A 133551-nucleotide genomic window follows, 5' to 3' on the forward strand; every position below is an offset into this window, starting at 1 on the left:
AACAAGTTCTCAGCTGCAAGAGGCCACTTAAGTGCAGCTAATTCATTAGAACAAGAGCTTGAGTTAAATACATTAGCGATGAACTGTTCATCTGTAATAAGGCTGACTCATGCTGGTAATTTCTTGCCTGGTGATTATTCAACATGTGCTCTAGAGTCCTGGCTGAAGGAGAGGGAAACAGGGAGAAATACAGCTTGTCTTTTAGTATCTGGGTTTGAGAATGTTCCCTCCATGACGCTAACCTAATTTGAGCATGGCTGTGCTACACGTCATAGGCAGGCCATGGCTAGAACAGGCTAAGCTCACTTCCCATAACATCAGGCCACTCAGGGAAGGCCGGAGATGCAGAAGTTTAAAGAACAATATGAAAGGATGGATGAAGTCATTTTTAAAGCCTCAGGCCATCAATGCTGGGCTTTAGAATTATCTCTTGACCACAAAGGGAGCCCTTCTTAGGGCTGGTGACTCACTAGCAGCCCCTTGTTCCTTGAGCAAATGAATTAATTTGGCAGTTGCTCTTCCTCTCCCCAGACCAGACATTGCTCTAATTGCCTATTTCCTCCTTCCCAGCTTGGAATGAAATACCTCCCCGTCACTTCCCGTATGAAATCAAAGCAAGTGCAGCATCTTGAGGCCTGGAACAAATGTTCCCACTTGTCCTGCCTGCCCGCCTCCCACAAGCCTTCCACCCTGGTCGAAGGATTCAGGCCTTTCTCCCCCTACCTCATGTCTTCTCTAGAGACAGAATTTCCAGGGTCAGGCCTCCAAATTTCGTTATTTTTTGTTTAGGTACTGTAAGAGGCAAACTTCTGGGTAGAGTGTGAAAAATTGAGATTGGGATTGACACATATATACTATTGATACTGTGCATAAAACAGACAGTTATGGGAACACACTGCAAGCACAGGGAACTCTACGTAATGCATGGTGGTGTCCTCAATGGAAGGGAAATCCAAAAGGCAGGAGATCTATGTATATGTATGACTGATTCATTTTGCTACACAGTAAAAGCCAACACAATGTTTTAAAGCAACTGTACTGTAATATACATTAATAAAAATAAAGTTGGAAAAAACCCTCAAGCTTCTAAAGTAATCATCAATAACCTCAACAGAGATATATTTTTGTTTTAAAAATAATTTTTTTAAAAGCCCTGTGATTATAACTGTAAAATCAGTGCTTTCTTTGCTAGTGGATTCATACGGCTCTCTAAATCTCTCTCCAGTCCTAATCAGACTTTTAGAAATATATGCATTATAGGATCCCTATAATCAGTTGGCAAATATTGCACTACCCAAAGTTAATCTCTAGTTTAAAGAAAATCCCATCAGTTCTCCTAAAATTTACCTTTAAGAAAACACTATGTAAGATATATTCAAGAATACTTAATATTCTTGAATATTAAGGACTTGAACAGAATAACCAAAATAAATTAAAACATGGTTAGAAGGAATCAGTGTTCTCTTGTGGAATGTAGTCAAGACTAAGTACCGAAATGTGATCTGGGATCCATGTTAAAAATATATATACTGAAGCTCTACCTCCTAACCTACAAAAGCGTAATTTTGGGGGGCTAACACCTGGGAATCTTTGTTTTTTAAGCCCTTCAGTTAAGAAGGAAAAGGAAATGGCACCCCACTCCAGTGCTCTTGCCTGGAAAATCCCATGAATGGAGGAGCCTGGTAGGCTATAGTTCATGGGGTCGCAAAGAGTCAGACACGACTGAGCGACTTCACTTTCACTTTCAGTTAGCCATTTTATTTGTTCCCTTCTCTTAGGATATAGATTGTTTTTGTCTCTTTTGTTCGCTGCTAAATCTGAAGTGTCCTGACCCACAGTAACTGACATACATTGGTTGTTCATTATTTATTAGCCAGGTTTGGAAACTATTGGATTGGTGGATGAAACTTTGAAGCCAGAGAGTGCTTGATTTGAATCCCAGTTCTGACAATGATTACCTGTGTGATCGTGGGCTAGTCTTCAACATTTTGAGGTTCAAGTTCCTCATTTTAAAATGGGAATCATAAATCCTAAGATAAATATTTGTTGACTCAGGGAGTGAAACTCCCAGGTCAGTATAAAGACTGGGAACAGTATGTAATACAGACAGTGCCAGTCTCCTCTGTCCATGGGATTTCCCAGGCAAGAATACTGGAGTGGGTTGTCATTTCTTCTCTAGGGGAGCATTCCAACCCAAGGACTGGCTTCACATCTCTTGCTTGGTGAGTGGATTCTTTACCACTGAGCCACCTGGGAAGCTCGAAGAGGTTAACAGCTAAAAACTCAGACTGCTGTGTCTGGTAATGGTCCTCTAAAGCAGCAATCCCCATCTCTTTTGGCACTTGGGATCAGTTTCATGGGAGACATTTTTTTTCCTGAACCAAGGGTTGAGGGGATGATTTCAGGGTGATTCAAGTGCATTACATTTATTGGGCAATTTATTTCAATTATTATCCCATTAGCTCTACCTCAGATCATCAGGCATTCGATCCCAGAGGCTGGGAGACCCCTAATGTAAAGAATCAAATAATCAGGCTCTCTCTAGTGGAAGGAATGTAGTATAAAGTCAAACCAGAAGTAAAAAAAAGGAGGGTAACCAGTCTCACTGGTGGTGCAATAGGGTCTCATAGAGACTCAGAATTTTCAGACATCCCTGGGGCCCCAGGATCCCCACAGAGTCTAACAATCCATTTTTGCCCAACTCCATGCTCTGCTCTGCAGTACCCAAGTGCTTGTCTAAAGAATCCAACATTCCTCTTTCCACTCTTTCCGAATCTGTGCCTTTCTTTTAGCATATTACGATCTTCCTACATGTCTCTGATGTAACTGATAAAATTCGATCTTCTCTTAGAAAATACTATCATTGTCTAGATAGACCAGCCCTACTGAGTAGACCTTTCAGATGATCTCTCGTGGCAGAATTTCAACCCAGCACATAACCCTTGGTGGTCAGCGTGGCAGAGTCAAGTGGCTCAAAGTTAAACAACATATGTGGGAGCAGTTCCCTTCGGTCATTTTGCCAAGGAGATCTGAGGTTGTCGTTTTGCTCTCACGGCTCAGAGATTGTATTAAACAGCTGTCTATGCAACTCCGAATGCCTGTCAGCCTACTGGTCCCTTCAGGACAGTTTCTAGTGAGGAAATACATTTTATATCCTTATAAATAACCATTTATGGCAATCCTAAACTTTACGAACCTTACAAAGTAGTCATCTGGTAAGATATTTTAGATCATATCACACTATCCATTTATCAAGTTCTTAAACATAAAAAAACCTCTTTCCCATCATAGTCATATTGTTGTACATGTATTAAGCTTGTGGATAACACACACTTAACTGCAATATTCAGAGGGAGATGATATACAGGCACCTGACTTGGTCAGTGCTCTATAAGCAGAGGGTACAGAGGATATGAATTCTTTAGGGTATGTTGTCTCTCAGACTGTTCCAGCCTCACCCTTCAGGAATAAACTGTTAGCAGCTTCCTAGGAAAGAAGGTACTTTGGCCACCTCATGGGAAGAGTTGACTCTTTGGAAAAGACTCTGATGCTGGGAGGGATTGGGGGCAGGAGGAGAAGGGGACGACAGAGGATGAGATGGCTGGATGGCATCACCGACTCGATGGATGTGAGTCTGGGTGAACTCTGGGAGTTGGTGATGGACAGGGAGGCCTGGCGTGCTGCGATTCATGGGGTTGCAAAGCGTCAGCACCACTGAGCGACTGAACTGACCTGAACTGAGGAAAGAAGGGGCTGAAACCAAAAGCCCCTTAGAGCCCATCCTTAGAGCCCAGGCTAGAAACATCCTTAGAGCCCAGGCTAGAAATTAAGTACATTAAAAAATTCTCTTTTATGGCTTTAGTGACAGACTATAACACAAGTGGGAAGGGAGAAACTTTCTCCTTCTTAGTGTGTTGAGTACTGGAGCAAAATAGAATAACAACTAGGACAGCAGCATATGGGGAATGGGAGAGAACGAGGCCTCCTGCAACCGTGAGAGGAAAGCCAGATGAAAAAATAAGCAATGGTTTCATTCATGAGCTGCGTAATCCTGCCCTGTCCCCTCCCACAAACTCACATCCCCCTAAAGCAGAATTCAGAGGTCAAGTTTCCAGGGATCCTTCTAGAGCCTAATGAGTCTCATCTTGGTTATCTGTTGCTGTGTATTTGCCCTAAAACTTTGTGACATAAAACAGCAAACATTTATTATTCCACAGTTTCTGCGGATCGTGAATTTGAGTGGTTCTGGCTCAAGGTCTCTCATGAGGTGGAAATGGAAATGTCCCTTGGGGCTCCAGCCATCTGAAATCTTGACTAGAGCTGGGTGACCTGCTTCCAAGCTCACTCACTGATATTTGCCCGGAGGCCTCAGTTCTCACTTCATAAAGCTGCTTGAGCGTCCTTATGTATGGCAGTTGCCTTTCCCCAGGCAAGCAATCCAAGAGAGAGAAAAAGGAGAAAGCCATAATGCCTTTTATATCCTCATCATTGAAGTCATGCTCTGTCACTCACACCTAACTCAATTCATTAGAAATGAGTCACTAAGTCCAGCCACACTCAAGGGAGAAGAATATTGAGCTCTACATCTTAAAGAGAGGCATATTAAGAATCTATAGATGTGTTTTAAAACCACCACTCTTTGTACTGTGGCCATGACTTGTATATTATTTGTCCCACATGCCGAATACATTTACCAATCCCCTCCCAAGAACCCCAATGGAGTGTTAGCTTAAAATCCAAGATGATGTCATAGAAATGAGATTGAGGCACAAAGGCAGGTTCACAGATCCATGCTGTAAGTACAGATCTTTGCTTACAGTTCCTTTTGATTAGAGACCTGCAAACTAAACAAACAAGCTGTCACTCTCTTCCCTTGGGCTCAGCCATTCAGCTGTGTCTGATGCTCTGTGATCCCCATGAACTGTAGGTTCCTCTGTTCATGGGATTTTCCAGGCAAGAATACTGGAGCGGGTTGCCATTTCCTACTCCAGGGGATCTTCCCAACCCAGGGATCAAACCCACATCTCTTGCATTTCCTGAATTGGCAGGTGGACTCTTCACCACTGCACCACCCTTTGCCCTACACTCAATTATGGGATAGACACAGGATAACCCCTAGAGATATGGAAGATACCCAGGAGTCACTGGTCCATACCATTCTGAAATCCAGTCTAACAGAGGTTAGCAATTTCTTGATTTGGACTCAAAGCCTGGGAATAATTCTCCATGGTTCTTGGCCCCAGGAGTCATAGAGAAGTATCGTTTTTGCCGTCTAAGTTGTCTTTCCTTTTTAATAAAAGGCAACATGTGTTTGTAGCTGAGTAGCTTTCTAAGTCTGATTCCTATCAGTTGAATTAGGAGATGGGGAGGTGTTCCAAGATCTGTCTTTATTTAGCACTATCTCTGTCACGGTCTAAGCTGACAGTGTTTCTGCTGATGTAATTCTTTAAAATTTGTGGGTCTCCTGTGAATGTTTAGGGCTCCAATTCATTAGATAAATCTACACCTACAAATTGATATAAACTCTTCTCTATCTAGGGCTTCTGCTGAGGGACAAAGCCCTTAACGTTCTTAGAAGTCATATTATTTGATTGAGGGGAGTTATGAGATATACGGGTCTGCAGGGGCCCCTTTTTTCTGACTAAATGGTATTCTGAGGCAGCACAATTGATCCTCCTGAAATCTTAATAAGAGATTTTATAGCCACATCCTCAGTTTCAACATCAGACCTGGCAGAGTTCTTGGTTTCATATTCGTGCAGAAGCTATTTCTTCATTTTAGAATCTTTCACCATCTGGAGAGGCTAGAAAGTTTTTAAGCCAAAACCCTAGCTTCTTTGGTTTGGCAGACTTGCATAAATTTATGTCTCTCCTCTCACATTTTACTCTAAGTAGAAAGAAAGCAAATAGCACCTTCAATATTCCCTCTAGAAATTACTTTCGCTTGTTCACTCAATTCATTAAGTCATTTTCTACTTTCCGTGTTATTGTTGGTAACAGCGTCGCTAACCTCTCTGACACTACTTAACAAGGATCCCTTCCTTTCTGTTTCCAAAAAGATAGTTCTTGCTTTCCTTTGAGCCTCTTTGACAGTCTCAACTTCTACAACTGTCTGTTTAAGGTATATAAGCTTTCATGAACATTCTCTTCAAAGTTTTTTCTAGCTTCTGGACTTAGTTGCAAAGTCACTTCACATTTTGGGGCATTTATGATTGCAGCTCACTTCCAGGTACTAAAATCTGTGTTTGTTATCTATTTCAACATAACATGTTATCCCAAATCTTAATAAACACTCATTATTTCACAGTTTCTGTGAATGGTAAATTCAGGAATGGAATTAGCTACGTGATTCTCACTCACAGTATCTCATGAGATTGCAGTCAAGTCCAGGAGGAAGCCACAATATTTAACATCCTAATTGATATCACAGGCTTTCACTTCTGGCACATAGGCAAGAAACAAGTCATTAAGTGCAGCCCCCCACTCAAGAGGAAGGGTATTAAGCCACATATTTTGAAGGAGAATATATCAAAGAATTGCTCATCATATCTTTAAACCACCAGAAGCTGGAAACTGTTTTATAATTGATAATGAAACTATATTGTACCCCTAGGGAGACATGGCATAGGAAAATGATGACTATATTAACATAATCAGAATTTGCCAAGGCTTTCAGCTACCAGGAAGCTCTACATAGCTGAATCTAATGAACAAATCTCAGTCTTTATCTTACTTAACCTTTCAGTGACCTTGGGCATAGTGGATTGCTCTCCTTACTCCTTCAGTTTCTTCTTTGGGCTTGCAGGACATAATACCCTCCTGCTTTTCTTCCTTCCTATATCTAGCTCCTTGCTTTCAACCTCATGTACCCCTTCCTCTTCATCTCTCCAACCTCATAACATTGGAGCCCTAGAGTTCTTGTTTTGTAGCTCTTTTTTTTTTTCTTTTTTTCAATCCACTCCATGTTTTGGAAACATGCAACTCCAAGTCTTGAAATACAACATACAAACCCCTCAAGCAATTCCTCCTCAACTCTAGACTCATACACAACCCATCTGCATTCAATATCTGACAAAAATCATCTACTCAACTTGTGCTAAACAGAACATTGGATCTTCTACCTCAAACGTACTCTTTTCCCAATCTTCCCCATTTCATGGCAACTCTATCCTTCTGGTTGCTCAGAACTCATTCTCATTCATATTCTCTCTCCCTCTCCTTCCCTCATTTCCTTCCTCCTTCTTCCTACATTCTTAATCTGTTGGCAAAATGTGGGTGTGCTGCAAGCCTGGCATGCTACAGTTCTTGGGGTCGCAGAGTCAGACACGACTTTGTGACTGAACAACAATAACAGCCTACAAACTACATTCAGAATTTGACCACTTTTTACAAACTTCACAGCTACTGCCATGGTCCAAGCCACCCCTTGCTGTCTCCTAGGTCCTCAAAGCAGCTAACCACACAGCTGTGTTTTCCCTCCACTCCTGCCCTCTGAAGTCTGTTCTCAGCACATCATCCAGAGAAATATTGTCAAACAGAAACAAGTTCATGCCATTCTTGTATTTTAACCCTCCAATAACTCCTTATCTCATCTCGCACAGAGTAAAAGCCAAACGCCTTAAAATGACCCCAGGAGCCTGCACCAGTCTGTCTCATCTGCTAGAGTTCTCCCTTTTGTCATTTGGCTTTGGCTACATACCCTGCCAAATCTTGCTCCCACACGCCAGGCAGAATTTTACACCAGAGCCTGACTCCCCTGCCTCAAAACTCTGTGCTTAGATTTGCCATAGGATTTGCTCTCTCACCGCCTTCAGATCTTATATCAATCTAAGTGAGACCTATCTTAACTGTGACTTCACTATAGTCCCACGTCATCTCTTCTGCTTCATTTTCTCCATAGCACTTATCTAACAAACCATTCGTTTTTCTTATTTTTGTGGAGTGTGAACTACAAGGGAAGTGATTTTTTATTGCTTTATTCACTGTATTATTAGCTTTTGCCACATAGACATCATTCCGTGTTTTGTTTGTTTGTTTTTTACAAATAAATGAACTGTGCATTATTTTCTTCATCCTCATCTTCATGGAATTCTCCTATCTTATTGTCTCAGAGCATCTAAATCCTGAGTTAACTGCACTTCCCTGATCAAGACTAGTCTCCTCTGGGAGCCTCCTCACCGATTGAAACTTACATTGATCGTGCTCATTTTTACTTTCCTTGGCACTCCTGGTCATAGCCCACATTACATCACTGTGTAGTTGTTTGTGAGTTCTATTTTTCTCCATCTTGCTCATATATTTGTGTCATTTCTGTGTAAATAGATCCTTGAGAACCCATATTCTTTACTCTTTTTGAACCATTCTTTTGTCCCTTTGTAATTATGCAACATGTACTTTATAAATCTCTGCTTCAGAAACAACTCTGAACCCAGATGACCTCCCTAACCCCGCACAGCTGATGGAAGATGCTACATCAGGACAACACAATGTTTTTGTAAAATGCACACAATCATTTTCAATTTATTCAGTAATAACTTCCAGGTAAAACCAGCTGAGCTTACACAAGCAACTCTGTTCTGATGCTCACATACTTATTACATTCTCTTTAGGAAATAGAATCCACTTTTCTACATGGACTGAAAATCCTTAGATGTTAAAAAAAATTTTTTTTTAAAGCTCCACTGAGATTTAGCTTCTTGCCATGATGCTCTAAATTATTTCAGTGTTGTGTAAGGTGTTATAAAACACTGTAATTTATATGCTCCTGAGCAAGTGCCTCTTAAAATGTTCTCCAATTAGTTCATTTCAGAACCTGCTTCTGATATCCCTGAAGGTAACTGAGAAAAAATCCCTTCCTATGTACCCTGAGTATAAAACAATATCAAAATTAGTTGTGTCAGCTAAATATTGTCTTCAGAGCAGCTCTGAATGTTCTGGTATTTTGGAATGTTAGGTTCATCAAATGATTGTATGAAGAACTATGCACATAGATTTTCCTTCTGTGAATTTTACATAATCCTCTTTTTTAAAATGAATCTTCTTCTAATAGCATGACTCAGATTCTGCTTAGGATTGGGATAGATTGAAACGATCTTAATCAGCTCATCTTCATCTCTCTCACCTTACCTCTGATGTCATTATGGCTGCTCTAGTTGCAATCAATCTTCTTAGATTAATATACTCCTGCACACAAAACGTCTAAATACTGAGTTGCGAATATTAGAGCTTGTGACTAGCTCTTCTTGGAGTAAAAAAGTTAGTATATAAAACAAGAGCAAAAGATTTCATGACTGCAATCATATGTTGAATTAGGACTGTCATTTAATCATCTGATTCTAATTCAGAGTTCATTAAACTCTTTTATTGAGTTTATTCATAAATAAACTCAACTAGATATTTCTTTTTCCCATAAAGAAATTAATTAAAGAAACACATTAATATGTTACTTTATATTGAAACATTTATTAATTTAGTGTTTTAAATAATTTGGGTGAATATATGAAGCAATATGAAAAATATTGAACCTATATATCACCTTAATTTTACTGTAAGTTCCTGGGATTGACCCATACATAGAGTTGGAATCTGTTACTACTATTTTTTATCTAAGTCATTACTAAAGCACCATCTTAAAAGCTTACTGTTTTTTTGGATGGGGGTTGTATGTGTTGGGGGGTGTTTTTTAATTGAAGTATAGTTGATTTACAATGTTGTGTTAATGCCTGCTATACAGCAAAATGATTCAGTTATACATATATATATATATTCATTTTAAAATATTCTTTTCCATTATAGTTTATCTCAGGACATTGAATATAGTTCCCTGCGCAGTACAGGAGGTCCTTGTCTCCTGCATTGCAGGTGGATTCTTTACCTGCCTAGCCATCAGGGAGCCACTGTACATGATAGCTTACATCTACTAACCCCAAGCCCCACCCATCCCTCCTCCAACCTTCTTCCCCGTGGCAGCCACAAATCTGTGTCTCTATGTCCATGACTCTGTTTCTGTTTCTAGATAGGGTAATTTGTGTCATATTTTAGATTCCACATGTAAGTGGTATTGGGGCTTCCCTGATGACTCAGATGGTGAAGAATCTGCCTGCAACGCAGGAGGCCCGGGTTCAGTTCCAGGCTCGGGAAGATCCCCTGGAGCATGGAATGGCTACCAACTCCAATATTCTTGCCTGGAGAAATCCTTGGATGGAGGAGCCTGGCAGGCGACAGTCTATGGGGTCACCAAGAGTTGGACATGACTGAGTGACACACACACACACATAAGTGGCATCATACAGTATGTGTCTTCCTCTTTCTGACCTACTTCACTTCGTATGATACTTTCTAGTTGCATCCATGTTGTTGCAGAGGACACTATTTCATGTTTTTTGTGGCTGAGCAGTATTCCATTGTTTATATATACCACGTCTCCTTTATCCACCCATCTGTTGGTGGACATTTAGGTTCTTTCCATATCTTGGCTATTGGGAATAATGCTGTTATGAACATAGGGGTATATGTATCTTTCTGAAATATATTTTTGTCTGGATATATGCTCAGGAGTGGGATTGCTGGATAGTATGGTAACCTTATTTTTAGTCTTCTGAGTAACCTCCATACTGTTTTACATAGTGACTGTACCAGTTTACATTCCCGCAAACAGTGTAGGAGGGTTCCCTTTTCTGCACACCCTCTCCAGCATTTGTTTTTTGTAGACTTTTTAATGATGGGCGTTCTGACTGGTGTAAAGCGGTACTTCATTGTAATTTTGATTGGCATTTCTCTAATAATGAGCAATGTTGAGTATCTTTTCATGTGCCGATTGGCCATCTGTATTTCTTCTTTGGAGCAATGTTTGCTAGGTCTTCTGCCCATTTTTAAATTGGGTTGTTTGGTTTTTTTTCTTGTTGAGTTGTATAAGCTACTTGAATATTTTGGAAATTTAGCCCTTGTCAGTCACATCATTTGCAAATATTTTCTCCTATTCTGTAGGCTTTTCATTTTGCTTATGATTTCCTTTGTTGTGTAAAAGCCTATAAGTTTTATTAGGTCCCATTTGTTTTTATTTTTATTTCTATAGCCTTGAAAGACTCACCTAACAAAACATTTGTACAAGTTATGTCAGAGAATGTTTTGCCTATGATCTCTTCTAGTTTTATGGTCTCATGTCTTATGTTTAAATCTTTCAGCCATGTTGAGTTTATTTTTGTGTATGAGGTGAAAGTGTTAGTGGCCCAGTCATGTATGACTTTTTGCGGCCCCTTGGACTGTAGCCTGCAAAGCTTCTCTGTCCCTGGAATTCTTCAGGCAGGATTACTGGAGTGGGTTGCCATTTCCTTCTCCAGCGGATCTTCCTGACCCAGGGATCGAACCCGGGTCTCCTGTATTGCCAGCGGATTCTTTACCAGGGTGTGTTCTAACTTCATTGGCTTACATGGACTGTCCAACTTTCCCAACACCACTTGATGAAGAGACTGTCCTTTTCCCATTGTATATTCTTTAAAGGCTAACTGGTAAGACAGTGATTTACCACATGTAGCTACACATGTCTTATACACATGTATACAATCTTAGACCTAAACAGACCTTAGAGATTGTCTAGTCCATGGGTTTATGGTGTTTATGCCACTCACCGTACCTGAGAAGCACACTGACCATCAACAGAAACTCAGCGTGGTAGTGTATTAGTTGCCTATTGCCGCTATGACAAATTACCACAAGTTTAGTGTCTTAAAATAGCACATGCCTATTATATTACAGTTCATACATCAGAGCCTGAAATGAGTCTCTCAGAACTAAAAATCAAGATGTTGACAGTACTGCATTCCTGCTGGAGACTCCAGGGGGAGAACGTGTTCCTTCTTCCAGCTTCTAGAGGCTACCCAGCCTGCATTCCCGGGCTTCTAGTAATGACATCCACTGGGCCTCCCCTTTTTCTGCTCTGACACCCTTGCTTCCCTCTTGTAAAGACCCTAAGTTTACATCGGCTCACCTAGATAACCCAAGATAATCTGCCCATTTAAAAGTCCTAACCTTAATTGTATCTGTGAAGTCCCTTTTTCAACATTAGCTAACATTTCCAATGGTTTCAGGGATTAGGAATTAGATACTTTTTTAGGAAGGAAGAGATTATTCTGCCCACTAACGACAATGTTCTCAAGTAAGAGAGGGGAGAGCCTGGTAGCACATGCTATTTGAAAAACCAGCAGGATTGCATTGTGGTTAAGACTATGAACTCTGGTGCTGGTTGACTCGACTTCAGGTCTCTGTCTTGCCACTCAGTAGATATCATATCTTACGCAAATGAATGAAACTCTCTATCTTTTACTCTATAAAACCAAGTTGACAATAGTAAACATTTCATATTGTTTTTTTCAAACTAGATGAATTTACACATGTAAATGAACTTAGAAAAATTCCTGACACACAGTTAACGTCCAATAAACATTTACTTTTATCATGTGCTCTCATGCTCTGAAAGGATTCATCCAACCCAAGCTTCTTTTACAAATAAAGAAATTAAGTCCCAAAGAACTTAACTGGTTTATGCAATGTAGTGGCATTAGATTTTAAAACTTGTCACATTAAGATCATTTTGTATCGTTGAAGCAGCATCTGATACATCTGTTTTCAGTGGTATCAGAATGTTAAAAGTACCTATTTTCTTATTACTAATAATTCTTAATTAACCTGATGATAGTATCAATAACACACTTCACTTTGCTTTAGTAATGGAGTCCTATGAACATACCTCTCTCAATATTTTGTAGATTGCTACTGCTACTGCTGCTAAGTCACTTCAGTCATGTCCAACTCTGTGCGACCCCAGAAATGGCAGCCCACCAGGCTCCCCATCCCTGGGATTCTCCGGGCAAGAACGCTGGAGTGCGTTGCCATTTCCTTCTCCAATGCATGAAAATGAAAAGTGAAAGTCAAGTCGCTCAGTCATGTCAGACTCTTCATGACCCCATGGACTGCAGCCTACCAGGCTCCTCTGTCCATGGGATTTTCCAGGCAAGTGTACTGGAGTGGGGTGCCATTGCCTTCTCCGTTTTGTAGCTTAATAGGGTTATATTACCTCCTGTAAAGGATAAGACATTTTGACAAACTCAAGAATTGAGAGACCTCAAGCCCTTGCATTTCACACGATGAGCTTGTCTTTGACTTTTCATATCTAGATACTAGTACGTGTGTGTGTGTGTGCGCACGCGCGCACTTAGTCGTTCAGTCATGTCCGGCTCTTTGTGACCCCATAGACTGTAGCTCACCAGGCTTCTCTGTCCATGGGGAGTTTCCAGGCAAGAATACTGGAGTGGGTTGCCATGCCCTCCTCCAGGGGATCTTCCCGAGTGAAGTGAAAGTCATTCAGTCGTGTCCGACTCTGCAACCCCATGGACTATACAGTCCATGGAATTCTCCAGGCCAGAATACTGGAGTGGGTAGCCTTTCTCTTCTCCAGGGGATCTTCCCAACCCAGGGATTGAACCCAGGTCTCCTGCATTTCTAGCAGACTCCTTACCATCTGAGCCACCAGAGAAGCCCCTAGATACTAGTACATATTGTTATTAAAATATTTACATGATTTTAAACCTCTACTCAAAATGTCTCTGAAATGTACTTATAGTTTTGACATTATCAGTCTCTTAATTCTGCAACACAATTAGCCATTCACACATTAAACTTACTACTAGAATATCCAAATTAAATAATCATTCAAGATGATGAATTTTGATTATTTTCATTATGTAGAAATTTTCATTGGTTCTTAATTTTAAAATATGTTTGAGAATCCTTGCAATCTGGGATTAGAATTCTGAGAGTAAATGTGTTATCTTTCTTAGTTATGATCCTTCCACCTCTATCGGGCTTGAAATGAATTTTTTTTTAAATCTCTTTTACTGATATGTTAAGGATAAAGCACAATGAGGAAGCTATTTTATGTGAAGAATTACTAAGTCAAGGGCATGTTATTTTATCTTTTGGATGAAATAGAATTTTTCTACTAAATTTACAGTCTCTCTTTTCCCCCCTTACCTAACAAATTGAATAGAGTCATGAAATTTAAGAGCTGGAAAGAAACAGAGATTATTTGGTCAAAAGCTCTCATTTTGTAGATGACGAAGAGTACAGGGGGTGGAAAGAAAATTGAGCAAGTTAATTTTAGGCATCTGAAAAAATTCAACACAAATTTTTTTTTTTTTTTTGCTTTAAGCCCAAGACATTTCATTTGCTTGTGAATAAAACATTTTCATTCACTCTAAGCTCTCTCACTGCTCTATTCTCCTGAAGGAGTCAAATAAGTGTTAACTATCAGAAAGGCCTTGATGGTACTGTACCCTTTTCTAAATGACTTACACTGTTGCTTTGCTGCCAGCCAAAGCTGGCCTTGCACTGGCAACATATTTTCAGTGACTGTTCTACAAGAAATGTTTATATATTCCTAAATTACTGTGCTTATTCAGTTGTCAAGCATCAAGTTTGCAGTTTCATCCTTTTAATATTATTCTTTTTAGAAAAAAATCAGCTCTGAAAGAAGAAGTGTAAGCCTTTCCTAGAGTCTATAACCAACTCTGTTGTTTTTTTCTCCCCCTTGAGTGAACTTGATCAGTTACTAAAATGTTATGTTCGACTTTCCTTCTCCTTAAAATGAGGTCAGTAACACAAACAAAATGGGGTAATTGTAGAGCGAAGGTAGGCTGCATATGTAACTGTTAGTTGTCATCCCTAGCAGTTCTAATGGCTGATTGGAAAGGACCCTGTTGCTGGGAAAGATTGAGGGCAGGAGGAGAAGGGGGCAACAGAGGATGAGATGGTTGGATGCCACCATCTACTCAATGGGCATTAATTTGAGCAAACTCCAGGAGATAGTGAAGCACAAGGAAGCCTGACATGCTGCAGTCCATGGGGTCTCAAAGTGTCAGATATAACTGAGCGACTGAACAACAACAAGATATATTTACTGTGGAATGACCCTTCTCCATAAACCCGCTGCCCAACCTAGACAGCATATTAAAAATCAGAGACATTACTTTGCCAACAAAGGTCCATCTAGTCAAAGCTATGGTTTTTCCAGTAGTCATGTATGGATGTGAGAGTTGGACTATAAAGAAAGCTGAGCACCAAAGAATAGATGCTTTTGAACTGTGGTGTTGGAGAAGACTCTTGAGAGTCCCTTGGACTGCAAGGAGAGCCAACCAGTCCATCCTAAAGGAAATCAGTCCTGAAAATTCATTGGAAGGACAGATGCTGAAGCTGAAACTCCAATACTTTGGCTACCTGATGCAAAGAGCTGACTCATTTGAAAAGACCCTGATGCTGAGAAAGATTGAAGGGGGGAGGAGAAGGGGACAACAGAGGATGAGATGGTTGGATGGCATCACCAACGCGATGGACATGAGTTTGAGTAAACTCCGGGAGTTGGTGATGGAAGGGAGGCCTGGCGTGCTGTGGTCCATGGCGTCACAAAGAGTTGGATATGATTGAGCCACTCAACTGAACTCAACAGTCCCCCATGCAGTGTTCCTCCCTTACTGAGTACCTGTGTTCTCCTGACACTCCAGGAAGTGACTGGCTGTGAAATCACAGAATTTAATAGTCCTTTCACTCTTTTTGTCCCTTTCTAATTTTATTTTAACTTTTATTGAAGTGTAGTTGGTTATCTCTGTCCTTCTTTGTCAGGTCTTCGCACACTTGTCAGTTTCAGTGAGGCTTTACTTGACATCCGTTGTAACTGTTATATTAATTCCCACCCCCTGAAAACGTGCCCACCTGCATCATTTCTTTTGCTCCTCAGTGTCTGTCGCTATGTAGCACACTACGTGTACGGACTCGTTTTGCACCTTGTGTCCTCCCGTGAGAATACATAAGCGCCAATGGGGATGGGGATTTTTTTGTCAGTTTGTTTACTCTCGTATTCCAGAAATTAACATAGTGCTTGGTATATAACTGCTATTCCATTATACTGTGATTATGGGCACTTTTTTAAAAAACCTGTGATCCACCAGAGACTATAAAGTTTACATATACTGTCCTGCTTCTTCCTGAACCATGATTTTCCTCATTCAGTGTTCCTTCAACATATGCTTCTGAGTGCTTTCTATGTTCTACACATGCTCTTTGACAAATAACCCCACAAAGATTGCAGAATAATTATAACCTGGGCCAAGTGTTTTGTAGGAAAGAAGTTAGAGACCACTTAACAAAGAAACCAGACATAACTTGAGGTAGAGAAAACTTAATTAAAGAAATGTCATTTGAACTGAGATCAGGATGAGTATGGAGGAGGATTTTCAGATGCAGGAAACAGTACATGCAAAGGTCCCGCAACAGGAAGAACACAGAATTAAAAGGAGCCCTTGGTAGTTCAAGTGTAACACAGATGGTGAAATGAAGAATGTATAAGGAGAGCCCAGAGAGGTTTGCAGGTGCCATTCTGACCATTTGAAGGGTTTGGGTATTTTTTAGCTTAAGAGCAATGGAGAAGCCACTAAAGACATTTCAGCATGATAATGCCCTCACCAGGTTTGTGTTTTTAGAAAATCTGAATATGATAAAGGATGAAAGGTGAGCTAGAAAGGATACAGAGAGACTATTGTAAGAGTTAGGATCTCCATAAGGAAATTTTCTCTGGACATTTGTTTTTTCTGAATCCCAAGAAAAATCATTCAAGAGTTCAGAAAAACAGGAAAAAGTAACATAATCCTACTGATAGAATTAAAGCTCCATGATCCACCCAGGGACTGCTCAGTTGAAGAAATGCACTGACATCAAGTGATAAAGCCAGTGCAGGAAATGTTGACACGGACAGGCAAGAGTAGAAGGAGCTGAGACAGGAAGACAGGAGAGAAGTGGTCAAGACCTAATCCACCATTCTTGGCTTGTAGCTCTTGTCACATTGCAAACATGTATCTGTGGCCCTCTATGCTGAGAAGACGGAGTTGTTCTGACAAATAAGAACAGTTAATACATTTATTCATATAGTATACTTCATGCAAATCCTATGTTTGATGTTCTGAAAAAATAACAAGTTTTTGATGCAAAATCCTTAACTTGGCAATTTTGACACATGATTCCAAGTAGTAGTATTAAGCTTACTAGGAGGTCTAAAGTCATGTTATTTTAACACTTTGCAATAAATTATTCACTAGTGTTTTCTAGTGTTTGAAGTTTACTGTGGGTTACAGTTCAGTGTAAGCACGTTAACAGTGCCTATGCAAAGAGAAGAGGATATTGTTGTAGGTACTTCAGTACAAAATTAGAAACTAACCTAAAATCCGAACTAGCAAAAACAATATGGATTTCATGGCAAAACCAAAACTGGAGCAAGCAACAGAATGTTGATTAAAGAAAATTAGGTCATATGAAGTAACATGTACCTCAATACCCACCTTAAAATTATTCTGAGCAAACTCTTAAAAATTTGACTACAGTGAACAATGTAGGAAAATTTTCTACATCTGCAATATTTGTCATGAGACAAATATCTAGGCTAGTAGGGCAATTAATGATTTTGTTACTTTTAAATTTCACTTTAAGAATAACTTATTTCATATTTCAACTTCTAAATGATTTTTATTTGGCATTTAATTTGTAACAATATTCCCTTTATTTAATGTTTTCTGTTACTAAATGTCTTTTATGAAACAGAGATCAATTTTATATATTATTGAAATGTAGGATCTTGTCACAATATGTTGTGACATTTATAAAAATGATAAAGCATGCATTTATTATTACTTTTTGTAGGAAATCTCTGAAGCTTTTAGTACAATCTGATCAAAGAACAATGATGCATGCTTTATTATAACCATTCATTACTTTTAAGAAGATGCAAATGTTATTAAAATATATCATTACAACCTCCTTGCCAAAAAAACACATAAATTGTTATGAAAAATAAAGAGTAATTTTTGACTACAAGATTTCCAAAGAATTCCCAAGAATTCTGATTTTTCATTCTAAATCCCAAAGTTTAATATCTGTCACAAATTTTAAAACACTAGCAAAAGTACAAGAAAGTGAAGGCAGTATCTTGAACTGTAGTGGTAGCAATGGAGAGGGAGAGAAATAGACAAATTCAAGAAATATCCAGAAAATAAAGTTCATAGGAGCTATACTTTAGCTGGACTGGGGAATGAGGTTAAGTAGTATCATGAGTAACTTCTCTGTTTCTGATTTTTGTGGTGATGGGTGCCCTTTATAAAGATAACACCAGAAGAAGACCAATGAATCTATCAGCTGAGTTATGCTTCAAAAATATGCATTTTCCATTTATTAATGATGTAGAGAACAGAGGTTCTAAGATAGAAAATAGATTATTGGTCACCTGGAGTTGGAGGTAGGGATTCAGGTAAGTGGAAACAGGAAATAACTGCGATGTATATGGAGTTTGTTTGGCAGGTATTGAAAATGTTCTGACAGTGTTTTGTGGTGATGGTTGCACAACCCTGAATCTACTAAAAACCATTGAATTAATTTTATGGTATGTGAAGTGCATCTCAAAAAAATTAAAAGACTGATTCAGTCCTCATTTACACCACATGTCCATTCCCAGTGAGATAGCAGCTCTGTTCCATGGCATATTCATGTAGGAAACTAAGTTGATGACTCCTCCACCATCTGAAACAGGGATTTCTTTGGTAAGATGGAAAGGAATGCAATAAATTTTACAATAGCTCTTAAAGCCTTACAGTTGGAAGTGGCACATGTCATTTCTTCTCATACCCCATTGACCAAAGCAATGTCATGTGACCACACCAAACTTCAAGGGCACAAAAAGGCATAATCTCTTCCTGGACCATAGATCAGAGAACTCCAGCCCATGGGCTAAACCTGGCCCACCTCCTATTTTTGTAAATGTAGTTTCATTGAACACAGATACAGTCATTTGTTTACATACTGTTTACATACTGTCTTTGGCTGCTACAAGAGCAGAATTATTTAGTTGTGACAGAAACCATACAGCTTAACAAAGCCTAAATTCTTTTCTATTTGGCCCTTTGAAGAAAAAGTTTGCCAAAAACCAGTCTAGGCCACTGCAGTAGCCCCTGCAAAAAATGAGCAGAACTGTCAGATTATGACCTTAATAGTTCATTCTGGGTTGCCTGGAGGGCTTCTCTGGTGGCTCAGACAGTAAGGTATTTGCCTACAATGCAGGAAACTCAGGTTCAATCCCTGGGTTGGGAAGATCTCCTGGAGAAGGGAATGACAACCTACTCCAGTTTTCTTGCCTGGAGAATTCCATGGAAAAAGGAGCCTGGCAGCTGTAGTCCATGGGGTCACAAAAGACTTGGACATGTCTGAGGGTTGCATGGGGAATGAGCTAGCTGGGGCTGAGGACTCCCCATTCTCTTAGAAGGTAGAGGGCTGCACCCAAACAAGGTTCTCATGAGACTGGTGTCTCTGTAATATTCCTTGGGCAGCTGGCCATCCTAGACAACTCATGTGAACCAGTGGCACCCCGAATCCAAATGGCCTATTGCTGCACAGCTTGTGTAGCCCCCACTGACAAGACAGCTCCTTCATGTCTACCCTATAAAGAGAGGAATTGTCAGGGGCATGTTCTCTTTACTGAGACCCACTACACTCTGGCATTTAGCTCACCTCTTCATGACATGGTGAGAGAGTGGAGGCTCTCTGCCTTTTTTCTGACTATCTTGGCCCTGTAAATTTTAATTTTCTTCAGTACAGCCCATTCCTTAACTACCAGTCTTCCCCAGCCAAAAAAAATTACAATATACCGGAAAGAAGATACTCAGCAAAAAGGCAACCCACTCCAGTATTCTTGCCTGGAAAATCCCATTGACAGAGGAGTCTGGCGGGCTATAGTCCATGGGGTCGCAAAGAATCAACATGACTTAACCACTAAACCACCACCGCCAGAACTAAAGGGAAGATCAAGAGTGTAATTGTAGACATGTTGAGTTTGTGTGTGTTTGTGTGTGTGATTGTGTGTGCATGCTCAGTCATGTTCGACTCTTTGCTATCCCGTGGACTGTATGTAGCCCTTCAGGCTCCTCTGTCCATGGAATTTTCTAGTCAAGAATACTGGAGTGGGTATTAAAATATCTAATTGTTAAATTGGCATTTGGTTTGTAAGACTAAAAACTCAGAGGAAAGTTCTAGCCTAAAGATAGGTCAGGTAGTCAATGATAAATATGTGCTTATTTAAATTAATGGACATGGAAGAGATTGAAAAAGTATACATCATCTATCAATATCCTATAATGTCACATTTCTCCATGTCACACACACAGACACACATATCACATTGTGCCATGGCTTCTCACCTGGGCTATCTGGAATTATAATTATTAAGAGAAATTGATAGACTGTCAAACTCTCCTAGGTGTCTTACAAATATTGAACGTAACTAGAAAGCTGTTGGTATTTCTTGTCTGTCAAACTTTATTTGAAGGGCCACCTGGTCAATGAAACCACTGATATTACATACGTTCACTTTTCAGATTCCATAGCACTTTATTTAGATCTTTTTAATAATAAATTTCATACTCCATCACTAAATGTGTTTATATGCTTGCTTTATCTTTCCTACTATACCATAAGTCTCTTGAGTTAAGGTTTGTGTTTTAATCTTATATATAGCCATCTACACATTTGGAGATCCAACCAGTCCATTCTGAAGGAGATCAGCCCTGGGATTTCTTTGGAAGGAATGATGCTAAAGCTGAAACTCCAGTACTTTGGCCACCTCATGTGAAGAGTTGACTCATTGGAAAAGACTCTGATGCTGGGAGGGATTAGGGGCAGGAGGAGAAGGGGATGAGAGAGGATGAGATGGCTGGATGGCATCACTAACTCGATGGACGTGAGTCTGGGTGAACTCTGGGAATTGGTGATGGACAGGGAGGCTTGGCGTGCTGTGATTCATGGGGTTGCAAAGAGTTGGACATGACTGAGCGACTGAACTGAACTGAACATATTCTATATGGTAGTGTAAAACAGAACAAAAAAGTACATACTTGAACTTCTTTTCCCCAAATTAACTATTAGCTTTGTAAAGACGGGTAATATGCCATTTATTTTTGTGTTTTCCTTTCTGCCTACCATAATGAATTCTATTGAATACATAGTTGGCATTGGTAAATGTATTGATGGATGAATTAATTTGGAGACAAATTAAGACTTACCTTTTTCAGAGATTATTTGTGTTGCTTCCAGGTGAAAATACGTGTATAGAAACACCTGATACATTCCTTTCACTTTTCAACAATTCAAACCTAGAGTCAAAGCTCTTAGGTACTATCAGCACAGTATCAAAAACGAACTAGCCTTCTCTATCTCTGAAGTATCAGGCAAATGTTATAGTTTTGCCATATACTTTACTTTTTGTTAAGTATTCTTTGTCAGTGAAATGCCATATTCAAAGTTTTATAACAATGCTCATGCCATTAGTTCTCACAGATTGAATTGTTAAAGTCGAATATACTTATGTATTACATACACTTGTGCACATATATCACATATGATATCATTATTTAAGGTATCACAAGTGACTTAATTTGTAAATACTTTAAATTATGACAAAATGCTAGAGTCACATAGATTCAACATAATTATGATGTACTGTATTTATATAACATATATAATATTTATAATCAGTTCAAGAATATAAAACTATGAGAAGATAAATGCTCAAGTAACATAACTCACCTTGTAAGAATTGCTAAAGTATCAATTTAACTATGATACCAAAATGTTATAAAAAATGGCATAAAATATAACAATAAAAAAATCTGTAGAAAACTAATAGATATGTACAAAATCTAAGCCAAATCGTTAAGGCTAAGACACTTTATTTTATTTGTATATTTTACAGAATTTTGAAATAAAGCCAAAGCCTAGAGGCCCAGCAGTATGGTCTTAAAGATTTAAAACAAATTCAGGCCTTCCCTCGTGACTCAGTGGATAAGAATCCACCTGCCAATACGTGAGACATGGATTGCATCCCTGATCTGAGAAGATCCCACAAGCTGCGGACAAAACCCACGCACCACAGCTACTGAGCCTGTGCTCTAGAGCCTGAGAGCCACGACTACGAAGCCCGTGTGCTACAACCACTGAACGCTGTGCACGCTCGAGCCTGTGCTCTGCAGCAAGAGTGCAAGGGAAAGGGGCTTGGTCTGTCCTGCTCTTTGTGACCCCATGTACTAGACAGTCCATGGAATTCTCCAGGCCAGAATGCTGGAGTGGGTTGCCATTCCCTTCTCCAGGGGATCTTCCCAACCTAGGGATTGAACCCAGGCCTCCCGCATTGCAGGAGGATGCTTTACCAGCTGAGCCACCTCAGTTAGAAGCCTGTGCACCGCAACTAGAGAGTAGCCCCTGCTTCCTGCAACCAGAGAAAAGCCTGTGCAGCAAGGAAAACCCAGTACAGCCAAAAACTAAATCAATAAAATTAAAACTAATTCAGCTAACATGTAATTGTTGCATAGTCTGCCAGGCTTCTTGAGAAACTAGAAATTATTTCCACCATAATATCCTCCTAAGACAGACTTCCTTTTTGATTGGCACTGCTTCACTCATACTTTATATTAATAATGAAATATTTATGAATTAATATATAAAATTACATTTATATAAATAAAATGCTTAAAATATACAAATAAAATATATTACGAATAAATGTGTATAAGTAGACAGAGCCACCCAGAACAAGCTTTCCATTGTAAATCAACACTGTGGGTAATGAATCACAGGGAGGTGGGACTGAATCGGAAAATATTGAAACAAATCAATGGAAAAAAATTCTTACAACTGTAAATTGTGATTTGGCTTTCTTTTAGAAATCATGATTCAGTGAAATACTGTAAATATTTTTTGAGTACTTACTATATGCCAGTTACTCTTCTGTGGCACAAAACTAAAAAAAAGAATGCAATTCTTGCCCTCAAGGAATTTGGACCCTAATTCCATAGTAAAAGCCAAATTTTTTATTGCTGCTGCTGCTGCTAAGTCACTTCAGTCGTGTCCGACTCTGTACGACCCCATAGATGGCAGCCCATCAGGCTCCTCTGTCCCTGGGATCCTCCAGGCAAGAACACTGGAGTGGGTTGCCATTTCCTTCTCCAATGCATGAAAGTGAAAAGTGAAAGTGAAGTTGCTCAGTCATGTCTGACTCCTAGCAACCCCATGGACTGCAGCCTACCAGGCTCCTCTGTCCATGGAATTTGCCAGACAAGAGTACTGGAGTGGGTTGCCATTGCCTTCTCCTTTTATTGCTACTAGATTTTTAAAATGTTTTGTAGCTGGTTCTCATTAGTTGTCTGTTTTATACACAGCAGTGTGTGTGTGTCGGTCCAACCCTGCCAATCCATCTCACCTCCCCGTGGCCCCCTTGGCATCCATATGTTTGCTCTCTGTGTCTGTGTCTCTATTTCTGTGTTGCAAATAAATTCATCTGTACCATTTTACACCAATTATTTTGAGAGTTGATTCCTTTTCACTGAAGGCCTTAACATTCTAGTTCTCATTCCTTACAAAATACCAGCCCCTTCACCTCCCCCTTGGACGGCGGGTCGATGGTAGATCTGTGCACTGCATTTTACTAAGCAAGACAGGTAAATGCTGATGCTTCCATTTGGGAAGTAGACAGTCTGAGGTGAGGCTGTCATCCTTAAATATGCAGAAATAACCAACTGTCATACTGATCCCAACAACAGATTAGCTCCGTCAACTTTAATCACCTCAACTTTCGCCCAGTGGGGAAAAAAAATTGCCTCACTCCTCTCTTTTTACATATAAGCCACTCAAGGCTGATATATCTTGAATGCGTTAGCAGGGCCCTCTGGGTCCCCTGAGACATCCGGTCACATATAATGAACTGTAATGGAGCTCGCTGCTAAACTAAGGCTGATAATCCCAGCCCTTGAGGTTTATCCTGCTGTGAAGCATGGACTCATTCCCAATCAGATCCCAGCTCAGCATCTGATGCTGAAGCAGAATCATTTTCAATTACCAACCATGTCTAAAGACAACTACGAACACTCACCTAGTCATGCCTATTTGCATTCATGAAACAGATGGAGCACACACATGCACACACATTATTCCTGAGTCAAAGCAGAGACTCACAGAGTTTGAACAAGTCAATAAATGCTATGAACTTGTTCTTGGCAATGGATGCTCTTGCTATCAGAAAGGCAGGGTTTAGGCTGGCAGTGTAAGACATTAGCGCCTTTATGTGTTTTGTAGATACCTTTTAAGAAATGGTTCCTCTCTGTTCCACCTCCATCACCTGATCATCAGCTCCCCCACCCCAGGCCTTCTACCAGCACCTACAGGTATCACAAAGTTAAATCTCTTAACAGTAACCAAATTTTATTAGCAGGAAGCAACAAGAGGAGTTTGCAGTCAAGGCCAGAAGTCCTGAGTAGAATCCTAAGCTTCTCCCTTTACTCCCGGGTGAACTTGAAGAAGAGAAATAACATTGCTGAGCTTCAGTTTTTCCATCTATGAAATGGCTAATAACAATACCTAATTGGAGAAATCCGAAAATGGGAATATAGTCAAAGTTTTCATAGAAAATAGGCAGCTGCAGCCAGGTCCCCATGAACTTGCATTATCACGATGAGTGTTACAAAGCCTCGTTCTCCATCTCCATCTTGTAGGCTCAGTGACAAAGAGAAGGACAGAAGGACAGCCTTCCCAGTGAAACTGCATATTAGCCATGCACACAGAGATGAGGGTGTAACTTCTGAAGGCCTGTGTTTCATTGAAGTTGAATCTCTAACTACCACGGGGCACTGGGATTCTCTGATCTGTCCACTATCTCCTTAAAGTCAGAGTCTTTCAGAAGCTGGATTATTATTCAAAGGATGCTTTCTGAAGATACAAAATATTTAATTATCTAAAGTCTAGGTATTTAAGCGCATACACTAGATCCATGAACCTAGCCTCATCCCAAGGATACAGTTGCCCCCAAAATTGGATTGGTCAAGTTCTTGGGCTGGATACTGTTTAGTGGTTGTGGACAAAGGAGGCCTGAAAACTGCTCCTTTACCTAGGTTTCTATTGTTGGTGGCAAATCCCTTCACAATTGGTATATTCTTTCCTTAAGAAATGCAATCAGGTTGACATTTCAAGTGCAATCAGATATTTCTACCTAGAAACATTCTTGACCCTGAGTGGAGATTTTGCAGACCTTTGCTTTGATTGTATGCTGATTTTAAAGATACACCTTAGAGGAATATCTTATTTCCAAGTTTTGTATACATTGTGGGATTTAGGATAGGGGAAGGAGTTGGAAACTAGATGTACAGAATCTCATTGATCTATTTTGAAGATTTTACAAAACATATGAAACAGTTGTGAGCTTCTATGTGCTTTCTCTAATGATAGCTATAGAAATATAACTGTAGAAATAAAGCTTGATAATGCTGATGTAATGCGTAGGCATTTGTTCTTTGGTTAAAGGAGCATATATAGTGTAGTGGGTTGTTTCTAATTTTGTTTTGTTTGTTTGTTTAATTGGAGATGAACTGCAAGTGTTTAAAGTATATAATTTGGTCAATTTTGACCTTTGTGTAAATCCCTGAAATAATTATCACATCAAGATAATGAACATAAACTCACCACCACACAAAGTTTCCTTTCCCTTTACCACTCCCTGTCTTGCTTTCCCCCAAGCAAACATGGGAGGATGGCAATCACTATAGATTAGTTTGAACTTTCTAGAATTTTATATAAATAGAATAATACTATATGTATCCTTTGGCTTCTTTCAGCAAAATTACTTTTGAGACTCATCCATGTTTTGTGGTTATCAATAGGTCTTTTTTATCATTTATCATTTCATTATATGTAGATATCAAGTTACATGTTGGTGAACATCAGAATATGTCCAGGTTTTTTGTCTATTACAAATAAAGTTGCTATGAACATATACTTTCATTTGTCTTAGGGAAATAATTAGGAGTGGAATGGCTGAATTAATGATAAGTATATGTCTACATTTCTGAAGAAAATACCTAACTTTTCCAAAGTGGCTATCCTGTTTCACATTACCACCAGTGATACATAGTAAGTCTAACCCTTCCACATTATTGCCAGCATTTTCTATAGCCAGTCTATGCTTTTAGCCATTCTAGGAGTGAAATATCATTGTGGTTCTAATTTGCATTTCCCCAAACACTAAAGTTTTCATAAGATTACTTGCCAGCTCTATGTGGTCTTTGAAACATTTGTTCATATCTTTCCCCTATTCTATAATCAGGTTTATGTTATTAAGATTTAAGAGTTCTTTATGCATTATATTTTGATTACAGGTCCTTCATCAAATGTGGTTTGCAAATATTTCTCCCAGTTTGTGGCTTGTCTTTGCATTCTCTAAACAATGACTTTCACAGTGCAGAAGCTTTAAATTTTGATGCACTTCAGCATAAAAAGTATAATATAGAGTGTTAGTCGCTTGGTTGTGGCTGACTCTTTGCAACCCATGGACTATAGCCCACCAGGCTCCTCTGTCCATGGAATTCTCCAGGCAAGAATACTGGAGTGGGTAGCCTTTTCCATTTGCAGGGGATCTTCCCGACCCAGGGATTGAACCAGGTCTCCAGCATTGAAGGCAGATACTTTACTGCCACCAGGGAAGCCCTGGATATAAACAGTCAAGTTTATAAATTGTATATAAGCAATCCATTATATAAACTTATTATTTTATGAATCAGGCTTTGGTATCATATCTGAAAAACATTTGCCTAGCCCTAGGTCATAAAATTTTCCCTCTGTTTTCTTCTAAAAATTCTGTCATTTAGGTATTATATCTAGATTTATGATTCATTTTTAGTTACTTTTTTGTACACAGTGTGAAGTATGATTCAGTGTTCTCCATTATCTTTCTTTCTTCCTTTTCTCCTTTCTTTCATATAGATATCAGTAGTGTCAGCATTATGTGTTGAAAATGGTTTCTCTACTGGATTATTTGTGTGCCTTCTCTGGTGGTTCAGATGGTAAAGAATCTGCCTGGAATGCAGGAGACACAGGTTCGAATCCACAGTTGGGAAGATTCTGTGGACAAGGAAATGGCAACCCATTCCAATATTTTGTCTGGAGAATCCCATGGACAGAGGAGTCTGGTGGGCTACAGTCCATGGGGTAACAAAAATTTGGACATGTCTGAGTGACTAATGTAGGGTAAGGGAGTTAGAAAAGGCTAGGTTCAGAAAAAGAAGGAGACCAGCACTTTACAGGAACAGATCACCTTTAATGAGGCGAGAAGGGGCAGCAGTCAGATTAGTGAGCTGCTGCACTAACCCAAGAAAAGAGTAAGTATATATAGGCATGTTTGTAGAAAGCTATTGTCTTAAGGGGACCTGTTCTTCTCCAAGGTTGTTCGGAGTAGTTTTCTCTTAAAAGGCTGGGGCAAGGAATTTAGGAAATTGACCAGAGGCTGGACCAGCTGGGAGCTGGAGGAAATCAACCTTAATGTCCATTTTTTTCTTCTGGTGAGAGAGTTCTTTGTTTTGCATAGAATGATGGGGAGGACCTGGAGGGGAATTTTAACTCCAGGCTATTTTGAGCCATGTAACTTTCCTTCAACTAACACTTAAACTTGTTGAAAATTAGTTATGCATATATGTATGGGTCTATTTTTCAAATGCTTGTTCTGTTCTGTTGTTATGTGTCTATCTTTATACCAATATCACTTTTTTATGATTACCATAGGTTTATAATAAGTCTTAAAATCATGCAGTATTAGTTTTCTACCTTTATTTTCTCTCAAAGTTATTCTGGCAACTCTAAATCTTTTGCAATTCCATATGAATTTTAGAATCCAGAAATTTTCTACTGTGATTTGTGATTTAACTCTGTTTTGATAAAAGTGCATAATTTGTTTGACTTGAATTATTTTAAATTTGTTTAGATTTGTTTTATTGACCAGCTTATGGTTTACTTTGATAAATGTTTTCTGAACACTGGAAAAATATATACTGATGTGATAAAGTTGTGGATGGAGTTGTTCAAATCTACATCTCTATGGATTTTTTTTTTGGTCTACTTGGTTGATAATTTATCAGGAGAGGTATTAAAATCTCCTGCTGTAATTGTGAACTTTTCTCTTTCTCCTTAAGGTTGTGTCAGGTTTTGCTTTACATATTTTGGAGCTAAGTTATTCAATGAATAAACATTTAACACTTTATCTTCTTGAGAATTGACATCTTTATTATTATGAAATAAACTTTGTCCTTGAAAGTATTATATGCTCTGAAATCTTCTTGCTTTGTATAAGTGTGGCCACTCCAGTTTTTTTTTTATTACTATTTAAATGGTAAATATTTTTTCTATCCTTTATTATTATTTGTGTCTTTATATTTGAAGTTCATTTCTTCTAGACAGTATGGAGTTGGATCTTGCATTTTAAAATTCTATGTGATAATCTATGCCCTTTAATTTGACCACTTATATTTAAAGTGATTTTATGCATGAGTTTAAAACTAGTATCTTGCTATTGGTTTTCTGCTTATCCCCTCTGTTTTTTGTTTCCCTTTTTCCTTTTGTTCCTGTCTCCTTTTGGATTTTTTTTTTCATTTTATCTCCATTGTTGGCTTATTATAAATCATTTTTTATTGATTTTATAGGGTTTATAGTATATGTTATTCATTTCAGCTTTATTGAGGTTTAAGTGACATAAAATTTTAAGATATTTAAAGTGTACATCATGGTGACTTGACATACATATATACTGGGAAAGAGTTCCTTCCATCTGATTAATTAGCACATCGAGCACCTCACATTTTTTTGTTTGTTTTTTGGTGAGGACATTTAAGTTCTACTCTCTTAGCAAGTTTCATTTATTCAATACAATATTATCATTTCTAGTCACCATTCTTTGCAGTAGATCCTCAGGCCTTGTTTATATCATAGCCGAACTTTTGTATCCTTTTACCAACCTCTCCTAACCCCTCCCACCCCAACCTCCTGCAATTACTCTTCGACTCTGCTTCTATGAGTTTGACTTTTTAAACATATATAAGTGATACCATGCGGTATTTATCATCCTCTATCTGGATCATTTCACTTAGCATAATGCCCTCAAGATCATCCACATGGCTGCAAATGGTAGCATGTCCTTATTTCTCGTGGCTGAATAATATTTCACTGTGTATATATACCACATCTCCTTTATCCATTCATCCATTGACAGGTTGCTTTCATATCTTGGCTATGGTGAATAATGCTTCAATGAACATGGGCGTGCAGATATCTCTTCAATATACTCATTTCATTTCATTTTGATATATACCCAAGAGTGAGACTCCTAGATCATGTGGTAATTATATTTTTAATCTTTGGAGGAACTTCCATACTGTTTTTCATTATTGCTGCACTAATTTACATTCCTATCACTGGTGATAACAGTTCACTTTTTCCCACATCCTCACCACCACTTTTTAGTTCCTGACTTTTTGAAAGTAGCCACTGTAATAGGTGTGAGGTAATATCTCATTGTAGTTTTATTTGCATTGCAACGCACTCCAGTGTTCTTGCCTGGAGAATCCCAGGGACTGCAGAGCCTGGTGGGCTGCCATCTATGGGGTCGCACAGAGTCGGGCATGACTGAAGTGACTTAGCAGCAGCAGCAGCAGCCCAGCATAATTAGATGTTGTGCACCTTCTCATGCCTGTTGACCATCATTATGTCTTCTTTGGGAAAATGGTTATTCAGGTACTTGCTCATTTTTTAAAAATCAGTTTGGGGATTTTTGTTATTGAGTTGTATGTATTCTTTATATATTGTGGATTTTAATCCCTTACCAGATATATGATTTATCGATTCACTGTTGTCTCACACTGTTTGTAAGTGAATATCTTTATTACTTTATATGTTACATCCTTTTACTCTGATTTGTTTTATAATTTTATCTTTCTCACTGGTTTTTGCTATTAATAGTCTGGGTATAGTTTTTTCTTGTTTCTTATCTAGGCATTAGTTAAGCTTCTTGGATTTGTAAGTCTATAGCTTTTATAAAATTTTGAAAATTTTATTCATTATTCAATTATTTCTTCTTTGCTTATCCACCAACCCACCTGTCTCTCTTTAGGGAACTTTCATTACCTGTCTATTAGGCTGCTTGAAGTTGTCTCACAGCTAACTGATGCTCTGTTTATTTTTTATTTTATTATTCTCTTTTCCGTGCTTCAATGTTAATATATTCTATCACTATGTATTTACTAATATTTCCTTCTGTAATGTCTAATTGGCCATTAATCCTATCTTACATATTTTTTATCTTATGCATTAAAGTTTTCAGTCTTTAGAAATCCATTATGGGACTTAAATGTATTTTCCATGACTCTACTGAACTGTTTGAACATATGGAATAAAATTATAATGACTCTTTTAATGTTCTGTTTTGTTAATTCTAACATTTGTGTTTGTATGGGGTTGATTTTGATTTTTATCTCTTTATGTTTTCCTGCTTCTTTGCATGCCTTGAATTTTTATCAGAAGCCAAACATCATATATTTTATATGCTGAATGTTTTTGTATTTCTACAAATATTTTAAAGCTTTGTTCTGAAATACATTTAATATCTTTGGAATTAGTGTGATACTTTCAGTCTTGATTTTTAGATTTATAAGGCTAAGAGCAGTGCTTAGTATAGGGCAATTTATGCTCCATGACTGAGGCTAGACTCTTGTGTATTTTCCTCACTGCCTCAGGGATTATGAAGATGTTTTCCAAACTGGCATCTAAAAGTAAGCATTATTTCTGGTTCTGTTTGAGATTCTATTATTTCTAACCATTTCAGGTGGGTCTTTCCCCAAACTTAAGTAGTTTTGTCAAACAAAATTTTATTAGTATTCCACTGAATACTTGAGATGAACCCTTTGCAGCTCTTTAAAATTATTTCCTGTGCAGTTTTTACCTCTCTGGAACTCTGTCCTGTGGACCCCAGTTGCTTTGGTCTTTCCAGACTAGCAGGTCTCTTTCCTCAACTCAGGGATTTCCCCAGGCTCCATCTGGATTCTTCCTTTCCAATGTTGGCCTGGAAACATTTTCCAAGCAATGATCTCAGGCAATTGTAATGTTCATCTCATTGTAGACTTTTGTTCATTTCCTGACTGATTCAGGCAGGAGGTAAACCTGGTTCTTGTGGCTCCATCTTGGCAGAAGCGGAAATCTTTGACAAGTGGCCTTTTCAGGAATATATATTTATTTTATTTTTCATAGTCAAAAAAAAATAGTTCAGAAAAGGAAGATGAGGTTTTCTTCTACTGCATATGCAACTTTAAGTTTTGTCCATGGCTTGAACTTTCCTAGAGTCCTGTCTCTCTTCACCAGCATAGATGGCTCTAGGGTCACTGTCTGTGTGGCTCAGATGGTAAAGAATCTGCTTGCCAATGCAGGAGACACTGGTTCGATTCTTGGATCAGGAAGATCCTCTGGAGAAGGAAATGGCAACCCATTCCAGTGTTCTTGCCTGGAAATTCATGGACAGAGGAGCCTGGCAGGTTGCAGTCCACAGGGTCACAAAGAGTTGGACACGACCGAACAACTAACACTTCACTTTCTCATATACTAAGGTAACAATTAGGAAATTCAGATATTCTCTCTTGGTGCATTTTCAGATTACTTAAGTAATTCCATCATAAGTAGTGGTGGGATATATTAGAGAATATATTGTTTGAGTTAGGTGTCACTGTAGAAATGTCAGTAATTCTTAAGGTGATTTCTTCTCTACTTTCTTAACAATAAAATATATTTTCAGTCAACATAGTTTCATGGAAAGAGGACTAAGCTTCAGAAAGTATTAGCCAATGCTCTCCCTGCCTTCTCTCAGTCACAGAAGTGTGTTGTGGCAGCAAGCCTTAGAATGAAATAAGATGAGCATGGGCAAAAGATAAGTAAGGTTGCAATTAGACAGCTCATTCTTTCAACTTTTGAGTGGACAAGAAGAAACCACTGTTTTGCTCAGCAAATTAATTCTTGGGCCCGCTGAATGCACAGATCTTATCAGAACCTGATGTTAGCTGTTTTCCTGCAAGTTGTTTATAATCAATATGAATCTCTCAACTCTCTCTGGGGAAACATGTGACTTCTACATGCATAGTATTTTTACATATATTCTTTTAATTTTAAATATAACTCTGACAGCGTTATTCTCATCTAGCAGATGAGGTAAGTTATCTTGGAAAAGTTAGGGAATTATTCCAAAGTCATATAGCTGGAAAGTAACAGTATTCAGATTGGATTCCTGAAGCCCAGTTTGGCTTCAAATTTCTTAGTCTTTCTAATGAATCATGCTGCCTCCAAGATAAACATAACTTCGGTTCAAATCAGATTTTCACTGTTTAATTTCTATTATATCATTTGGAAGAGGCATGAAACTTTCAGCCAACATATGTGCTTTGTACTAAATAATTACAACTTTTCTTATTATGATTGATTAAAGCTCAAATATCATCTGATAGTGATTTTTAAAAATTTGTTTCGCTGTTTATTCTGTCTGTGAACCTTATGAAAAACAAAAGTTGTCATGACTTAATGACCCCAAGGCATGCCATTCAAAAAACCACTGCCATTTAATTTTGATAGAATCCCTAGCAATCGAAGAAACAGAGTCTTGTCCATGTGAGTGATTGTATGATATAATTTTTCATGCTGGGGATAAGGATATTTTCAGTAATTTCAAAAGTTAATCAAATGTCAAATCTGGGAAAGTAGGAAAAGATAGATATTCAATATAGCATTGTAAGAGATTTCATAAACTAACAGAGCATTATATATGTCCTTTTAATGTCTGTTCTCTTTTCTAAAGCCACCAAATCATGTGGATGGAAAGAAAGTATAAAAACCCAGATTCAACTCTAACAGTGCTTTTAAGGAGGTATATGACCTTGGAAAGTCACTCACCTAGTTGAATTCCTTCATTTTAATCAGGAAAATTAGGATAAGAGAGATTTCAACATTATTATTGTGGTCTTTTAAGGTAAAATAAAAAATCTCTCAGTGCATGAATCTAGGAAATCAAGCTTGATGACATCACGTTCTTCAATAGATGCAAAGCAAGCCCTTTATATAGAAAACTTATTTGGTTCCTGCATGAGGGTAATTTTCAACTGATTTTCAGAAATACTAATATGTAGAGTTTTCTTACTCCCTATTTCGTGGTCAGTTTATCCAAGAGCATCTAAGCATAATAATCAGATGCTTGAGTCAGTAAAAACAAAATAGAGAAAGCAATGAGGGTATCAAGTATGTATGACTCAATTACTAAAAAAATTTCACTCTGGATTTGCCCAATTCTAAGTCACTGTAGCATTCTGATACATTCCTGTAGCATTTCTTACTTTCCTGTATGCCTTCAAATACCCTGATATTCACAATTTCCATGGCCAAGAAGGTTTCACAGCAAGTACGTAATTCTGGTCCTTACATCAAATATCCACTACATAAACACCAAACATGCATATGACAAATGCATGGTGAAATTTTCTATCTTCAAAACACCTCTGCCAAATACTCGCTGGTTTCTGCTCTCTCCCCATTATTTTAGCAAGAGCCTGGGGACACAAGCTAACAAATATGCCAAAAACAAAACAAAAAACTCTAATAGAAGGCCATCTAAAAAACCAGCAAGGAAATAAATTCCAAAAGGAGCGTATTGTCACTGAAAACAAAATAAAACCAGTACAGCATTCAGCGACCTCTTCCAAGAACAGGCAAATCACTTCCAATATTTGTTCGTAAACATCATTCTTTCTTTCTATTTAAGCCTCTATTGAATAGCTACTACGTGAAAGATACTGTACTCTTTGTAACAGAAAGCAAACTAGGATCTAAGATCCTAAGTAATTTACCATCTAAGAAGACAGGCAGATAGTTACATGCATTATAAATCAAAACAAAATGTGATGGAGAAAAAAAAATTACAAAAAGTATACTTAGCATATGATAAATTTACAGACATAAGAAAAGAATTTGAGTCAGAGTCACAAAATAATGATTCAATATGTCAGTGGTTTGGAACAATAAGAATACATTGTAATTACCTGAGGAGGTTTTTGAAATTATCAGTACCTAGGCCTAACACTTAAACTATCTGATTCTGCTGGAGTAAGGTGAGGCACTGGTATATTATAAAGTCTTCGCAGGCTCTGCTAATAGGTAGGCAAGAGCGGAGGACCAGTTCATTAAACATCCTGTGGCTTCCTACTGAGAACCAGATGCTCTGTATCCCCAATACCTGGAAAAGATGAATAAGTCCTCATCCCTGCTTTAAAGGGAATCACAGTCTAAAAGGGATTCTTGAGCAGCTTGACATTTGTAAACAATCAGATGACTGAGCCTTTATGGACTTTAGGGAAATTCACATGGAATCACACAAACCTCTGTCTTCTACAATGAGTTGATTAAACAACAACAACAACAACATTCAACACATCTGTGGATCATCTGAGACTGGCTAGGAATTCATAAATTTGGAATAATTTAAATAAAAATTCAAGAATACTATAACCCCAAAATAAGAAATCTTCAAAAGACCCAAAAGGCCTAAAATCAACAGGACTAAGATCACCTACTTGGGTCCCTAAAGTCAACTGCATGATTAATCACAGATGAGACATAGATTAGCAAATGCTAGAGAATCACTGGTGAACTCACCTGGAGTCAACAAAAGGCTGAGGCTTCTGAAGAAATTGTGAAATCATGATCTAATAGAACTACGTGTGCATTCTCACTCAGTCTTGTCCGACTCTCTGCGGTCCCAGAGACTGCCGCCCACTGGGCTCCTCTGTCCATGCAATTCTCCAGGCAAGAATACTGGAGTGGGTTGCCATTTCCTCCTCCAGGGGGTCTTCCCAATGCAGGGATCAAACCTGAGACTCCTGTGTCTCCTGCATCGGCAGGTGGATTCTTTACCACTACTGCCACTGGGAAGCCGTAATAAAACCATAAAATCTAAAATTACTGATAACATAATCTCACTTTCTGTCTTGTCCGCTAAACCTGGACCAAGGCCTCTGCCCATTCCCTCACTCATGAAAAGAGATATAGATATGTGCAAGAGAAACAGTGTACATTAACCAAGGCTATGGAAAGTTTTGCACCCAATTTAAATACAGAGTATTGACGGAACTGGAATAGAAATGTCAGAGTTAGGGTTCTTTTGCCTGAAAATAAAAGAATAAGAACTGTCACAGACTGAATATTTGTATCCCCCAAATTCATATGTTGGAGTCCTAACCACCCCCACCCCCCACCTTTCCTGAGTGTGATGGTCCTTGGGGTTGGGCCTTTGGGAAGTAATCAGATTTGGATGAGTCATAAGGATGGCAGCTTCATGATGGAATTGATGTCCTTGTAAGAAAAGAAAGAGACCAGAGCTCACTTGCTCTCTCTTCACCACGTTACAGACACAGCGAGAGGTGTCATCTGCAAACCAGGAGGAGGAAACTCACGGGAGCCAAAACTTGCTGGCCCCCCAGTTTCATACTTCCAGCCTTCAGAGCTATGTGACAATGAGTTTTTACAGTTGAGCCACCCTGTCTGTGGTACTTTTTTTACAGCAGACCAGGCTGACTAAAACAATGATGTTTTATTATCTCCTAAACCAAGAAGTCTAGAAGTTGGTGTTTCAAGTATCAGTTCAGTTCTTAAGTGATATTATCAAAAGCCTAAATTCATTCTATCATTCTGCTCCATTATCCTCAACTTTCTCCCTTTTATTCTGTAGTTTGGCCCCTCAAGGTTGCAAGATGATTGCTTTGTTATCTCTTTCCAACCTAATGTCCAAATCAAAAAGGTGACTTTCTCTTCTTTTGCTTTTATTTTTTTTTAACTGAGAAAAATAGCAGAATACCCTGTATTGTGCCATTGTTAGAATGGGCCTAGATAACTACCCACGAATAGTCTGTGGTACAAGGGAATAAAGCAACCCAAGACAAGCTTGGAACAATCATGATTTGTTTCCAGAAACTGAGAAATTCTTGAATATGATAAAATCCAATATCTAAATAACACTGGGGGAAATGATTCTTGAGCCAGTAAATCGAAGTATTTTTGTGATGTTACAGAGAAGAAGGGCCCAGTAGTTATCTTCCAACATTTTAGTGAAATACACTGGAAGAGAGGTATTGGCCTTATTTAGTGTAGATTCAAAAGGTAAAACTAAGATCAACGGGAGAAACCCATAGAGAGAAAAATATTTTTCATACATCTGAACAAACTCACCCAAATATTTGGATTTGCTATCCTGAGTGGTATATAAGGATGAAGAAATTCAATTCAAGCACTGAAAAAAAAAAAAGCACTCAGTTGTGTCCAACTCTTTGGAACCCCATGGACTGTAGCCTGCCAGGTTCCTCTGTCCATGGGATTTTTTCCAGGCAAGAATACTGGAGTGGGTTGCTACAAGTGCCGAAAGTTTAGTTAATTCAAAAGGCCTTTGCGATAACTTTAAACCTAAACTTCCAGAAATGAATCTAACAGAAATATTTTTAATATGTGCATATGCCACTGAGTGCATGAGAACTAAAAAGGTAAACTTCCTAACTGTATGTAAGTTTATCTTTCTTCCTTTTTAAAAATAATTTTATTTGTTTCTGGCATGTTGGGTCTTCACTGCTGCATGGGCTTTTCTCTAGTTGCAGCGAGAGGGGGACCACTCTCTGACTGTGGTACACGGGCTTCTCCCTGCGGGGGCTTCTCTTGTTGCGAGGCACAGGCTCTGGGCTCGCAGTCTTCGGCAGTCATGTTTCCCCGACTCTAGAGCACAGGCTCGGCAGTTGTGGCGCATGGGCTTAACTGCTGCACAGCATGTGGCGTCCTCTTGGACCAGGGACCAAACCTGTGTCTCCTGCATTGGCAGGCAGATTCTTTACCACTGAGCCACCAGGGAAACCCGGAAATTCTTCCTTTTAAAAAATGCTTTGCATTAATTCTCTCTTGCCGCTATAACATGTTGTCACAAGTCTAGTGGTTTAAAACAATACAGACTTATTTTCTTACAGTTTTGGAGGCCAGAAACCTAAAAAGGGTCAGCAGGAACGTGTTCTTTCTGGCGATTCTAGAGGAGAATCTATATCCTTGCCGTTTCCAGATCCTAGAATCTCATGGGTCCACATCACTCTGACCATTGTTTTCATCATCACATCTCCTTTTCTCTCTCTGCTTCCATCCAAAAGCTGTCTCTGATTCTGACCCTCCTGCGTCCCTCTTATTAAGACCCTTGTGATTACTTTGGACTCATCCAGATAATCCAGCTAATTGCCTCATCTCAAGATACTTAGTCACATCTGCACAATTTCTCTTGCTATGTAAGGTGGCATAGTCACAGGTTCAGAAAATTAGGACATTTAGAAACCCAGTATTCAATGTCTCATACGCCTCAAATAATTTTCATTTGCTCTGTTTAGAATAGCCTAAAAATTCCTAATTTCACCCAAGAAAGCAATCATATTAAAGCCACCCTTCTTGTTTTACATTGATATTTTACATTGATGTTCAGGAATAGAATTAACGTTTTATGAGATTTTCTGTAATATGGATGCACTAGTAACATCACTGGTTACAAAATAGACATTGACTCTAAAGAAACTCTATTTCTGAAATAATTATCTATTACACTACCTTGTGTGGATCACAATAAACTGCAGAAAATTCTGAAAGAGATGGGAATACCAGACCACCTGACCTGCCTCTTGAGAAACCTATATGCAGGTCAGGAAGCAACAGTTAGAACTGGACATGGAACAACAGACTGGTTCCAAATAGGAAAAGGAGTACGTCAAGGCTGTATATTGACACCCTGCTTATTTAACTTATATGCAGAGTACATCATGAGAAACGCTGGGCTGGAAGAAGCACAAGCTGGAATCAAGATTGCTCGGAGAAATATCAATCACCTCAGATATGCAGATGACACCACCCTTATGGCAGAAAGTGAAGAGGAACTAAAAAGCTCTTGAGGAAAGTGAAAGAGGAGAGTGAAAAAGTTGGCTTAAAGCTCAAGATTCAGAAAACTAAGATCATGGCATCTGGTCCCATCATTTCATGGGAAATAGACAGGGAAACAGTGGCTGACTTTACTTTTCTCAGCTCCAAAATCACTGCAGATGGTGATTGCACCAATGAAATTAAAAGACGCTTTCTGCTTGGAAGGAAAGTTATGACCAATCTAGATAGCATATTCAAAAGCAGAGACATTACTTTGCCAACAAAGGTCCATCTAGTCAAGGCTATGGTTTTTCCAATGGTCATGTACGGATGTGAAAGTTGGACTGTGAAGAAAGCTGAGCGCCGAAGAATTGATGCTTTTGAACTGTGGTGTTGGAGAAGACTCTTGAGAGTCCCTTGGACTGCAAGGAGATCCAACCAGTCCATCCTAAAGGAGATCAGTCCTGGGTGTTCATTAGAAGGACTGATGTTGAAGCTGAAATTCCAATACTTTGGCCACCTCATGTGAAGATTTGACTCATTGGAAAAGACTCTGATGCTGGGAGGGATTGGGGGTAGGATGAGAAGGGGACTACAAAAGACGAGATGGCTGGACGGCATCACCGACTCGGTGGACATGAGTTTGGGTAAACTCCTGGCATTAGTGATGGACAGGGAGGCCTGGCGTGCTGCGATTCATGGGGTCGCAAAGAGTCAGACACTACTGAGCGACTGAACTGAACTAAACTATTCCTTGTAAGCATGTTTTCCTTCTTTGGGCCATACTAACTAAAATACTAAATTTCAAAAAAAATGTGTTTCATGAGTGGTTTTAGGAAGAAGCTATTTCAAGTGTCTATGCTATTATCTTGAACCATAGGAAATTGCTATTTTCCTGGGGCAAACACAATTGAAGGCAACAAATTCCATACAGTTCAGCTTTAATATTATAATTTCCTCCTAAGTTTCTTCTACAGTATTTTACTATGAAGTACTGCAAACATATAGAAAAAGGAAGATTATAATATACATGAAATAATATACACGTATTCCAAGATATACATGGAAATCCATGTACCCACCACTAATATTATCAAGTATTGTATCAATAATGTAATGTATTTCCTTTTGAAGTTTTTCAATAACTAGAATTCCCCTTTTCCCAATCCTGGCCTCTCTGGAGGAGCTACAGGAAATATTCATTAGGATTTTATAGCTTCCTAACTGTATGTAAGTTTATCTTTCTTCCATGAGGGCAAGATTGGTTTATAGTTTCTTTTTGTCCATTGTGTATCAGTTTTTTTCATGAAAAATATCTTTTGTATGCTGGTTTAGTCAGATTCCATTCAAATTACTGAATAGCCTTAGAACATTCTATCATCTGTGATGGAGGGAAAGAGCAAAGATAATCCTGAAGGCTGCCCCAAAGTGATCTGATTGAATATTCATACTGATCCAAACCACTCAACTATCTTTTGTCAAGTAGTCTCAAAAATTCTGAAAGAAAGATCAAGATTAAAATGAAAAAAACAAACAAAAAAAAAACAGGCATGAGAACCGCGTTTGCAGAAAAGTAGGTGATAAAATAGATGTCAAATCATTAATTTGTTCTATTTCCTCACTCTTGACTTTGTGTTTATATAAATTCTTTCTCTTTTTATCCCTCTTGTCTACTCAGTATTCTACACACATTTGTGAGATTATCTGCCCTTCCTGTTCATGCCATTTGGGGCCTTGGTGTTAGGATACACAATACTTTCTCAACACGAATGGAAACATCAATCACGAATATTAAGGGAAAGCATTCATGGTGCTCTGAAAAAAGTCGAGCAGTGGGAGAGTACGTCAGGGGTGCCCCCTGACCTCTGGGATCTAATGCCTAATGATCTGAGGTGGTGCTGACGTAACAGTAGCAACAAAGTATCCAATAAGTGTAATGCTCTCGAATCATCCCCCATCCGTGGGAACCTGTCTTCCACAAAAATGGTCCCTGGTGCCAAAGCGGTTGGGACCGCTGATTACCTGATTTTATCCAGAATAGAGTTGTTCATATACAAATATATGCCTGCATGTATAAGTACAGCTATAGAATCAGAGGTAGAATTGTTTAAATAAAAGTTTATTGGGCTGTAGGAAATATCTACCCCTCAGGAAGGAATAGTTCAAATATCCTTTTCGATCTCTAATGTTGATTAAGTTCACATCATTGCCTCATGTCTGTATGCAGGTAGCCATTTCATCCTGAATTATTCCGGCAGCCTTCAAAATTTAGTGGAGGATGGTGAGTTTCTTCTGGAAATGGATGAAAAATTGAAGTTCCCAATGAAGCATCTTCTAATTGGAGTTTAAAAGCCTGCAGACTTTTCTTTGGCATGTGAAGTCTACAAACTTCTATTTCTTGTGCAAAGCTTTCCTTGCCGTGAACCTAGAGATTATCATACTGAGTAAAGTAAGCTAGACAGAGAAAGACAAAAGATATGATACTGTTTACATGTAGAATCTAAAAATTAAAAAATATTACAAATGAGCTTAATATTAAAAAAAGAAAAAAACAGAAACAGACCCACAGACATAGAAATCAAACTTATGGTTACCAAAGGAGAAAGGGAGAGGATAAATTAGGAATTTGGGATTAACTATACACACTACTATATATAAAAAATAAAACCAACAAGGACCTACTATATAGCACAAGGAACTATATTTAATGTTTTGTGATAACCTATAAAAGAATCTCAAGAAGTATGTGTGTGTGTGTACATACCATACATATATGTATTTCTGAAAAAAATCTGAAAAAGTATACATTTATATGTGTGCATCTGAATCACTTTGCTGTACACCTGAAATTAATACAACATTGCAAATCAGCTAAACTTCAATTAAAAAAAAAAAACTTTCCTTGGTTTCCAAGGAACCTCTACATTTCAATTGTGATAAAGAGTTTCAGAGACCAGGAAGTAAGAGAATTGGCTTTTGTAATACAGACAAAGAAGAATATTTGGTTACTTGTGTTTTAATATCCACTTTTGAACTAGATTTGGGGAAAAACCGTGATAGTCACTTCTGATACAAAAACACCATTTATTTCCACTGAGATAATTTGAAAACTGCCAAACTAGTTACCACCAAACTTTTCAATGTAATTTGCCACAAGCACTGGAGCAAAGATGATTATAGCCTTCCACACTCTTAAGATTGTATATGTGGGCATGTTTAAATGCATACAATTCTAATAGAACTGTACGCTGGTATATATAGGTAAGCTTTCATTTGGCAAGTAGTTTGATATATGACCAGACTTTCTGATTGAGTGATTCAATCTTTAGAATAAATGGTCATGTAAGGTTCTGAGCATGAAGCTTTTCAAAATCTCAATTACAATCATCCCACACTCCAAATGCCATCTCTTGTTATTGTAGTGTGTTACCTCTGGTTTGCTGACTCCAACAATCCACAGACATCATTGGGATCTATGATCCTCTGATATACCACCTCATCACCTGTCTGAATTCCATGGTTTCTCTGAGCTACCTCACTCTCTCCAGCATTACCTTTTTCTGCTCTAGTGCCGTGTCCAGATCTCTGCTTCAGAGCACAAGCATCTAGTCACCTAGCTGCTAATGTGGCTGGCTGTTCTTGGCTCACAGTTGAGTTGCTCCTCACAGGAATTACCCTCCACCAGAGAGAGCTGACTTGACCAAGATTATACCTTTTCCCCAGGGTTTTACATCCAATGACTGATTGATGTAGGGGTACAAAGATCCAGGATTTTTTTTTTTTCCTTTTTTTGCCTCAGTCAGCGACATCTCTGAATGGCCATCCCAACTCTGTTGCCCCGGTGAGATAAGCTAAGGATTCTGCTCTGTTATAAACGCTTTGCATTTCAACTTCTCCCTTTGCTCTACTCCCCTTACTTCATTGCTACCACAGAAAACACCTGCACACATCTTTATCTCAGAGTCTGCTTAGCAGAGAAGGAAACGTAACAGATAGTAGGATAAGTGATGCTAGAGGGCAGATTCTACAGTCAGCTTTTGGAACTGCAGCATCAGTCTCCAAGTTGGCATGAAGGACAGCACCACAGGTGGGAAATGGAGTTATGACAGGTCCTGAGCATGTTGCCATGCTGCGATTGTTATACTCCCTTTGACAGGGTATACCCATGGAAAAGAATACCCAGAAAGACACAGAGTCTCAAGCATTCAGAGCTATAGGAAATACTAATTATAAGAATATAGAATTGAAGAGCTGTTACTGGAGGTTGTTAAGCATGGTAGAAAGATAATGAAAGGCCAAGGGTAATAAATCATCAATTTAAGGCAAACAGTGAAAGCTTCTTTGGCAGCGTGCAAAGCTCATCTGCTGCAGCAAGAGAAAAAAGAAAGCTAAAGATCAGGTCCAGGACTTAATTGGTAGTAGAGTATCATATAAGATTTAATTCTGAAACTTGGCAAGTCTATTATGCCAAGGTTAAGACCTTGATTGGTAAGTAATGTGACTCTGAGATGAAATGGGAACATATGGGCATTTGAAAACTTTGAATGTCCAGATTTCTCTGAACATTCTGGGACTGCAGACATAACCCATGCCTTCCTGTTAAAGGTTAGCTTCACCCCTGGCTTGACTAGAGAAGAATCAGCTTTCAGGCTACAGTGAGGTTGTTGGCAGGATTTAGCTCCTTGAAACTATAGAAGTGAGAGCTTCAGCTTTGTTGTTATCAGCCAGAGTTCACCCTCAACTACTAGAGATCATGTATAGTTCCCTCCCACAGGTGGTTCACAGTATAGTCTCTTAGACTGTCAAGACTAGCAGAAGAGGAGGACTCTCTACTGGCAGTAGTCTCACAGATTGTAGTCTGGAGCTCATTTCAATGACTCCCATGTTACTAAACCCAATAGACAATTCTCATTGTTTGTCTTGTAATATAGGAAACAATTGACATAGTTAAGCACTCTCTTTCTTGAAATACTGTATTCTCTTGGTTTCTAAGAGGTCATACTATCCAGTTTTCCTTTTCCTTCACTGAACTCTCTTTCTCAGTCTCTACTACCAATTCCTCCCCATCTTCATAATATCTTATTGTTGGAGTACCCCAAAATTCCTTGTTTAGACTTCTCTATTGAGAATTCCTCTGATAAATTCACTTGTATGGTCCCCAAAACAATATAAAAGTGAATGACAGCCATATCTATACTTTCTACCCGGAAATTTCCTCTGGATTCCAGACATATAGCCAATTACCTTTGCAAACTTTGCATATGAATGTCTAATAGACATCTCAAGCTTACTTGGCCCAAACTTGAAATCCAGTTCTTCATTCCCAAATCTTCCCCTTCTACAGTCTCTTCTGTCTCTATTAACCACTACTCTCTCTTCCTGTTTTCTTAATCTAAAACCCCTGGGGTTATTCTGGAATGCACTCATTTATACACTGTCTTAGCTCAGTCTGGCTTCTGTAAGAAATGACCCTAGATTGAATGGCTTATAAACAACAGAAATTTATTTCTTACAGTTCTGGTCACTAAGAATTTTGAGATTGTGGTAGGTTTGGTGTCTGGTGAGAGCATGCTTACTGATTCACAGATGTCCATCTTCTGCCTGTGTCCTCATATGGTAGAAGAGGTCAGGGAGCTCTCAGGGGTATCTTCTATAAGGGCACTAATCCCCATCATGAAGCCTCCACCCTCCATACTTAATCACCTACCAACACCATTACATTGGGGTTAGAATTTCAAAATATGAGTTTTAGGGAGACACAATTGATCAGCCTGGACAACACACAGTATCCAATCTATCAGTTGTTTTTTTCAGGGTGTATTCAGAAGCTGACCACTTCTCTTCTCTTCTCTGCTACCTCCCTGCTCCAAGCTACCAAAACCTCTCCACTTAATTATTGCAACAGTATCCTAATTGTTTCCCCTGATTCTACACTCACTCCTTTAGCACCTGTTCTCAGTACAAGTTCCAGAATAATCTTCTTAAAACAAGCTTCATATATCATTCTTCTGCTCAGTAATTTCCAAAGACTCCCTGACTTACTCCAATGGAGGCCAGTTCCTCTACTGGTTTATCTGCCCTGTGCATTCTGACATGCCCTCCTCTCCCTGAACTCATCTCCCAGGATGCTCCTGCTCCCTCCTTTTATTCCAGCCACACTGTCCTCAAACATCCATGAATTCCCTGCCTTCAGGCCTTTGCAGCTGCAATTTCCTCAGCCTAGACTGCTTCCCTCAAATGTCTACGTTGTTTTTTTTCTTTTCCCTCTTCTAAATCTTTAACCAAATACCACCTTCTCAGTGAAACCTTCCCTAACCACATTATCTAAAATCACACCCTGTCTCTTCCCACACACACGCTTCCTACTCTTTTCCCTCCATAAATCTTCCTAACACTTTCCACTTTCTAACATGTTGTAATTCAGTTGCTTCTTTTAAATGGTGTCTGTCTCCCCTGAATAGACCTAAGCTCCATAAGGGTGGAGATTACCTGCTTGGGTTTTTTTTTTTGCACAGTGTTTATTTCCCTAAGGCACAGAATAGCATAGTGCACAGAGCCCAGAGTAGATACTCTGTATGTGTTGAATAAATAAATCAATAAAGGATTAGATGAATGAGTAAATGAATGAATGAATTAGTATAACTAAGATCCACTTTGTTAGTATCAGTCAGGGCACCAGCAGGAAGCATGTGGAAAATTCAAATGGGGAAATTTAGGGAAGTTTATAGAAGGAGGTATTTACAAAATGGAAGGGAACAATAAGGATGGCGAAATACCCAAGAGCCAAAGACAGTGGGGTGTTGTTGTGGGTGGTGTTGTTATCTCTATACCTCATAGAGCAAAGGCAGGAATCAGGTGCAGGAATAAGAAGAGGGAACTTGTAAGACGAATTTGGGGGTGGGAAGGGGCTTCCCTGGTGGTCCGGTAGTTAAGAATCTACCTGCTAATGCAGAGGACATGGGTTCTTTCAATCCCCAGCCTAGGAAGATCCTGCATGCTGTGGGGCACCTAAGCCCATGCACCACGACTACTGAGCCCATGCGGCACAGCTACTGAAGTCTGGGTGGCCTCAAGCCTATGTTTCACAATAAGAGAAGCCACCACAATAAGAAGCCCACACACCAAAACTAGAGAGGAGCCCCCACTCTGCAACTAGAGAAAGCCCTTGTGCTAGCAACGAAGACCTAGCAGTCAATAAATATATAAACAAACATTTTTTGAAAAGACAAATCTGCCCAGCAGTTGTGGACTTCGTTTGGGATGCAGCCAATCAGAGGAGACCCAGCAGGAAAGGAGCCTGGAAGATAAATACCCAGAACTCTGCCTCCTGTTGCCTCATGTATCCTGCTGATGCCTTTCATTGGCCAAACCCAACTGCAGGTCATGGACCAGGAAGGCTCTTCATACAGCCCTGAACAGCCAGGGCTCGAGCACAGAGCAGGTGGGAAATGTTGGAAAGTGAATCTGGAAAGGAAAATGGAAAATGTCCTGCATGCCTGCTCTCACCCTCTGTCACTTACAATATTTTATGGGATGGGATAGCACAAAACTATTCTTTGGAGTTAGCACACCTTTACTATGGAAGGTAAATTTCATCTCCCTCAGAAACTTTGTATTTCAGACTTTTGCCTGTAGATCACTTGTTGGTTCCCTTTTAAAATAAAAATATTCAATCCTTGGATGATTTGGATTATTTTACTTTAAATCACTACAGTTGAGATTGTTTTCAGCAAATCAAGTACTAACCTTTAAGAGGATGCCTGAAGGCTACATTCTTTGGCCTGTTCTATTTAGGTGACTAGGAAGAAAAAGCATTGAAATTTGCTGAAAGCTTCTTTAGAAATTTTTTTGAAATGAGCCTTTTAAAAAAAAAATATGGAAGCAAAGTGAAATAAAAGGAGCTGAAGCAACAGTCCTACTTGGAAAGATAAAACTCACAGCCCTGGCTAAAAATAGCATCCATAACTGCTGACGAGAAGAGAAACATCTGGTGGAGAGAATGCATTTATCAGGTGACACTTTTGAGAAAGTGCTCAATTCATTTAGGACATCATAACCATGCCAATATACAATACCCCTAAGAAGATGGAACAGGAAACAGACAAAGTTTGGCATCAGTCCTGATGTTGAGGGTGTATTGTAAATGGTCTTAACCTATTGTCCTGTTGTATTGGGAGTTTCAACCTATGAAATGCTTCTTTCTCCACTGTGCATTTACTTTGTTGTTTAGTCATGAAGTCATGCCCAATTCTTTGCAACCCCATGCCAGGCTCCTCTGTCCATGAAATTTTCCAGGCAAGAATACCAGAGTGGCTTGTCATTTCCTTCTCCAGGGGATCTTCCTGACCCAGGGATCAAACACGCATCTCCTGCTTGGCAGGCAGATTCTTTACCACTGAGCTGCCTGGGAAGCCACGTTTACTTTAGGGAACTTAAAGAGACATACAGACACATACTCACACAGAAAGGGGAACCGGTGACTCCACCTGGAGGTTGGGTAATAGTATAGTCACTGGAAGGACACGGGCTCACTTCTGGAGGGCGGCTGAAATAGGAGTTCTTTAGACATAGAAGATGCTGGCATAACACAGAATTGAGTAGTAAGACTAGAGATCTCTAGGGATTTTGTCTGGGGCTGTTGAATGTGGTGGTACTCTCTGGTAATCCGGAGACGCCTAGTTTGCCATGGAAATACTTAGAAGGCTGTTTTGTTTTGCTTCTGAATTCCATTACTCTGCAGGGTAGCTCACTCTTCTTTCTGCCCGGAGCTCTCGGGTTGTGTGATCTCTTTCTGTTTTTTTCATGACTGGAGCGTGCCACTTTTGCCCCTTCTTCATGGATGTATGATTTTTTTTTCCTCTATGCTGTTTTTTTTTTATCAGCAAAGAAATTATGTTCAGTGTCATGACTGCCACACGTTAATAAATGTTTACTGATTTTCAGTAAACTCACTGCCAATCTACTCAGTCCCTTTTTACCCTTTTAATGAATCCCTGGCCTCTCTGAATTGGTGACCCTACCGTATCGTCCTTCCCCATCCCAGTAAATCTTCAACTATAAATGATTAAGAAATTGTTCTTTCTCACTTCTCTTTATCATTTCTCACTTCTTTTGAGCCTCCAAACTGCTTTTCTCCCTGCAGCCCTGACCCCTACTTCAAACCATCTAGGCCTTTAATAAGTTTGTATCTAACTGACTTCAAAAACCTGTTCTATCTGTTTGCTCTCTTTAGATCCCACCTAGATTATTTTCTCCATTGTTATCTACAAAACTGAGTAACAATAGAACACCATTGGGAGGTATCGAATTGGATGCCCCTGCTGTGTCTGTTCCTGTGGAAACAACAGGTACCCTGTGTCTAGGCTCTGCTCCATTAATGATCACATCTGACCCTTCTACTAGAAGTGAAGTGTTCTCCCCACATCAGAGATTTAAAAACCCCAACATTCAAATTGAGACCATCGTGGTGCTAAGTGGAAGAAACATGTAATGAAACTACTTTTTAGTACTTTTCAACCCTTGTTGTTCATGGGAGTCATCCGTATCAGTCTCTTTCAACATTTACTGCACACGCAGATCACCTGGATCCTAGTGAAATGCAGATTATGGTTCAGTAGATCTAGAGACAGAGAAGGCAATGGCACCCCACTCCAGTACTCTTGCCTAGAAAATGGACGGAGGAAATGAAAATACTCCTCCTGCCATGGACGGAGGAGCCTGGTAGGCTGCAGTCCATGGGGTCACTAAGAGTCCGACACAACTGAGCAACTTCACTTTCGCTTTTCACTTTCATGCATTGGAGGAGGAAATGGCAACCCTCTCCAATGTTCTTGCCTGGAGAATCCCAGGGACGGGAGAGCCTGGTGGGCTGCCGTCTATGGGGTCGCACAGAGTCGGACACGACTGAAGCGACTTAGCAGCAGCAGCAGCAGATCTAGAGAAGGTCCTAAGAGTGTGCATTTCTAACAAGGTCTCGGGTGGTGCCAGTGCTACTGGTGGCCATGGGACGTACTTTGAGTAGCAAGGACTTAGAGTGCTTTTAAGAATATATTTGCCCGACTCCAACAAACTAGTGAAGTCTTTGAAGATAGGGTGCCAAGTGACTCAATTGGAAGTGCATCAAAAATAAGATAGCTTGATGGATGGCTGCATAAATATGTGAATATGTGATAAGGCAAGAATATAGCACAATAAAACTTTTCATTTTTTATTTTATATTGGAGTAACTGATTAAGAATGTTGTGATAGTTTCAGGTGGACAGCACAGGGACTCAGCCATACATATACATGTGTCGATTCTTCCCGAAACTCCCCTCCCATCCAGGCTGCCACATAACATTGAGCAGAGTTCCTTGTGCTATACAGCAGATTCTTTTTGGTTATCCATTTTAAATATAGTGGTGTGTACATGTTGATTTCAGTTTTAAGAGCTAGGTGGATATGTGGCTATTTACTCCAAGTTCTGTATATTTAAACTTTTTACAATGAAATACTGGAAAAATAGGTTGGGAATAAAACATTTTCTCCCCCATGGTTTATACCAATTATTCATTCTTCCCCTCAAAAGTAACCCCATTTGTTATACTTAAAATTTTTATTTCATTTTTGCAATAAAGTTATTCATTCTTGTTTCACTGATGCAGACAGTTCCAATCTTTGAGGTGATTTACTATATTGCAAAGCATGAAATTTGGGGTCAGCTAAACATAGCAAAATTTAAAATTTAAATCTACTCTGCCCTTTACTTATTAGTGTACAATTTTAGCCAAATTACCTACCTGATCTTAGTTTTATAATCTGAAATGTTATAATACTAATAATAGAAATAATACTATTTTCCTCAAAAAACCGACATGGCAAATTGACATATTTTAAGATATCTCTTCTTCCTATATACTTTTTAAGACACAGAACCCAATCACAGTCTTTGCTGTCCCAAATAGCTATGTTCTGTAGCACATGGCTTCTTACTGAACTACGACCACCCTCCCCAGCACACTCACACAGACACACAACTGATGGACAAACTTTAGACTGGTGAGCAATAATACTGACCAGCCAGCAACTTCTGACTTTTAACCTGGTTCAAAAAGATTCACTAAAATCATAAATCTCTCTCTCAATAACATAGACCAAGAGACTCAGAGAGAGGTGGCAGTTGGTAGTGGGTCCCAAGTTGGAAGAGCATATAGAAACAAAGGCCTGGGATCATCTTCATTTGGGTCAAATTTATAACTGCTACATACATAAAATTTATTGAGGGAGGAAGAAAAAATAGTAGGTAAGCTTTGGGAAGTAGAAATGTGAGGCTGCTTCTAAGACATGAACCAATTAGCTCCAGTTTCTGGCATTTAAGTGTTTTGTTCCAATGAAACCTAAGTGTTCTTGGTTCTAATCTACGATGTGCCTGAAATTCCCTGTTGAATCTTTTCACTAAACCCCCCTTCATTGGCACTCAGCTGAATGGATCTCCAGCAGTCAGGGTAGACTACAGTACGCTATTCAGTGTGTTAATCTCAGTGGTTTAAAATAACAAACATTTCTATTTCTCACCCTGTTCAAGTTAGCTGGGGTTTGTTCCACAGTATCTGAGGTTTCAGTTAAAAGAAACTTCTTTTTGAAACATATCAGTGATCAATGACATGGCAAGCCACTGTGCATTGCTTTGAAGCTACTGCACCAAAGTCATACTTGCCATTTCTGTTCCCATTTCACATGACCCTGAGTGAGTTCAGTAGGGCAATATCCTCAAAAGGGACCACGGAAATCTTGGCCAAGAAAACAATCTATCACAAGATATTAGCTGTTTTCTTACTTTTTTTCCATAAAAAGAGATTAACTGAGAGATTATGTACAGAAAATGGTGGTATGTATTAGATACTAAATCAGTGTGATATTTGTCCTTGTGAAGGTCCGCCCATTGAAGGCCTTTCTCAGAGAGTCAGAATGATTTTGTATTCATTCATTCTTCAGATATATGGAGTGTCTGCTATATGCCAGGCAGGGTGCTAAATGCCTAAAATAAAACGAGGAGCAAGACAGACACAGATCCTACACACAGCATGCATAGAGAATAGCGGGTAATAAAGACCAACAAATAGGCAATTCCAATGCCCATTGTGATGCCTTTGATAAAGTAAATGTTGGGTGCTTGAAAACCTAGGAGGTGAATCTCACTGATATCTGGGACATAGAAAATGTTTCTTAGAGAAAGTAGTAAGCACGGCAAGCCAGAAGAATGAAAGGGATTAGTCAGGCAAAGGTCAGAAGAGGAGGAGAGATCTCAAGGTTTAGGGCCAGATGTGAAGAGGGCATGAAGAATCTAGGAACTGCAAGAAGGGAGAAGATGGGGGCAGGCAGATGTAGACCGTGCTGTGTAAGTTAGACTCTATTCGAGGCACAGAGGATCCATTCAAGGGCTTTAATGGCTAAAAGGCATTTAAGGAATGGAACTTCAAATGTGTGTTTTTGAATACTGTGAATATAGTACATTTCTAGGGCCTAAGGCCCACTGTGAAAACTATACATTCTTAGCCAGTTCTTACCTCCTGTACACACACCTGTGCTTATTAAAGGGAAAAAAAATGGACTCATGCATGGCTACAATCTGGCCATCATGTAGTTAACTTCTTCCACCTGGTGGGGGGTTTCAGTATCTACAAGACAGCTCACAGGACAGGGCTCGGAATATGTTCTATGGCCCTTGAGAAAGGGCTAAAGGCCCTTGACTTTACTCACTGACTAAACTGTTACTGTTTTGTCCTGTTTGACAGTTTTCCTTTGCTTTCCTATTTTTTTCACTTCTCTGATGAAATGTATTCTTTGGCTAAAGCTTTTCCACAGACAAAAGGAGGGTGGAGGACACAGCAGGGAAGGACTAAAGGGTCCTGGTGTGTTTCATTAGGACCCCTATTTTTTCCAGGGGCACACATGGGTAGCTGTGTTCTTGACTACAGCAGTATAAACTGTTTTCGATTGTATATCCCTTAGCTTTATACGTATTAATTTATTCAAATTTGGTACAAAAAAAGATCATTGATGGACTTGTATTAACTAGATTTTTTAAATATTTAGAAAAAAAGAATAGGTTCCTATTTCAACAGAACTATGTGTTTTCTCATGATAACTATTTTGTCGGTGGCATACAATGTGTGGAAGTGGGAGCAAAATCAGTGAAATGAAAATCAGACAGCTTCCAGCCCCAATTACTTCCTCAAATTTTGCTTTGGGGCAAGCCAGTTAACTACTTTGGAAAATGGTGAAGAAAGGCTAACTTAAGAGCTTTGGAAAATATAAATCTATTCAATATGGGTACCATAATTGGGAGGTTTTGAACACCATTAAGTTTTTAAAAAATCTGTGTAATAATCTAGTTGTGAAACAAACTACATTACTGTGGCATAATATTGACTTGTATCACCTGGATACATGTTATTACTAATCTCTATGAAATAAGATACTCAGGTAGTACTCTTCGGGTATTATTCAGATGTATTATTTGAAATTTTTCTTTGATTACGCCAGCAATAGAGTTAAACAGGAGCCTTTGGGAAACTTGATTCACCTAACCCAGGAGCTATTTCAGAATCCTGAACTTAGTCCATTTACTCGCATTGTCCTTTCTTAGTTTAGGTTGGATTTTCCCATTTGCATGTGAAATTCAAAATGTCAGGCCTAATATCCCTGCTTCATCTCTGAGGGCATGACATGGCCTTTATAACTAAATGTTAAAACATAGCTCGATGCCTGATAGTTGTAATTTCATTTTCCAGTCCTTGGTGCCATCGATGGCACTGTGTGATGTGCTGACAAGCCAGCCTGTTCAAACGGCACAGGACGGCCTCCTCTCTGGACACTGCTCCTGAAATCAGGAGCATCTCGTAGGGACTCCACTGTCTCCCAGCATACCAGCAGTGTCTAGGATTCATTTTTATCTCTCTTCCTTTAAAATAATTCACCAGAGAAACTCTTCTGGAAGATCCAGAGAGTCAAGCTCTGCCGAAGTAGCTAAAACTCATTTTTAAAAAATTTTCCCTAGTGAGCAAATCATTTATTTTTCAGGTGAAGCAGCTGCACCATAGAAAACTGTCCTGCAAGTAGGTAGATTCAAGTGTTTGTCAAGAAGTAAGTCTTCAATGATTTACTTATATGAGAGCAGAAATATAATTAACATGCTCCAGCACAAAGGTAGCTTAAACCGTCAAGAGAAAAATAATCATTAAATCACTTGAGATGTTCATGTAAAAGCTAGAATCAAAATTATTTTTCAGTTCAGGGACCTAGCTCACTATGGAGATGATCAAAATGTTACCTTAGTAGATGCTGAATAAAGACAAAAATGTTTTTGCCAACAGATTAATGAATTATGAATCTTGATGAAACCAAAAAACATACTAGGCTGTGGCTTCTCTTGAAAGTGAAAACATTAGGAAAAAAAAGATGCATATGATCCTGACCTGTCAGTAAAGCTTAAATAAATGTGGCAAGTTAGGAAAATAATATGATAAAACATTCCCCCTTCTGGTGGTGGAGGCATTTGTTGCAAACCAACTACATGTCTAATAAAAACTAGAAAAGCTAGGAAAAATTTTAAAGTTGTGTTTGAAGGTATTATGGCATTACCATGGTAGCCAGGACGTGAAGGCATGGGTTTCCAAGGAAAAGTATTTTTCCTTCAGGCATTTATTAAGGATCTGGGACAAAAAGACAAAGAAGCTAAGGAAATACCAACAAATAGCAACAGTTAAGAGGTTAGGAAACTTAACAGAACTTTTGGCAATCTCATGGAAATAGAATAACAAAAACATACTTCAGAGCCCACCAAGGTGTATGAGCGCATGTGTGCTCAGTTGTATCTGACTCTTTGTGACCCCACGGGCTTGTAGCCTGCCAGGTCCCTCCATCCAGGGAATTTTCCAGGCAAGAATACAGGAGTGGGTTGTCATTTCCTACTCCAGAGGATCTTCTTGACCCAGGGATTGAACCCAGGTCTCTTGCATCTCCTGCACTGGCAGGCGAATTCTTTATCACTGAGCCACCTGGGAAGCCCAAGTTGTATGAGTCTTGGTAAACATCACAGGTTGTATACCAAGTTGTATGTTGTCCAGTTGCATTCAACTCTTTGCAACCCCATGAACTGCAGCACGCCAGGTTTCCCTGTCCTTCACCATCTCCCAGAGCTTGCTCAAACTCATGTCCATTGAGTCAGTGATGCCATCCAACCATCTCGCCCTCTCCTCATCTCGCCCCAACCATGTCATCCCCTTCTCCTCCAGCCTTCAATCTTTCCCAGCATCAGGGGTCTTTTCCAATGAGTCAGCTCTTCACATCTGTTGTATGAGCCCTGGTAAACATCACAGACTGCTAATTAAGACCCAGAAAGTCTACATCCTAGGAGTAAGAGCAACCAAACAGACCTAGTATCACAGATTCTAAAACCTTAACTCGAAAAAGCACAGTCCCAAACTCAAACTACCTGTCCCAAAACAAAAGTAACTCTTCTCAGGAGAAGGACAGCCAAAGCCAGAGTCTCAAGACATCTACACAATTTTTCATAATGATGTCTGGCATTCAGTCAAAAATTATTAGATATGCCCAAAGTAAATGCCAAATGACTGAAAGCAAGGTCAAAAAATATTCAATACAAGCAGATTCTTAGCTGATCCAGGTATTATAGCTATCAGGTATTAGATATAAAATAGTTGTTATTAATTGTTTCAGGATAATCAAAGAATTTCACCAGAAAACTGGAATCTATAAAAGGAGTCATAGAAATTCTAGATCTGAAAAAAATTAAAATGTAGAACTTATGTGTTTAAAACAGATTAAACACAGCAGAGGAGTGAACTTGAGAAACAGGCTCATTGCCTAGGAAAAAGAAGAAAAGAATGTAAGACACTTTGGACAAAATGAAAAATTACGATATATGTGTAGTCATAGAGGAAAGCAGGGAGAAAGCAATTTATCAACCAAAAGTTTTTCAAAACTGATTTAAAAAAATCAGACCACTGAAGCAAAAAGTGCTTTACTCTCCCCAAGTGTGTTAGTTTTAAAAAGCCATACCCAACCACAGTATAATTAAACTCCTCCTGAGGACAAAAGAAAACAAGGGAAATTTTTCTAAGCAGCAAAGTAAAAAAGATATAGCCTTTAGAGAAGTAAGGCAATGGAAAGGAGTATTTTTAAAAGGATGGAGGAAATTACAACTATCAACATAGAAGCCTATATCCAGGAAAAGTATACTTCAAGAATGAATACCAAAAAAAAAAAAATTGTTTTTGAAAAATGAGAACCAAGTGTTTTTTACTGGTAGACTTGCATGAAAAGAACTATTAAATTGAGTACTTCAGGTATGAGGAAAACAGTCCTAGATGAAAACAGAAAAATTGCTGGAAAAATGAAGAGCAACTGGAAGAGTGTTAATAGATATGTGAATAAATATGCATAAATACTAATTATCTGAAGTGAGTCTTCTGGGGTGGAATATAGGTGAAATATAAATATGACATAATGGCACAAAAGGTAAGAAAAACAAAGAGAAGTAAGGATTCTTAGGTCCCTGCTTCATCTAGGAATTGCTAAGTATTTCAATTTATACTAGATTTAATAAATCATGAATTTGTTTTGTCATCTGTAAAACAACAGAAGATGAAAAATTTTAAAATATATAACTTGCAAACTAATAAAGTAGAAAAATTAAACAATAACTATCCTCCAATAAAAAATTAAATAATAATAAGAATAATAATTGATCCAAGAAAGATGGGAGAGAGAGAAGAAAGGAATGGGTGGGATAAAAGAAAACATAAAATAGTAGGTTTAAAGCCAAATACATGAGTAATTACAATAAATTTAAATAGAACAAACTTTCCAATTTAAAGCCTACTATTACCAGGCTAGATTTTTTAAATACATTTAATCACATGCTACTGATCAGGGATATACCTTAAATTTAATATATATATACACACAGAGAGAGATATTATAACAGTAACTAAAAAATAACTAGAGCAGATCAATAGTATAAAAAAGTGGACTTTAAAGCAAGGGATGTTACTATAGATCATGAAACTAATGATAAAAGTGGCAATTTACCCAGAGGCTGGATTTTTTTAAGAAGATAGAAAATAGATTGAACTTGGAGCTCCTGGCAAGCCTTTTAAAGAGTTCACAAAGTTGTAACTTATTAAACATTTGATTCTATCATTATCAGCTCATGATTTGTCTTACTAAGGGTAGAAATTCTATTCATTATTATATACTGATAGATCTGAGCACAGAGTAGGAACTCAATAAGTAATTTTTAACTGAATAAGTGTATAGATGGGATGGATGGGTGGACGGTCAGGCTGGGTATCAGGGAAGCATTACCTATCGTCTACATGGTAAATATGATTATACTGTTTTTGGACAATAATTACATAATTGTAGACTTTTAAACTCTATAGATTCAATAATGCACCACTTCAGTGAAAAAATACAAGAGGCATCTGAGTTATAAAAATAAAACAATAGGTTTAAGTAATTGTAGAAACTTGACTTAATGAGTACAGCATGTTAGAAACTTCCTCAAACCTGATTAAACTTGCCTCGTCACCTTCTATTTATTTCATTTGCCCCAGCTCTTTGTATATACATCTTTTTGGTATCTTCATAGGAAAACAGGTTGTTAATAGGAAAAATGTGGGCAATCCTTTGTCCTCTAGCCAAATGCCATCCATTTCCCACAATTTCCTCTAACAGTCACTTAGCTAAATTTATTGATTTTATGGGATTTTTAAAATTATGTTCTCACTGCCAGCTGCTTCCCTCTCAGTTCTCATAACAAGGTAGCCAAACACAAACCGTATATAGAATTAAGACTCTCTTTCAGTGGGAATCACAGCCTCCTAATTCAATCATTTGTTTTTTTTAGTCACTAAGTCATGGCTGACTCTTTTGCAATCCCACAGACATGGAGTCCGCCAGCCTCCTCTGTTCATGGGATTTTTCGAGCGACCATGTTCCTAAATACTACTTCTTAATCTATCACACTTATATAGTTAGTCCGTGTATCAAACCAAGTTGTTATAAAGAAAGGAAATCAAGATGTTGTTTAAGGAAATCCATCCAGATAACACTGTGTTCTCTAGAACATTTAAAATCCTTAAGCATCTGCTCAGTTTTAGCACAGGAAGTACCTGCCTCATAGTCGCAAATGCACAGCACCTTCCTGCGGACCTATCATTGAGTTAGTTTGGTTTCCCTGGCAACTACCACGATTAATTAGAATCCTTGAGCATGGTAACTTTTTAGATGCAGAAAATATTTCATGTATAAATAGTGCAATCTGTTTATGCTCAAAGGAATTTTCCCCTTCAGTTGAGAAATGGGTTTTTTTTTTCTTTTTATGTGGTTAATCACATTTTCTTCCTCATAAACTCTGTAAGTAATATTCAAAGATTAATGTTGATTGAACCCCTTCAGCCAGCACTGGCACTTGTTGGGTGTTTTGGGGCCTGACTCTGGGCCCCTGCAGAGTGAGACAGACTGTGTCCCTGGTACTTTCAGTGACAAAGCTGATGAAAGTGTCCTCTAGGTCCCATTGACATCCCTGTTCTTTTCATAAATTAGTTTGTGGTACAAACAGTTGTATGTAAGAAAATATGTGTTAAAATTGGCTTCTCCTTATGATAAACCTCACACAAGACCAAAAGCAACTCATCAATCTGTTTAAAAAAAATCCTCCAGGCAATTAATATTTTTTCACATTAGAAAATAAGATATGGAAGATTTCATTTATTAAATATTTCCTCAGTGACTCAGTTATTATCCCAGGGTGTCACATTTGTTCAGTTGCCAAATTGTATTCAACTCTTTGAGACCCGATGGACTGCAGCACACCAAGCTTCCCTGTCCTTCACTGTCTCCCAGAGTTTGTTCAAACTCATGTCCATTGAGTTGGTGATGCTATTAAACCATCTCATCCTCTGCCTCCCCCTTCTCCTCCCTCCTTCAATCTTTCCCAGCATCAAGGTCTTTTCCAATGAGTTGGTTCTTTGCATCAGATGGTCAAAATATTGGAACTTCAGCTTCAGCGCTATTCCTTCCAATGAATATTCAGGGCTGATCTCCTTCATAATGGACTGGTTGGATCTCTTTGCAGTCCAAGGGACTCTCAAGAAACGAGTTGCCAGTCCAGGTTCAATGCACGATACTGGATGCTTGGGGCTGGTGCACTGGGATAACCCAGAGGGATGGAATGGGGAGGGAGGAGGGAGGAGGGTTCAGGATGGGGAACACATGTATACCTGTGGCGGATTCATTTTGATATTTGGCAAAACTAATACAATTTTGTAAAGTTTAAAAATAAAATAAAATTAAAAAAATAAAAAAATAGAAGAAAAAAAAAAAAGATGAACTCAAGGCCCAACATGAATAAAAAAATAAATAAATAAATAAAAGATAGCCTATCTAACTAAGGGAAAAGTTTGAAGGAAAAAGAAATGTATTCAAAAGAAACTAGAAAAAAAGGGAGGAGAGGGGAGAGGGGCAAAATGAACTTCAGTTTCAAGTAGAAACTTGTGAATGTGAAAAATGATGTACAATGAATAGGCAAGTTGCAGAGAGATAATACAATATCCTTCCATTTATAATCATTTCCAAAGTACATAAAATTAAGCAATGCACTTTTTACAGATACATATTTCAATGGAGGAATAAATCTTTTAAAACAAGGAAATGATTAAAACAAAACAAAACAAAAAAAAAAGAGTCTTCTCCAACACCACAGTTCAAAAGCATCAATTCTTCAGCACTCAGCCTTCTTTATGGTCCAACTCACATCTATACATGACTACTGGAAAAATCGTAACTTTGACTGTATGGACCTTAGTTGACAAAGTAGTGTCTCTGCGTTTTAACACACTAAGTAGGTTTGTCATTAGCTTTCCTTCACATACACTATTTAATTTCATCTTTGCAATATTCCTAAGAGACTGAGACTATGAACTTCATTCAGAGACATGCAAGCAGAGACCTTAGTCAGTTAAGCAAATCACTCCAGGTCATTCCCACATTAGCAGTTAGTTTGGAGTTTTGAACCTGTGGCTGCTGCTGCTGCTGCTAAGTCGCTTCAGTCGTGTCCGACTCTGTGCGACCCCATAGACGGCAGCCCACCAGGCTCCCCCATCCCTGGGATTCTCCAGGCAAGAACACTGGAGTGGGTTGCCATTTCCTTCTCTAATGCATCAAAGTGAAAAGTGAAAGTGAAGTCGCTCAGTCGTGAACCTGTGGAGGTCCCTCTAAATCAAAAGCCTAGGCATCCATACCCCAGTGCTGGCTGTCAGCACTTTACTTCTGGTGTGGCCCAGGAGGGGTGGAAGGAATAAGAGAGAGTCTGACTTTACATCAAAATAGGATCTCCCCCACCCCCGCCCCCATTGCCCCCGCATTCCCAGGTTGTATAGAATTCATCTCCACCCCTCTTCTGAAACAAAACAGAGTACATGTAATATAGGTCAACATTTCCTCCTCCTGAGACATACCTGACCCCAAACTGACTTTTCCAAACAGCTATACCCGAACTTTAAACTGGTTCTCAAGAAATAATTTTCAGCCTCTGTGAGTAAATCTTGCATGTCCACATGGCAGCAGGTGGAATGCAAAAGGCACCTGACTGGCAGTAAGTAGTTCTTTCCCCAACCAGCTATTTATTTTAGGAAAGTGCACTTCTTCAGTGTTAAAAAAAAAAAAAAAAAAAAAAAAAGATAACATCAGCTACTTCCACTCAGAATTTTAGAGCAGGTAGTGGCTCTAGGAATTACTCTTAGAGGTAACAGTATGAACGCCCTTTCATTCAGTCTATCTAGAAAATAGACTCTGCTGCTGCTGCTAAGTTGCTTCAGTCGTGTCCGACTCTGTGCGACCCCATAGACGGCAGCCCACCAGGCTCCCCCCTCCCTGGGATTCTCCAGGCAAGAACACTGGAGTGGGTTGCCATTTCCTTCTGCAATGAATGAAAGTGAAAGTGAAGTCGCTCAGTAGTGTCCGACTCTTAGTGACCCCATGGACTGCAGCCCTCCAGGCTCCTCTGTCCATGGGATTTTCCAGGCAAGAGTACTGGAGTGGGGTGCCATTGCCTTCTCCGAGAAAATAGACTCTAGGTCTCTCCAGTCTCCTTCCAAGCTATAGGTAGAGTGCTACCTGCCGAAATTCTCCTTTCTCCTCTCCTGGCTAAGTTTAGTACAGCCCTAGGAAACAAAGAGGAATCTGAGCTATTGTTTCAATAATTTATGTACCGGAACTAGCACAGAGATCCTCGGAATGGTTAATCAACAGTCCTATCTCTGATCATTTCCCCGTTCACCATTTTTCTCTTGTGTTAATGATAATTTTACTATTTATCATATCATACCTAATTTTAAAGGTCTAGTTCATTTTACTAAATTCCAATATATATTATTCTGAGACCACCTGAATCTTAGATGAAATTCAGGATAACTAGTTTTTACCAGATACTTCACAGAACTCCCTTTTATGCAAGTTAGTCTCAATTGTAAATATACATTTCCTGCCACCATATTTTAAACCAGGAAATACATTCATAACTTTTTATTTTATTTTATTGACACTAGTCATTTATTTTTTCAATGAAAGCATAATTGAATTACATTGGTTTCAGGTGTCCAACATAATAATTTGATATTTGCATGCCTTGTGACATGATCGCCACACTAAGTCTAGTTAACATTTGGCACCAAACATAGTTACAAAAAATTTTTTTCTTATGATGAGATATTAAAATCTACTCTCAGTAACTTTTAAATATTCAATAATACAGCCATGATGCTGCCATGTTGGAGGTAATGGGGCCTCAAAGAACTGGATACAACTTAGTGACTAAACAGCAACCATGCTGTACTTATATTGTCCCCTTATTTATTTTATAACTGGATATTTATATCTCTTGTCCCCCTTCACCCATTAGCCCACCTGAAGCCCCCTGCCCCTGGCAATCACCAATCTGTTGTCTCTATCTATGAGCTTGGTTTGGGATTTTTTTTCAAAGATTCCATATGTTACTAAGATCTTACACTGTTTGTCACAACATTTTAGATGCTCATTTAACTGTTCCAATATTTTTAGTATATCTTGTTCTTGACGTTAGATTACTTTTCTAATTTAGACAGATATTCAGTTTTACGATTATCATCTACAGTGACTTTTGCCAAAAAGTTCTGAAGGTTGTTCTCATTAAACATTGCCAGCACCCAAAATCTGTGCAGTGTACAGAATATCTAGCTTATCTGCCTCCTCCTTGCTCCCTCCCTTCCTGCCTCCCTTCCTTCCTTCCCTTGCAGAGAACTGTTCTTATCCTGTCCCCTTCCTGAATCCCAAACCCTCCTACCCACCTAACTCCAGACAAGAATGCAGTTCAACCAACATGCTTTTAACAGCAACTATGGCAACTCAGGTCTTTTGACTGGAAAGAATTCCTAAGGTGGCGGTACATGCATTTCATGAAGTGAAGACTAGGAGCTAGAGATGAGGAATTTAATAAAATTGCCTCAAGAGCCTGTGACATCGACTCTGTACTTCCAGATCTCTTTAGAGAAAATCAGAAAGCTCACTAAGTGGCAGCATAAGAAAAAGTTCTGAGCATTTTCTCTAGAACTCTACATGTCTAAAGGGGTCCTGACTTATTTAGCTCTAAGTCTCTAGCATCTGTGTAGACATATCAGATGTGTCAGATGTGACTGAGCGACTAAGCACAGCACACAGCACATGTTTATTTCTAGGAAATTTAGAAGCGTATTTGAGGAACTAACCAGATGAATTAATGTAACCAATGTGGTTTTGCTCAACAAGATGGGGCTTTAGTATATTTTGACAGTTCAGTTCAGTTGCTCAGTCATGTCCGATTCTTTGCGACCCCATGAACCACAGCACGCCAGGCCTCCCTGTCCATCACCAACTCCCGGAGTCCACCCAAACCCATGTCCATTGAGTCGGTGATGCCATCCAATCATCTCATCCTCTGTCATCCCCTTATCCTCCTGCCCTCAATCTTTCCCAGAATCAGGGTCTTTTCAAATGAGTCAGCTCTTCACATGAGGTGGCCAAAGTATTGGAGTTTCAGCTTCAGCATCAGCCCTTCCAATGAACACCCAGGACTGATCTTCTTTAGAATGGACTGGTTGTATTCCTTGCAGTCCAAGGGACTCTCAAGAGTCTTCTCCAACACCACAGTTCAAAACCATCAATTCTTCAGCACTCAGCTTTCTTCACAGTCCAACTCTCACATCCATACATGACCACTGGATAAACCATAGCCTTGACTAGACGGACCTTTGTTGGCAAGGTAATATCTCTGCTTTTCAATATGCTATTAGCCATACTCTATATGTTTGATAGAATTCCTCTGTGAAATTCTATCAACCTGGACTTGCATTTGCTGGGAGTTCGTTTTTCTTATGCATTTATTTTCTGTACTACCAATCAGTTTATTCAGATTTTCTATTTCTTTATGATTCCATCTTGGAAAATTTTCTGTTCCTAGAAATGTGTACATTTCTTCCAGGTTGTCCAATTTTTTGACGTATATCTTATGCATAGTATTATCATCTGCCCTTTTAAGTTGTTGTAATGGAATGGGAGGGGTGCTTCTGACCATCTCAACACTAACAGATCATTCTTTTGCTTTCCTTTTTAAAATCACATATTTGACGATAAAAAATACTCTTTGGTGGCAGCCTTTTGTGTTTCAGGCTTTGTGCTTTTGATCCTCTAACCTGGGTAGGACAAGAAGTGGGCACGCTATGTGCATTTGCTCAGTATCTGCTTGTCCAGCTGCAGAGCTGCAGAAAGTTTGTGCAGTGGATCGAACTTAACGGACGTATCTGTGGGGGAGCCATCTGCTTCCTGTTTGTTAACTTTCCGTGTTAATCTGTTTACAGTATTTAAATCAGCCAAGTACCCCTGCATCAGGTCCTATTTCCAGTTACTGTTGCTACGTGTTTTGTACCATAGTTGTTATTAAAGTGTAGAGCACAAACAAATCGTTTAGTAAATGCTTTCTGAAACTAACACACACACACACACACACACACACACACACACACACACACATTGTTCATCTGTGTGGAATCAGATGCTCACTTACCCTCTGAGAGTTTCTGAGCACAGGTTCAGTGCCCCATGATAGAGCCATGAGGAGAGAAGTAGCTACTTGGTAGAGGGCTGGGAATGGGAGTTACAAGCCCTCTTGTCCCAAGTATCCACCGACAGGGCATCAGGTCATTCCCACCACCAGGCCACAGAGCAGGTGATGGCTGAGTTCATCTTCTCCCTGCAGATGCTGGAATGATGAGGGAATGACTGAGTGCCCGCACCCATGACACAGCCAGAAGTGACTCAGCAGCCCAGCAGAGCAAGGAAGCAGCTTGAGGGTTCCCAGGACCCTGGTTGACACGCATTTCCTCCAGGTGTCTCTGGTCACCTGCACAGGGACAGACACAGCCCCAGTGCCAAGTGTCCCTGTGTGTGATCACACACCCAAGTATCCGCTTGACAGAGACGAGGCAACTTGTGACTAAGGAAGCCCTCAAATAACAGATTCAGGAGATATATTTTGTGCCTGAAATGGGACCAATCCTCCTCCAGCTTATACCTTAATAAAGATGCCTTTCAAAGACTTTACAGACCATGCAGTGATCGCTGCTGCAGAGCGGGTGGCAAAGACACATTGTGTTCAATGTCCCCTGTCACCAGCAGCACTGGACAGGCATTAGGCCTCTGAGCATCTGTCAGGAGGGAAAAAATGGAAACAGCAACCATCAAGACTCTCTAGCCCAAACCAGTAAAAAATAAAGATCCTCTTACTATAGCCACTTGCTAAGGGAAAATCTTACATTACCATTCCTTCATAATGCTTAATGCTATTGCATGTGAGTTTTCTACACTTTGCTTTCACTATTTAACACTGCCTCAGTATAAAATTGAGCCAAATTCTTGACATTCGTTAGTGCACAGAAATCCATTTATCTCTGTCCCCTTTTTGCTTCAGGAACCAACCTTGCATTGCAAAAAAATGTACACAGAGCCCATAAAGACCCACTGATAGAGTGATAGATCTTTTTTAAACACTGGGGCATTACAGGATTTTATGAAGCAGTAAAACTTTCTCCAGGCAGAAGTACAGGCTGGCAGAGAGCATTTTATCTATTAGGCATTAAAGCATAAGTGCCACATTGGACAAGCATAATAGAAGAGAAAAAAATAATAATTCCAGGAAAGGCAGCCAAGTCCTCGAGCAAAAGGGATCAGGCCAGGAGGTACCTAACGATCTTCAAGAAACCCAGGAAAGGGCTAAGGCTGCACAGAGCCTGAGTTTTCAATCAGAGGAGCTTTTGCTGCCACTCTGCCCTCCAACTCATTACAAAAAGCGGAAAATTGAAGCAATTCCAGAAAGGCTTTTCTGAAGTAAATAGCTCAGGTGCTAAGAGAGAGAGGATCCTATTTTCTTCTCACCCTGCCTCATTCGCCCCATCACTTTAGCAACTATATATGTAACTCGATTTTCCACAAATATTTATCGAGCACCTACTATATATAAAACAAGGCATTGTGTGCTGGGGAGGTAATAGCCAGGTCTCTGCCCTCATGGATCATACATTCTTGTTTTAAAACTTCATTTTGTTTTGAAGTATAGCCAATTAACAATGCTGTGATAGTTTCAGGTGGACAGCAGAGGGACTCAGCCATATATATACATGTATCCTCCCCCAAATTTCCCTCCCATCCAGGCTGCCATATAACACTGAGCTGGGTTTCCTGTGCTGTAACAAAGAGTAGGTCCTTTTTGGTTATCCATTTTAAATATAGCAGTGTGTACATGGCTATCCCAAACTACCTAACTCTCCCTTACCCGCTTCCATATCCCTAGCAGCCATATGTTTGATCTCTAATACATTCTTATGGGGGAAGAAGTTCTATACTAACTAAACCAAATAAACCAGATGATTTCAGATTAGCATTTAAGAACTATGAAAGAAACAAAGGAGATTTTATAGAATATTGAGGAATGGTTGGAGAGAAAAGTTTAGACTGTGTGATCAGAGAAGAAATGTAAGAAGTAACTATATTATGGATTTTTCTGGAGCCCTTGGTTCCTTTGCGTCATAAGAATCTCATTTCTGGAAGGAATGTCCAGACATCTTTAATTCATTCTAATCAATTTTAAAATACTTTATTTATTTTTATTTTTAGGTATTTTTATTTTTATTTATTTGACTGTGCTGGGTCTTAGTTGCAGCGTGTGGTATCTAGTTCCCTGACCAGGGATCAAACCCCTGTATTGAGAGGGCAGAGTTTTAGCTGCTGGACTACCAGGGAAGTCCCCTTCAATTTATTCTAATTCTCTTTCTTTAAATAGTTTGGCTCATAAATCTTTCTTGTGGAAGGATGTCTGTTCTATTTTAAAGGAAGCAGATTCCAAATATCATTTTATACTATTCTAGGGCTCTAAGTGTCTTTAGTCGTGACGTTTTTACTTTGATCCAATTTCCTCATTGCTTAATTTAAACATCTATCTGGGTTTACCAGTTTTAGTAGGGGACCTAAAAACCACTATTATCTCAGTAACAAGACTTCTTCAAATATTTATTTAAACTTTAGATATTGTTACTATTTTCCAAGCTTTGGTTTTGCTCAAGTGACCTCTTTTGAGACATCTCAAGTACCCCATTTTACCGTGTGAGTGCTCCATTTGGGGAACGTAGTAGAATTCTTGATCCAAACTCAAAGCTCAGCAACTTGGAGATGGACTCAAATCACTGTTTAATCCAAGGATGCAGATTATATTCAGGGCCACCTGTAACAGAACTATTCTCTATGCTTAATTTAATCTGTGTGCCTCCCTCGATAGGACACTAAGATTTTTTTTCATTAATTTTTATTGGAGTATAGTTGCTCCAACATGGTAACATGTTGTGTTAGTTTCTGCTCTACAGCAAAGTGAATCAGCTATACACAGAGACATACCCCCTCTTTTATAGCACAGGGAACTCTATTCAATGCTCTGTGATGACCTAAATGGAAAGGGAATCCAAAAGAGGGGGATATATGATACTAACAGGCTTCCCTGGGGGCTCAGTGGTAAAGAATCCTCCTGCCAGTGCGGGAAATGTGATTTCAATCCCTGGTAGGGAGGAGCCCCTGGAGATGGAAATGGCAACCCACTCCAGTATTCTTCCCTGGGAAATCCCATGGACAGAGGAGACTGGTGGGCTACAGTCCATGGGATTGCAAAAGAGTCAGACATGACTTAGTGACTAAACAACAATGATACTAACAGATTGAAGTTTGAGTTGGGGAAGGATTCCCTAAGACCTGCTTCATCATTTCATGTCACTGTTCAAAAGTCCAGTGGCTTCTTCTTGCTTATGATACTATGTTTCCCTGACCTCCAAATGGCCATGAGGCTAGTCTTAATCACAGAGCTTGCTTCACATACAAAACTGTGTCTCCACTTAGACCAAAGCTCATTTCTCAGAGCCTTTTTAATCCTGTATCTCTCTATCTATACTCTACCATGAAGTCACTGTTGTTTGTTTCAGACTATATTTTCCTCCATCTTTCTGAGATCCTATTGGATTATTATCCAAATCCACTTTCAGAACATTTCATGTATAACAACGTAAATTCTATACATAACAGAATTTATGAAGATCCAGATGATATACAAACACCATACATATAACTATACATGAAATACACCAAAATCCAAGTTTAGATAATAATACATGGAATTTTCCTGATAGTCCAGTGGTTAAGAATCTTCCTTCCAATGCAGGAGATGCAGGTTAAACCCCTGGCCAGGGAACTAAGATCCCACATGCCGCAGGGTGACTAAGCTCACGCCACCACGCACACACCAGGAAATTGAAGGTAAGACCCAACACATACAAAAATAAAAATAAATAATAATAATACTTTGCTGCTGCTGCTAAGTCTCTTCAGTCGTGTCCGACTCTGTGTGACCCCATCGATGGCAGCCCATCAGGCTCCCCCATCCCTGGGATTATCCAGGCAAGATCACTGGAGTGGGTTGCCATTTCCTTCTCCAATGCATGAAAGTGAAAAGTGAAAGTGAAGTCACTCAGTCGTGTCCGACTCCTAGCGACCCCATGAACTGCAGCCTACCAGGCTCCCCCATCCATGGGATTTTCCAGGCAAGAGTACTGGAGTGGGGTGCCATTGCCTTCTCTGAATACTTAACTATATTACTATGCATTATATTATGCATTATGTATGAGACGTTGCACATTATGTATAACTAATATTCTCCTTGGTACATTTTGTGGCCTATGATATGTAGTCACCAAATACTTATTGAATAATAAAGATTTTCAATTTATAAAACAAAAATGACTTATAGATACAGAGAACAAACAGGTGGTTGCCAGAGGGGAGGAAGTTGGGGAAGGGGCGATAACAGGTGAAGGAGATTGAAGTGCAGAGTTCCAGTTACAAAACAAATCAGCCATAAGGATATAATGCAGCATTAAGATGGGTGATCAGGTATTTCCCTGGCGGTCCAGTAGCTGAGACTCCAACTTCCAATACCGGGAGCCCAGATTCGATCCCTGGTCAGGGAACTAGATCCCACGTGCTGCAACTAAGAGTTTGTGTGTGACAACTAAGACCCAGTGCAACCAAATAAAAATTATTTTTTAATGTATGATTAGTAGTATTGTAAGAACTTAATACAGGGACAGCTGGTTACTAGAAATGGTGATCATTTCATAAAGCATGCCAATGTCAAATCATTATGTTGTACACCTGAAACTCAATAATAATGTTCATGTGTGCTCAGCCTCTTAGTCATGTTTGACTCTTTGTGACTCCATAGACTGTAACCCACCTGGCTCCTCTGTCCATGAGATTCTCTATGCAAGAATACTGGAGTAGGTTGCCATTTCCTCCTGCAGGGGATCTTTCCAACCCAGGGATCAAACTTGCATCTCCTGCATTGCAGGCAGATTCTTTACCACTGAGCCACTGGGGAATAATATTGTAGTCAATTATATTTCAGAAAAAAATATTTACACTGTTACACCTTATTCTGATACCCTCAGTTCAGTTCGGTTTGGTTGCTTGGTCGTGTTTGACTCTTTGTGACCCTGTGGACTGCAGTACACCAGGCCTCCCTGTCCATACCCAGAGCCTAATCAAACTCATGTCCATCGCATCGGTGATGTCACCCAACAATCTCATCCTCTGTTGTCCCCTTCTCCTCCAACCTTCAATCTTTCCCACCATCAGGATCTTTTCCAATGAGTCAGTTCTTTGTATCAGGCAGCCAAAGTATTGGAGTTTCAGCTTCAGCATCAGTCCTTCCAATGAATATTCAGGACTGATTTCCTTTAGGATGGACTGGCTGACTCTCCTTGCAGTCCAAGGGACTCTCAAGAGTCTCCTCCAACACCACAGTTCAAAAGCATCAATTCTTTGGCGCTCAGCTTTCTTTATAGTCCAACTCTCACATGATACCCTAGTTTGGGTTTAAATAAATGGGTACAAATTTCACAGAAGACGTTTTTCTGCTTGGAAGTTGTTTTCACATAAATTCATTTGTAAAGATTATACAAGAAAAATATGTTTTCATTCATGTTTATTGGAAAAAAGATATTACTTAGTATTTGTATCTTATATTTTCTGAAAAAGAATACAGGTAGTACCAGAAATATAGCCTAGTCTTATGATAAAAAAGTGTTTGATAAATGTCAATGGTATGAAACCAGAGGTCACCAAATTAAATACATAACTACATGACTCTCACCTGTCCCGGACTCTGGCTGGACATATAAAAGCACAGAGACCAGGGTGTTAGTCACAATGTTGGAGGCAGTGTGAGTGGGCCAAGTGGGTCTGCCCACTTGGGTCTGCCCCCAAGTGAAACCATCTCCCTCCCAGCAGGATGCTTTGGTTACATCGGGGCCAGTTGGTGGGCAACAATGTAACCATCCTCTAGCATAAACTTTTGTTTTCCTAACACTCTTGCTGATCCTCATCTCATTTAGCTGCTGTATTCATCATCGTGTAGTCAAACACACCAGGGAATTCTAAATGGTGTGTAAAGAGAGCATCTGTCCACTGCCGGATGGGCACATCTGCACCCATTAATTTTTCATCATTTCCTCAAATCAGAGGTCAGATGTTCACAATGTGCTAATGTCCTGGCATCTCTTCATGCCTCTAAGGCACATCTTGCAATTATAAGAAAATGACGTAGCTCCGGCAGAGACCGTGGAGAGCTGCAGAGAGCCTACTTCCCACTTTCAATGGGGAAAAAACCTCTAATTTAAAAAACTGTATTTTCAAAGAGGATGGAGACAAGGAGTCAGTTTGCTGCGTATTAAACATAGGGTAATCATCTTTGTTATTTCCTGTATGCTTGTTTAGAACAGAAAGAAAGAAAGTGAAGTCACTCAGTCGTATCCAACTCTTTGCGACCCCATGGACAGCAGCAAGAGTACTGGAATGGGTTGCCATTTCCTTCTCCAGGGAATCTTCCTGACCCAGGGATCGAACCCAGGTCTCCCGCATTGTAGACAGACGCTTTACCGTCTGAGCCACCAGGGAAGTCCTTAAGCGCAATTTTCTTGATTGAGTGTTCCTTCTTTTGTGTTGTTCAGAAACACAATGGCCCATAACATTCTGACTTTTCTTTTACCTGCTAATAGAAATGCCTTGAAAGTGAAGTGGCTCAGTCTTGTCTGACTCTCTGCGACCCTATGGACTGTAGCCTACCAGGCTTCTCCGTCCATGGGATTTTCCAGGCAAGAGTACCGGAGTGGGTTGCCTTTTCCTTCTCCAGGGGATCTTCCTGACCTAGGGATCAAACCCAGGTCTTCTGCATTGAGGGCAGAAGCTTTACCCTCTGAGCCACCAGGGAAGCCCAGAAATGCCGTACCAACTATTATCTTTTTCCCTCTTTGTATTTCTTATTTTTTTGTTTACATCATTTTTCTTTTTATTCTGAAAGAGGAAGACGATGATCTGCTGCTTTCAGACACCTTCTCTTAGTCACTCTACTTGCTGAAGATTTCTGATCCCTTCCCTTTCATTCTGCCTTTTGGGATTGGGTAAAAGGAAGAAAAACAATTTGCAGCAAGACAGATAATCATGACCTTTGTACGTGGGTGGCAGGAATTAAAGTCTTCAATGAGCTAACAAACATTTGCTGTAGGGGAGAAAAACCCTTATGCAAATATTACCTTCATATATAGAAGCAAACTGTTCTCAGGAACATCGCCTTGGTTAATTACCAATCTCATGGTGTGTTAAATATCTAAAAATAACTATTGATTGTCCTTCTCTGCAAAGAGTTGAAATCACAGCAGGAGGACCACAGAGAGAAAAGATGTTTTTAAAACTTGGATGACTTCCCAGGATTTTTTTTTTTTTTTTTTTTGGCTTCTCACTTTCCAAAAATACAAGGTAACTTCGGAGATTTCCCAAGCTGTCAGAAGGTTTGGAGAGTGCGTGTCGGCATGCTCATCGCCCTCTTAGGAAACAGGCTCTCTGGTTTTCTTCCCAGCCTTGCAGTCCATGTAAGCATTTTGCTAACAGCAGGTCAGCTGTTCCAACTTCACAGTGGCTATCAACATAGACCTTGTTATCAAGGGTAAGAAAATGCTTTTATTCAAGCCTGGTTTTCTTGAAGTCTCCCTTTTGTTAGCAACCATAGCCGTCACTGCTTTTGTGAATATATTGTATGCAACAACCTTCCTTCATTATATAAAATTGCCTGGCTCCCTTCCAGAATGTTCTCAATGACTAAACCGCTGCCAACAGCCGGCACTGGCACCCTCAAGGTAATTATCTGGTGGACATAGTCAGCACAGCACTTTTCTTTGTTATTAAAAACAAAAAAAAAGAGTAGTTTGGCATCCTGGTGTCCACGGAAGTATTTTGAGTACTTGCCCTCTTAACTCTTTATTGATCAACTACTACGGACTTTCTGTTATTTTCCAAGGAGCTAACCTTGATCCAGGTATTACAGGATGCCAAAGGAACCCTAAGGATGGCATTTTAGATAGGCACAGCACTCTAAAGTTTATAAGACATTTGTATAGATGTTGTGTTTTCCTTCTAGCCACAGATTAGAGAGTATTAGGACAGCAACAATCTGTTTTGGGTAATGGGACATATATCCATTCACCTTGTTTTAAACAGGGAAGGAAGCTAATATTTAACATTGCACTTGGACTAAGCATTGTGGTAAATTTATATACATAATATATATAAATATATACATATATGTTTATTATGTCTGTACAATATGAATATGTTTATTATATACATGCAGTATATATGTATATATGCACATATATTTGGGCTTTCCAGGTGGCGCTAGTGGTAAAGAACCCTCCTGCCAATGCAGGAGACATAAGAGACACGGGTTCGATCCCTTAGTTGGGAAGATCCCCTGGAGGAGGGCATGGTAATCCACTCCAGTATTCTTGCTTGGAGAATCTCATGGACAGAGGTGCCTGGTGGGCTACTGTCCATAGGGTTGCAAAGAGTCAGACATGACTGAAGCAACTTAGCATGCATGCATGCACATATATTTATTATATGTATAAATTTATACATAAATTTATTTACTGTAAATATATTCTAATTTCTACTCCCAACAACCTTTCAAGACAAATTTTATTTAAAATCAAATCAAATGACGTAACTTATCCCACATCCAAGCCAGCTCAAACACCTGTGCTCCCTCCACTAAATCATGCAGACTAATATTTGTAACAAATATTTTCTTCAGGAACAAAATAAAATGGTTGCCGCCACAGGATATTGGTATTTCAGTGTTCCTCCCATGTAGCAAGGACTTCCCTGGTGACTCAAATAGTAATGTGTCTACCTACAAAGAGGGAGACCCAGGTTCGTTCTATCCCTGGGTCTGGAAGATCCCCTGGAGAAGGAAATGGCAACCCACTCCAGTATTCTTGCCTGGAGAATCCCATGGACAGAGGAGCCTGGTGAGGTACAGTCCATGGAGTCGCCAAGAGTCAGACATGACTTAGCGACTTCACTTTCCCTTTTCCCATGTATCTATATTTCTGAGATCAGCAGTAGGGAGAGTTAAGTAGGGACTGACTGCTGGGTCCTTAGCCCAGACTCTGATTCTCTGTTTCATTATATGATGGAATGTAAATGAGATTCCTGTCCTGATCTCTGTAAGGCAAGTGCAGAGAAAAAGAGAGCGAGCCAGGCAGTCAGACAGAAAAAAAAAAAAAAAAAAAAAGGAAATATATTAGAGGGAAAAGAGAGGGTGACTGGCCCTTAAGGAGCACCAGGGTCCTCCCTTTCTGACAGGGTCTTTCTTATACCCCACCAAAGAAAATTCTCTGAAGGGAGAGTTAATTTTTGGCCTGTAGTTGAGTCCTGTGCTCACGTAGCCCGAGGTCTGGAATCTGGTGGTCTCGTAGCTTTGAGAAGGTAGGCACCAGTGAGAAAGCAGAGTGTTGTTTGGGAAGTTTGGTCAGTCTCAAGGATCACTGTGATTTTATTTTTTGTTTGTGAGATCAACATAATGAGCCATCTTAACAATGAGACCCCACGTGGGCCCTCTCAATCTCCGTGGCCAACTTCCTGTGCTCTGTGGATTAGTTCAAATTCCTGACCTCCACATGAGACCAGGCAGCTTGTGTCAGATAATGGTTTAGAGAACTCGAAGAAGATTCTGTTGGTAAGATCTGACCAATGATGAATAATGGGTAGTTCTGCATATGAATCCTTTCTCTTCTCTTCAGTCCCATAAGCTCTAATTTCTAGAAGGAGACACTTGTCTAATTTGGGAATGAATTAGTTGTGCTCTATCTACTAATTTACACAGAAAAGAATTGTATAGGCTCCTAAGGAAGTTTATACTGGTATAAGTGAAGTCGCTCAGTCGTGTCTGACTCTTTGCGACCCTATGGACTGTAGCCTACCAGGCTCCACGTTCCATGGGATTCTCCAGGCAAGAATACTGGAGTGGGCTGCCCTTTCCTTCTCCAGGGCATCTTCCCAACCCAGGGATTGAACCTGGGTCTCTTGCGTTTGCAGACAGACGCCTTACTGTCTGAGCCACTAGGGAAGCCCTTATACTGATATAAAGGATGCACAAATGAAAAGTAGCTTCCCAATTGTCAGAAAACAAGCACACATTTAGACCCTAGTGGGACTATAGACAGGAAAATCATTGGAAGGGCGTCTATGCAGTGTGTGCCCAACACCCTAAAAAGTTCTTATCATTTTCCCCAGGAAAACAGCCTCTAAGAACACGTTAAAGGAAGTAGGTTTGTAAAAGTCAATTTATGAATTCTGTTGATCATCGCACGTCAACATTCTGTGTTCATACCAAATTGTGGAAGTTTTTTTTTTTTTTGGAAGTATAATTACTTCACAATGTGTCAGTTTCTGCTGTACAACAACCTGAATCAGCTATATATATACATACACCCCCGCCTTCTTGAACCTCCCTCCCAGCCCCACCATCCCACCCCCTAGGTCATCACAGAGCACTGAACTGAGCTCCCTGTGCTATGCAGCAGGTTCCTACTAGCTAGCTGTTTCACACATGGTGGTGTATATATGCCAATCCTAATCTCTCAGCTCATCCCATCCTCCACTCTCTGCCCTGTGTCCACATGTCCATTTGCTATGTCCCAAACTGTAGAGTTTTTAAATGACTTTATTGCAGTATCACATTAATGTACACTGAACAGTACATATTTAAAGTGTGCAGCTAAATGAATTTTAATGTTTTCATGTGTGAATCAATCAGATAAATCAGGACACTGAATATTTCCATCACCTCCGAAAGTTCCCTCATGCCCCTTGGAAATCCATCCCTCCCTTTGTTCTTGTCCTTAAGCAACCGCTGTCACTCTAGGGTGTTTTATAGAATTTTATGTAAAAGGACTCACATGGCATATATTATTTTGTGTGTGGATTCTTTCAGTCCACACAATGATTTTGAGATTCATTCATGTTCTTGTATATTCCAGTAGTTCTTTCCTTTTTATTGCTAAGTAGTATCTCAGTGCATGTATATACCCCAGTTTGTGTATTCATTCACCTGTTGATGGACATTGGGGTTATTTTCAGTTTGGAGTATTACAAAAGCTGCTATGAATATTTGATACACATAAGTCTTTGTATGGAGAGATGTTTCATTTATCTTGGGTAAATATCTAAGGAGTAGGATGGCTGTATCACGTGGTGTGTGTGTGTGTGTGCGTGCTAAATCACTTCAGTCGTGTCCAACTCTTTGTGACCCCATGGACTGTAACCCACCAGGCTCCTGTGTCCATGGGTTCTCCAGGCAAGAATAATGGAGTGGGTAGCCCTTCCTTTCTGCAGGGGATCTTCCAGACGCGAGGATCAAGCCTGCATCTCTTGCATCTCCTGCATCGGCAGGTGGGTACTTTACCACTAGCACCCCCTGAGAAGTCGATGGTGTACGTTTAACTCATTAAGAGAAAATTCTCATGCTATCTAAGCAAAAAACAATAGTTAAGCAAATTAATGATGCTGTCTCCAAATGGACCACTATGTGAAAATTTATAATTAAAAATGATGATTCTGAGGAATATTATAAACATGAGAAAATATCACAATATATTGTTAACTGAAAAAAAAAAACTTTTAGACTCTCAAATAGGAAGTATGATCTTTAGAAAAATGATTTGTAATATGTATAATAATGTCAACCATGATCATCTACAAGGTAATTTTCATATTTTCCAGCTTTCTTTTCTAAATATTCTAATACAGAAGTGTCTTATCAGAGGGAAAGTGAATATATATACATATATATATATTTACATATATATATATTCTTTTTTTCAGTCTTCCCAGAGGCACATCTGTCCTCTGAAGGAAGGAGTTTTCCAGCAAGGAACTCTGGAGAAATATAATAGAGCAGAATAAATGTTTTAAAAATAGTATCTCAGTTAATTTGCTCCTATCCAAAAGGCAGATGACCCAGTATGAATAGAAACATAAATAATAGGCCTTATCTTCTTTCTGGACCAAGACTTCAAATGAATAAATAAATATATTCATAAATGTGTCTACCATTTTACTGTTTACCAAGTGTTTTTCACATATATTAACTCTGGTTAGTCCTTACAACCACCCTTAAGTGGTCCCAGAGGAGTTTATTGCTGGAGTAAAACTATACATTGTGTGTTTAAAATTTTCCAGCAGAGAAAGCTCCCTCTTCAAGTGCTTTATTCAAAAGTATAAACCTTTTATTAAAGAATCACTGTATCCCAGGCTGACTTTGCACGGTCCATGTGCACAGACGCCTGAGAGAAAGCATCACGGTGTGTGCTAGTGACAGGATTGTTCTGAGATACCTTTGTGTTGCTATGCGTAATGGCAGAGGTGGAAGCAGGGCTGTAGGCTTTGGTCTCTCCATGTCTATGAATAAGAACATAAGGAGATCCCTACATAGAAGAGGAAGGATGCTTTTCTTTGTATGCCTCTTTTCCCCCTTCAGTCCACCATCTCCTGCTTTCCATCTCCTGAAGTGTTTAGCTCAACGAATGATGAGTGGTCCCAACTAAATTAGGTAAATCCAGGCCAGTGCCATGAAGGTTTGGTGGTATGTAGATCCCATAATGAATGCTCTCTCAAGGTCCCCACTCTGACCTTCCTTCAGATAGAGGCTTCTCCAGAAACTTTTCATTGGACATGAAACATGCAGACTAACCACAGATGTAGAACTCAACACAGATGGAGCCTTGGAAAAACCATGCACACATACAACTTCCCTCCTCCAAAATTTCTAATCCCTTATTATGTGCACCTCTTTATTTTTATAGCATTTATACAATTTATTTAACTTACTTTATCTGCACTTGCAATATGATCTGATACAAAACATTCCCCACCCAAATTATAAGCCGTCTCGTATGCCTCCTCTCAGTCATCTCTGCATTGTTTGTAGAGCTCAGTGTAGCAGTTTTGTACATGGTAAGTGTTCAATATATTCAATATATTGAATTGAGTTTGTTTCATTGATTCACAGTCTATTTTACAAAATGCTAACAGATGAATGCACCTTAACAAACTGCTTTCTTCAAACCTTTTCTGGCCTCATGATCTTCATAACACTTCCCCAAATGTCACCTAATGCCAGTCTCTTTGGTGCCAGCCCAACGTGCACAGTGGACTTCCTGTTTGCTCTATCGGTTCGCTCTACATTGCCCCCTCCAAATTCTTGTTCCTCCCACCCAAGCAAGAGAAATACCTGCTGAGATCTCAGCACCTTTGGTGTCATCAGTCTTAGGTGTGCTATTTCTAGTTCTGGCATGTAGCTCCTCCAAACAGTATCAAGAATTATGAAACACTACTTGCAAACTAACAAGCTGGCCTGCCATATTTTCATGGATTTGCTGATAGAAAACCTAAGACTCTTGTGTCAAAGGCAAAGGACATTTACTCCTCACAACAACAGCAAGTGTCAGAATATTAGCATTTTAGCATCCATGCTGGTTCTCTCACACAGGGACAAGTAGAGGGCCAAATGAGCCATTCACATTCAGTAGGTCCCATTCCAAAAGAGGAACTTTGAGCTTAGGGCACTGGAGTCTTTGATAATGATCAAGAAGCAGGCATACACACCCTTTGCTCCAGAGAGAGACACTATCACTTGTCTTCTAAGACTGTAAGTCAGTCTGTCCTTTGCTGGAGAGGGAAATACAACCTCTTTGCCTTCCAAGAAGGTTTGCTGTGCAAGTCTAGATTTAAGGGCTTGCTTCCGAAGTTATGCAGAAATGTAAGTGACCCATGGAGAATTGTTTCCCAACAATGTCCATCCTCATTTCTATGCCATCCCTGCTCTGGTGGAATTGGCCATGAATATCCCCTGCCAGTGCTACTCTGATGAATCTGACCAACAGAGGCTGGAACAAAGTCCATTCAGTTTGTAACATATAGCATTTAATAAAATCTGCCATGAAGAGATCTCCAATCAGGATAATATCAACCTGTGGTAGTAATCTCAACTATTCCTCCCAGGATCCCAGATCCAGGCAGCTAAACCCACCACATAAGCCATCAGGGTCTACTTTAGGTCACTTGAGACATCCAGTCACAGCAGGAGGTATTAGCATTTGCCCAGGCTCTGTGCCTTGGCCCATAAGAAGGAAGACTAGTGGCCAGTGAACTGGAGCTAACTGATTGCTTTCTAGAGTAAAGTTTGCATCATTGATGACATCAGCCTATGTGAGAGACAAATTTCTTACCAATTTTTCTAACTGCATGGCACCTGTCATATGGATGACTCTATGTTATATGGATAAATGTCTACAGAGTGAGCATAAATAATGACTGTTATGCACCCAAGATGTCTCCCCCACCAATATCTAAGAGTAGCTTTATTTCAGAGACATATTGTAATTGTGTGAGGGCTATGTGATTTATTGTTGGTATTTCCTTAAATACTTGAGGATCTCTTATGAACATCTATAAAGTACAAGTCACCATATTTTTAGAGAGAGACAAGTTAATGAATGTCAGGCTTTCTCACAATACAGCCACAAAGGCACACATGGTACCACTTAAAAGAATTTATAATTGTTAGGGCCAGCCGAGTAGAACCCACATCAGTCTCATGGCAGAGGTTGGCAGAGCCTTTAGTATGGCCTCCTAGTCAGACAGAAGAGCTCAGGTTTCCCAGCTCAGTTTGAATAATTGTCTTGGGCTTCCAAAGCACAATTCATCCAATCTGTCATGTTTATCACACCATACACTAGGTTGTATTTGCCTGCCTCACAGAATGACCAAGAATGGGGTAGGGAAGAGATCAGAAGGTGACGACAGGTAGACACTGGGACCATCCCCTGTTATTTGTCAGCAGGTTAACAGGAAAGAAAAAGAGAGTGTCGGTTGCTCAGTCGTATGTGACTCTTTGTAACCCCATGGACTGTAGCCCACCAGGCTCCTCAGTCCGTTGGATTTCCTAGGCAATAATAGTGGAGTGGGCTGCCATTTCCTCCTCTGGGTCAAGAGGGGATATGATCAAATCATGGTTAGGACTGGTCAGGAATGGTAGACCCAACACTGGGTTAAATTTGAGGTACATGCAATCGCTTGGGAGAGAAGCAACAGGACATTTTTTGGAGAAAATCTCCAAAGGTAACTCTGGAAGACAGATTATTAATATCTGAGAGCTACCATATCTCCCAGGATCTAATGTGTTCCCTCCCCCTGCGATTGTTGTTCTCATTCCACGGCTGCAAATGTGGACTGGTCCCCATTTGCACTCAGAACTTATGTCTGGGAGAGTCAAGTGCAAGAGGGAAAAGTGAATTTTTATAAATCTCATAGAGACTCATTATGCCGCAAATCTTGGCCCAAATGGGCCTCCATCAGGGATTCTGCGAGCAGTACAGCCAATCAGGAGATAATTCATTATCTGTAAAGATCTTAAACCCTGTCAGTCAAACAAGAGACTCCAAAAGCTGAGCCAGAATTAAGTTTCAGCCCCCTCGGGCCCCTTTAGGCTGGCCTGTCATTCAGCCTATGTGCCAACAGGGCTGATCTAGGGCTCTCATTAGAAAAAAGGGAAAATGTCATGCCCAAGAATAATCACAGAGGGGACTTCCCTGGCAGCTCAGTGGTTAAGAATCTGCCTGCCGATGCAGGGGACATGAGTTTGATCCTGGGTCCAGGGAGATTCCACATGCCCCAGAGCAACTAAGCCCGTTTGCCACAACTACTGAGCCCATGTGCCCTAGAGCCCAGGCTCCACAACAAGAGAAGCCGCCACAGTGAAAAGCCTGAACACTGCAGTGAAGAGTAACCCCCACTCACGGCAACTAGAGAAAACCTGTGCAAAGCAACAAAGACCCGGCACAGCCGAAAATTAAAAAGAACAGGGAGGAATTCCAGATTTACAGAGCAGGTCTGCATTGTTTTCTTTTCTACTCCTTTCATCTTAAGGATAGGAAGCAGTTAAGATGATCTCTCTCTGAGGAGACCTCATTCAAGGACCAAACTGCCTCACTAAAGTGTAGAGTAGATTAAGGAGATAGAGTCAGAACTCTTTTTCAGGCAAGTTTTGAGGAGCCATACCACGCTGGATAATAGCAGGTGCGTGTGTATAACAAGGAATATGGGAAGTCCATCAAATATCCTTTCTGTACCACTGTTGAGTGGCTGCTGCAATTCAGTGTGGAACACTGCACCACATTTTCAGTCTGAGAATGATCTGGAAAGCTGAACACATGGCACAGTTGGTTGATGCAAAAGTAATAGTGGTTTCGGACCCTGAAATTTATATCTTTATAACTAGGCTCGAAAACATCTTTATTAATCAAAATAGGAATCGTTACAATCAACATATTTTTGCCAATGAGAAATAAGTTAGTTTATTCCTGTAGCAAAAAAAAAAAAAAAAAAAAATCCATGCTTTGGGATTCAATGAACTCTTGGAAAGCATTTTCTGCCTCCTGCTGGCTGAAAGTGTTTTCCCTGCAAAAAGCTGTCAAGATGCTTGAAGAGGTGGTAGTTGGTGGTCAGGTGAATGTGGCAGATGAGGCAAAGCTTCGTAGCCTAATTCATTCAACTTTTGAAGGGTTGGTTGTGCAACACACAGTCGTATGTAGTCGCAGAGAAGAACTGGGCCCTTTCTGACCAGTGCCAGCTGCAGGTGCTGTGGTTTTTGGAGCATCTCATCGATTTGCTGAGCATACTTCTCAGATGGAATGTTTTCACTGGGATTCAGAAAGCTGTAGTGGATCAGACCAGCAGCAGACTATCAAACAATGACCATGACAGTTATTTTTCTGGTGCAAGTTTGGCTTTGGGAAGTGCTTTGGAGTTTCTTCTCAGTCTAGTCACTCAGTTTGGTTGTCACTGGTTGTCATTTAAAATCCACTTTTTGTCTCATGTCACAATCCAATTGAGAAATGGTTCCTTGTTGCATAGAATACGGGAAGATGACACTTCAAAAAATTTTTTTTCATTTGTGGTCAACTTATGAGTCACTCACTTATTGAGCTTTCTCATGTTTCCAATTTGTTTCAAGTGCCAAACAACCATATACTGATTGATACTGAGTTCTTGGGAAACTTCTTGCATAGTTTTAAGAGGATCAGTTTCAATGATGTTCTCAGTGGGTCATTGTCAACTTCCAGTGGCTGGCTGATGCGCTTCTCATCTTCAAGGTTTTCGTCTCCTTTGCATAACTTTTTGAACCACCGCTGCACTGTACACTCACTAGCAGTTCCTAGGCCAAATGTGTTGTTGATGTTTCACATTGTCTCTGCTGCTTTGTGATCCATTTTGAACTCGAATAAAATAAAATCACTCGGATTTACTTTTTGTCTAACATCATAGCCATAGTCTAAAATGCATATAAAATAAACAAGTAATAATTCATTAGTAGAAAGCACAAACCAAGAAATTGCACATTATAATGATGTATAACATAACCACATTTATTTATGTATTCCAATACCAAATGGCAAATTTCAACAATGCAAAAAAGCAATTACTTTTGCACCAGTCTAATGGTTTTTAAAGTCCACCTAGTATGGCCAGAGTTGGCTGATTGGACTGACATACAACATGGCCACCAGCATCAGAGCATAAAGTCCTTGGTGCCCAGTCTCTGGAGGCTGGTGTGTGACTGCCTATGGTATGATGATGGACCCAGGCAGATGTGTGATCTGTGGAGTTCAGGCTCCATGAGTAGCTAGATTACGGTTGGTCTTATCAAAAACAGACCTTACTGTGGACATCTTTGTGAGTGACACAGATGGTCCAATCAGCAACTCCCAAAGTGCCTTTAATCTGCTTCAAAATGTACCTTTAATTTGCCCCAAACTGTGTCTTTAATCCGCCTGCCTTTGGTTTTCTGACAGACCAAACAGCCAGACTATTGGCAGCAGCTCAAGAATCAGTAAACACTAAAACGAAGCTTAGGAAGGCTGGTTTTGTCCAGAGCTATGAGAACAATCCGTCTGCTGATTGGCACAACCACATCCATTTTCACAGCTACGTAGTTGACTCAGCAGCACAGTGCATGTCATCAAACAGCAGTCTGGCCAAACCATCTGATAACCAGGTCCCAGCATCCAGGAGAACCTCCGGAAATCAAGAGTTCCATTGAGCAGTGACTCTGCCACAGGCTGGAGTTTAGGATGAAGTTCCCCCCAAGTGGACTCAGTTCAGTCGCTCAGTCATGTTGGACTCTTTGCGACCCCATGGACTGCAGCATGCCAGGCCTCCCTGTCCCTCACTAACTTCTGGAGTTTACCCAAACTCATGTCCATTGAGTTGGTGATGCCACCCAACCGTCTCATCCTCTGTCATCCCCTTCTCCTCCCGCCTTCAATCTTTCCCAGCATCAGGGTCTTTTCAAATGAGTCAGCTCTTCGCATCAGGTGGCCAAAATTCTGGAGTTCCAGCTTCAACATCAGTCCTTTCAATGGACACTCAGGATGAATTTCCTTTTGGATGGACTGGTTGGATCTCCTTGCAGTCCAAGGGACTCTCAAGAGTCTTCTCCTACACCACAGTTCAAAAGCATCAATTTTTCAGTGCTCAGCTTTCTTTGTAGTCCAACTCTCACATCTATACATGACTACTGGAAAAACAGCCTTAACTAGATGGACCTTTGTTGGCAAAGTTATGTCTCTGCTTTTTAATATGCTATCTAGGTTGGTCATAACTTTCCTTCCAAGGAGTAAGCATCTTTTAATTTCATGGTTGCAGTCACCATCTGCAGTGATCCCTTTGTCAGAAAACTGAGATACTGCTGGAGCCAGGCCCTCTTCATTGTTGAATATGCCATTTCCAATTGCAAAGCATCTTATTGGGTCCCTCCCATCTTGTCAGTCAAAAAGTAGAAATTAATCCACTCCAAAACAGGCAATAGCCTCTATCAAACCCCCCATGAGTTCAGGGCTCAGTGTTGAGAAAAGCCCAAGAGCAAGGTAATAGCTGCTTTTCAAATGGAAGATAGGAAATCTAAAATCCCAATGAACACTTCCAGGTAGAGGCTAACTCCCTTTGTCAGAGGTTCTAATTGGTAAAATCCTAAATCATAGGGAATTGTAGTTGAAAGTGGTGTTCAGAATTAAGGACCCCAAAGGCATGGTTACTTCTTGACATGCAACAATTTCTGATCAGAATAATCATGTATTGTATTTACAGGCCAGAGAATTGAAAGCATAAATGCATTGACTCTTCCTTTACATCAGGTGTAGAAACAACCTCAGTACATGGGATCTGCCCAAGGCCCTATCCACAAGGTCATGTTGCCTTTCCTTTCCCACTAACACCCATGGGTGGAATTCAGGTGCCCCTCCTCTCACAAGATTGTGTAGGATGGAGACTTGGATGCCTGTATCCAACAGAACCATAAAAGTTTAAGTCCCTTTCCTCCCAGAAGTTTCCCAGCATGTTTATTCCGGTATATATGACCTTTGGTAGTCTTTGGGGACAGGGAGACATCTGTCCTATCTTTGACCATCTTCTTAAAGCAATGGAAGTTGGAGTAGCAGAGGAGAGAGGAATCAGGTGGCACCAATCACAAGATACGTTTACTTTCAGTTTTGAGCAATATGGTGCCTTCTGTGTCTCAACCAAATTAAATTCCAATACATTCTCATCTATCCGAAGGCTGTCTATTTCAGTTTTGGGAATTCTCTGACTCAGCAAACATGGGCACATTATTGTTTGCCTGGGACCACAGGGTTTACAGTTGTTTGTGGACTTGGCCTTGACTCGCACAATATTATAGCACCTTTTTAAAAAATATAGGCTATAAAGATTTATTAAATTGTTTCATTATTTATGGGTACTGCATAACTTTCTGCTTCTTAAGTAGGTAAAATTGTTGTCCTTTTTATAGCACTTTTATTGAGATATAATTCACATGCCATAAAATTTATCTTTTTAAAGTATACAATTCAGTGGTTTTTCTTATTGTCATAGAGTTATGAAGCCGTCAACACAATCAATTTTAAAACTCTTTTTCACCCCTAAAAGCACGGTCATACGCATTAGCAGTCACTACCCATTTACCACCACCCACACCAACACTGCCAAACACCCTCCTACTTTTTGTTTTTATGGATTTGACAGTTTTGAACATTTCATATAAACAGAATTGTACAATATGTGGCCTTTTGTGTCTGGCATCTTTCACTTAGCATAATGATTTCAAGGTTCAGCCATGTATTTTTTTGCACACAATTTTTTTTTATTATCAAGATATAATTCACACATCATAAAATTCACCATTTTAAACTGTATGATTCAGTGGTTTTTAGTGTAATTGCAGTGTTGTGCATCCATCACTACTATCCAACTCCAGAACATTTCCGTCACCCCAAAGGGAAACTGTACACTTGTTAGCAAGACTCCCAATTCCTTATTCCATTCCTTCCTTGACAAGACTCATCTATGTTATACTTTGTCTTGTCTCCGCACCCCATTCCTCTTTATCCCTGAATGTTCCATTCTGTTAATACCATTGATTGTTTATCCTTTCATTAGCTAATGGACATTTCAGGTCTTTCTGTTTAACTATTATAAATAAGGCTACTACTAACATCTGTGTAATAGTTTTTGTACAGATATATGTTTTCAGTTTTCTTGGGTTAAATATTGGGTAACCAGGTGTGGAATTGTTGGCTCATATGGTAACTTAATGTTTAACTCTTGAAGGGGCAACCAATCCATTTTCCAAGCCAGGTAAAAATACAACCCCATCAACAATGTGAAAGTGAAAAAAGTGAAAGTGTTGGTCACTCAGTCCTCTCTGATTCTTTGTGACCCCATGGACCATAGCCTGCCAGGCTCCTTTGTCCATGGACTTCTCCAGGCAAGAATGCTGGAGTGGGTAGCCATTCTGTTCTCTAGGGGATCTTCCCAACCCAAGTATCAAACCTGGGTCTTTTGCATTGCAGGCAGATTCTTTACCATCTGAGCCACCAGGGAAGCTCATGAGGGTCCTAATTTCTCTATTTTTACCAAATTCTTATTGTTATCTGACTTTTTGGTTATAGCTGTCCTAGTGAGTGTGAAATCATATCTCATTGTGGTTCTAATTTGCATTTTCCAAATGACTGATGATATTGATCATTATTTCATGGGCTTATTTACATGATTCTATATCTTCTTTGGAGAAATGTCCATTTATATCCTTTGTAACTGAAGTGTTTATCCTGTTATTATTGAGGTTCAGACATCACTTATATATTCTAGATGCAAATCGCTTATCAAGCATTAGATTTACAAATATTTTACCTCATCCTATGAGTTGTTCTTTCATTTTCTTGTTGTCCTTTGATATTCAAAAGATTTTAATTTCGATGGAGTCCAATTTATCTTCTTTTCTTGTTCTCACATTAAAGAAGTCTTTGGGACTTCCCTGGTAGTCCAGGGGCTAAGACCCTTAGCTCCCAATGCAGGGGGCCCAGATTTGATTTCTGATCAAGGAACTAGATCCCACGTGTTGCAACTAAAGATTCTGAGGGCTTCAGCTAAGACCCAGCGCAACCAAATAAATATAGGATTTTTTTTTAAAGAAGTCTTTGCCTACTGTGATTCCTTCTAAAAGTTTCAAATTCTAAATAGTGACCTACTTTGAGTTAAGTTTTGTTTGTGTATAAGGAAAGGATCTGATTCCATTCTCTTACACATGGATATCAGTTCCGGCACTTTGTAAAAAGCCTATGCTTTCTTTCTTTGAACTGTCTCAGTATTCCTCTTGAAAAGCAATTGACCATAAATGGAAAGGTTTATGTCTGGCTTTTTGATTCTATTCTATTGATCTGCTCAATACCCCAGTAGCACATTTTGTTAAGGAGTCCACCTTAATCCAGAGCATTTGGTGCCCCATTGACATAATGACACCTTGTAAATTCTTGTCTGATTCCAGCACAAGGATTAAAGGTGCTTTCTAGGGCAATGGGGGTAATTACAATCATGTGTCTGAACTTGGTGGGCGGTGGGGCAGTTTCTCATTCTCTGTTGGGAGAATGTTCTTTTTTCTGCATTAAAACTCATTCTGGGGCAGCAAGACCCCAAGTATCCTTCACTGCCTTATCCATGGTGTTCCATAGGGTTTTGTCTCACCCTGTTGCTCAGGAGAATCTCCCTAAGGAGGCTGAATGCCCTTAAACCTGCTAAGTCCTCCTGTTAAAAAAACTAAGGCCTTTAACATCATCTTGAAGCGGTTCTAAGGTTTGTGCAATAGGCTGCAAGAAGGGCTGAGCCGGAAGATGGCCCTGCTGTTGCCTTTCATCCATCTCAAGTATTACATGCCCACCCTCCTTCTGCCAAGTGAATCAGCTCATGTGCTAGCAAAATGCTTGGGTTCTGACTGTAGGGGCTCTAAACGTCACAATTTTACACATGCACCTCTCTAAAGTATGAACGCTCTGAAATTTTACTTTACTTGCAAGTTTAAAAATAAGCTAGATTGTGTTCTTGTGTTCACAAGAAATCACTAATCAGAGACAAAGGATGGTTTGTTATTCAAAGTAATAGCACTAGTCAGAGTAATAGCATTTGTTCTAGTTCAGTTCAGTTCAGTAGTTGCTCAGTCGTGTCCGACTCTTTGCGACCCGATGAATCGCAGCACGCCAGGCCTCCCTGTCCATCACCAACTCCCAGAGTTCACCAGAACATATGTGCATCAAGTCGGTGATGCCATCCAGCCATCTCATCCTCTGTCGTCCCCTTCTCCTCCTGCCCCCAATCCCTCCCAGTATCAGAGTCTTTTCCAATGAGTCAACTCTTCACATGAGGTGGCCAAAGTATTGGAGTTTCAGCTTCAGCATCAGTCCTTCCAATGAACACCCAGGACTGATCTCCTTTAGGATGGACTGGTTGGATCTCCTTGCAGTCCAAGGAATTCTCAAGAGTCTTCTGCAACACCACAGTTCAACAGCATCAATTCTTCAGCACTCAGCTTTCTTCACAGTCCAACTCTCACATCCATACATGACCACTGGGAAAACCATAGCCTTGACTAGATGGACCTTTGTTGGCAAAGTAATGTCTCTGCTTTTGAATATGCTATTTAGGTTGGTCATAACTTTCCTTCCAAGGAGTAAGCGTCTTTTAATTTCATGGCTGCAATCACCATCTGCAGTGATTTTGGAGCCAAGAAAAGTAAAGTCTGACACTGTTTCCACTGTTTCCTCATCTATTTCCCATGAAATGATGGGACCAGATGCCATGATCTTAGTTTTCTGAATGTTGGACTTTAAGCCAACTTTTTCACTCTTCTCTTTCACTTTCCTGAAGAGGCTTTTTAGTTCCTCTTCACTTTCTGCCATAAAGGTGGTGTCATCTGCATATCTGAGGTTATTGATATTTCTCCCGGCAATCTTGATTCCAGCTTGTGCTTCCTGCAGCCCAGCGTTTCTCATGATGTACTCTGCATATAAGTTAAATAAGCAGGGTGACAATATACAGCCTTGATGTACTCCTTTTTCTAGTTGGAACCAGTCTATTCTTCCATGTCCAGTTCTAACTGTTGCTTCCTGACCTGCATATAGGTTTCTCAAGAGGCAGGTCAGGTGGTCTGGTATTCCCACCTATTTCAGAATTTTCCACAGTTTATTGTGATCCACACAGTCAAAGGCTTTGGCATAGTCAATAAAGCAGAAATAGATGTTTTTCTGGAACTCTCTTGTTTTTTTGGAGATCCAGCGGATGTTGGCAATTTGATCTCTGGTCCCCAGTATTCTTGCCTGGAAAATCCCATGGAGGGAGGAGCCTGGTGGGCTATAGTCCATGGGGTCGCAAAGAGTTGGACACAACTGAGCAACTTCACTTTCACTTTCTAGGGATGACTAGGTGGAGACTATATGGAAACTGTTTTTGCTACTTTTCTTTGTCTAAAATTATTTCAAAATGAAAATAATGAATGACTATAGCAATCCCCCCAGTGGATTCTAAAGCAGGCTAAAATTTGAAAAAACAGTGCACTGGAGTTATGGTCCTGATTTCTTGGCTCTGGCTATATTGCCCTATGCAGGTGATGGTCACTTGTTCCTATTTCTCAGGTGGGATGGTAAGAACCAGGTGACTCTCCCCTTTGTTTTTCTTTCCACTCTGGATCTGTGGAACGTCTTGCTTGATTGAACCAATATCTCATGCAGGTTGGCTTCCCCAAAATCTAGATTTTGGACAAAGATGAGAGAATGTTACAAAACTATTTGACCAATGTTCTCAAGTCATGTTTTCCAAGCTCCTTATCAATACTAAAGCTAACATCTGCCTTTTCCTGATCCCATCTTTCCAAGGATTCTGAACTTGTGGAGTGGATACCTCCCTGTAACCCCAACACCTCAGTGAATTAGATATGATCAAGAGATATGAAGTCACATGGTCAGTACAGGACGTGTAGTTCAGGCCAGGCAGTTTCCTAAGTTAATTCCTGTGTGCAGGTAGGAAGATACATTTACCAAAGGATAATGACTTGTCATTTAAAATAGATTGGGGAATATACCTAAAGCAATAGAGAAATGTCCTGAAAAATTCCATGTATCTAAATGTATGATAGAAGAATTATACACAAGTAAGTGAGGAAAGGAATAGTTTTTTTAATGTGTGCTGGGTCAACTGGATATTCATATACAAAAGAATAAAGAATGAAGTTGGGCCCTTTTCTTACATCATAAGCAAATGCTAACTCAAAATGGATCATAGACCAAAATGTGAGAGCTAAAACTTTTAAACTTTAAAGAGGAAATATAGGAGTCAGTTTTCATGATCTTAGATTAGGCAAAACCTTCTTAGATGTGACTCTAAAAGCTCAAGTGAAAAAAGAAGAAAATTATCTGAACTTCATCAAAAGAAAAAATCATTTGTGCTTCAAAGGAAGTGGAGACAACTTTCAAGATAGTAAAAAGCCCATGCAATGGGAATGAATACTTGCAAATCATTTATCTGATAAAGGAATTATATCCAGAATATATAAAGAACTTCTACAATTTATTCACAAAATGATGCAGAAACAAATTTTAAAAGAGGCAAGGGATCTGGATGGACATTTCTGCAAGAAGCTACACAAATCATCAACTAGCATATGAACTGATATTTAACATCATTAGTTATTAAGGAAATAGCAAAACCACCATATGATACCACTTCACAGCCACTAGGATGTGCCCAGTTAAAAAGTCTGATTACAAGTGTTGGCAAGGATGGGGAGAAATTAAAACCCTCATGCATTGCTCATAATGATGTAAAATGGTGCAGCTTTGAAAATTGTTTGACAGCTTCTGAGAAAGTTAAAAACAGAGTAACTGTGTACTACAGGAATTTCACTCCTCGCTTGCTCTCTCTCTTACACACACACACACACACACACACGAGAATAGAAAACATACATCCACACAGAAACTTGTACACAAATGTCAAAAGCATTATTCACAGTATTCAAGAGGTGAAAACAACCCAAATAGTCCACTGATGGATAGATAAACACAGTATATCCATACAATGTAATATTATTCATCAGTAACTAGTATTGAAGTACCGATATGTGCTACAACATAGATGAACCTTGAAAAAACATTGGTTACGTAAAAGAAGCCAGTCACAAGAACATGTATCATATGACTCCGGTTAACCAGAATAGGCAAGTCCATGGAGACAGAAAATACATTAGTAGTTTCCATGGCTGGAGGATTGGGTGGGAGGGGAGAGGGGGCGGGAGTGACTGCTTCTTTTAATCACCAAATTAATTGTGGTGATACTTCCACAGCTTTGTGACTACATGAAAAGCCATTGAATTGTACATTTCACATGGGTGAATTATATATTCATCTGAATATATGAATCAATATATCTGCTTTTAAAAAAAAAAAGACTCGAGGAAAGAAAAAAGCTTATGCAACTCTATTAAAAACTTAACCTCAAAATCTTTAAAACATTGACCATGATTATTTCCACAAGAGAAAACTAAAAGTTGTTATTTTCTTCATTACACAATTACTATATTTTCTACATGCACAAACGATATTTTTAAAATAAGAAAATGCTGATATTTTAAATTGTTAAAATGTGAGAAAAACTGGCACTATAACAAGCTTCTCAGCATGCTCAACAGAGCTATGCATAGTGAAAAACATCAATATGAAAGATCTGTCCATCATATCCTGGGATGACGGTGTCTCTGGACTGAAATACATTTGACCCAAGTTCTGGTTAGCTGTAAATGATTGACAGGCCAACAAGGGCCAATCTCGAAAAAGATCTGCTTTCTAAACACCACTTTGGTTTGTACTGTGTAGCCTGGAATTGAAGTCACAATGCCTGGATCTGCTTGTTGTATGGAGGCTGCTGTTTCCTCATCTATAAACTGTGAGAGAAAATAAACACATACCATAGAATGCTTCTGCACTGGGGTTAGATCAGCGTGCAGAGTCAGCGTTCCCTGTGAACTTGATAGAAATGTAAACTCCTGGCTTCACCGCAGGCCGCCTGAGTCAGAAGCTCTGGGAATGGGAGAAGGAGGCCAGCAATCTGTGTTTAAGCAAACCCTCCACTTGATTCTAACGCCTGCTGGGATTGAGAACTGCAGATCACACAGATCTTCCTCAGTTTACGATGAAGTATGGTGCCTCCCTGGTGGCTCAGATGGCAAAGAAGTCACCTGCAATGAGAGAGACCTGGGTTCTATCCCTGGGTTAGGAAGATTCCCTGGAGAAAGCAATGGCATCCCACTCCAGTACTCTTGCCTGGAGAATTCCATGGACAGAGTGGGCTACAGTCCATGGGGTCACAAAGTGTCAGACATGACTGAGTGACTGTTGCTTTACAACCCAATAAACCCATTGCAAGCTGAAAATACCAATAAGTCAAAAATACATTTGATACAACTATGTTATTGAACATCATAGCTTGACCTAGCCTGCCTTAAATGTTCACAGAATACTTCCGCTAGCCCAGAGTTGGGCAAAAGCATTGAACACAAACCTTGTTTTATAGTGAAGTCTTGGGTATCTCATTTAGTGGGTTGAATACTGTACTGAAAGTGAAAAAACAGAGGGGCTCTGTGGGTGCAGAATGGTTGTGAGTGTGTCAGTTGCTCACCCTCGTGATCAACTCCCAGTGGCCTGCCTAGGAGCTTATGCTGCTCAGCCCAGAAACACCAGAGAGGATTGTACTGCATAAGGCTCACCCAAAAAAGGATCAAAATTCCAAGTATACTTTCTACTGAATGCCTATCGCTTTCACGTCATCATAATGGTGAAAATTTTAAGTCAAAAATTCAAGGACCATCTGCACTGCTAAAGGGTTGAGAAGGAAAATCATCAGTTGGTGCCCAGGGAATATTTTCACATCATGCATCTCCAGACCACAGGCATCCTGCAATGTCCATTTTCGACCTTCTATTCTCGCACCCTCTCTTTGTGTCTTTTTAGGTTGTTCTCTCTCTCTTTCTCTCTCTCTCTCTTTCGAACCTTCGCTCACGCACATAAACATGCAAACACACACACACTTGAATTGCTGTCATAACAACTCACCATTACTTACGAGCTTGTCCCTGCCTCAGATGTCCACGCATACAGTCAGAATAGTTCAGAGCTTTCACACAGATTTCCTCCAATTTCTTTCTGGCAAAGGCCAGTAGGCAGCTTTTCAGTTGGGAAGGCACTGGTGTTCGGTCAGCCAGTTGTGTCCGACTCTTGGCGACCTCATGGCTGCAGCATACCAGGTTTCTCTGTCCCTCACCATCTCCCAGAGTTTGCCCAAGTTCATGTCCATTGCCTCTTGATGCCATCCAGCCATCTCATCCTCTGTCGTCCCCTTCTCCTTCTGCCCTCACTCTTCTCTAGCATCAGGGACTTTCCCAATGAGTTGACTGTTTGCATCAAAATACAGGAAGGCACTTGAGTGCCCCTAAATTCCCACCCCCTTCTTCTTGGATATGTCCCTGTTGGAAATACCTACTCCTACCTTTTATTATGGCTGTTTCTTTTCCCACAAGATTTTTCATTTCTTACTCTAGAATTTTTTTCAAAAACTTCCTGCTGATAGATTAAAATGTTCCTACCTCCTGCCTTCTTTCTGACCCAGCTCTCCTTCCCTGCATATCTATCTTCAAATTTGGGAGCCAGAAGCTAGCTGTGATTTTGAGGGAAGCAGTATGATATTTAAAATTGACTGGAGGTCTTAGCAGGGGGTCAGGGAGGAGTTAATTTTTTAATGCTAACATTTCACGCACACACAGCCTGTCTCTCTCTCTCACTCACACACACACACACACGCACCCCATTTGTGCGCACATACACACTGAAAGCCAAGGGTGATATAAAGAAGGAAACTCCAAAACAAATTGCTTTGCCCACCTGAAGGAATCTCTGTTTGTATGTTGTTTTACTAGTGTGTTTGTTTTTCTCCAGTGCTCTCTTCCAAGACAACTGATTTCTTTGCCCAGCACGTTTTGCGATGCTCAAGACCTTCTATGAGCACCCTGATCTAAGAACTACAGAAAGGGCTGGCAGGCGGAGCAAAATCGTGAGGATGGATCTCGAGTTAAATCTCTTCTCCCACCTCTAGAAAACAGCAAAAATAAGCAGATGCAATTTGTCACACTCACCATGTTGACAAGATTACCGTAAGTGCTACAGGCAGAGACAGCAGCAAAGAGCCTCCTTCATCTGCCAACTGTTCTGTGTCTTAAGGGAATGTGTTGACTCTGAATGACTGAACTAAGCTATTTTGCAGAATATATGAATCTTGCCTCTGACCCCAGCGCTTAATGGCTGTGTTGCGGAACCGCATTCTCCATGTCAGACACGATCTGTACACGATAGCTGCACATCTCCTTCCCACTCCTTACTTGTCTAAGGCAGCAGAGGGAGACGGCCACATACCACAGATATTTAGGTCTTTCACCGAGTTTCTCAAGTCAGCCTAGAAAATGTTGATAGACCTCACCGTTTTGTAGGTTCCGGTAATGATTTCTCATACTCAGAGAATTCTTATCATGGTAATAAGATAGTGTGTGTTCATTTGTTCACTCCCTTCAGACCAGGGATCTGAAAAGACATGTCCACGACACACAGTAAATCGACTGGGAAAGTTAAAATGTTCAAACACATTTATTTTGTTCTCTACACAATTGAACAAGGAGCACAATATGAAGTTGGTTTGTATCAGAAATCCCTTTGCTTCCACTTCCTTAGATTGTTCTGGTCCATGTCCCCCATGGAAATGCTCAGAGGTCTCGGCTCTATGCAAGTTTCTTGCTTTCTTCTGAGCACATTTAACATACAGCAGGGATGTATTTTTACGTTTCTTTCTGGCTCCTAGCCTTCCAGAGCTAAAGGACTAAAACAGCCATGTGGGGGGAAGTGGAACCATATTGGGAGGGTTTGATGTCCCACCTGGTACCTACAATTCAGCCCAGTTGTGATCTGCTATCCCAGAAGACTGGCCTAACCATCCACCTAGTTATGTAAGCATCTCTTTGTCTGCCTTAGAGAGTCCTGGACAGAAGTCTTGAATCTTTAGTAGTTTCATAGGTTGCCAAGGAATGTCTGTCCTCTGGATATGTTTGTCTTCCCCGTGTTGGCTGTGGAGCACACCCTCATTTTTTCACTCTCAACACAATCATTAGAGCAATGAAGCTACAGAGATGGTTCTCACCTCAGTGTCTTCGATGGTCGGTTAGCTCTCTCCCTGCAATGGAATGGAATGATATCAGGGCTTCACCTGTTAGCTCTGCCACATGGAAGCTTTCTGAGCCTTGGTTTCTCCTCATCTGTAAGATCCTGGCGGTGATGCCAGTGCAAAGGTACTGCTATCAGAATTCATTTGTTATTTTCAAAGTTCCAGGAAGCATATTCAATAAATACTATCTCCGCTTTCCCGCCTAAAAATATAAAATTAATAAATATATTTAAGACTTAGGGTCTTAAACATTGTAACAGAATTCCAGAGCTCAAGGAAACTAACAATGACATAACATGAAATTTCTTCTAGGGGTAGAAAAGTTTTTAACAATATATTAATAGCTCTTATGAAGATAATCCATTTCTCCTTTTTTGCCTCTCTAAGCTTCCTAGAATTAAATAACTAGCTGCTGGAGACATGATCTGTATTCATAACCAATCCTTGTTATTTGGTTCAAGCTTTTCAATATTGTGAAACTTGAAGTTTCTTCTCTCTAAGAAATTACTGACTCCTAGATATCTTTATAAACCTTATTTTGCATTTTTCACCATTGGTATTGAAATTAAATACTTGGGCTATCAGTTAAGTTCAGTTCAGTCACTCAGTCGTGTCCAACTCTTTGCGACCCCATGAATCGCAGCACACCAGGCCTCCCTGTCCATAACCAACTCCCGGAGTTCACCCAGATTCACGTCCATCGACTTAGTGATGCCATCCAGCCATCTCATCCTCTGTCGTCCCCTTCTCCTCCTGCCCCCAGTCCTTCCCAGAATCAGAGTCTTTTCCAGTGAGTCAACTCTTTGCATGAGGTGGCCAAAGTACTGGAGTTTCAGCTTTAGCATCATTCCTTCCAAAGACATCCCAAGGCTGATCTCCTTCAGAATGGACTGGTTGGATCTCCTTGCAGTCCAAGGGACTCTCAAGAGTCTTCTCCAACACCACAGTTCAAAAGCATCAATTCTTCGGTGCTCAGCTTTCTTCACAGTCCAACTCTCACATCCATACATGACCACAGGAAAAACCATAGCCTTGACTAGATGGACCTTTGTTGGCAAAGTAATGTCTCTGCTTTTGAATATGCTATCTAGGTTGGTCATAACTTTCCTTCCAAGGAGTAAGCGTCTTTTAATTTCATGGCTGCAGTCACCATCTGCAGTGATTTTGGAGCCGAGAAAAGTAAAGTCTGACACTGTTTCCACTGTTTCCCCATCTATTTCCCATGAAGTGATGGGACCTGATACCATGATCTTCGTTTTCTGAATGTTGAGCTTTAAGCCAACATTTTCACTCTCCACTTTCACTTTCCTGAAGAGGCTTTTTAGCTCCTCTTCACTTTCTGCCATAAGGGTGGTGTCATCTGCATATCTGAGGTGATTGATATTTCTCCCGGCAATCTTGATTCCAGCTTGTGTTTCTTCCAGTCCAGCGTTTCTCATGATGTACTCTGCATATAAGTTAAATAAGCAGGGTGACAATATACAGCCTTGACGTACTCCTTTTCCTATTTGGAACCAGCCTGTTGTTCCATGTCCAGTTCTAACTGTTGCTTCCTGACCTGCATATAGGTTTCTCAAGAGGCAGGTCAGGTATTCTGGTATTCCCATCTCTTTCAGAATTTTCCACAGTTTATTGTGATCCACACAGTCAAAAGCTTTGGCATAGTCAATAAAGCAGAAATAGATGTTTTTCTGGAACTCTCTTGCTTTTTCCATGATCCAGCGGATGTTGGCAATTTGATCTCTGGTTCCTCTGCCTTTTCTAAAACCAGCTTGAACATCAGGAAGTCACGGTTCACATGTTGCTGAAGCCTGGTTTGGAGAATTTTGAGCATTACTTTACTAGCATGTGAGATGAGTGCAATTGTGTGGTAGTTTGAGCATTCTTTGGCATTGCCTTTCCTTGGGATTGGAATGAAAACTGACCTTTTCGAGTCCTGTGGCCACTGCTGAGTTTTCCAAATTTGCTGGCATATTGAGTGCAGCACTTTCACAGCATCATCTTTCAGGATTTTGAATAGCTCTACTGGAATTCCATCACCTCCACTAGCTTTGTTCACAGTGATGCTTTCTAAGGGTCACTTGACTTCACATTCCAGGATGTCTGGCTCTAGGTCAGTGATCACACCATCATGATTATTTGAATCATGAAGTTCTTTTTTGTACAGTTCTTCTGTGTATTCTTGCCATTACTTCTTAATATCTTCTGCTTCTGTTAGGTCCATACCATTTCTGTCCTTTATCGAGCCCATCTTTGCATGAAATGTTCCTTTGGTATCTCTAATTTTCTTGAAGAGATCTCTAGGCTTTCCCATTCTGTTGTTTTCCTCTATTTCTTTGCATTGATCGCTGAAGAAGGCTTTCTTATCTCTTCTTGCTATTCTTTGGAACTCTGCATTCAGATGTTTATATCTTTCCTATTCTCCTTTGCTTTTCGCTTCTCTTCTTTTCACAGCTATTTGTAAGGCCTCCCCAGACAGCCATTTTGCTTTTTTGCATTTCTTTTCCATGGGGATGGTCTTGATCCCTGTCTCCTGTACAATGTCACGAACCTCATTCCATAGTTCATCAGGCACTCTATCTATCAGATCTAGTCCCTTAAATCTATTTCTCACTTCCACTGTATAATCATAAGGGATTTGATTTAGGTCATACCTGAATGGTCTAGTGGTTTTCCCTACTTTCTTCAGGGGCAGCAACGAGAGGAGTTACCCCACATCTGAGGTCAGGGGCGGCGGCTGGGAGGAGCTACCCCACGCCCGCAAGCCCGAGGCCAGGGGGCGGCCTGGAGGACCAACCCCACGCCCAAGGAGCCGTGGCTGCGCGGGCACAGGAGGGCCTAGCTATCCCACATTGAAGGTCAAGAAGGGAGGCGGTGAGGAGATACCCCTCGTCTAAGGTAAGGAGCAGTGGCTATGCTTTGCTGGAGCAGCCCTGAAGAGATACCCCATGCCCAAGGTAAGAGAAACCCAAGTAAGACGGTAGGTGTTGCAAGAGGGCATCAGAGGGCAGACACACTGAAACCATACTCACAGAAAACTAGTCAATCTAATCACACTAGGACCACAGCCTTGTCTAACTCAATGAAACCAAGCCATGCCCATGGGGTAACCCAAGATGGGCGGGTCATGGTGGAGAGAGCTGACAGAATGTGGTCCACTGGAGAAGGGAATGGCAAACCACTTCAGTATTCTTGCCTTGAGAACCCCATGAACAGTATGAAAAGGCAAAATGATAGGATACTGAAAGAGGAACTCCCCAGGTCAGTAGGTGCCCAATATGCTACTGGAGATCAGTGGAGAAATAACTCCAGAAACAATGAAGGGATGGAGCCAAAGCAAAAACAATACCCAGCTGTGGATGTGACTGGTGATAGAAGCAAGGTCCGATGCTGTAAAGAGCAATATTGCATAGGAACCTGGAATGTCAGGTCCATGAATCAAGGCAAATTGGAAGTGGTCAAACAAGAGATGGCAAGAGTGAATGTCGACATTCTAGGAATCAGTGAACTGAAATGGACTGGAATGGGTGAATTTAACTCAGATGACCATTATATCTACTACTGCGGGCAGGAATCCCTCGAAGAAATGGAGTGGCCATCATGGTCAACAAAAGAGTCCAAAATGCAGTACTTGGATGCAATCTCAAAAACGACAGAATGATCTGTTCGTTTCCAAGGCAAACCATTCAATATCACAGTAATCCAAGTCTATGCCCCAACCAGTAATGCTGAAGAAGCTGAAGTTGAATGGTTCTATGAAGACCTATAAGACCTTTTAGAACTAACACCCAAAAAAGATGTCCTTTTCATTATAGGGGACTGGAATGCAAAAGTAGGAAGTCAAGAACCAGCTGGAGTAACACGCGAATTTGGCCTTGGAATACGGAATGAAGCAGGGCAAAGACTAATAGAGTTTTGCCAAGAAAATGCAATGGTCATAACAAACACCCTCTTCCATCAACACAAGAGAAGACTCTACACATGGACATCACCAGATGGTCAACACCGAAATCAGATTGATTATATTCTTTGCAGCCAAAGATAGAGAAGCTCTATACAGTCAGCAAAAACAAGACCAGGAGCTGACTGTGGCTCAGATAATGAACTCCTTATTGCCAAATTCAGACTTGTGCTATAAATTAGTGCTATTAAAACTGCAGGTAATTTTTTAAACCTCATAATGCAAAGATTGATCTCTCCATCAGCATATTTATCCTCTGATTTTTGACCAATTTAAGGGCTGAAATGTGCTTCATTCTTGAATCTCAAGGCCAGAACTTTTCTCCAAGCTCATCGGGGTAAATGTAATCATCAGGACATGGTTTGTGATTGCCTGAGCCAAGGTTCCTCAACATTACAACTAACACACCTTTGACAGTTATTTAGTTGAAGTAAGTATAACACTGAAGAGCAAGAATCTACTTCTCCAAGTTCAAGAACAGCAACCATGTACTAAAACTTTTTAAAAAGAAAAAGAAACAGAAGCTCTCAGAGGCTATAAAATCTACTGACTTAGTTTTATATAAATTAGTCTCATATTCTACTGTTTTGCCCTATACTTAAATTAGATCATTCATATGAAATTAAAACTGTGGCACATTTTGGGGAAGCACCTGATTGGAGAAACTTCCACTTCTGAATTACCAGCCTCTGTAAAATCGCAGAGAATAGTGTGGAAAGGAGCCTGGGGTTATCGTGTATAGCTTGTACTAATTGGACTTCTCTGCAACCAAAGCCGCAACAGACAGAACTTGCTGATTTTCAGGGATCCTGAAATGCAATAAAAACCACAAAGCAATAAACACTGTTTATCCAGTTCAACTCTCATTAGTCAAACTTGGAGAATAGCACCTTCCTTCCTAAGCGTCAAGGTTTATTTTTGTTTTCCAGTCAAATCTGTGGACCCAACAGATTGATTTTTCTCAGTGGATTTTTTTTTTTTTTTTTTTTGGAATGAAGTTTTTTCTTAAAGATAACACTGAAACAATACCAAGTTAGGTACAATACTTACATGTATGACTGAACTCAGAAGAAAAGAGTAGTCAGTTTTTCTAAGTAGTCATTTCTGATTATCACACAAATCCTCTGTCCGCCATCTTCCTTCAGAAAGAAGTTGTATGTATGAGGAAGCAGGAAAAATCATTCAACTGAAAGGAAAGCTTGTTGTGTCATGAAAAGGTGCAACTTGTCATCAGAAGGAAGGAAGGAAAAGAAAGGAGAAACCTATGGTTCTTGCCCTCCATGTCCTCTGCCTACCTTTTGTCTGGGGAAAAATTTAACCAATGAGTAAGTTCAATCAGAGAAGTGGGAACATGCAGAAACAAAGGAAAACGGTCAAAGGAGACCAAACAATAATAATGCAGTCATTAAGCAAAGTCAAGGACCTTTAGTTCTTTCTCAGGGACTATAGGGAATATTCTGAGCATATCCTGTGAGCTGTCTTGTACATTCTGAAATCCCCCACCAGGTGGAGAATTTAACTACGTGATGACCAGACTGTAGCCATGATATAAGCAGTCACAATTCTGAAAACTGACCTCAAGGAAATGGGAACAGACTGACTCTGAAGATTAACTGTACTTAAAACAATCACGATGATGCTGGTCAGATCACTGGTGACCAGTTTCAATCAGGATGACTGTAAGAGCTGACTGCTGTTTCTACATGTAACCCCCTTCTTCCACCTGTAAAAGCTCTTGCCCCCCGATTGTCAGTGGGGGGAGCTGGCCTTTAGACAGGCATCCGTGCTCCTCTCCCCTCTTCCCTCCCTGATGCCAGCCTCCAAAATAAAGCAAGCTTTCCTTTCCACCAACCTGGCCTCAGAAGGAAGGGAGGGAGGGAGCAAAGATGAGAGAAGGAAGGAGGGGGAAGGGGAGTAAGGGAAGGGAAAAAAAGCAAGAGAGAGAGAAACAGAAAAGAAAGGGAGAACCATTCCTTCTGTTTGTATTTCATTAGGTTGTCAAGTGTCAGAACTGACAAGCCCCGTGCAATGTTTAATCCAACCCTCTTTTTAAACCGTTGGGCTTATATTGATGAAATTAATGCTCTACCATCAATCCTTTGAATATAGATGGATAGATTTCCAGTGCTGAGTTCAGCAGAACTATTATGAAGACTGTTAGGATGTTATAAGGTACACCTATCACCTTTGCCTTATTGGGTGACTGAAAGATGACAAGTTTTCTTCTCTTCCCAGAACTGTACAGGTTTATTCAAATTCTAAAGGCAGAAATATAACTTTAACTTGAACTAAATGCTAATGTTTTGTCTATGAGGTAATTCCGAAGTGGTAATGTTAATGGGCATTGTATTTCCTAATCTGATCAAGAAATGGCTCTTTGAATTTCTCCAGAGACCCTGTAACATTTTATACCTGCTTCATCATTCTTCATCAATATTCATAGACACATCTGTAATTTGCAAGACACTGAACAGTGCCCTGTTGGTGATGCACGAAGAATCGTCCCTGTAAAGGCAGTATTATGCAGGAAGTAAAGCGTGCCCTTGGGGGCCCCCTCCCCTTACCCCACCCTGTTAGTGCCTCCCCCACCCACCCACCCACTACTCCTTGGAGTTTGCTATGAGCTTGCCAAATGCCTCTGCTTCTCTTCCTGTCCCCCAAGTATCTTGCTGCAGTGCTCCTGTGATTGTAATAATCTCATTTCTCACACATGTTAACGGTTTACAAGAGTTTCCTATGTTCCCCTCCCAGGCAACAGGCCTCCATACTTGGATGTTTTCTTGAGCTTCGGGGGCTTTAATGTCAAGGAGAAACCTAACAGCCTCAAGATGGTATTTGCCGATTTTAATAGAGTTCAGGGCTAACCCACAGACCATTTCATATCCAGCCACTTGCAGGAAGAGCAACTTCATTCCACCTCCTTTTTTTTCCTGAAAAAAAAAAAAAAAAATCAATACCCAGCTCTTCAAAATTGTTCCGCAATGGCGAGTCCACCTGGAGCAGCGGAAGCACAGCGTTCAGGTGACAGCCTCTGGACCAACACAGCATCCCTGGGCAGCACAACTGGCAAGGTCTGGATGGATCTGTCACTCTGACAACCCTGCCAAGAGAGTGCCTCTTAGCCACTCCATCTGAAGAAGGGTGGAGATGCCCCAACCTCAGTGAGGAAAAGCACCTTCAGTAGTTATTAATTCCAGGGGGAGCGGATTCAGAAGAGCAAGCATTCTCTGAGTGTCCTAAAACAAAAATTTCAAAAATTCCAGGGCTAAGAACATATATCTTAAGGGTTCATTTGCCATTTTCTGACCCTTCCTCACATTGCAAACTTCTTTGCACCATGCCTTTACCCCTCATCCTTCATCTTAATAGCAGCATGAGAATAGGACCAGTTTTAAAGATATCCAAGAGATCTATCCTTTGTTATGCAGAGCTTTGGGGTCAAAGAATAAGACATTCGCAAGGCTGATTATTTTTCAAAGACAGGAAGAATCTGCAGCTACTTGGAAAGCTTGTCTTTTGTCCAAGTCCCCCAGCTACAGATGTCCATCGTATAAAACTATTTGGGGGCATCAGTTTGTACCAAAGACTCTGTTTTGTCGATATCCGTCCATCCCCAAGTAACTGTGGGACCATCTGGCACACAGTAAACAAGCTTATGCGTTCACTGACTGTGCTCAGGAAACCTAGCAGTTAGCAATTAATTTTATCCCTGAATAAAGCAGTGAAAATGATAATCGATGGGACAAAAAATGGACAGCATTGGAAAAGAGTTTGGAAAACACTGTGTGTCTCCAGATGTAGGGGTTCCTATGCATTCATTCAGATCAGAAATCAAATCCTTGTCAGATTGTCTTGTAGTTTATGGATCCTAGTTGGTTGCATAAATGACATCCCACTGATCATAAATTCCACACCATCTTCCCTTAATGATCTTAATGGGTTGCCATTCGTTTACTGTGCTATCATTCAAAAAGAGCCCATCTGGTATTCATAAATACAAACAGAGGAGGGTGGACGCTGACATTTATAAATGCAATCGAAAACATCTCCAGTTCAGGTGGAATCAGGAGATTCTCTGAAAAAATAATTCTTTTCCTCAGTGAGTTTCCATGATTCCTTCAATAGATGCTTGAACTCAAATGCCCAACATTATGAACTAGTTAAGTAAGTTGTGATTCTTTTATGTCATGGACTATTATTTTAATATATATATATATATATATACATGCTTAAATTCAAGTGTTACATAAATAGGAAAGCATGATAGAAACTGGATTTGTACCATAATCGTTTGATCCCTAGGTTGGGAAGATCCCCTGCAGAAGGGAAAGGCTACCCATTCCAGTATTCTGGCCTAGAGAATTCCATGGACTATACAGTCCATGGAGTCACAAAGGGTCGGACATGACTGAGTGACTTTCACTTTCACTTCCAAACAAACTTCATAGACCTTTATGCAAGTAACTTTTAGTTTCTTGGTCTCAGTTTCCTTTTTTAAGTTTTAATATTTTTAATTGAAGTACAGTTGATTTGCAATGTGTTATTTTCTGCTGTACTGCAAAGTAATTCAGTTATACCTACATACATACATTTTTAATATTCTTTTGCATATGGTTTATCATAGGATGTTAAATACAGTTCTCTGTGCTCTATGGTTAGACCTTGTTGTTTATCCATTCTATGTGTAACAGTTTGCATCTGCTAATTCCAACCTCCCACTCCATCCTTTTCCCAAACCCCTCCTCCTTATTAATGACCAGTCTGTTCCCTCTGTCTGTGATTATGTTTGTTTCATAGATAAGTTCATTTGTGTCATGTTTAGATTCCACATATAGGTGGTACCATGTGACATTTGGTATTTGTCTTTCTCTTTTTGACTTCAGTTAGTATGATCATCTTGGGTCCATCCATGTTGCTGTAAATGGCAGTCATTCATTCCTTTTTATGGATAAGTGGTATTCCATTGTTTATATGTACCACGTCATCTTCATCCATTCACATGAAAATGGACATGTAGGTTTCTTCCATGTCTTGGCTACTGTAAATAGTGCTGCTGTGAAAACAGGGGTGCAAGTATCTTTTGCGATTAGTGTTTTTTTCCAGATATGTGCCCAGGCATGGGATTGCTGGGTCATGTGGCAATTCTTGTTTTAGATTTTTGATGAACCTCCATACTGTTTTCCATAGTGTCTGCTCCAACTTACATTTCCACCAACAGTCTGAGAGAGACCCCTTTTCTCCACACCCTCTCCAGAATTTGCTATTTGTAGACTTTTCAATGATGGCCATTCTGACCTGTCTGAGGTGTTACCTCATTGTAGCTGTGATTTGCATGTCTCTAATAATTAGCAATGTTGACCATCTTTTCATGTGCTTATTGTCCATTTGTATTTCTTCTTTGGAGAAATGTCTATTAAAGTCTTCAGCCCATTTTTTGATTGAGTTGTTTGTTTCTTTGTTTGTTTGGTTGGTTATTTAGTTGTATGACCAGTTTCCTATTTTCTATAATAATAGGTGTCCAGGTTTAAGTTCCTCCAGAGCACACCCTGATCAAGGGTTTGAATACAAGTAGTTTATTAGTGCTATGGCTCCAAGAAGCAGTGAACAGTGAACAGTGAAAAAGTGAGACTCATTAAATAAAAAGCATGCTAACCAATAAGTTGTGAGTTAACTCTGTAGAAAACCAGCAATAAAATCTGCTGGAGAAGGACTTCGCTGGTGGTCCAGTGGTTAAGACTCCATGTTTCCACTGCAAAGGGCAGGTTGGTTGGGAAACTAAGATCGTGCATGCTGCATGGTGTGGTCATAAAATAGGGGGGAAAAGAATAAAAAATGGCATTAAAAAAGAATTTAAAAGGTCTCTGTCCTGCTAGAGACCTTCTGAGATGGTCACTTTTCAGAATTTTTCACCAGGGTGTTTATTCATCAACACTCATCCTTTATTGCTTGCCACTTGCTCCTGGGACACTTAGTTTTGTCCCACATGGACCAATCATGCTTCCATCAGAGAGCAGCAGGAAATCATCTGAGCATAAGAAAACTGCCTCAAGAGTGGGCCAAGGAGATGCAGGCAGGGTACCAACAGCATCTGCTTGAAGGAAATTGAATTAGATGACCCCTATCAGGCCTTCAATCCTGACAGCTTACTTAGCAGACAAGAATATTACTGAATGATCTTGTACTGCATCTTTAGAATTTTCTACAGTAAGTTTTAGAAGCCTGGTAGCTCAGCTGGTAAGAATCCACCTGCAACGCAAAAGACCCTGGTTCGATTCCTGGGTCAGGAATATCCCCTGGAGAAGGGATAGGTTACCCATTCCAGTATTCATGGGCTTCCCTGGTCACTCAGATGGTAAAGAATCTGCCTGCAATGCAGGGGACCTGAGTTCTATCTCTGGGTTAGGAAAAATCCCCTGGAGGAAGGCATGGCAACCCACTCCAGTATTCTTGCCTGGAGGATCCCCATGGACAGAGGAACCTGGCAGGCTATAGTTCATGGGGTCACAAAGAGTTGGACATAACTGAGTGACTAAGCACAGCACAGGAAGTTGGTAAAATTGTTGTCTTTGTTTGGGTTCCCTAGAGCTAAGCTGTAGTGAGAGATTCAAGTAGAAGTTGTTTAAGCTGGGAGGTTATTCCAGGAAAAATCATAAGGTTACAAGGAGAAGAGAGAGAGGAGAAGGACAAATCCTATTAGAAGGGTGCTATTAATGAGTAATTAGTTACCACCCTTATAAACTAACCCTCGGAAGTCAGCCAGTCTGCATGGAAATGGTGAGAACAGGGGATGTGTGGGGATACAGAGAGCATTTGCTGTAGAGGAAGTCATTTCTCTTATGGTAGTATTCCAGGGCCCTGTGATGTGTTAGGTACCCAACTTGCAGTTCGTTGTATTAATCTAAGAGACCCCGGTTGGGGGGCACCTATTGTTTCCATCAGGGGTCTCCTAACTACCACAGCCAAGCATTTTTATCTTCTTCAAACTCTCCAATGACAGTGTTGTCTCTACTTTCCATTCAGAATTTATGGCACCCTTTTTGCTTCTGTAAGGCAACGAGTGACTGGTCTTCCGAGTTATACTCTAAGTTTCTGCAAAACACGGCCTTTGTTTAGCTAGTCTACTTTATTCTCAAGGCATAGCACATAGAAATAATGTACCTCAAATACTTGTTGCCTTGAATACATTATAAAAAACTTAAGTATTAAAAACACTGAAAAGGAAATAGGCTCTTTAAAATGGAACCTATGGCTGGTGGAATTGTTTTCCATTTTTGCTTTTGCTTTCTTGTATTTTTAACTTTTGTTTTCATAAAAGCATTATGTGCTTTTTTAGAGAATTTGGAAAGACTGAAAAAAAGTCATTTTTAAAACCTACTTTTCTTATGATGATGAAAGCAAGAAAACCATCTTCTTTTTTGAAAAATTTTTATTGGCGTATAGTTGATTTACAATATTGTGTTAGATTCTGCTATACAGGAAAGTGAGGATTCAGTCTATATATATATATATAATATATATCCACTCTTTTTAAAATTCTTTTCTCTTATAGGTCATTACAGAGTATTAAGTAGAGTTCCCTGTCAGTTCAGTTCAGTTCAGTTCAGTCGCTCAGTCGTGTCCGACTCTTTGCGACCCCATGAATCGCAGCACGCCAGGCCTCCCTGTCCATCACCAACTCCCGGAGTTCACCCAGACTCAAGTCCATCGAGTCAGTGATGCCATCCAGCCATCTCATCCTCTGTCGTCCCCTTCTCCTCCTGCCCCCAATCCCTCCCAGCATCAGAGTCTTTCCCTGTAGGTCCTTATTATCTAAATAGATAATAGACTTTAAGACTTTAAGATTTTAAGACTCCTTAAAATCTAATTTAGTCCTATATCCATGACCCAATATGTCTAATACCAGAATGTTTCAATTCTTGGGCCATGTAGTCTTTGGTTAAGTAATAATTATTTTTATATGTCTACCTAAAATAATAATGCCATATTTCAACAAAGAAATGGTTAGACTGAACATATAAATAACCCATCCATGTTCATTTTCAGCCTCTAAAGTATTCTTTATCTTGTTGCTTCTGGATCCCTCTAGATAATATAGAAGACTTCTAATTGCAAAGCTTGCCTGATTTAATTAGAAATCAGAATACACTTTACTATATTGCTAAGTTTGAGACCGAGCTTTGAACAATAATGATTCTCCTTAATTTCAATACATCATTATAACTACCTATTTAATTTCTCATGTTTTAAAGAAACCTAGGTTTTAGTCAGCCCATTATTAACAATTAATGGTCAAATTTAGAATGGGTTATTCTAATTATAATAAAAGGCTTCACAGGAAAGGTCAGTGAACTCTACAAAATCAATCATTTATGAGCCATCTTTGGTTTTCACTGAAATATTTATGAATGATAAAATTATTTTGACAAGGCAAAGTTCGATGGGGAGGCCACCGCTGACAACATGACTTGGTTTCATAGAAATTCCCGGGTACGATTAAAGTAAGGCAAAAGCTAAGCCAAAGAAATGGATAATTCCATTTTTAACTCTCCAAGAAACAACAGGCATCAAATGTGAACATTCACATGCTCATATGTGTAATAGGTTGTCAGGATCAGACCAAAAAACAAAGCCTAAAATAAATATATGAGTAAATAAAGCCATTCTCCAAAGTCTTAGAAAGCAGATGTTGGATATTTCTACTGTATAAGAATGACATTTCATCAAAAAGCTGGTTATGCATATGAAGAATCAAGTGAATTGATTATTTTAATATAGAATGGCCCACCCCTCCTGCAACCAAATTGTTATAACGGAAGCCAGTTGCATCAAGTATTCCATACAACTAGCAGAGATCAGAGACAGTTCAATTAAGAGTGTGTATATATTGGGCAAAGTGATTTAGGGCCACAACCTTGGGAATCACTGGAAGAAAGAGTGGCTTTCAAGCTCCTTTCTTTAACATATGTATAGAATTAGCCCCTGAACCCTGCCAGCATCACCAAACAAAAAGGTGGTTGATGTTCCTTTCAACTTAATTTCACATGCATACAAACAGAAATTCAGGAGGAAGTCATTCATAAATGAGTGAAGTCGCGGTGATTGGCTGCTGAGCCACTCTGGTCTATGATTATGACCCCGTCTCATGGTGGATCAAATCACAAGGCCTTAGAATTGAATAGGAATGACCTTTTATTTGGGGAGCAGAATTAGCTATGCTTAAATTAATTCAACAACCTTGAAAATCAACAGCTTGCTTTACTTTCTTTCCATATCATCCCATAATATAAAACATATCTAAACAAATTAGAGTTAGTGTAAACTTTTTGGAACTAGTCTAAACTTGTTTAAACTTGCCTAACTTTGTTTAAACATAGGACTCCTTGAGTATGGAATGCTAGGAAAAATAAAAATATTTTATGGATTTAATCTATAGATTTTCAATGTCAGTCAGTTCAGTCACTCAGTCGTGTCCGACTCTTTGCGACCCCATGAACTGCAGCACGCCAGGCCTCCCTGTCCATCACCAACTCCCAGAGTCCACCCAAACCCATGTCCATCGAGTCGGTGATGCCATTCAACCATCTCATCCTCTGTTGTCCCCTTCTCCTCCTGCCCTCAATCTTTCCCAGCATTAGGGTCTTTTCAAGTGAGTCAGTTCTTCGCATCAGGTGGCCAAAGTATTGGAGTTTCAGCTTCAACATCAGTCCTTCCAGTGAACATCCAGGACTGATCTCCTTTAGGATGGACTGGTTGGATCTTCTTGCAGTCCAAGGGACTCTCAAGAGTCTTCTCCAACACCACAGTTCAAAAGCATCAATTCTTCGGTGCTCAGCTTTCTTCACAGTCCAACTCTCACATCCATACATGACCACTAGAAAAACCATAGCCTTGATTAGACGGACCTTTGTTCGCAAAGTAATGTCTCTGCTTTTCAATATGCTGTCTAGGTTGGTCATAACTTTCCTTCCAAGGAGTAAGCATCTTTTAATTTCATGGCTACAATCACCATCTGCAGTGATTTTGGAGCCCCCAAAAATAAAGTCTGACACTGTTTCCACTGTTTCCCCATCTATTTCCCATGAAGTGATGGGACCAGATGCCATGATCTTCGTTTTCTGAATGTTTGAGCTTTAAGCCAACTTTTTCACTCTCCTCCTTCACTTCCATCAAGAAGCTCTTTAGTTCTTCACTTTCTGCCATAAGGGTGGTATCATCTGCATACCTGGCAATCTTGATTCCAGCTTGTGCTTCATCCAGCCCAGTGTTTCTCATGATGTACTCTGCATATAAGTTAAATAAGCAGGGTGACAATATACAGCCTTGATGTCAGTAAACTCTAAACATTCTTAACATTAATTTAGAATAATTAGGCAGAAGTGAAATATCCAGAATACAGAAATGTTCACATTTTTCAAGCACATATACATAATGTGTTATATAATTAACACATTATTTTCTGGACCATAAAGAAGGCTGAATGCCAAGGAATTGATGCTTTCCAGTTATGGTGCTGGAGAAGTCTCTTGAGAATCCCTTGGACTGCAAGATCAAATCAGTCCTAAAGGAAATCAACCCTGAATATTCAATGAAAAGACTGTTGCTGAAGCTGACACTCAAGTACTTTGCCTACCTGATGCAAAGAGCTGATTCATTGAAAAAGACCCTGATGCTGGAAAAGATTGAAGGCAAAAGGAGAAGGGGTGGCAGATGGTAAGATGATTAGATGGCATCACCAACTCAATGGACATGAATCTGAGCCAACTCCAGGAGATAGTGAAGGACAGGGGAGCCTGGCAGACTGCAATCCATGGGGTCACAGAGTCGTATACGACTCAGTAACTGAAGAGCAACAATAACATATAATTAAACTATTTCCAATGGGAAGCTGTGAAACACTGTAGTTGTACTATTAATGAAACTTCTGTATTTTTTAAATTAATAATATGCTAGTGACTGGTGTTCTTGTGGCTTCAGAATATGTGAAAACAATTAATTTCCTTGAGATATATTTGTAGACAATGCTGGCCTGTCTTTATTAGTAATTTGCCGAAGGGGTAATTATTTTCTACAGATGGTACAGAAATTTCTAACTAGCAGGCCCTCTTCAAGTGATCACAGACTTCAAATTAGTAAAAAATAGACTTTAGTGAAGTAGTTATTCCATCGCCAGGACGATTTGTTTCTGGAGGAAAAGAGTTCAGATTCCATCATGGCAATTACTCATGTAATTACTCTCCAAACTTATGAAAAATGAGTTTGAAAAATGAAGATGCCTGTAAAACCAACCAACTTCTTTCTGTCACTGTTGAGGGAGTTCACCCTACAGTTCCCAGGGCCAAGCCCTTCCATGTCCCAAGCAGGTTCTTCTCCAGCACTTTTGAGATTTCTCATTTACTGTCAAAACCATTCTTTTCTCTTCATCCAATATCCCACTAATTCAATCCCCCGTCCTTCCTGGGGACCACCCCACCTCCTCTGTTATATAACCACTGTGGATATTTCCCTAAATACAATTCTGATCTTATTTCTCTACTCTGAAATCAACAGTGGTTACCATTGCCTGAGGCATAAACTTCAAATTTATGAGTAGTAAATGAATGTAGGTTGAGTAGGATAGTTACCCAGTTGTGTTAGTGAAATGGATGAAAATTGCCCTTGTTTAAATGATTTTGCTAGATGTTGGTATTCTCATCTCTTAAAATGGGATACCAGCATCACCTGCATTTCAAAATAATTGGGGACATTAATTAAAAATATGGAGGTGAAAGTACTCTGAAAAGTGTAAACTCTAAGCACATTGGAGTAGTCATTGTATGTATTTCCATAAGCCTGTTGGCTTCTTTCCTCACTGGCAGTAACAGGTATCTTGGGTCCTCAAATACAATATTAGGAGACAGGCTTCCTTGCTGGTCCTTAATTTCTGTTCTGCCACAGAGGTAAATAAGCTAAAGTCAGACACACTTAGCCCCTTGCTGTGAAAACCATTACTACTCTTTTGCATAATTATTGCGCTTACAGATTTTGTAATTTCTTCCTTTACATTTGACATTTTACTTGGTACTCTGTATCCAATTGTTGTGTAAATCAATTCAATTTAATCTCACCATCAGCCTCTTGAAACAATGGTTTCCGAACACCTGGCTTCAAGGTCTCTCTCACTTCCTCCTCTCTCTGACTCTTCACTTGGTATTTCCAATATTCATATGGTCTCTTTGGAGATCACCACGTAAAAGGAAGGATGCAAAAAGCCCATCAGAAACATTCCAAGATGCTTGTAAACCTAATTTTCTGGGTCCTTACTAAGAGTCACATTTATAAAATGTGCACTAACAAAATTTCAGTTACCTATTATAGTGCATTAAACTTAATCCTCTGCAGACTTTTCTATTAGACCGAACTCCAATTTGATTAGGCAAAAGAGATCCTGAGACATTAAAGCTGTTTAAAATGGATGGACACTCACATATACACACACAAAACTGAGCTGTTTGAAAGCCTTGCAAAGCATTGTCAAGGTCTGAGCTTGGTAGTTTTGACCTTCTGCATTTATGTGGTTCTCATCTGGCAGAAAATTTGGCTGTATTTTATTTTTCCTCACCCAAGAAGAAAAGATGGGAGGGAGAGAGGAAGGAAGACAAAGTGAGAGAAGAAATAAGGAAGGAATGAAAATGACCAATGAGTAAATAACAGAATTTTTTAAAAATTCAAGAATGAAGGGACTTCCCTGGTGTTCCAATGGTTAAGACTCTACACTTCTGATGCAGGGGACACAGGTTTGATCCCTAGTTGGTGAACTAAGATCACACATGCCTACTGAGCTATGTGGAAAAAAAAATTTTTAGAGTGAGATGAGAGCAAAGGAAATATCTCTTTCAAGGGTTAAATTTCATGCATTACCTTTGAAAGGAAAAGATAAGCTGTCTTTCATTTCCTGAGTTCACTCCAATTCTGATTTTCAGTGCTATTAATGAGAAAGAGCTTCCCTCTCTCTGCAGCCGAGAAATATAATAAAATAATACTGTTAACATACATATTTGTGAATTAGCATGAGCCAACTCTTCTTTTGCATTAAAGCTTGGAGTAGTTCACTAAGTTTAAAATTTATTGAAAGGCAAACACTTAACCTATGCTCTCTTCCGTTCCCCATGTAGAGTTATTTAGTAATTAGGCTAGAAGCATCAACATAATATATGTCTCTGTTCCCTAATGTTCACTTTCTCTGGTTGCTGCTGGCAGTTTCCATTGCATTACAAAGTAACGACAAAATATGAGTTGTGTTCAAAGTCTTGACAGAGGACACGAAGTTTAAAAGGAAGGAAAGCCTTAGGACCATCTTTACTACTTCAAAAGGACCTAAGAAGGTGCATTTAAAAATACCTATTAATTTGTTTGGTCTTTGCATTTGAATGATACATTAAAAGAAAGATGCAGTGGTAAACAATTATCATTAAGATAAATTATACTCCTTCCCTAAAAAAAGAGTATTGAAAGTTTTTCTAGATTATTACTTACCTGAATGATACCATGAACAAAGAAACTGAAATCAACAAACAAAGGGAGAAAAGTGAAAACCTAATGAATTGCATTATAAAATAGAATCTACATCGCAACAGGAATGCATTCATTTAGGAGAAAATTAGCAAGGTTCTGTTAACACAATAATGAAGAGTTTCAAAGGTTTGCCGTATCAAAAGAGAGCCCTAATTGTGTTCATTAATTCCCAGCCCAACATTACTATGGGAAAACTAAATGTGAACAAAGCAATAAGAAGCCTCATATTCTCAGAAACCTGCACAAATGCTTGCCATCCATTAAATTTACTTCAGAATATCCCATCTTAATTACTGCGGCAGTATAACAAAGGCAACAGTCTCTAAAGATGAGGATAGGCATTGATTTGAAATATGATTTTCCAGAGTTGTATGGGGAAAGGTGTGGGGAATATATGGGACCTTAAATGTTAAGGTAGAATCACTGAAGGAAAACAAAAATAAGTAGTGTAAATGAGGAAGTATACCAAATAATATGTATAGATTTTAATACTCAATTGAAATACCTAAGAATACTATTGTATTTTTGCTCCCTAAATAGGAGCTAGAATCTAGGTTCTCAGAGAATAGCTGAATTTATACAATTCAGTAGGAAAATAATATCAGTCAAATTGGTCAAGACGTGTGGATGAAATGTCCAGATGAGTGGAGTTTTCCCTTCTCAAACTGGTTGTCTGGGTAATAGTAGATACAATATTGATGTCTGTGTTCTGGAGGAAATCTGTTTCTCTGTTGCAATTTTTCATTTTTAATAATATTAGTCTGAGTTTTTTCAGTGCCTTTTATTCCATTAGCTCAAAGCACTTTTCAAACCACTAATGAATTACACTTCCTGACATTCCAGCAAGGCAGAAAGCATCCCATCCATTTTCAAAGCAAAATGCTTCACTTCTAGCAGCATCAGCCATTAGAGAGTAGACACAATTTTTTTAAAAAATATATTTTTTTTCATTTTCTCACTTCCCATTTTCTCTTCTGATTCATCTGAGGCATTAAGAAATATGAGATCACCCAAAAAGGGCGAGGTCAGGCCCTTGATTCTCATGAATGTTGTCTGTCCCTAAAAAGCATATTGAAAGTTTACAGTATCTTAGAGTATTCACAGAAAATGGACCCACTCACATTTCCAGAACCCTCCACAGGAGGACAAAGAACAGAAGAGGGAGCCCTCAAACCCAGTGCCTGCTAACTAGGCATCTCCAAGATCCTTTCACTATTCATCATCGAGAACCATAAAGCACTGCAAAGAATAGTTTAGGTGACAAAAGTTATTTCCCCAAACCGAAGGACTCATTGACAACATCATCCATTATACCACACAAGAGAAGGAAATGGACAAAGGGAACAACGTTAATTTCAGGTCCATTTAAATTCAGTTAATTCTGTATGGAAATCTATCTAGAGTGAGTCCTTTTGGGTTTCTAAGCAAACAATTGAGACGGTGAGAGCAACCGAATGAGTCCATTCGTCCCCACTTTAAACAACAGAATATGGTAAGTTCTACCATTACCATTTCTGAAATGTTTATTTTTAAAACTTTTCACCAAGGTTGAAGGGTGACTTTCTTTTCTCTGTTGTATGTCTACCATATTGACCATATTAAAATATGAAAAATAACTATGATATTGGCGCCTGCGACTTATCTCCCACAAGTACTGCATTAGGATACTTGTTTCATCACTGGAAAAAGCAGACACTTTGTTCCTTTTAAAGCCTTACGTTTTTGCAAAAGGAGTTGGAAGAGATCAAGACATTTCTGAGTTCCACAAGATGGGACAGAAGGGAAGAATACAAGGGTGTGGGGAGGGGGGGAAGGGAACAACTTTAACTAGAGTCTTCTGAGTCAGAACTTCTGATAAAATCTCTAATCATCAGATATATCCATAGGGAAATGGTCGTTCAAGCATTTTGAATGCAATTTAAATCCTATAAAAAGGTTACCATAATATAATGGGAAAAAAACACCAAAAGGGTACTATCGCTGCCTCCAGTTTGCAGAGATAAGCAAAGACAGGCTGAACAGAGCTGTCTGGATATGTAGAGCCTTTTGCAAAACACACACCAAGAAGTTCAATGAGGCGGGAAACACATTTCCTGAACTTCCACATAAGCCCGTAGTTACTCTCCATTGACACCAGGTGGCCTTCCACAGCCAAGCGTTCTCTTAGTTTATCGCCCATGTTCAAAAAAAAAAAAAAAAGAAAAAAAAGGACAGAATGCTGCAATAAATACTAAATATAAGTGGGTTGTAAGCATTACTAGATAAGTGTATCATCCACATTTAAATCTATAGGAAAGCAAAGACTGCATGTAAAGTTTTGGTTTTTTCCTAAAGAGTTCAGTGTATTAGTTTATTGATGTAATTCTATTACATCATTGATAGTTATAACAATTTCCTTTGGAAATAAAAAACTAGATATTACTCTTTCTATCTGGCTAACGTAGACCAATGAGACATGTAGAGATCAAGTTAGGGCTAGAAGTAGTCAGGAAAAGAGAAAAAAAAAAAAACAATTTGAGGGAACAAAAAATCACTTGAACCTTGGAAATCTTTAAATATGGGTTAAAATAAAATATAAAGTCACCAATATTTTCCATCTTCTTTTTGAAGTCACCATTCAAAGAAAGCTCAGTGTCAGGCCTCAAGCCTGAAGATCCTGGAGCAAAACAGACTTCATACTTTTCATTTTTATATGCCTATGCTCTCCTTTGCCTTTTGCTCTATATGTTATGAACTCTGGGGTACATGCACTTGTGACCCTTTGCTTAAGATGTGAGCTCAAAGAACTGAGGTATTTCCTCTCAGTAGGAGAAAAATTGGAGCTTATTAAGACAGAGGAGCTGGATGGATTACCTTGAAAAGTTTCCATTCATGCTACTGAGGAAGTAAAACACATCTTCAGATAACCCACGTGGTACACACTTCTTGATAAAGGGCATGCATTAGATTTCACTGGTATGTACGTTTTCCATGGTTGTATCAAGTACTTAAAATTATGTTGCAAGAAAACAAAAAACAAACAAACAAAAAACCCAGGAACTTTCTGGCCATTCAGTGGTTAAGACTCTATGCTTCCACTGTAGGGGATACAGGTTTTATTCCCTGCTCAGGGAATTAAGATCCTGCATGCTGTGCAGTGGGCTTCCCTGGTGACTCAGACAGTAAAGAATCTGCCTGAAACGCAGGAGACCCAGGTTCAATCCCAGGGTCAGGAAGATCTCCTGGAGAAGGAAATGGCAACCCTCTCCAGTATTGTTGCCTGGAGAAACTCATGGACAAAGGAGCCTGGCAGGCTATAGTCCATGGGGTCACAAAGAGTCAGACACGACTGAGTGACTAACACTTTGACTTTCACTTCACGCTGTGCACTGGAGCCAAAAAAAAAAAAAAAATGATGTTGCTACCAACTTTCTATCATTGATGACCATTACTGCTTTTAGTTTGAGTGATGTGTGTTACTTTGCTGCTAAGTCGCTTCAGTCATGTCCAACTCTGTGCAACCCCATAGACGGCAGCCCACCAGGCTCCCCAGTCCCTGGGATTCTCAAGGCAAGAACACTGGAGTGGGTTGCCATTTCCTTCTCCAATGCATGAAAGTGAAAAGTGAAAGTGAAGTCGCTCAGTCGTGCCCTACTCTTCGCGACCCCATGGACTGCAGCCTTCCAGGCTCCTCCGTCCATGGGATTTCCAGGCAAGAGCACTGGAGTGGGGTGCCATTGCCTTCTCTGGTGTGTTACTTTAAAGACAGATGAATTGCCAAAAGCAAAAGAAGAAGGAAAAGGAAAAAATTTGGAGGCAATTAAAGTGGTGCGCAGCGTGTACATTTTTCATCTTTCCCAAAGCTGACCTTCGGCGTGCAAAGGTCTTCCTTCCTGTGTTCATCTGCTTAACCTAGTGTCAAAAATGCCTTAGTCGCCTCCCCTTCTGAGTGCTTAAAAAAGGCAGAAAACGTTGTCTTTCCTGTATCTCTACCTTGCTAAGACCTAGCACAGGATTTTGAATGAGTTCGGGATGAGAGAATATGGGTAAAAGAGCAGATTTGGTGCATTCAATGAACTTGTTGATTTTTTTACATTAAAGCAAGAAAAAATTTTTTTTTTCTTCTGGATGTTTGACACAGGTGAGGATAGGATTTCATCAACTGACAGAGACAGAAGTCATCCCCCACCAGGGGCTATGGGTTCCAGCCTGGCATCAGAGAACTGTGGCCAAATACAGGGTTTGTTGTGGTTATACGGTGTGTAAAGTACATGTAGGACCAAGAAGAAACTAATAAAATTGGAAAAGCCAACCCAGAAGTCACGGGTATAAGTGAAGAAGATTCTGGGGCTCTAACAGATACATAGATATAGATACGTATATACAAACATATTTATGATAAGGGTATATCTATCTAGGATGTATATCTTTATATACATTCAGGAGATATATGTTTATACATATTTAGGAGGTATAGATATACACGCATGTGTGCTCATGTAGTGTCCAACTCCTTGTGACCTCATGGACTGTAGCCCACCAGGCTCCTCTGTCCATGGGATTCTCTAGGCAAGAATACTGGAGTGGGTTGCCATGCCCTCCTCCTCGGGATCTTCCTGATCCGGGGGTTGAGCCAGCGTGTTTCACATCTTGTGCATTGGCAGGTGGGTTCTTTACCACTAGCGCCACCTGGGAAGCCTTTACCTTTGAGTAAGTAACCTCAGTGCCTGAAGGTAAGGGTCTCACCTTGACAATGATGCATTCCTCCTGTGTTTCTGCCCCACCTGGAGAACCACCCGAGAAGGTAGTAGAATGAAAGGAAAACCCATAGAAAAGGGAGACAGGGCAAAACAAGGTGCTCCTTCATTTTCCTTATTCTCCATGGCAGAAGAGTGCATTTTCCCTAAAATCACTAAACAGAAGAGAGGGGAGGGGTGGTAAAGCCTAAGAGATATTACTTTAGTGAGAAAAAAACAAGAAAAGACTTTTTTCTGATTTTGGGGGGGTGGAAGGCGGGAGGGCACAGTGCTGGATTTTAAAGGGTTTCAGCTCAGTTACTCTTTAACATATGGCCTTGGCCTCTAGCTCAAAGGCAGAAAGTCTGTGTACACACTTGTATGTTTTATTTAGGAACCATGAAGCTGAATTTGAATTCCAGCTCTACCTCCTACAAATTTTATAATCTGGACAACTTGCCTTTCATAACTGTATGTTTTTGTAAAATAAGGATAACAGTTTACAGAGTTTAGGTTTAGAGTTAAATTTGGAGTTGTTTTGAGAATTTATATAATATAACATGGTGATTAAATCAGATTTTTACATGTAGAGGGTTTTGTACCATGCAGAGACACTAGGTGTTAAATAAACAATGGCGTTTCTTTTCCTATAATCCAAGATGGATGAGGGTTCCATCTATTCTTTCCCAGATTTGGGGCAACATTAGCTTATAAGGTCACAGCATCTGTGGAATCTAAACAATGATGTGTGAGTGTGTGTGTGTGCTCAGCATCACAGTCGAGTCTGACTCTTTTGTGACCCCATGGACTGTAGCCCGCTGGCTCCTCTGTGCATGGAATTTCCCAGGCAAGAATACTGGAGTGGGTTGTCATTTCCAACTCCAGGGGAGCTTCCTGACCCAGGGATTGAACCCATGTCTCTTTCATTTCCTGCACTGGCAAGTGGATTCTTTACCACTGCGCCATTTAGGAAGCCCCCTGAAAAATGATCTTATTCACAAAACAGACTCACAGACATTAAAAAACAAAAACCCTTATGGTTACCAGAGGGGAAAGAGTGGGGGAGAGATAAACTGGGAATTTGGGATTAAGAGATACACATTAGTATATATAAATTAGATAAACAACAAGGACCTATAGCATAGCACAGGGCACTATATTCAATATCTTGTAATAACCTATAATAGAAAAGAATCTGAAAAAATATACATATATGAATCATTTTTTTCTGAACGCCTGAAACACTGTAAATCAAATATGCTTCAATTTAAGAAAAAAAAAAAAAAAGACCACAGCATCTAATTTAAGAAATGGTTTCTTTAGTCCAGGTAGTAGCTCATAAAAATGAAAGAAAATTATCTGGTTTGCAGATCATCAAAATCAAAACATTTTTCCATTTCTTCAAGGAGAGTTCATTTTGCAAAGAGCCTCACAGACAAGGTCCCTTCCTATGCACCCTCTCCTGCCTCCTCCTGTCCATCCTTCCTTCCTTTCTTCTCTCCATCTTTCCTGTCTTCTTTCCTCCACTCTCTCCTTCCTTTCTATCTCTTTGTGCACAAGTCCCTTGCTGCTGCTGCTGCTAAGTCGCTTCAGTCGTGTCTGACTCTGTGCAACCCCATAGACGGCAGCCTGCCAGGCTCCGCCATCCCTGGGATTCTCCAGGCAAGAACACCGGAGTTGGTTGCCATTTCCTTCTTCAATGCATGAAAGTGAAAGGTGAAAGTGAAGTCGCTCAGTCGTGTCCGACTCTTAGAGACCCCATGGACTGCAGCCTACCAGGCTCCTCCGTCCATGGGATTTTCCAAGCAAGAGTACTGGAGTGGGGTGCCATTGCCTTCTCCGGCACAAGTCCCTTATTCCCTCCCTAATTCTCCACCCTACATTTGCTCCAGACTCTCTCACATCCAAATGAAACAAAACACAGCTCTCTTCCAGATTTTGAAACTGAAGCAACATATGAGCAAATCTATGTGCATGACTTTCTCACTTTGGGGTGGAAATCCTGAGTCACAGGCTACACGTATCTTCAGCTTTCCTAGGTGATGCCAAGTTGTTTTTCAATGTTGTTTTAACAGTTGTACTCCTACCAGCAGCAAGAGTTCCTGTTTCTCTTGGTTTGGGCCAAACAAGATGATATTGTTCAATTTGTTAGTTTGTGCCAATCTGGTGGGCACATAATGACATCTAATAGTTTAATTTGCAATGCCTTGATGGCTCAGGGATATGAACTCCTTCTCAAATATTACTGACCACTGGATTTTTCTCTTTCCCAAAATGCCTACTCAAACTTTTTGGCCATTTTTCTACAATATGGCAGAATTTCTGTTTTTATTCTTGATACAAGCCCTTTGGTAGTTATGGGTATAGCCAAAATTCTTTTTTTTTTTAGTTGAAGTATAATTGCTTTACAGAATTTTGTTGTTTTCTGTCAAACCTCAACATGAAGCAGCCATAGGTATACATATATCCCCTTCCTTTTGAACTTCCCTCCCAACTCCCTCTCCATCCCAATCCTCTAGGTTGATACAGAGCCCCTGTTTGAGTTTCCTGAGCCATACAGCAGATTCCCATTGGCTATATATTTTACATATGGCAATGTAAGTTTCCCTGTTACTCTCTCCATACATCTCACCCTCTCCTCCCCTCTCGCCATGTCCATATGTATATTCTCTATGTCTGTTTCTCCATTGCTGCCCTGTAAGTAATTCTTCAGTACCATTTTTCTATATTCTGAATGTATGCATTAGAATATGATGTTTATCTTTCTGAATTACTTAACTCTGTGTAATAGGTTCTGGGTTCATCCACCTCATGATAGAACTGACTCAAAACCGTTCCTTTTTATGGCTGAATAATATCCCATTGCGTATATGTACCACAACTTCTTCATCCATTCATCTGTTGGACATCTAGGTTGCTTCCATGATCCAACTATTGTAAATAGTGCTGCAATGAACAATGGGATGCATGTGTCTTTTTAAATTTTGGTTTCCTCAAGGAGTATGCCTACAAGTGAGATTGCTATGTCATATGGTGATTTTATTCCTAGTTTTTTAAGGACTCTCCATACTGTCTTCTAAAGTGGCTGTATCAATTTACATTCCCACCAACAGTGCAAGAGCATTCCCTTTTCTCCACACCCTCTCCAGCATTTATTGTTTGTAGACTTTTTGATGAGGGTCATTCTGACTGGTGTAAGGTGATATCTTATTGTAGTCTTGATCTGCATTTCTCTAATAATGAGTGATGTTGAGCATCTTTTCATGTGTTTGTTAGCCATCTGTATGTCTTCTTTGGAGAAATGTCTGTTTAGATCTTTTTCCCACTTTTTGATTGGGTTGTTCGTTTTTCTGGTATTGAGTTGTATGAGCTGCTTGTATATTTTGGAAATTAATCCTTTGTCAGTTGTTTCATGTGCTATTATTTTCTCCCATTCTGAGGGCTGTCTTTTCATCTTGCTTATAGTTTCCTTTGCTATGCAAAAGATTTTAGGTTTAATCAGGTCCCACTTGTTCACTTTTGTTTTTATTTCCATTACTTAAGGAGGTGGGTCATAGAGGATCTTACTTTATGTCATCGAGTGTTCTGCCTATGTTTTCCTCTAAGAGTTTTATAGTTTCTGGTCTTACATTTAGGTCTTTAATCCATTTTGAATTTATCTTTGTATATGGTGTTAGGCAGTGTTCTAATTTCATTCTTTTACATGTAGCTGTCCAGTTTTCCCAGCACCATTTACTGAAGAGGCTTTCTTTGCTCCATTGTATATTCTTGCCTCCTTTGTCAAAAATAAGTTACCCACAGGTGCATGGGTTTATTTCTGGACTTTCTATCTTGTTCCATTGATCTATATTTCTGTTTTAAGGCAAGTACCATACTGTCTTGATGACTGTAGCTTTATAGTATAATCTGAAGTCAGGAAGGTTGATTCCTCCAGCTTTCTTCTCAAGACTTCTTTCATAAGACTGCTTTGACTATTCAGGGTCTTTTGTGTTTCCATATGAATTGTGAAATTTTTTGTTCTAGTTCTGTGAAAAATGTCATTGGTAATTTGATAGGGATTGCATTGAATCTGTAGATTGCATTTGGTAGTATAGTCATTTTCACAATATTGAATCTTCCTAACCAGGAACATGGAGTATCTCTCCATCTCTTTATATTGTCTTTGATTTCTTTCATTAGTGTCTTATAATTTTCTGTGTACAGTTCTTTTGTCTCCTTAGGTAAGTTTATTCCTAGATATTTAATTCTTTTGTTGCAGTGGTGAATGGGATTGATTCCTTAATTTCTCTTTCTGATTTTTCATTGTTAGTATATAGAAATGCAAGTGATTTCTGTGTTTTGATTTTGTATCCTGTAACTTTGCTAAATTCACTTATTAGCTCTAGTAATTTTCTGATATTATCTTTAGGGTTTCCTATGTACAGTGTCATGTCATTTGCAAACAATGAGAGCTACTTCATTTCTGATCTGGATTCCTTTTCTTTCTTTTTCTTTTCTATTTGCTGTAGCTAGGACTTCGAGAACTATGTTGAATAATAGTGGTGAAAGTGGACATTCTTGTATTGTTCCTGATCTTAGGGGGAGTGCTTTCATTTTTTTCACCATTGAGAATAATGTTTGCCATCAGTTCAGTTCAGTTCAGTTCAATCGCTCAGTCGTGTCCGACTCTTTGTGACCCCATGAATTGCAGCACGCCAGGCCTCCCTGTCCATCACCAACTCCTGGAGTTTACTCAAACTCATGTCCATCGAGTTGGTGATGCCATCCAGCCATCTCATCCTCTGTCGTCCCCTTCTCCTCCTGCCCCCAATCCCTCCCAGCATCAGGGTCTTTGCCAATGAGTCAACTCTTCGCATGAGGTGGCCAAAGTACTGGAGTTTCAGCTTTAGCATCATTCCTTCCAAAGAACACCCAGGACTGATCTCCTTCAGAATGGACTGGTTGGATCTCCTTGCAGTCCAAGGGACTCTCAAGAGTCTTCTGCAACACTACAGTTCAAAAGCAACAATTCTTCGGCACTCAGATTTCTTCACAGTCCAACTCTCACATCCATACATGACCACTGGAAAAACCATAGCCTTGACTAGACAGACTTTTGTTGGCAAAGTAATGTCTCTGCTTTTTAATATGCTATCTAGGTTGGTCATAACTTTCCTTCCAAGGAGTAAGCGTCTTTTAATTTCCTGGCTGCAATCACCATCTGCAGTGATTTTGGAGCCCAAAAAAGGCATTAAGTGAGATTAAAACAAATACTCGAAAACAAGAAACCAAAGTTGAACCCCAGACAAATGGCAGTTACAAAATCAGGCAAAATATAATTTTAAAAATGGATATACACATATACATATATGTATATATTATATACATTAAAGATTAACTGCAAGGGGAAAAAAACAGTAGGAAAAGCAAACAAAGGAATAAATATAGAAAAATAATAATAGATTTAAAAAATTAAAAAAAGAGAAAAGAAAGGTAAATTCCACAGAACTGCAAAGCCCAAAATAGAGGCAGATGTTTATAACAACAATAAAAAGTATTATTGAATATACACATATACATATACACCCATAAGCAAAAGCAAAACAGTCCAACAAAAATAAAGTACAATAGATTGACCTGCCGAACAAAGGAAACCAAAAATTATATCTACTAGTTAAGAACAAAACTAACTAAAGCACAAACTAGAAAACAGAACTAAACAAGGTGCCAGTTGGGGATAAAGCAATGAAAATAAAACTAACAAATATATTGAGAGGAAAGGAAAGAAGGAAAGAATAGATATGCAAAGTTAAATAGAGATATATGAAGAAGATTTATATACATTAAAGGTTAACTACAAGGGGAAAAGAATAGAAGGAAAAGCAAACAAAGGAATAAATGTAGAAAACGTAATAATAGGCTTAAAAAAAAAATAAAAAAAGAGAGAGGAAAAAAAAAAGGAAAACTCTGCAGAACTGCAGAAGCCCAATGTAGAGGCAGAGGTTTATAACAACAATAAAAAGTGTGACCGAGGGGGAAAAAAAAGCTTCAAAAGCTTAATTAGATTTCATAGTGCCAATGAAATTGACAACTACAACAAAGAGGATGAAGAAAAAGAAAAAAGAAATCCAAAAGAATCTATAGAACAAGTGAAAACGTAAGAATAATAAATGTTTTTCTTGAGTCGCTGCTGTCTGCGTCCTTTCCCTCGCTGGGAGTCACAGTCCACCTCACCTCCCTAGGATGCCCTCCAACACTGTGCTGGTCTCTGGACCTGCTGTGGGGGCAGCTCAGATTCTAATCTGCTCCTCCTCCTGTGTGTTCTTGTCTCCCATGTCCACAGCTATCAAAACTAGTGTGTTTTCTTTTGTGGGACTTCTCAATGTCCTTTTATATATTCCATAGATACAGAGTCTGCCTAGGTGATTGTGTGGATTTAATCTACAGCTTGTACAGCCGGTGGGAAGGTTTTGGGTCTTCCTTAGCCACACTGCTCCTGGGTTTCAATTGTGGTTTTATTTCCACCTCTGCATGTGGGTCGTCCACTGGGGTTTGCTCCTGAGGCTGCCGTGGAGGACTTGGGTCTGCCCCAGTGAGGGCCAGGTGTGGAGGTGGTGCAGCTGCTTGGGTCACAGGGATTCTGGCCGCACCAGGGACTCAGGGGAGTTGGCAGCCAGGGCAGCATGAAATATAGTGCTCTAGAAGGGTATGGCAACCAGTATTGGCCAGTACACTCCAGTATTCTTGCCTGGAGGAAACCCCCTGGCAGAGAAGCCTGGCAGGCCATAGTCTACAATGTCGGAAAGAGTTGGACACAATCGAAGCAACCTTGCGTGCATAGATGCAAGATATTTTTTTGCCTGGGGCAGCTCTGCCCCAGTGACAGTTGAGTGTGAGTGTGGTGCAGCTGCTTGGCTTGCGGCGGCGCAAAGTGCGCAGGGACATGGACTGCCTCTGCCCCAGGAGTTATGGCCCTATCTGAGTCTTTTTTCAAGCCTCTTGTAGCTGGGGATCAGAAGGCCTCTTTGGCTTTCTCTGTAGCTCTGCCTTTCAGGCACTTAGAGGGCTCCCTTGCCTGGGGTCTACTCTGTAGATCAGTGAGTCAGGCACTTAAAGGGGCACCCTGAGTGGGGTACTCTGTAGTTCAGTGAGTCAGGCCTTTGATGGATCAGCCTCTCTATTGCTCAGCTGCAGATGCTGGCGCGTGGGGAGAGAGAGGCCGTGGTGCTGGCTCCACCCCCTACGCGTGACTCCACAGTATTGCCTTGCTTCCATGGCTGCCTGGCTTTCCTCCACGGGCATTTCCCACCACAGTCTCCTTCCTCACATCCCCTTGATCTGTCTCTCTGCAGTCAACAGCAGCCCTCCCCCTGGGATTACTCCACAATCCCTAATTTCCAGCTCCCAGCTGCTGCGCCTTTCAGGGGACCTGCATCCCTGTCCAGGATATGCATGGCTGTGGCAAGGACTGTCTGATGCTCATTCTTTTAGGCTGACACAGATCAGCTGTTTTACTCCCAGCCTTAAATGTTTCTCCTCTGACTCAGACAATTGCCTTCATGTGGGGACTGGACCCCTGGTTCAGTTCCCCCACCTGCCTAGGGCAGGTCCAGTCCTACTAAGACTCCTGTTTTTCCCTCTAGTTCCTTGTCCTATCGAGTTTTGCGTGGGTCACAACAGACTGGTTCCAAATAGGAAAAGGAGTACATCAAGGCTGTATATTGTCACCCTGCTTATTTAACTTACTTGCAGAGAAACTCTGGACTGGAAGAAATACAAGCTGGAATCAAGATTGCCGAGAGGAATATCAATAACCTCAGATATGCCGATGACACCACCCTTATGGCAGAAAGTGAAGAAGAACTAAAAAGCCTCTTGATGAAAGTGAAAGTGGAGAGTGAAAGAGCTGGCTTAAAGCTCAACATTCAGAAAACTAAGATCATGGCATCTGGTCCCGAAATATATGGAGAAACAGTGGAAACAGTGTCAGACTTTATTTTTTGGGGCTCCAAAATCACTACAGATGGTGACTGCAGCCATGAAATTAAAAGATGCTTACTCCTTGGAAGGAAAGTTATGACTAACCTAGATAGCATATTCAAAAGCAGAGACATTACTTTGCTAACAAAGGTCCATCTAGTCAAGGCTATGGTTTTTCCTATAGTCATGTATGGATGTGAGAGTTGGACTGTGAAGAAGGCTGAGTGCCGAAGAATTGATGCTTTTGAACTGTGGTGTTGGAGAAGACTCTTGAGAGTCCCTTGGAGTGCAAGGAGATCCAACCAGTCCATTCTGAAGGAGATCAGTCCTGGGATTTCTTTGGAAGGAATGATGCTAAAGCTGAAACTCCAGTACTTTGGCCACCTCATGCGAAGAGTTGACTCATTGGCAAAGACTCTGATGCTGGGAGGGATTGGGGGCAGGAGGAGAAGGGGACGACAGAGGATGAGATGGCTGGATGGCATCACTGACTCGATGGACGTGAGTCTGGGTGAACTCCGGGAGTTGGTGAAGGACAGGGAGGCCTGGCGTGCTGTAATTCATGGGGTCGCAAAAAGTCGGACACGACTGAGCGACTGAACTGAACTGATATATTCTTCTCCACTGGTCAAATACTCCTGTCTGCTCTCCTGCCCTGGTGTTCTGCATGCACTTCTGTGTCTGAAGGTGTATTCCTTATGTATACATGGAGAGAGATGTACTCCATGTCCACTTACTCCTCCACCATCTTGTTCCCCTTGCCAATATTCTATTTTGCTGAGTCTTGTCTTTTGCTCTATTGATGGTATCCTTTTATGAATAGGAATTTATAATGTTAATGTAGTCATTTTATTAACTCTTTTCGTTATGGCTAGTGCTTTCTACCTCTTTTCAAAGAAATTCTACCTCATCCTGATTTTTTTCAGTTCAATTCTGCATTCCCTCGCAAGAGACTGAGTCTACCAGGGGCTTGAAAGCTGCTGATTCAGCCTGAATTCGACAGCGCTAAACCACACTTATAACAATACTTCCCATTAAATGGGAACTGCTTCAGTGGCAGAAATAATATTTTCTCCTTTTATTGGTATGATGGTATTGTCAAATGTTCTCATTGCTTATAAATCTGCAGATTTGCTGGCTTAAGGCAAAGCCCTTCATACAGAACTCATCAGTAAAAGATACATTCCTACTGATAGCTTAATGTTAGAGAAAATTCTACAGAATCATTGGCTCTTTGCTAGACAAAGTAGTAAAAGACAGAAGAAATGACAGGATCCTTAAAGTATCAATCAGTGTGCATGAGTCTTATTCAGGAAGTGAGATTTTCATTTATGCTAATGAATTAAAAAAGAAATTGGTACCATCCCAGCTCTAAAGAGGTTAAAAAAATTTTTTTTTAAGATAAGGTAGCAAAATCTCTAGGATATGTTTAAAATCTCATACTCTGATTCAGCATTTATCTACCTGTTCATTATCACCAAAGAAGTACAGTGGATTCAACCAAACCTGGGATCAAAAATACTTGGTGGGGGGAGGGGGAGGCAGAGGAGGATGAATCCAGAAAGTTCCAAAAAGCAAAACTTGAATTTGCCACATGCTGATAACTATTTACATAGCATTTACATTGTATGAGGCATTATAAGTGATCTACAGATGATTTAAAATATGAGAGGATGTGCATAGGCTATGTGCAAATACTATGCCATTTTGTATAAGAGACTTGGGCATCCCATGAATTTTGGTATCCACAGGGGCCCTGGAACCAATCCCCTGAGGATATCCAGAGACAGTTACATAGTATTCTTTATTCTATTAAAGCTTTCTATTTTAATAAAAGCAGTCAAGACCTTTCTTTTAAAATACAAGCCTCCACTCGCTGAAGTGAATGTTCCATGCTCCACTTGAAAATATACCATCCTTGTACCATGATTAATGTTTACCCCTGGGCTCAAAATGCTCATTCAGACTGCCAAGGCTTATAGGCACAAATCAGGAAAATACAGCCACAAATCATTCTCCCTAAATAAAAAGGTCAACCGGTATTAAATTAGTTCATTTACAGAACTCATTGAAATTAGCAGCATGTTCTTAAATTGCTTCTTGATTGAGGACATTTGCCTCATTAATTCTAAACAACCTGAGAAGACTATTAAAGTCTCATAGAAAAAAATTGACCAAAGGACAAGATTCTCAATACACTTTACCTTGGGGACAAATGGTAAATCTCAGGAAATATATACACAGAGGGAGAAATGCAAGGTGAGGGAGTTTAACTTTCACATTCTACCTGGAAGTCCTCTTTTATTTTCATTTATTTGTGCTTTCATTTTTCTAGCCAGAAGGAACTTCCTTTTTAAAAAAATGGTCTAATTGACTTTTTTATTTTTATTTTTACATGTATCTTTTCTTTTCAAATTCTTTTCCCATTTAGATTGTTCCAGAATATTGAGCAGTGTACCCTGTGCTATACAGTAGGCCCTTCTTTGTTATATATTTTAAATACATTAGAGTGTATATGTCAGTCCCAAACGTCCAATGTATCCCTGCCCCCCACCTTTCCCCTTTGGTAACCATAAGTTTGTTTTTTATGTATGGGAGTCTGTTTCTATTTGTGGCAACATGGATGGACCTCGAGATTATCATACTAAGTGAAATAAGTCAGACATAGACAAATATTACATGATATTGCTGATATGAGCAACCTAAAAAACATGGTACAAATGAACTTATCTATAAAACAGAACTTTCTAAAATACAAATCCAGTCGTGCAATTCTCCAATTCAGTGGTTTCCCTCCGCCTTTATTTTTTTTTTAATATTTATTTGGCTGTGCCAGGCTTTAGTTGCGACACACAGGATCTTTAGTTGCGGGATGTGGGATCTAGTTCTCTGGCCAGGATTCGAGCCCGCGCCCCTGCACTGGGGGCACGGAGTGTTACATACTGGACTACCAGGGAAGTTCCCCCACTTTGCCTTTAGTCTAGCTCTGGTCTCCCTTCCACCTGCCAGTTACTCTCCACCTTACGAGTCTGCTATTCTCTGGATCACCTTTGAGCATTTTTACAAGCTTTTCCTCTGCTTTCTTGAGTGAGTGAATGAGTGAAGTTGCTCACTCGTGTCCGACTCTTTGCGACCCCATGGACTGTAACCTACCAGGCTCCTCCGTCCATGGGATTCTCCAGGCAAGAATACTAGAGTGGGTTGCCATTCTCTTCTCCAGGGGATCTTCCTGACCCAGGGATTGAACCCAGGTCTCCCATCTTGCAGGCAGACGCTTTAACCTCTGAGCCACCATCTGCTTTCTGAGCCTAGGTTAATTTCTACTCATCTTTGTTGTTATTCAGTTGCCTGGTCATGTCCTACTCATCACAACCCCATGGACCGCAGAACGCCAGGCTTCCCTGCCCCTCACCACCTCCCGGAGTTTGCCCAAGTTCATCTTCACTGCATTGGTGATGCCATCCAACCGTCTCATCCTCTGTTGCCCTCATCTTCTGTCTTCAGTCTTTCCCAGCATCAGGGTCTTTTCCAGTGAGTCAGCTGTTCACATCAGGTAGCCAAAGGGTTGGAGCTTCAGCTTCTCTTCTTTCTTCAGCTATTTGTAAAGCCTCCTCAGACAACCCCTTTGCCTTGTTGCTCTGGGATGGTTTCGTTTGCTACCTCCTGTTCAGTGCTACAGACCTCTGTCCATAGTTCTTCAGGCACTCTGTTTACTAGATCTAATGCCTTGAATCTATTTGTCACCTCCACCGTATATTCTTAGGAGATTTGATTTAAATTGTACCTGGCTAGCATAGTGGTTTCCCCAACTTTCTCTAGTTTAAGCCTGAATTTTGCTATGAGACGCTGATGATCTGAGCCATAGTCATCTTTAGGACTCCACTTAAGTACCCACTTTGTCTAAGAAGCCCTTCCTGAATTCAGCGAGCCTGCTATAGGTGCCCCTTTGCTGCACGTTACCAGAATACCTACCACCCTAACATGATTGCTGGCTAATTCTTCGGTGTCGTTTACTGTAGGTTTTGCAAAGACAGAGACTGTGTCTTGTACACCATTTTATTCCTACAAGAGCTGCCTGGGCCTTAGTGGAGATTCAATAAATAGTTAAGTGAATGAACAAATGGGTGATTGGATTAGCTTGGCACTTCTTGAGCCCTTTCCCTGTAGAAAGCTGTGTTGTTGTGGAGGACTCCTGTAGTATTCTCCCTGAACAGTCCTCAATAAACACTCAGCATTTTCCTGGAGAAGAGACATGCACTCGAGTTACTAGAGTGTAAGACACTAAAAGTTTCTAATGATGAGAGCTCTGAGGAGGGAGCAATTATTTTCACTTGGAGACACTGAGGGGTCTTCTGGTGTGGGAGAAGGTGGGTGATATGATACAGTTCATTTGAATATCAGCTGATGATATTATCCAAATGATTCGGATAAGAAAAGGAGGAGGCTGGAAAGGGCTTTCTGATTATAGAGAAGGAATGATAGAAACAAAGAGCCAAAGGAAGAATATTATTCAAACATTCATTCATTTGTTGATTCACAATATGCAAATATTATTCTTAATAATCATTCATCATCAAAAAATTATTGAAGGTTCTTGTTTTCTTTTTTTTAAATCCAATCTGCCACTCTTGTGTCTTTTGATTGGAGCATTTAGTCCATTAACATTTAAGGGAATTATTGATAGCTATGTGGGTTTTTTTTGTTGCCACTTAATTTTTTTTAATTGAAAGATATTTGCTTTACAGAATTCTGTGGTTTTCTGTCATACATCAACAGGAATAAGCCATACATACACCCATGTCCCCTCCCTCCCAAAACTCCCCTCCATCTCCCACCACACCCCAACCTTCTAGATTGTCACAGAGGCCCTGTTTGAGTTCCCTGCATCACACAGCAAATTCCCATTGCCTATCTATTTTACATATGGTATTCTAAATTGCCATGTTACTCTCGCCATACATCTGACCTCTCCATCCTCCCCTCCCCGCATGTCCTTAGGTCTGGTTTCTGCATCTGTTTCTCCACTGCTGCTCTGAAAATACATTCTTGAGTGCCATCTTTCGAACACCCAGGGCTGATGTCCCTTAGAATGGACTGGTTGGATCTCCTTGCAGGCCAAGGGACTCTCAAGAGTCTTCTCCAACACCACAGTTCAAAAGCATCAATTCTTTGGCACTTGGCCTGTTTCACAGTCCAAATCTCACATCCATACATGACTACAGGAAAAACCATAGCCTTGACTAGATGAACCTTTGTGGGCAAAGTAATGTCTCTTCTTTTTGATATGCTATCTAGGTTGGTCATAACTTTCCTTTCAAGGAGTAAAGCGTCTTTTAATTTCATGGCTGCAGTCACAATCTGCAGTGATTTTGGAGCCCAGAAAAATAAAGTCTGACAGTGTTTCCACTGTTTCCCCATCTATTTCCCATGAAGTGATGGGACCAGATGCCATGATCTTAGTTTTCTGAATGTTGAGCTTTAAGCCAACTTTTTCACTCTCCTCTTTCACCTTCCTCAAGAAGCTTTTTAGTTCCTCTTCACTTTCTGCCATAAGGGTGGTGTCATCTGCATATCCAAGGTTATTGATATTTCTCCTGACAATCCTGATGCCAGATTGTGCTTCTTCCAGCCCAGTGTTTCCATGATGTACTCTGCATATAAGTTAAATAAGCAGGGTGACTATATACAACCTTGATGTAGTCCTTTTCCTATTTGGAACCAGTCTGTTGTTCCATGTCCAGTTCTAACTCTTGCGTCCTGACCTGCATGTAGGGTTCTCAAGAGGAAGGTCAGGTGGTCTGGTATTTCCATCTCTTTCAGAATTTTCCACAGTTTATTGTGATCCACACAGTCAAAGTCTTTGGTATAGTCAATAAAGCAGAAATAGATGTTTTTCTGGAACTCTCTTGCTTTTTTGATGATCCAGCGGATGTTGGCAATTTGATCTCTGGTTCCTCTGCCTTTTCTTTTTCTTAAATTTTTTAATATAAAAGTAATTAATATCCTCTGCCTTTTCTAAAACCAGCTTGAACATCTGGAAGTTCACGGTTCATGTATTGCTGAAGCCTGGCTTGGAGAATTTTGAGCATTACTTTACTACTGTGTGAGATGAATGCAATTGTGCGGTAGTTTGAGCATTCTTTGGCATTGCCTTTCTTTGGGATTGGAATGATAACTCACCTTTTCCAGTCCTGTGGTCACTGCTGAGTTTCTCAAATTTGCTGGCATATTGAGTGCAGCACTTTCACAGCATCATCTTTCAGGATTTGAAAGAGCTCAACTGGAATTCCATCACCTTCACTAGCTTTGTTCGTAGTGATGCTTTCTAAGGCCCACTTGACTTCACATTCCAGGATGTCCGGCTCTAGGTGAGTGATCATACCATTGTGATTATCTGGGTTGTGAAGATCTTTTTTGTACAGTTCTTCTGTGTATACTTGCCACCTCTTCTTAATATCTTCTGCTTCTGTTAGGTTCATAACATTTCTGTCCTTTATTGAGCCCATCTTTGCATGAAATGTTCCCTTGGTATCTCTAATTTTCGTGAAGAGATCTCGAGGGTTTCCCATTCTGTTGTTTTCCTCTATTTTTTTTACACTGATCGCTGAGGAAGGCTTTCTTATCTCTTCTTGCTATTCTTTGGAACTCTGCATTCAGATGCTTATATCTTTCCTTTGCTCCTTTGCTTTTCACTTCTCTTCTTTTCATAGCTATTTGTAAGGCCTTCTCAGACAGCCATTTTGCTTTTTTGCATTTCTTTTCCATGGGGATGGTCTTGATCCCTGTCTCCTGTACAATGTCACGAACCTCAGTCCATAGTTCATCAGGCACTCTATCTATCAGATCTAGTCCCTTAAATCTATTTCTCACTTCCACTGTATAATCATAAGGGATTTGATTTAGGTCATACCTGAATGGTCTAGTGGTTTTCCCTACTTTCTTCAATTTAAGTCTGAATTTGGCAATAAGGAGTTCATGATCTGAGCCACAGTCAGCTCCCGGTCTTGTTTTTGCTGACTGTATAGAGCTTCTCCATCTTTGGCTGCAAAGAATATAATCAATCTGATTTCGGTGTTGGGCATCTGGGGATGTCCATGTGTAGAGTCTTCACTTGTGTTGTTGGAAGAGGGTGTTTGCTATGACCAGTGCGTTCTCTTGGCAAAATTCTATTAGCCTTTGCCCTGCATCATTCCATATTCACCTCATTAGAACTGACTCAAATGTGTTTCTTTTTATGTCTGAGTAGTATTCTATTGTATATATGTACCACAGAGGCTTTATCCCTTCATCTGTTGATGGACATCTAGGTTGCTTCCATGTTTGTCTATTGTAAATAGTGCTGCAATGAACACTGGGGTACATGTGTCTTATTCAGTTTTGATTTCCTCAGGGTGTATGCCTAGGAGTGGGATTGCTGGGTCATATGGTGGTTATATTCTTAGTTTTTTAAGGAATCTACATACCATCTTCCATAGTGGCTGTATCAATTTACATTTCCACCAGCAATGCAAGAGGGTTTCCTTTTCTCTACATCCTATCCAGGATTCATTGTTTGTAGATTTTTTGATGACAGTCATTCTGACTGGCATGAGGTGGTATCTCATTGTACTTTTGATTTGCATTTCTCTAGTATGAGTCATAGAAGCAAAGTCCAATGCTGTAAAAGCAATATTGCATAGGAAACTGGAATCTCAGGTCCATTAATCAAGGCAAATTGGAAGTGGTCAAACAGGAGATGGCAAGAGTGAACGTTGATATTCTAGGAATCAGTGGACTAAAATGGACTGGAATGGGTGAATTTAACTCAGATGACCATTATATCTACTACTGCAGGCAGGAATCCCTCAGAAGAAATGGAGTAGCCATCATGGTCAACAAAAGAGTCCAAAATGCAGTAGTTGCATGCAATCTCAAAAACGACAGAATGATCTCTGTTCGTTTCCAAGGCAAACCATTCAATATCATGGTAATCCAAGCCTATGCCCCAACCAGTAACGCTAAAGAACCTGAAGTTGAACGGTTCTATGAAGACCTACAAGACCTTTTAGAACTAACACCCAAAAAAGATGTCCTTACTATTATAGGAGACTGCAATGCAAAGTAGGAAGTCAAGAAACACCTGGAGTAACAGGCAAATTTTGCCTTGGGGTACAGAATGAACCAGGGCAAAGGCTAATAGAATTTTGCCAAGAGAACGCACTGGTCATAGCAAATGCTCTATTCCAACAACACAATAGAAGACTCTACACATGGACATCCCCAGATGCTCAACACCGATATCAGATTGATTATATTCTTTGCAGCCAAAGATGGAGAAGCTCTATACAGTCAGCAAAAACAAGACCGGGAGCTGACTGTGGCTCAGATCATGAACTCCTTATTGCCAAATTCAGACTTAAATTGAAGAAAGTAGGGAAAACCACTAGACCATTCAGGTATGACCTAAATCAAATCCCTTATGATTATACAGTGGAAGTGAGAAATAGATTTAAGGGACTAGATCTGATAGATAGAGTGCCTGATGAACTATGGACTGAGGTTCGTGACATTGTACAGGAGACAGGGATCAAGACCATCCCCATGGAAAAGAAATGCAAAAAAGCAAAATGGCTGTCTGGAGAGGCCTTACAAATAGCTGTGAAAAGAAGAGAAGCGAAAAGCAAAGGAGCAAAGGAAAGATATAAGCATCTGAATGCAGAGTTCCAAAGAATAGCAAGAAGAGATAAGAAAGCCTTCCTCAGCGATCAATGCAAAGAAATAGAGGAAAACAACAGAATGGGAAAGCCTAGAGATCTCTTCAAAAAATTAGAGATACCAAGGGAACATTTCATGCAAAGATGGGCTCAATAAAGGACAGAAATGTTATGAACCTAACAGAAGCAGAAGATATTAAGAAGAGGTGGCAAGAATACACAGAACTGTACAAAAAAGATCTTCATGACACAGATAATCACGATGGTGTGATCACTCACCTAGAGCCAGACATCCTGGAAGGTGGAGTCAAGTGGGCCTTAGAAAGCATCACTACGAACAAAGCTAGTGAAGGTGATGGAATTCCAGTTGAGCTCTTTCAAATCCTGAAAGATGATGCTGTGAAAGTGCTGCACTCAATATGCCAGCAAATTTGGGAAACTCAGCAGTGGCCACAGGACTGGAAAAGGTCAGTTTTCATTCCAATCCCAAGGAAAGGCAATGCCAAAGAATGTTCAAACTACCACACAATTGCACTCATCTCACACGCTAGTAAAGTAATGCTCAAAATTCTCCAAGCCAGGCTTCAGCAATACGTGAACCGTGAACTTCCAGATGTTCAAGCTGGTTTTAGAAAAGGCAGAGGAACCAGAGATCAAATTGCCAACAATCTCTGGATCATGGAAAAAGCAAGAGAGTTCCAGAAAAACATCTATTTCTGCTTTATTGACTATGCCAAAGCCTTTGACAGTGTGGATCACAATAAACTGTGGAAAATTCTTCAAGAGATGGGAATACCAGACCACCTGACCTGCCTCTTGAGAAACCTATATGCAAGTCAGGAAGCAACAGTTAGAACTGGACATGGAACAACAGACTGGTTCCAAATAGGAAAAGGAGTACTTCAAGGCTGTATATTGTCACCCTGCTTATTTAACTTATATGCAGAGTACATCATGAGAAACGATGGGCTGTCAGAAGCACAAGCTGGAATCAGGATTGCCGTAAGAAATATCAAAAACCTCAGATATGCAGATGATACCACCATTATGGCAGAAAGTGAAGAGGAACTAAAAAGCCTCTTGATGAAGGTGAAAGAGGAGAGCGAAAAAGTTGGCTTAAAGCTCAACAATCAGAAAATGAGGATCATGGCATCTGATCCCATCACTTCATGGGAAATAGATGGGGAAACATTGGAAATAGTGTCAGACTTTATTTTTGGGGGTTCCAAAATCACTGCAGATGGTGACTGCAGCTATGAAATTAAACAATGCTTACTCCCTGGAAGGAAAGTTATGATCAACCTAGATAGCATATTGAAAAGCAGAGATATTACTTTGCCAACAAAGGTCTGTCTAATCAAGGCTATGGTTTTTCCAGTAGTCCTGTATGGATGTGAGAGTTGGACTGTGAAGAAAGCTGAGCACCAAAAAATTGATGCTTTTGAACTGTGCTGATGCTTTTGAACTATGGTGTTGGAGAAGACTCTTGAGAGTCCCTTGGACTGCAAGGCGATCCAACCATTCCATCTTAAAGGAGATCAGTCCTGGGTGTTCATTGGAAGGACTGATACTGAAACTGAAACTCCAATACTTTGGCCACCTCATGTGAAGAGCTGACTCATTGGAAAAGATCTTGATGCTGGGTGGGATTGGGGGCAGGAGGAAAGGAGGACAACAGAGGATGAGATGGCTGGATGGCAACACCGACTCAATGCACATGAGTTTGGGTGAACTCTGGGAGTTGGTGATGGACAGGGAGGCCTGGCGTGCTGTGATTCATTCGGTTGCAAAGAGTCTGACACAATTGAGCGACTGAACTGAACTGAACTGAATATGAGTGATGCTGTTCCTCTTTTCATGTGTTTGCTAGATAGCTATGTATTTATTTCCATTTTTAAACCTTTCCATTTTTTTAAGTTTTCTGGTTGATATATACAATAGAATACTGCTGCTGCTGCTGCTGCTGTTGCTAAGTCATTTCAGTCATGTCTGACTCTGTGCGACCCCATAGATGGCAGCCCACCAGGCTCTGCCGTCCCTGGGATTCTCCAGGCAAGAACACTGGAGTGGGTTGCCATGTCCTCCTCCAATGTGTGAAAGTGAAAAGTGAAAGTGAAGTCGCTCAGTCGTGTCTGACTCTTTGTGACCCCATGGACTGAAGCCTACCAGGCTCCTCCATCCATGGGATTCTCCAGGCAAGAGTACAATAAAATACTACTCAGTCCTAAAAAGGAATGAAATAATGCTATTTACAGCAACATGGGTGGACCTAGAAATAATCATGCTAAGTGAACTAAGTGAAAGAGACAAATACCATATGATATCACTTATATGTGCAATCTAAAATATGACACAAATAAACTTATCCACAAAACAGAAAAATAGACTCACAGACATATAGAATAGATTTGTAGTTGCCAAGAAGGAAGTGGGTACAGGGAGGGAAGAACTGGGATATGAGGGTTAGCACATGCAAACTATTATACATAGGATGGATACACAAGATCCTACCATGTAGCATAGGGAACTTTATTCAATATCCTGTGATGAATGGTAATGGAAAAGAAAATGAAAAATAATGTATATATAATATATGTATATATACATATATGTGTATAACTGAGCCACTTTGCTCTACAGCATAAATTAATACATTATAAATGAACTTCAATAAAAAAATATAGAATACCTCTCTACTTGAGTGCTCCCTACAACCTAGTGCTAGGCACTAGATATTCAGCAGTGAGTTAAATAACATAAGTTCTTGCTCTGTAAGACTTTTACTAAAAGAAAAGAAAAACATTGTATAACAAGTTTATAATGATTGCATACTAACTTGCTTCAGTTGTGTCTGATTCTTTGCGACTCTAAGGACTATAGCCTGCCAGGCTCCTCCGTCCATGGGATTCTCCAAGCAAGAATGCTTACTGGAGTAGGTTGCCATTTCCTTCTCCAGGGGATCCTCCCAGGCATCAAATCCCCATCTCCTGTTTCTCTGGCATTGGCTGGTGGTTTCTTTACCCCTAGTGCCACCTGGGAAGCCTATTATCTACCTATAATTGTAAAGGTAC

At 40.0% G+C, this 133551-nt stretch overlaps 1 long non-coding RNA gene across 2 annotated transcripts; it reads right to left on the bottom strand.

Annotated features, from left to right (window-relative positions):
• Nucleotides 1-31278: 31278 nt before the first annotated feature.
• LOC129643037 (uncharacterized) lies at nucleotides 31279-97715 on the bottom strand. Of its 2 annotated transcripts, XR_008710028.1 has the most exons (4): nucleotides 97652-97715; nucleotides 96613-96701; nucleotides 91578-91728; nucleotides 31279-31461 (listed from the first exon to the last, which is right to left on the bottom strand). It is a non-coding gene; the product is annotated as an uncharacterized LOC129643037 (long non-coding RNA). The 2 variants fall into 2 exon arrangements; XR_008710027.1 differs by lacking the exon at nucleotides 97652-97715 and having other exon boundaries at nucleotides 96613-97177.
• Nucleotides 97716-133551: the final 35836 nt, after the last annotated feature.

This window comes from Bubalus kerabau, chromosome 2 (assembly GCF_029407905.1).
Source record: "Bubalus kerabau isolate K-KA32 ecotype Philippines breed swamp buffalo chromosome 2, PCC_UOA_SB_1v2, whole genome shotgun sequence".
In the NCBI taxonomy this organism is placed as follows: domain Eukaryota; kingdom Metazoa; phylum Chordata; class Mammalia; order Artiodactyla; family Bovidae; genus Bubalus; species Bubalus kerabau.